This window comes from Oncorhynchus masou, chromosome 28 (genome assembly GCF_036934945.1).
Source record: "Oncorhynchus masou masou isolate Uvic2021 chromosome 28, UVic_Omas_1.1, whole genome shotgun sequence".
Classification (NCBI taxonomy): Eukaryota; Metazoa; Chordata; class Actinopteri; order Salmoniformes; family Salmonidae; genus Oncorhynchus; species Oncorhynchus masou.
Genome location: NC_088239.1, coordinates 66,716,562 through 66,828,025, shown reverse-complemented (window position 1 = coordinate 66,828,025; position 111,464 = coordinate 66,716,562). Strand labels below are relative to the sequence as shown.

Sequence of the window (111,464 nt, the reverse complement as noted above, 5' to 3'; positions counted from 1 at the left end):
TGTGTGTGTGTGTGTGTGTGTGTGTGTGTGCGTGCGGCTAACTGGTTGGGCAGTGATGTAACTGGGCCTGGTCTGAGTAAACAGTTGATTAAAAATCAGAGGAAGGTGATGCAGAGAGAGAAACACACAAAAACACTTGTATGTTCTGTCTGCGTCCATTGACTGATGCTGTGTGAAATGTGTCTGCATGTCCAGGAAACCTTGGCATGGGATACATGGGGCTGGCGAGACTACAGTAGGAATGGCTGTTTTATAAGAAGCAGTAATGCTATTGGCTGTGATGGATGAACTGGGAATGGTGTTACAAGCTGTACTTCCTGGTATAGTCAATAATGGCCAAAGGTCAACTACTTTCCCAGCATGCATTAGGGATCCCAAATTGGAAAATAACCCAATAACATTTATTTATTGGGTACCTCATATATCTGACTGTCTATCAGTCTGTTCGATGGTGTGCAAACAGGATAGCTAAATGCTACATTACAGCCTCAAAAGGAATATGGGCTGTATAAAAATGCTTCATATAAGGCACAAAAAATGTCAACAAGTAAGTGCAGTCAGTGCAGTCAAAAACGTGATTTGCCTCTGTTTTTAAAAATATATTTAGTACTGTGAAATTGTGAAAATGAGGATAGTGCCCTCTTAGTGTAAGAGCTATTTGAAAAGACCGCCAGAAATGTCAGACTGTTATGGTGGAAGTTTTGGCCTGCCTGGGGACATCACCAGGCAGTAAATTACCTTCAGATGCAATATGTAACATTTTGGGCAACCCAACCAAATTCATATAGAAATGTGAGTTATAGAGCTGTTGTTCTCATTAGAAAGCAAGTGTTAGAAGTGGTAGATCTGTTCTATGTGCACTATTTCTATGCTTCCCATTCTTAAGTTTAATTTTGGCTTCTTTTTCATTTCAGTTTTGTACACCAGCATAAACAGCTGAAAATACAATATTTTTGGTTATTGAAAATATATTTCACAGTGGTTTAGATAGTACAATGATTCTCTACACTACACATTGCTTGTTTTATCACATAAACTGAAATTCTGCAAACTATTAGACTTTTAGCAACCAGGAAGTTGCAAAGTGATTTCTGCATATTGTACCTTTAATAGAAAAATAAGAAAGAGAGTTCCAAACCTCTCTGCCAATAACACAAACCATTTTAATTGAAAACTATCCCAGTTACCAAGAAATGATTTGATATTGACATTAAAACACACACACACACACACACACACACACACACACACACACACACACACACACACACACACACACACACACACACACACATGGCCTGGTCCGCCTTATGGGAGTCTTAAACTGACTTTTCTAAAAAAAAAAACACGCCATAAACCCAGAGCTTCTCTTCTCCTCTGGTGGCTGTGTGCACACAAGCAAGTGTCCGTACGGGTGTGTGCGTTTCTGTGTAGGGCGGGGTAGAGGATAGGCAGGGTAGGCCGGAAGCATATCGTCCAGACCACATCACATGTGCAGAGGGTGTGTGTGTGTGGGGTTGTGTGTGTGTGTGGGGGGGGCACATCTGGAGCTGGTTGCTGCTGACGCCACATTGGCGAGTATAGCAGAGGAGGGGGGAGATGAGGAGAGGGAAGATGAGGAGAGGAGAGATGAGGAGAGGAGGGGGACAGGAGGTTCTAAACCAGTGGTTTATTTTTAAGAATGGAATAAAGCAAACAATTGTTTCTAGTTCCGACCCAGCCAGCCCTGTCTCCAGCCCCAGACAATCAGCTTTACACACCATTAAAGGGGCAAACAGCAGTTGCTACATACTTTTAAAACTTTTAACTCATGATATGTACCAGAGGAAGCTGGTGGGAGAAGCTATTGAAGAACGGCTCATTGTAATGAGCCCATCCTCCTATAAATCCTACCACCAGCATCCACTGATATGTACCTATTGATTCTTGAAGAATATAACTTCAAATGCCTCATGTTCTTAGCTCAACTGTCGTAACCCATCAGAAACAAAAATATAAGCTCATTTTACTACGTTTGTAACAAAGTAAATGTAAACAAATGCAAACATGGTTAAAATTATTATTTGATATCATTGATGGTCAGTCCGAAACAGGGGTGGGAGTAAGCTTTGTTATTGTTTCAACAGCTGATTGACGTTTTAAGGAAACTCTAACACTGTGTGTGTTTACCCTCTAGAGAATGCAGTTCTGAATGCCTCAGAATTGCAGAGCCCCAAACACACATCTACTATTATTATAAGGTGCCCATAGATCTGCCCCAGACACAAGCATACTGATACAAATGCATGCACGCACACCAAATGTTACCAGCTGTTGCAGGCTCAGTCCACTCCAGTCTAGCTGAACACAGGAGAGGAAATAAGAAGATATGTGTGTGTTTAGAACATAGTGGACAGTTAGAGAGGATACCCGCTGTAGCCACAGAACAGGGGAAAAGAGAGGACAACTAAATACAGAAACACACAGATCCCTTCTGAGCTGAAGGCCAAAACCACACAAACAGCCTCAGCCATAGCCCTCTCCCCAGCCCCAGCCTCAGCCCGGGCCTCTCCCCAGCTCTAGCCTCAGCCTATCACCCAGCCATAGCCCTCTCCCCAGCCCCAGCCCTATCACCCAGCCATAGCCCTCTCCCCCAGCCCCCAGCCCTCTCCCCCAGCCATAGCCCTCTCCCTAGACTCAGCCCAGGCCTCTCCCAGCACCAGCCATAGCCCTCTCCCTAGCCTCAGCCCAGGCCTCTCCCCAGCCCAGCCCTATCCCTCTCCCTAGCCTCAGCCCAGGCCTCCCCATCCTCAGCCTATCACCTAGCCCTCTCCCCAACCCTATCACTCAGCCATAGCCCTCTCCCCAGCCCCAGGCCCTCTAGCCCTCTCCCCAGCCTATCACCCAGCCATAGCCCTCTCCCCTCAGCCCCCTCTCCCCAGCCCAGCCATAGCACCCAGCCCAGGCCTCTCCCCATCCTCAACCCTATCACTCAGCCATAGCCCTCTCCCCAGCTCTAGCCTCAGCCTATCACTCAGCCATATCACCCCAGCCCCCCCTCTCCCCAGCCCCAGCCCTATCACCCAGCCATAGCCCTCTCCCTAGCTCAGCCCAGGCCTCTCCCCAGCACCAGCCATAGCCCTCTCCCTAGCCTCAGCCCAGGCCTCTCCCCATCCTCAACCCTATCACTCAGCCATAGCCCTCTCCCCAGCTCTAGCCTCAGCCTATCACCCAGCCATAGCCCTCTCCCCAGCCCCAGCCCTATCACCCAGCCATAGCCCTCTCCCTAGCCTCAGCCCAGGCCTCTCCCCAGCACCAGCCATAGCCCTCTCCCTAGCCTCAGCCCAGGCCTCTCCCCATCCTCAACCCTATCACTCAGCCATAGCCCTCTCCCCAGCTCTAGCCTCAGCCTATCACCCAGCCATAGCCCTCTCCCCAGCCCCAGCCCTATCACCCAGCCATAGCCCTCTCCCTAGACTCAGCCCAGGCCTCTCCCCAGCACCAGCCATAGCCCTCTCCCTAGCCTCAGCCCAGGCCTCTCCCCATCCTCAACCCTATCACTCAGCCCTAGCCTCAGCCCTAACACCCAGCCATAGCCCTCTCCCCAGCCCCAGCCTCAGCCCTATCACCCAGCCATAGCGCTCTCCTCAGCCTCAGCCCTATCACCCAGCCATAGCTGAAAGTAAAGGGGCTGAATAATTTTGCACACCCAATTTTTCAGTTTTTGATTTGTTAAAAAAGTTTGAAATATCCAATAAATATTGTTCCATTTCATGATTGTGTCCCACTTGTTGTTGATTCTTCACAAAAAAATACAGTTTTATATCTTTATGTTTGAAGCCTGAAATGTGGCAAAAGGTCGCAAAGTTCAAGGGGGCCGAATACTTTCGCAAGGCACTGTATTTCGCACAAGCATATGCACAAACAAGCATACGACGACATCAAGTCATGACCACTACTGCTAATTAAACACTTTAACCAGGCCAGCCGAGCTGTGTGTGTGTGAGTTCAGTCTTCTTGTTCAGCCCTGTATGGTCAGGCTGACCTTGGTAGAGCAGCGAAATGTGAGTGTGTGTGTGTCTGTGTGTTGAATGTGGCTTTATATGAAGCTGTTTTATAAGGCGTTTACCCAAGACGATGTCGGACCACAGAGGGTGACATGAGGAACCAAAATGGCTGCCAAGAGAGGCTGAGAGAGAAGAAGATGGAGAGAAAAGAGCAGGGGTAGAGTCAAAGAGAGGAGAGTGGAGATGGAATGGAAGAAGGATGGGTGAGACTACCAAACCCTTTAAACCACAGTTCTAATATAAGGAAAATAACATCCTAAAACATAATTTAAATGATTCAATTTCTGGAAACCTGTAGGAACATCCTGGAACAAGCCTTGTTAAAACAGTAGAAACATGTGATCACACCTGTGTGTAGATGGGAGAGAAAGACTGGGTCCATATAACCACCTCTCCAGTTATGCTGGATTCACTCCCCAGGCAGGGATGAGCATGAGTGATGACCATGCCTGCCTCTCTGCTTCGCCACTTCTTCACTCTCACTAGCATACACACAGTATCAGCTAGCATGAACTAAAACATGCACCCAGCTCAACTAAACACAGGACCTTCCAGAGAGGAGAGTATTTATAAAGGAAGTGGGTTCTGGCCTGACTGAAGGGACATTCTCTGTCCTCCAAATAAAACTGCTTGGCTGTGTAAACTCCACATTCCCGAGCTTGTGGTCTCTCTCAGAGGGAAGGACTGAGGCAAGACTACATCTATACCTTTTGAACGTGTTAAATCAGTATGCTTTAGAAATAATATAAATCACAAAAAAATTGTTTCCAAAGATCAATCAAGACCTTGCACATGCTTGCCTGCCTGCACCATAAGTGTGTGTGTTTTCCTCCCATGAGCTCATGCTGCAGGAGAGTGTTCAAGCAGACAAGGTATTGAGGAAGGATGGGAGGAGGCCTGAGGGGTTTAGGAATGGAACGTGTCCCGCCCTTTAACCCCAAATCTAAGGATTCCAGTCCACACCACAAAAGGCACACCCTCTCTCTCTCTCACACACACACACACACACACACACACACACACACACACACACACACACACACACACACACACACACACACACACACACACACACACACCAACCAGGGGTTATCTAGCTATCCCTCTGTGAATGGCGTCGCTGACCTTCAGTACTGCTTGGTTGGGAGGGAAGGGGCACATACATGCACGCACGCACGCACGCACGCACGCACGCACACACACACACACACACACACACACACACACACACACACACACACACACACACACACACACACACACACACACACACACACACACACACACACACACACACACACACACACACACACACACACAGAGCAGGATCATCTGTGATGTCATCGGAATTAAAGCTTCTCCACCACACTCAAGGAAACACTGTAAATACAATGCATTACCATATATTTTACACACATAATCTAGCCCAGTATCAAGACTCTATTATTATTGTGGAGTTCACTGACTTGTGACAGTTTGAATCTCACCTAAATAACAGTTTCACAGCACACATTCATGATCTACAGAGAGAGAGAGCGAGAGAGAGAGAGAAAGAGAGATAGAGACTTTGTGTCTCTGCCCCTCCAAAAATAGATAGTTGTTTTGGTATGCCATTTTCAATTCTACTAAAAGATAGGAAGAATACAAATAGGAAGAATTAAAGCTGAGTTATATAATGAGAGTTCTTGCTGAGAAAAGCACTTGAACAGCCATTCTACCTATGATGTGTTTGTTTGTGTTCAGTAATTAGCATATCCGTGCCATCGCCCCCTTTGATTTGACCACAGGCCACAGGACCTCTCTGTGGTCCCGCCCCCACAGCCTCATGCCACCATACATGGTCTCCCACCCACAAATCCGACACACACAGACAGAAACACACACGCACTTCCCCATCCATCACGGGTCGTTAGTGAAAGCCACATCCATCCAATCAGCTCTGTGGTTTGTCTATAGAAACAAATCAAATCAATCAAATTGGATTTGCCACATGCGCCAAATACAACAGGAATAGACTTTACCATGAAATGCTTATTTATAAGCCCTTTCCCAACAATGCATAGTAAAAAGTACGAAAATGTAAAAAGCTAATATTTACACAATAAAAATAATGAGAGTGTAAGGAGTACCAGTACCGAGTCAATGTGCAGGGTTATGAGGTAGTTGAGGTAATATGTACATGTAGGTAAGGGTAAAAGTGACTACACAATCAGGATAGATAATAAACAGAGTAGCAGCTGCATATGTGAAGAACGTGAAATAGTGTGAAACTGTCTATGTGCATGTGTGCGTTTTGTGTGTTTGAGCAGATGTAGTGTGTGTGTGTGTGTGTGTGTATGTGTTGGAGTGCCAGTGTAGTATATGTGAGTGTGTGTGTTGGAGTGCCAGTGTAGTATATGTGAGTGTGTGTGTTGGAGTGCCAGTGTAGTATATGTGAGTGTGTGAGTAGAGTCCAGTGTAGTATATGTGTGTGTGTGGGTAGAGTCCAGTGTAGTATATGTGAGTGTGTGTGTTGGAGTGCCAGTGTAGTATATGTGTGTGTGTGTTGGAGTGCCAGTGTAGTATATGTGTGTGTGTGTTGGAGTGCCAGTGTAGTATATGTGAGTGTGTGTGTTGGAGTGCCAGTGTAGTATATGTGTGTGTGTGTTGGAGTGCCAGTGTAGTATATGTGTGTGTGTGTTGGAGTGCCAGTGTAGTATATGTGTGTGTGTGTGTGTTGGAGTGCCAGTGTAGTATATGTGTGTATGTGTGTGTGTTGGAGTGCCAGTGTAGTATATGTGTGTGTGTGTTGGAGTGCCAGTGTAGTATATGTGTGTGTGTGTGTGTGTGTGTTGGAGTGCCAGTGTAGTAAATGTGTGTGTGTGTTGGAGTGCCAGTGTAGTATATGTGTGTGTGTGTTGGAGTGCCAGTGTAGTATATGTGTGTGTTTGGGTAGAGTCCAGTGTAGTATATGTGAGTGTGTGTGTTGGAGTGCCAGTGTAGTAAATGTGTGTGTGTGTGTTGGAGTGCCAGTGTAGTATATGTGTGTGTGTGGGTAGAGTCCAGTGTAGTATATGTGAGTGTGTGTGTGTAGAGTCCAGTATAGTATATGTGTGTGTGTGGGTAGAGTCCAGTGTAGTATATGTGAGTGTGTGTGTGTAGAGTCCAGTGTAGTATATGTGAGTGTGTGGGTAGAGTCCAGTGTAGTACAGTGCCTTGCGAAAGTATTCGGCCCCCTTGAACTTTGCGACCTTTTGTCACATTTCAGGATTCAAACATAAAGATATAAAACTGTATTTTTTTGTGAAGAATCAACAACAAGTGGGACACAATCATGAAGTGGAACGACATTTATTGGATATTTCAAACTTTTTAACAAATCAAAAACTGAAAAATTGGCACTGCAAAATTATTCAGACCACACAATTAATCTTAATACTTTTCCCCCTTCTGATGACCAGGTGGCGAATCGCATCTCTGCATGTCTGGCAGACATATCAGTGTGGATGATGTCACCACCTCAGTTTTCCTCCCGGGAAGGACTGCCCGTTTTCTCGCCATCACGGTTGACAACTCCATTGTGTCCTCCTCCCAGTGAGCGCTGGAACCTGGCGTGATCCTGGACAACACCCTGTCAGTTCTCAACCAACATCATGGCAGGTGGCCTTTCCTTGGTTCATGCTCTACAACATCCTGGATATGTTTACACAGGAACCATTCCAATCCAGGCACTTGTCATCTCCCGTCTGGATTACTGTCTTGTTGGCTGGGCTCCCTGCCTGTGCCATTAAACCCCTACAACTCATCCAGAACGCCAGAATGCCCGTCTGGTGTTCAACCATCCATCTTCCCATCAATTTTCCGCTCTTCCACTGGCTTCCAGTTGAAGAAAAGCAGGCCCAAGGGGACCATGATGCTGCCACCACCATGGCTGTTTGACAGTGGGAATAGGTGTTCAGGGTGATGAGCCTTTTATGCCAAACATAACGTTTTGCATTGTTGCCAAAAAGTTCAATTCCCGCTTTAGCCCAGTCAAAACTGTTCCTTCTCTGGCCACCCATGGTGGAACAAACTCCCAGGTGGACAGCGGAGTCAATCACCACCTTCCGGAAACCTGAAACCCCACCTCTTCAAGGAATACCTTTATAGATAATGTAATCCTTCTCACCACCCCCATAATGATTTAGATGCACTATTGTAAAGTGGCTGTTCCACTGGATGTCAGAAGGTGAATTCACCAATTTGTAAGTCAGCTGTAAGATCTTCTGCAAATGACTTAAATCCAAATGTAAATGTAAAATCAAAAACTGAAAAATTGGCTGCAAAATTATTCAGCCCCTTCTCCTTTCAGTGCAGCAAACTCTCCAGAAGTTCAGTGAGGATCTTGAATGATCCAATGTTGATAAATGACTAATGATGATAAATACAATCCACCTGTGTGTAATCAAGTTGTGGCAAGTGCAAAGTTCCCAAATTGGGATGTTTAAAGCACACAATTGGTCAAATCAGTTTTGTATCCAAATACGGCTTTAACACCACCACTGCACTTCTTCCACAAAGTATCTACACCATCCACCTGTGTTCCATGTTCTTCAGTGGGAACTACACATGCGGAGATCACCTACTCTGAGACTATCACAGTGCAGGTGCAAAAATTTAATTTGGACTCATTACACCAAAAGGAGATTTATCATCATTAGTCCATTGCTAGGTCAACATTGGCCCATTTAAGTCTCTTCTTAACTTGGTGTTTGAAGCCTTGTGGCACTCGCAAAGTTCAAGGGGCTGAATCATTTTGCAAGGCACTGTTTATTTGAGTTGTGGGTAAAAAAGTTTGAAATATCCATGTAAATGTGCGTAGAGTCCAGTGTCAGATATGTGAGTTGTGGGTGAGTCTTCAGTGTAATACAGTTTTGATATCCAGTTAGTATGTTTGAAGTCCAGTGAGTATATGTGTGCAAAAGAGTCCAGTGTAGTATATGTGAGTGTGTGGGTAGAGTCCAGTGCACTGTATATTTGAGTGTGTGGGTAGAGTCCAGTGTAGTATATGTGAGTGTGCGAGTAGAGTCCAGTGTAGTATATGTGAGTGTGTGGGTAGAGTGCAGTGTAGTATATGCGAGTGTGTGAGTAGAGTCCAGTGTAGTATATGTGAGTGTGTGGTAGAGTCCAGTGTAGTATATGTGAGTGTGAGTAGTATATGTGAGTGTGTGAGTAGAGTCCAGTGTAGTATATGTGAGTGTGTGGGTAGAGTCCAGTGTAGTATATGTGAGTGTGTGGGTAGAGTCCAGTGTAGTATATGTGAGTGTGTGGGTAGAGTCCAGTGTAGTATATGTGAGTGTGTGGGTAGAGTCCAGTGTAGTATATGTGAGTGTGTGTGTAGAGTCCAGTGTAGTATATGTGAGTGTGTGTGTAGAGTCCAGTGTAGTATATGTGAGTGTGTGGGTAGAGTCCAGTGTAGTATATGTGAGTGTGTGGGTAGAGTCCAGTGTAGTATATGTGAGTGTGTGGGTAGAGTCCAGTGTAGTATATGTGAGTGTGTGTGTAGAGTCCAGTGTAGTATATGTGAGTGTGTGGGTAGAGTCCAGTGTAGTATATGTGAGTGTGTGGGTAGAGTCCAGTGTAGTATATGTGAGTGTGTGTGTAGAGTCCAGTGTAGTATATGTGAGTGTGTGTGTAGAGTCCAGTGTAGTATATGTGAGTGTGTGGGTAGAGTCCAGTGTAGTATATGTGAGTGTGTGGGTAGAGTCCAGTGTAGTATATGTGAGTGTGTGGGTAGAGTCCAGTGTAGTATATGTGAGTGTGTGGGTAGAGTCCAGTGTAGTATATGTGAGTGTGTGTGTAGAGTCCAGTGTAGTATATGTGAGTGTGTGGGTAGAGTCCAGTGTAGTATATGTGAGTGTGTGGGTAGAGTCCAGTGTAGTATATGTGAGTGTGTGTGTAGAGTCCAGTGTAGTATATGTGAGTGTGTGTGTAGAGTCCAGTGTAGTATATGTGAGTGTGTGTGTAGAGTCCAGTGTAGTATATGTGAGTGTGTGTGTAGAGTCCAGTGTAGTATATGTGAGTGTGTGTGTAGAGTCCAGTGTAGTATATGTGTGGGTAGAGTCCAGTGAGTGTGTGGGTAGAGTCCAGTGTAGTATATGTGAGTGTGTGTGTAGAGTCCAGTGTAGTATATGTGAGTGTGTGTGTAGAGTCCAGTGTAGTATATGTGAGTGTGTGGGTAGAGTCCAGTGTAGTATATGTGAGTGTGTGAGTAGAGTCCAGTGTAGTATATGTGAGTGTGTGGGTAGAGTCCAGTGTAGTATATGTGAGTGTGTGGGAAGAGTCCAGTGTAGTATATGTGAGTGTGTGGGTAGAGTCCAGTGTAGTATATGTGAGTGTGTGTGTAGAGTCCAGTGTAGTATATGTGAGTGTGTGTGTAGAGTCCAGTGTAGTATATGTGAGTGTGTGGGTAGAGTCCAGTGAGCCGGTGCAAGAGAGTCAGTGCAAATAAAAAGGGGGTCAATGCAAATAGTAATTTAGCCATTTGATTCACTGTTCAGCAGTCTTATGGCTTGGGGATAGAAGCTGTTCAGGAGCCTTTTGGTCCCAGACTTGGCTCTCCGATGCCGCTTGACATATGATAGCAGAGAGAACATTCTATGACTTGCGTGACTGGGGGCTTTTACAATTTCTAGGGACTTCCTCTGACACCGCCTTACATATCTTACTAAAAAGTTAGGAAAAATTCTAAAGGAAAACCTACAGGAAAAAATCTCACAAAGGCAACAATTCCTCAAGAAATCGTGTAAGCACTTTCTGTAAGGTCAGGTGTTTGACATCTGCTTTGAGAGAGACCAATCCTGGCCACAGATACTGAGAATACTGTCCTCTTCTGCATACAGAAGGAATTACAGCAAGCAACACAGTAAGATGAAGCTTGTGGTTTTCCAGTTTTAATGTAAAATGCTCAGTGACATGCCTTTCTTGCCAGCTCTAACCCCAACAATGCAATAATTAGTAACAATGTAATACTAAAAATAACAAGGTAGAACACGATAAAGTATGTAAGCATAATATATACAGGGTAAATTCCAGTACCATATTTACAATGTGCATGGATACTGGATCTGCAGTTGAAGTCAGAAGTTTACATACACTTATGTTGGGGTCATTAAAACTCGTTTTTCAACCAGTCCACACATTTCTTGTTAACAAACTATAGTTTTGGCAAGTCGGTTAGGACATCAACTTTGTGCATGACACAAGTAATTTTTCCAACAATTGTTTACAGACAGATTGTTTCACTTATAATTAACTGTATCACAATTTCAGTGGGTCAGAAGTTTACATACACTAAGTTGACTGTGCCTCTAAACAGCTTGGACAATTTCAGGAAATAATGTCATGGCTTTAGAAGCTTCTGATAGGCTCATTGACATAATTTGAGTCAATTGCAGGTGTACCTGTGGATGTATTTCAAGGCCTACCTTCAAGCTCAGTGCCTCTTTGCTTGACATCATGGGAAAATCAAAAGAAATCAAGACCTCAGAAAAAAATTGTAGACCTCCACAGGTCTGGTTCATCCTTGGGAGCAATTTCCAAACGCCTGAAGGTACCACGTTCATCTGTACAAACAATAGTACGCAAGTTAAACACCATGGGACCACGCAGCCGTCATACCGCTGAGGAAGGAGATGCGTTCTGTCTCCTAGAGATGAGCGTCCTTTGGTCCTTTGGCGTCCTTTGGTGCCAAAAGCGCAAATCAATCCCAGAACAACTTCCAAATGGACAATGACCCCAAGCATACTTCCAAAGTTGTGGCAAAATGGCTTAAGGACATCAAAGTCAAGGTATTGGAGTGGCCATCACTTAGCCCTGACCTCAATCCTATAGAATATTTGTGGGCAGAACTAAAAAAGCTTGTGAGAGCAAGGAGGCTTACAAACCTGACTCAGTTACACCAGCTGTCAGGAGGAATGGGCCAAAATTCACCCAACTTATTGTGAGAAGCTTGTGGAAGGCTACCCGAAACATTTGACCCAAGTTAAACAATTTAAAGGCAATGCTACCAAATACTAATTGAGTGTATGTAAACTTCTGACCCACTGGGAATATGAAAGAAATAAAAGCTGAAATAAATCATTCTCTCTACTATTATTCTGACATTTCACATTGTTAAAATAAAGTGGTGATCCTAACTGACCTAAGACAGGGAATTTTTAACTAGGATTAAATGTCAGGAATTGTGAAAAACTGAGTTTAAATGTATTTGGCTATGTATCTTCCTACTTCAACTGTATAGAGGTAGATATGTATTGGGCTATGGTGACTCGTCATCACAATATATGATAAACAGAGTAGCAGCAGCATATACTGTATGTCTGTATGTGAGTAGAGTCAGTATAAATGTATATGCATATTATGTGTGTGTGTGAGGAAATGGAGTGACTGTGTAGGGCCCTGTGAGTGTGATTTTTTTTTTTACATATATAGGTCAACTCAAGATAGTCCGTGTAGCCATTTTGTTAGCTATATAGCAGTCTTATGGCATGGGGTTATAAGCAGTTCAGGGGCTTGTTGGTGTCAGACTTGATGCACTGCTACCACTTGCTGTGCAGAAGCAGAGAGAACAGTCTATGACTTGGGTGGTTGGAGTCTAACATTTTTTTGGGCCTTCCTTTCACATTGCCTGATATAGAGGTCCTGGATGGCAGGAAGCTCAGCCCATGATGTTCTGGGCTGTCGCACCACCCTCTATAGCACCATGCGATCGAGGGCGGTGCTATTGCCCTACCAAGCAGGGACGCAGCCAGTCAAGATGCTGTCAACGGTACAGCTGGAAAACTTTTGTTTAGGTTTGTCCCGAAAAGGCAGGTTTCAAACACAAACCTTCACAATAAGGTACATTCCAGTTACCCTACACACCCTTGTATGTGTGCATCACTTTATGCGTGCCTCGTCTGCCGGGGCCATCCTTCCAAATATTGTCTCTTTAACTCAAGTTTCCGAGGGTAAAGCATGCCAAATATACGTGCGGATCACTTAGAGGAACCTTTGACATAAAAACACAACTAGATACTAAAAACAGGCTAGAGCCTTTATTGCAAAAGACATACGACAGTAATTATACAGTGATAGTGATACAAAAATAGAACAATTTTCACAATGATAAAGTGTAGCACCATGTGATGGAAATCTAACCCCTGGCATGGAGAAGATGGTCCATGTAGGATAATGTACATATGGACCCATTAAAGTGAGACTCAGCCATATAACGTTTGCCATGAACCTCAGATATTGCAGATAAGCGCATGTGCATGGGTGCATTTCACACTGCTGCAACGTGATAGCTGCGAGACCAAAACAGCAAGAAGTTTAACCTCACACTGTTTGTTGTTGCAGAAGTTGGCCCGAATCTGCTGTATCTACCTTCAAAATACATATATTATTTTACAAACATGTAGAACCTTTTACGCCATATATACAAACATGTGTACCAGAACTAAAACATTCCTGGGTCTCGTTTCATATTCACTCATGTCAGAGGAACAACTACTGCCCTCAGGTAGCTAAGTGACTACTAAGGGTTGATATAGTATTGGGCAACTAGTCTCTTCTGAGAAGAGAAAATCAGTGGTGAGCTACAGAGGGGGTTGGGAGGAATGACTTAAGGACCAGGAGTGTGTTTGTGTGGGGTTCAGTGGAGGAGTAGCACATTCTGAGACGTGTACGATAACCCTACTGCACACGCTGAGACATGTGCAGTGGGGTTATCGCACACGCTGGGACATGTGCAGTGGGGTTATCGCACACGCTGAGACATGTGCAGTGGGGTTATCGCACACGCTGAGACATGTGCAGTGGGGTTATCGCACACGCTGGGACATGTGCAGTGGGGTTATCGCACACGCTGGGACATGTGCAGTGGGGTTATCGCACACGCTGGGACATGTGCAGTGGGGTTATCGCACACGCTGGGACATGTGCAGTGGGGTTATCGCACACGCTGGGACATGTGCAGTGGGGTTATCGCACACGCTGGGACATGTGCAGTGGGGTTATCGCACACTCTGAGACATGTGCAGTGGAGTCAGCATCTCTTCAAAGATGGCTCCCTTCACGTTGGAGCCCCGAAGGTTAGCTTCCTGTAGATCACATCCAGACAGGTCACAGTTCTGAGAGAGGGGGAGAAAGAGAGGGAGGGAGCTATGTTTGAGAGGTGTTTTGTGTGTGTGTGTGTGTGTGTGTTTACCTCCAGGTCTGTGCCAGCCAGTGTAGCTCCTCTCAGGTTGCAGTTTTTCAGCTTGGCGTTCTTCAGTGTGGCAACTCGCAGGTTGATACCCGTCATCTGACTACCCTCCATGTCCACCCCCTTTAGGTTGGCACCTAACACACACACACACACACACACACACACACACAATCAATACAAATCCAAGTATGATCGAAAAGGTATTGAACCTTGTAATCCAAGTGTGTGTGTGTGTGTGTTGAGTCAAGTCAAATGTGTTTATATGTGCGTGTTACCCTCCATGTTGGCTTTGACTCCAGCAGGGTCCTCAAAGTTACAGCCTCTCAGAGATGCACCCTCCGCATTAGAACACAGCATCTTAACACCCTGTAGGTTAGCTCCCTGTAACACACACACGCATTAGAACACAGCATCTTAACACCCTGTAGGTTAGCTCCCTGTAACACACACACGCATTAAAACACAGCATCTTAACACCCTGTAGGTTAGCTCCCTGTAACACACACACACAGGGTGTTAAGATGCTGTGTTCTAATGCGTGTTACAGGGAGCTAACCTACAGGGTGTTAAGATGCTGTGTTCTTGTGTGTGTTACAGGGTGTTAAGATGCTGTGTTCTAGTAACACACACAAGAACACAGCATCTTAACACCCTGTAGGTTAGCTCCCTGTAACACACACACACACAGTAACACACGTCAAGGCAGGCTGAGGACAGGTCTGCCCGCTCCAGGTTGGCACCACTGAGGTTGGCGTGAGTGAGGTTGGCAGCTCTCAGGTTGGCCATCTTAAAGTTGATGTAGCGCAGGTCCAGGCGAGACAGGTCTGCACCGCTGAAGTTCAGACCCTGTGTGTGTGTGTGTGTGTGTGTGTGTGAGAGAGAGAGGGAGATCAAAGAGGACAGTGTCAGACAAGATGGAGCATAGCCACTGAAAACAGATACATTTTGGTGAGTGTGTGCTACCTGACAACGCAGCTCTGACTTGGTGGGTGTGGCCAACAGGAAACGTACAAACTCCTTCCTGGTTAGAGGGGAGTGGTCATCAGCAGGCTGGGAACTCTGGGAATGAGAAAATATGGTGTAGTTAGGATAGACAAGCCTCATGCACACTTACGGTATTCACACACACACCTTGATCAGGTTCTCCAGTTGCTCAGCCAGTTGCTCAATGCCGAAGAACCGAGCTTCCTCCAGGACCCCTGAGACAGAGAAACAGATGAAGTAGCTATTAGTGTGTGTGTGTGTGTGTAAGTCCAGTGTGTACATTGTGAGTGTGTGGCATACCCAGTGGGTTGATGCCGTCATTGATGATGAGTTGTCCGTGTCTCAGGTAGTTGAGGATTGGTTCAAAGTAGCCTGGACTTCTGTCTATCAGGTAGGCACCCTGGGAGTCCTGTTTATTACCCCACACATCTACACACACACACACACACACACACACACACACACACACACACACGGAATTCAGGACATGAAAATTGAGTGGAGGAGACAGGCAGTGAGTGGTGCATTGTGGGAGCGACATCATCACCTTTGTTTCGGAACATGTGGGCCAGCATGCTCGCTGGTTCTTTACTGACCAGAGTGCTCCTGAGGAGAAAACACACCACACAGGTTATGTGTATCAATAGAATGGAGTGGACAGACTGCAAGGTTGTCATGGTTACCGTGTGGTGGTGAAGCAGTAACCCCCAACGTTGAGCGTCAGCCAATCAGTGTGAGTTTGGAACCAGTCTGGACAACCAGGGTCATCCTGGGGGTCTGCACACTTTGTCTTACTCGCATCTGAGGGAAGTCATACAGATAGCAAGTACATCCCACCCAGATAGAAGCACAGCATATCCCACACTGTACCTCCTGATAGAGCTGTTGAGAGGTTGTAGTCAACTTACCATCAAAGGAGTCGCCCTCAGACACATACAGCACGTCATCATCCCTGCAGAACACACACACACGCACGGTGTTAGCAGTGAACAGAACTTTATCCTGCCTCGCTAGCTGATTAGTTCGGCTATGTCGCCAATTTTGAACTCACCTTATAAGCGTTATGTCGTCTATAAGACCGCCTGTCCCGTTATAAACGCTGGAGGCTCGGATTCCCAGTTTACTGCTAGCGACGGACAGCAGGTCTGTCAGCGATCCATACAGCGCCACAACCTGCGGCAAAATACACATGAAGCCCACAGATACAACCCTGCGACAATATATATCTGGCGATGTACACAGACAAAAGACGTACTGCTAGCAACCTAGCGTACCTACTGTGGTCAGATGAGATGTAGCTAGCTACAGCAGTAGCTATGCAGTGATGTTATCTGTGCTGCCGTTGATATAGAAAGGGAACCGATAGGGTTCTCGGAAACTAGCTTACCTTGCCATTGGAAGACGTTCCGTTGACAAACAGAGTGACTCTCTTCATGATAGTCCTGGTTATTTAGCTGCTCGGCTTGAGTCAACTAGCTAAATACACCCGTTTCTGATGTTTTCGATTGGAACCAAAACATCCGCAATAAAATAAAAAGCTTGAAACGTTACAACGATGTCGTCCAATCAACGATTAAAGAGTGAATGTTGTCCAATGGCGATGAATAAGGTGGTAACTTACATGCAGTTACCGAGATGTCATTGGTCATAATTATTTTTTCTAAACAATTAATGTTTCCTTTCCTCGCTTCCTGTCCTTAAGCAGATGAATTGGCAACAAAAATGGTTTACAGACTACCAAGATACATCAGCAACCACTACGTTAACAGCATATCTGGACTGACATCAATCAACAATAGGCAGTCAATCATTGGCCAGAAGTTCATCAACAGAGCCACTCACAACCCATCATTGAAGGAAGCCTTGGGACAGGCCAAATGGACCACAGATACACCCATGTCCATAATGCTGAAGCTGACCTGGTAGAGAGGAAGAAAAAATACATGTGTGTGTATGAAAATGTGTAGATATGTGAAAATGTGTAGATATATGTGAATGCACTCCTTAGCACCCCGACCCCTCTCCCCCATGCACAACTGTGAGCTATAATTTTAATGATGTTCTTTTATCCCTCATTTTTTCTTTTTCTTTTCTTTTTTACTTCTATTTTTAAAACAAAACACCACGAACTCATGTTGGGAAAAGCAAAAAGGCAAAACTAATCTACAACCGTTCTGATAAAAACCTTAGGGCATTCAGCCTCGGGGGATGCCTTGCTGACCACACCCTCCTTCCTTGCTCCTGGCCTGCCCTGCCTCTTCCACCAATCCAATTGTTTCTTATGGACAGAAAAGAGCAGAGGCTCTGAGCTGTCCGATCAGGGCCATTGTCTACTTGTGCGGAAAAATCATTGTTATCGAGCAATAATGACAAACCTGGCATTGACAACTTAGATGGAAAGCTACTGAGGATGGTAACTGACTCTGTAGCCACTCTTATCTGTCAAATGTTTAATCTATATCAGCTTGCTGCCAACTCTAGGCAAACTGTTGGAAAAAATTGTTTTACCAAATTTTTCTCTGTGAACAAATTAATACGACTTTCAGCAGGTATATAGAGAATGTCACCCAACATGTACAGCACTGACACATATGACAGATGATTGGTTGAAATAAATTGATAAGAAGATTGTGGGAGCTGTACTGTTAGATTTCAGTGCAGCCTTTGATATTATTGACCATAACCTGCTGTTGAGAACGTCGGTGTTATGGCTATTCAACCTCTACCATATCGTGGAATCAGGGCTATCTATCTAATATAATTCAAAGGGTTTTCTTTAATGGAAGTTTCTCTAATGTCAAACATGTAAAGTGTAGTTTACTGCAGGGCAACTCTCTAGGCCCTCTACTCTTTTCACCAATGACCTGCCACTGGCATTAAACAAAGCATGTGTGTCCATTTATAACGATCAACTATATTCACATCAGCAACCACAGCTAATGAAGTCACTGAAACCCTTAACAAAGAGTTGCAATCTGTTTTGGAATGGGTGGCCAGTAATAAACTGGTTGTGAACATCTCTAAAAGTAAGAGATCTGTATTTGGCACAAATCGTTCCCTAAGTTCTAGAACTCAGCTGAATCAAATCAAATTGTATTTGTAACATGCACCAAATAAAACAGATGTACAGTGAAATGCTTACCTACAAGTCCTTGGGCAACAATGCAGTTTTAAGAAAAAAAAAAGTAAGATAAGGGCTGTTGTTGTCTTACCAGTTGTTGCCTTAGCTAGCTCTCCCAATCAACACCAGTGATTGCTTTATGCCTCACTTTACCTCTCTCTCAAATGCCAATATGCCTTGTACACTGTTGTTTAGGACAGTTATTATTGTTTTAGTTTACTGCGGAGCTCCTAGTCCCACTCAACATGCCTCAGATACCTCCTTTGTCCCACCTCCCACACATGCGGTGACCTCACCCAGCATAACTAGCCTGTCCAGAGATGCAACCTCTCTTATCATCACTCGGAGCCTGGGTTTACCTCCACTGTACCCGCACCCCACCATACCCCTGTCTGTACATTATGCCCTGAATCTATTCTACCACGCCCAGAAATCTGCTCCCTTTATTCTCTGTCTCCAACACACTAGACGACCATTTATTTAGCCGTACCCTCATCATACTCCTCCTCTGTTCCTCAGGTGATGTGGAGGTTAATCCAGGCCCTGCGTATCCCCAGGCACTCTCATTTATCCCCAGACACTCTCATTTGTTCAGAAGCCTCCTCACTAAGTTTGTTTTACTCACTGCTTTAGCACACTCTGCCAACCGTTACGTCCTTGCCGTGTCTGAATCCTGGCTTAGGAAGGCCACCAAAAATGCTGAGATTTCCAAACCCAACTACAACATTTTCCGTCAAGATAAAACTACCAAAGGGGGAGGAGTTGCAATCTACTCCAGAGATAGCCTGCAAAGTTCTGTCATACTTTCCAGGTCTATGCCCAAACAGTTCAAGCATCTAATTTTAAATATTAATCTCTCCAGAAATAAGTCTCTCACTGTTGCCACCTGTTATAGACCCCCTTCAGCTCCCAGCTGTGCCCTGGACACCATATGTGAATTGATTTCCCCCCATCTATCTTCAGAGATCGTTCTGTTAGGTGACCTAAACTGGGATATGCTTAACACCCCGGCAGTCCTACAATCTAAGCTAGATGCCCTCAATCTATATAGCCCTTGGTTCACTCCAGACCTGACTGCCCTTGATCAGCACAAAAACATCCTGTGGCGGACTGCACTAGCATCGAATAGTCCCCGTGATATGCAACTTTTCAGGGAAGTCAGGAACCAATACACGCACTCAGTCAGGAAAACAAAGGCTAGCTTTTTCAAACATAAATTTGCATCCTGTAGCTCTAACTCAAAAAGGTTTTGGGACACTGTAAAGTCCATGGAGAATAAGTGAACCTCCTCCCAGCTGCCCACTGCACTGAGGCTAGGTAACACTGTCACCATCGATAAATCCACGATAATCGAGAATTTCAATAAGCATTTCTATACGGCTGGCCAGGCTTTCCTCCTGGCTACCCCAACCCCGGCCAACAGCTTCGCACCCCCCGCAGCTACTTGCCCAAGCCTCTCCAGCTTCTCCTTCGCCCAAATCCAGATAGCAGATGTTCTGAAAGAGCTGCAAAACCTGGACCCGTACAAATCAGCTGGGCTAGACAATCTGGACCCTCTCTTTCTAAAATTATCCGCCGCCATTGTTGCAACCCCTATTACCAGTCTGGTCAACCTCTCTTTCGTATCGTCTGAGAACCCTAAAGATTGGAAAGCTGCCACAGCCATCAAAGGGGCCCTCTTCAAAGGGGGTGACACTCTAGACCCAAACTGTGTTATTGACTGTATGATTGTTTATTCTATGTGTAACTCTGTGTTGTTGTTTCTGTCGCACTGCTTTGCTTTATCTTGGCCAGGTCGCAGTTGTAAATGAGAACTTGTTCTCAAATAGCTTACCTGGTTAAATAAAGATGAAAAAAATAAGAATAACAAATAATTAAAGGGCAGCAGTAAATAACAATAGCGGGGCTATATACAGGGGGTACCGGAACAGAGTCAATGTGCAAGTAGGTAGAGTTATTAAAGTGACTATGCATAGATAATAACAGAGAGTTGCAGCAGCATAGAAGGGGGGGGGGCGTAATACAAATAGTCTAGGTAGCCATTTGACTAGATGTTCAGGAGTCTTATGGCTTGGGGGTAGAAGCTGTATGGAAGCCTCTTGACCTTGGTCGGAGGCCGAGCAGTTGCCATACCAGTGATGCAGCCCGTCAGGATGCTCTTGATGGTGTAGCTCTAAAACCTTTTGAGGATCTGAGGACCCATGCCAAATCTTTTCAGTCTTCTGAGGGGGAATAGGTTTTGTCGTGCCCTCTTCACGACTGTCTTGGTGTGCTTGGACCATGTTAGTTTGTTAGTGATGTGGACACCAAGGAACTTGAAGCTCTCAACCTGCTCCACTACAGTCCAGTTGATGAAAATGGGAGCGTGCTCTGTCCTCCTTTTCCTGTAGTCCACAATCATCTCCTTTGTCTTGATCACGTTGAGGGAGAGGTTGTTTGTGGTGTCTTTGCACCACACGGCCAGGTCTCTGACCTCCTCCCTATAGGCTGTCGGTGATCAGGCCTACCACTGTTGTGTCATCGGCAAAATTAATGATGGTGTTGGAGTCGTACGCTGGCCGTGCAGTCATGAGTGAACAGGGAGTACAGAAGGGGACTGAGCACACACCCCTGAGGGGCCCCCATGTTGAGGATCAGCGTGGCAGATGTGTTCTTACCTGCCCTTACCACCTGGGGGCGGCCTGTCAGGAAGTCCAGGATCCAGTTGCAGAGGGTGGTGTTTAGTGCCAGGGTCCTTAATCTGGTAATGAATGGTGTTGCTGTTGAACAAGTTGAGGAGACTAAATTACATGGTGTTACCTAAGATTGTGAACTGTCATGGTCAGAATATATAGATTCAATGGTTGTAAAGATGATGAGAGGTCTATCCGTAATAATCATATGCTCTGCTTTTTTGACACCACACTCCACAAAGCAATTTCTGCAGGCTCTAGTTTTATCTTATTATTAGATGTTTTTTATAAGAAACTGTTTTCATAGTCAACTTACACACAGCACTGACACACACACACTTACCCCACTAGACATGTCCCCACAGGTCCAGAACAAATTCAAGGAAATGTAAAGTATTATACAGTCATGAGTTCTCCCTTCCATCTTATATAGTGCAGGTGAACAGCAAACCTGGTTTAAAAATAATTATAATAAAGCAACACCTCAGGGCACAACGCCTCTCCCACATGTGACCTCCTTGTTGTATGTACTGACATGTATGTGGAACTGTTAGAGGCACACATACACTACGTTGTTTTTAAATGTATGCAAATTGAAAAGTATTTTGTATTTCTTTTTTTGCTTTAGTAAGACTAGCTGTCGCCATAGGAGTTGACTAATGGGGATCCTAATCAATCACATCAAACAGAGAGAATGCAGAATGTAACATTCAAATCACTTTATTAGCCAATTCATTCATACAGGCAAATAAAATAGCATGGGCTCTACAGTGTACACACACGCTCACACATACAGTCATGGTTGGGTGGATATCTTACAATGCAAATAGAAGACCTGGGTCGCATTCAGGAGACAAATGGGAGAAAAAAAAACTAACAATTGCATTCCTATTGGACAAGTTCTCTTTTTGGAAATGTAATGCACCTCCTAAACACACCCCTTGTCTGAGTAAAATAAAACTACATTGCGATTGGGAACAGAGGATTCTGTTCCCAATCGGGGGTTAAGGTTGGGGAGGGGGAGTCTTGCATTCACTCATTTCCGCTGTCCTCTGTGTCGTCTTCTCCTCCCTCGCTCCGTCCCTCCGTCTCTCCATCCCTCCCTCTCTCGGGGTAGTTGAGGATGTGGCGGTTGGCCTGAATGAGGTACTGCTGCTGTTTGAAATACACCTTCAACACTCCCTTCATCACCACAAATGCTATACCACCCTATAACACAGAGAAGGAGAGCGAGAGACAAACATAAAACAAATGCTACCCCAGCCTTGAAACATACTGTACAAATACACTCTCCCCTCACCAGAACGGTGCGTTGCAGAGATGAGGGTACCCTGCCGAAGATCAGTCGTCCCACCAGGCTGGCTACAGAGGGGAAGATGAGAGCTCCACACAGAGTACGAGACACTGACAGGTGGTCCCCTCCATTACCCCCATCAGCTGGCACACGGGGCAATGGACGACCTATACCTGGAAGGGAGGGGAAGAGAGGAAGAGTTTAAAATTTTTTTTTGTTAAATTAATTTCATTTGCAGAATGTACAATATGCTGTAACGTTTACTAAACCTCTAGAGTTAACCCATACACGTGATCTATGACAGACAAAATGAGAAGAAAAAAATCCATAAAATCACATTGTAGGATTTTTAATGAATTTATTTACAAGTAATGGTGGAAAATAAGTATTTGGTCACCTACAAACAAGCAAGATTTCTGGCTCTCACAGACCTGTAACTTCTTCTTTAAGAGGCTCCTCGGTCCTCCACTCATTACCTATATTAATGGCACCTGTTTGAACTTGTTATCCGTATAAAAGACACATGTCCACAACCTCAAACAGTCACACTCCAAACTCCACTATGGCCAAGACCAAAGAGCGGTCAAAGGACACCAGAAATAAAATTGTACACCTGCACCAGGCTGGGAAGACTGAATCTGCAATAGGTAAGCAGCTTGGTTTGAAGAAATCAACTGTGGGAACAATTATTAGAAAATGGAAGACATACAAGAACACTGATAATCTCCCTCGATCTAGGGCTCTACGCAGGATCTCACCTCGTGGGGTCAAAATGATCACAAGAACGGTGAGCAAAAATCCCAGAACCACACGGGGGGACTTAGTGAATGACCTGCAGAGAGCTGGGACCAAAGTAACAAAGCCTACCATCAGTAACACACTACGCCGCCAGGGACTCAAATCCTGCAGTGCCAGACGTGTCCCCCTGCTTAAGCCAGTACATGTCCAGGCCCGTCTGAAGTTTCCTAGAGAGCATTTGGATGATCCAGAAGAATATCATATGGTCAGATGAAACCAAAATAGAAGTTTTTGGTAAAAACTCAACTCGTCGTGTTTGGAGGACAAAGAATGCTGAGTTGCATCCAAAGAACACCATACCTACTGTGAAGCATGGAGGTGGAAACATCATGCTTTGGGGCTGTTTTTCTGCAAAGGGACCAGGACGACTGATCCGTGTAAAGGAAAGAATGAATGGGGCCACGTATCGTGAGATTTTGAGTGAAAACCTCCTTCCATCAGCAAGGGCATTGAAGATGAAATGTGGCTGGGTCTTTCAGCATGACAATGATCCCAAACACACCACCCGGGCAACGAAGGAAAGGCTTCGTAAGAAGCATTTCAAGGTCCTGGAGTGGCCTAGCCAATCTCCAGATCTCAACCCCATAGAAAATCTTTGGAGGGAGTTGAAAGTCTGTGTTGCCCAGCAACAGCCCCAAAACATCACTGCTCTAGAGGAGATCTGCATGGAGGAATGGGCCAAAATACCAGCAACAGTGTGTGAAAACCTTGTGAAGACTTACAGAAAACGTTTGACCTCTGTCATTGCCAACAAATGGTATATAACAAAGTAGAGAAACTTTTGTTATTGACCAAATACTTATTTTCCACCATAATTTGCAAATAAATTCATTAAAAATCCTACAATGTGATTTTCTGGATTTTTTCTCTCTCATTTTGTCCGTCATAGTTGAAGTGTACCTATGATGAAAATTACAGGCCTCTCTCATCTTTTTCAGTGGGAGAACTTGCACAAATGGTGGCTGACTAAATACTTTTTTGCCCCACTGTATGTATGTATGCATGCATGTATACCTGGCAATAGCAGCTGTAGTTTAGAGGAGTGTCTCTGCCACAGCCTCAGTATGTAGTCCTCCCAGCGGATCATCTTGCCCAGGACAAGCATCACTGGGATGGTAGGTAGACCCATCAGGAGGAACAGAGGATCTGCTCTCTCCATCACATCCAAGCCCTTCTTATGGCCCACCACCTGGAGAAAGAGGGAGGGAAAGAGGTGAACTGGGACTCTTGTGTTTTGAGTTGCATTGTTGTTTGCGATGGATTCACTGGACTAGTTATGGGTCAAAGGTTAGAGGTCAAGGGTATAACGGGTATGACAGGGTTAAGGTTCAGTGGTCAGAAGTCAAGAGGCATGTACCTGCATGACAGTCACAGCTCCATAGGTGACAGCTGACCAATAGACTGTCCCCACCACCACACCGGCAGCAGTGAATGGACTGGCCCGTGACAGAGCACTGTCCATCTGCTGGAGGAAGTATACCAACGGCCCTGGAGGGTGGGGGGACAAACATATACAGACAGCCATGAACTAACTGACACACCTGGACATGAAGCTACAGAATAGAGCTTTCATTGTGGTGTGTAGTGTGTTTGTTCTATATCCCACCTTGGGTAAGATGATGCAGTGTGTGTGTGTTAGTTACCCATTTTGGGAAAGACAATGTGGTACTCTGTGCCACACTGAGGGCAGCTGACGGCTCCTCCACTGTTTCCTTTCTGCTTCTCATCGAGCCAACGCTGCAGACAGGCCTGGTGGATCCACTTGGTACAGCCCTTACATCTGCAGGGGCTCACCCACTCTGCCACGCGATCCTCTCTCTCTGTCGCAAAACACACCCAGCAGTGCCTGGGAGACACGGGTTAATGCGCACACACACACACACACACACACACACACACACACACACACACACACACACACACACACACACACACACACACACACACACACTTACTTCTCAGGGGGCTCCTCCACACAGGCCATCTTGTGTCTGTTCAGTTCCTCTAGGTCCCCTTCTCACCATGGGCCAGCCAGGCAAGACCTACACACACATTATTTCACTTTCTCTACATCTGGCTAAAATATAGACAGCATTTATTTACTAACTGCCTGTATTAGCTTGCTTCTTGCTTCTACGTTCACAAACTCACTTCCGGTCAAACTTGTAACTGGCTACAAAGGCCTTGGCTAAATTACATGCCCCAGTGACCACTGCAAACTAATCTCAGCTACAGTTAATGCTGTGATGCATATTTTCTATGTTTTAGTTGGATCAGAAAATGACATGTCCATACAATTTGCCATTCATAAGTTTTAATCGCTTTGTGATCCTTGCTAACGGGCAAGTGTTACGAGTAGCCATATTAGCTACCTCCGGTACGTAACTACCTAGCTAGCTAACTATAGATTAGAAGAATTCGTAACTTTAAGTTGTTGTTGAATAATGACAGTGGTTTCTTACCTCGACAATACCTCTATATAAAAATCCCGAAGTAGCTTTACAGTCAGTTTTTTAACTGGTTGGATGACAATAAAATAGTTTTGATTTATACAAAATATTCGAACTGCCTGTCCTACGGACGGACAAAAATATAAAACAGTTCTTCCGGTTACAGACACTTTTTCTTAAAGGCAAATACATGTTTTTTCTCCAACTTGAACATTTTTTGATGTTGTGGAATTTACAGACAAATAAAACACACATAATTTCTGTTCACTAATAATTGCCCATGATTTCCCAAACATGCACATAATGTAATACTGTAATGTAATAGACATTATGTTTCCACCCTCTCTGATGCTCATCTATTCATCTTGTAAAGGGGGAAAGTTTATTTAGCTGAAGGTACATTTATTCATAAAGATGGTGATGATGATAATAATGATTATGATGATGGAAAAGCAAACCGGCAAAAACAGTGCACAAGCTCACAACCCTAAATCTGGGGTTGACAGCGAGCACGTGGGCTCTAGCTGGCAGTATTGCCATTGGCTGTTGCCACTGTCAGTCTACTCGAGAGACAACCGCATACCTACTGGGTTGGGTTGTGATCAACGCAAGCAGCAGCGACCAGTGGTCTGAGACCAGAGTGACAGGGCGTTATTTACATGATTAAAATATCAAATAGGCAAGATTGTATCAAAGGATTAATAGAATAATATCTTAAACAATTAGTTCGTCATGGAGTCCTATGACATTATAGCTAACCAGCCGGTTGTGATCGATAATGTAAGTATGATGTCACTCATCCACACCCTTGCCTAGCTAACGACTAGCCAGGGAGGTTAGCTAGCTAGTGTTGTGTTGGAGGTTTTGATCAAAGATTTTGTATAACTAAACCAAGATGGGCCACGGCCTGTCGTTTCCAATGGAAACAAAGTCATAGTGGGCTGAACAAGGAAAGAGGTGGGCAGAGCCGAGTACGAGCTAGCGAGATCCTATCGGCCTGTTCTAAGCATACATCTGCATATTTCCGTCAGGGAATGCCTATTCTGAAGTGCGCGTGTGCAATAACTCAATTCGCTTTTGCACCCCTTCTAAACGCCACATTTTTTACTTTGGCAAAGGGTTAGTTTACAACATATTCTAGTTTTGGGAAAAGAAAACTGTATTGAGATCAAATGTTTCATCCATGAGGACATTTGCATAATGTTGGCCAAAATCCATCTTCTCCCACTGCCCGCCACTGGGCTTCCTCTCACTACCATATTCGGTAGTGAGTGGAAACGCCAAGCGGATGATTCACATTTATACATCCGGTGAAATATCTTCTTATTGTTCTAGCTGTGCTTTGATAGCTGACATTACTGAATACATTGTACTAGCTTATTATCCATAAATATATTCCACTTGCGCTTAGCCACCTCTTTCTACGTGCACCTCGTGTAGTAGAATGTCTCTTTGTCAAATATGTATGTTGCTGTGTGTGCTGCATGCAGAATCAGCTAACGTTGTTATTTTTCATCCAAACACTGGTTTGCCTGTATCGTCCTCATCATATATGTTCTGTTCTGGAAGAATAACTATCTAACTAGATTTATATGATACATTAACAGTTAACATCAGGCACTAGCTAGGTAACTAGCTGCAACACCAGCTAGATACACAGTTGTGTCGCCGGGAGACAAATCCCACCTTGCGAACGGCTAGCCATCTATGCGAAATGCGTTGGCCGAGAAAGAAGTTAGCTAGCAGCGTTAGCTATCGCCACCTGTCACTGATTATGCGCACCACACTAGAAATAAAAAACTTAATTCCAAAATAAGCTTATTTGCTAGATAATTGGACATGAATGAGTGTACCGGACCTTGCAGGTGATAACTGTTGTGTTGTTGTCAACATAATACTACCTGTGTCATCTTGCCCGGTCAAGAGCCCAGAGGCCTTTCATGGGCTAATGTTTTACTCAAACCCTTATAGGAAGGAAACACTAGGCATGTTAAAGCCCAGTGAGGCTGCCATAACCCAGAAGATAGGGGCTGTAATGTGTGTGATGTCTCAGACAGAGTGGGATAATGCCATCCGCTGCACGCACGCACACACACACACACACACACACACACACACACACACACACAGGAGTGTTAATTGTGGTGCGTTGGGACAGACAACTTAAGTAGTCATAGCTTGATATGAATAACTTTCTCTCCTGTCCTATCTCTCCTAATCTTCCCTCTACCTCTCCTACTCTTCCCTCTACCTCCATCTGTCTCTCCCCAGGGTTCAGGTGTTGTCAAAGCTGGCTTTGCTGGAGACCAGATCCCCAAATACTGCTTCCCCAACTAGTAAGACCTCCTTTATTTGTACCTATCCTACATCAATAAGACACAGCTGTGATTCAGATCGATAACATCTGTGGGGTTGTTTCTAACTGTGTTGTGTTCTGTTGTGTGTGATCCAGTGTGGGCCGTCCCAAGCACGTGCGCGTGATGGCAGGAGCCCTGGAGGGGGACCTCTTCATTGGACCCAAAGCAGAAGTAGGCTTCATACCATAGCCTTACACACACACACACACACACACACACACACACACACACACACACACACACACACACACACACACACACACACACACTATGAAGGGGCCAGTTTCAACAAGCCTCTATAACCCTTCTATTATCCCTCCCTCCCAGGAGCACAGAGGGTTGCTGTCAGTAAGGTATCCTATGGAGCATGGTATAGTGAAGGACTGGAACGATATGGAGAGGATCTGGCAGTACGTCTACTCTAAGGAACAGCTGCAGACCTTCTCAGAGGAGGTGGGCTCTCCTCTCATCTCCTTATTCTCCCCCTCCCCTTTTCCTGTCTCTAATCTCCTCAATGTGTGAACTGTTAACCATTGTTGTAAATGTTAGGCTTCTTGATTTATTGAATTGTATAAAAAATTATGGATGTTGTGAGTGTGTGAACTATTCATTCAGGAAGGGAGCTAGTATGACTAAGAAAGGGATTTTCAGCCTTCTGGCTCGCATGCTAACTAGATCTGTCTTCCCCTCAAGCACCCTGTCCTGCTGACTGAAGCCCCTCTGAACCCCAGTAAGAACAGGGAGAAGGCGGCTGAGGTGTTCTTTGAGACCTTCAACGTTCCCGCCCTCTTTATCTCCATGCAGGCAGTCCTCAGTCTGTGAGTACGCTACACTGTTTGTGTGTTTGTGTACATACCGTGTGTGTTAGTGTGTGCAGGCACGCTTCTGTGTGTTTGTTATACTCACGCCCCTTTCTCTGGTCCAGCTATGCGACAGGGCGTACCACGGGTGTGGTGTTGGATGCGGGCGACGGGGTGACCCATGCGGTGCCCATCTACGAGGGCTTTGCCATTCCCCACTCCATCATGAGGGTGGACATCGCTGGAAGGGACGTGTCCCGTTACCTCCGGCTGCTGCTACGCAAGGAGGGCTATGACTTCCATACCTCCGCAGAGTTTGAGGTGGTCCGCACCATTAAAGAGGTAATGGAGGGACAGTGTGTGTGTGTGACCTAACTAGAAGAAAATGAAGGGCTCAATAGGAATTGCTGTCAATTAGGGCTGGGCGATATGGCCTAAAAATCACATCTCAATTTTCTTTCAAACTTATGGGTGATTCACAATATATATCTCTATTATATAAATATATATATTTTTTTTTTAAAGTTCTCTCTAAATAAGCATTGTTGTACAATTTAAAGGTCAAATGCACTGCATTTCACACAGTCAGCAATAATCTAATGAATTCAGGGCTTGTGAAGTTATACCTAGGATAAATATAAGTCTTCCACAACCATAAGACCCACTAATAATTATTTTATCAAAATGATTCAACCTGCTTTTTATTTTATTTTATAATCGCTGATCCAGCTTTCAAGTCTGTCTATGAAATTGTCCTTTTTTGTTGCAAATGTACCCAGAACCATGCACATCCACTAATAATGACTAACTTCTTATAGCAGGCAGGCTATAGGACATTAACACAGGTCTTATCAACAATCTCTCCAGCCCACGTGCTAGTGATTAGCCAGCTAATTTTATATTTCAAGTTTAGCCAACTTGGATGTATCTGCTAGCTAACAAGGCAAAACAGTTGAATAGTTATAAACACACCCTGCTGTCCGTCTCCAACAGTTTGAACAGCATGCTAGTCTGTCCACTTTGTTCACATGTTGAAATCAAGTGTTCTACCTTATTTCTCAGAATGACAACGAGTTGCCAATTCCTTATATAATTGTGTTTTATGCTTATTACACATTTATAAAACACAGACTAGACCGTATAAGTCGTTGGCTAAAATGCTGCGAGTGGTATGTGGCACGACAAACTTAGCCTTCTTTTTCCAGAATCAATGTTCATTGATACTCCTGTTTTAGTAATGTCTGCTCTGTACGCAATGTGAGGAGTTCAGACATAAAAAGGGTATCGTCAGAAAGGTTAACTTGTCCTTTATTACAGTTAAATAATGTCTCAATGTGTTTGTGTCCATATGACTGATTCTGTTGACCTCATTCAAATAGCGTTTTGAAACCGCTTATTTTCTTTGGGCTTATTTTGGACCTAAGTGTGTCATCTGCCTTCCCGACAACGACTCCCATTGTTAGGGGTGAGATGTGCATCTCATCATTACATACAGATCTCTGGTGTAAATGGGGAGGTGCACACAGCACAGAAGGAGCAAAAGAGACGGGACCAAAAATACAACACGAGAACAAGCGGACATAAGCGCTCATAAAGACAAAATGCGATACAGGCATTTGGAATATCGCGGAAATACATATATTCAAATGAATCTAATTAATTCAATATATTGGACAGCCTTACTGTCAATAGGGATGTCTTGGTAATGTGTGTGTTTCTGTCCTCAGAGAGCCTGCTACCTGTCCCTGAACCCCCAGAAGGATGAGACTCTGGAGACCGAGAAGGCCCAGTACACCCTCCCCGACGGTAGCACGCTGGATGTGAGTCAAACATCACACACACACACCTTGGTTTTATTTTGAGGGACTACAAACATCAACTTCATCATCAGTTCGACACTCAGTTGACCCAAACTCTGACCTTTGACCTTTTGCCCCCTGTCCAGATTGGTCCAGCCAGGTTCCGCGCCCCAGAGCTGCTGTTCAGGCCAGACTTGATCGGAGACGAGAGCGAGGGGATCCACGAGGTGCTGGCCTTCGCTATCCAGAAATCTGACATGGACCTCCGACGCACACTCTTCTCCAACATCGTACTGTCTGGAGGATCCACACTGCTCAAAGGTTACACACACACACACACACACTGACCAACAACAACTAATACTAGTGTGTTGTGAAAGTGGGTGTTTTCTCATGTGGTTGAAGGCTTAGCTAACAGTCTTTTCTGTTGCAGGCTTCGGGGACAGGTTACTAAGCGAAGTGAAGAAGCTCGCTCCCAAAGACGTGAAGATCAAGGTATAGTAACTAATGGCCCAACTTTTCACCTCTTCTTGGCCAGAGCTCAGCATGTTGCTATATGAGTCTGTTTTTAGCATGTGTGGGCAGGATGTTTCCTCAGCAACTCCCTGCTGACTTTCTGTCTCTCTGTGCTTCCTGTCCAGATTTCCGCCCCTCAGGAGAGGCTCTACTCCACGTGGATCGGGTAAGAGATCACCACACACAGACTCACTCTCACATCTCTCTATTCCCTAATCCCTCTCTCCTCTCCTCCCTCTATTGTGTTCTGCGTAGTGGCTCCATCCTGGCGTCGTTGGACACCTTTAAGAAAATGTGGGTCAGCAAGAAGGAGTATGAGGAGGACAGAGCACGGGCCATCCACAGGAAGACCTTCTAACACCGCTGCCCTTAAACTGACCTCAACATGACCTATCTGCCCTGTGCTGCCCCAACCTGTCACGACACTACCCTCCAATGCTCCTGTATTTGCTCTGTTGCCCCACATTACTGATTTGCCCCAACATCTGGAACTATCCCACAGCCCCATGTCTGCCCCTCCCCTTAAGGCCTCCCCCATCCTCTGGCAAGGGGACTGTCCATATACACCCTCCCTCAATTCAGCATGCCTTCTGTTACCAGCCATGTGGAAGAGAGCAGGATGGCCCTTCAGGCAAGCCTGTGGGCCTCTCACCTCCTCCCTCCTCACACACCCAGGGCTGCGTGGGCATTTGTCAATACTGTGGACTGTTCTTTCTGTTCTTGAAGGGGCAATGCTATACTCAACCCTGAAGTATTTATATTACTCGCCCTGTACGATACCTTGCAATCATCCAATGACAAAGAAGGTGAATGTTTTTCAATTCTGTAAGAATTCTATTCCAAACCGAAGAGATTGATTTAATTGTTGTGCGTTCTTTAAAAAATATCTTGGTCCTCACAGTTACAAATCACCATGTTAATGTCAACGGTTGAATTCACCATTGTTTTCTTAATTGTTTTTGTTTCCATTTGTTGAATTAGATTGTGTTGAGGGTCAGGGTTAGGATAGTCTGCTATAGGAATAGGTCATGCTGTAGATGGGTAGAGAATACCACTGTGTTTTACATTGCCTCATCAAATATTCAAGGAATTAATTGGAAAACATTCAAAGAACTTCTCTTTCCACCAACCCTCCCACATGTGTTCTTCAACAACAACTAATGGACATGTTTAAACGACAGCGATGTTTAACCCTTCCTTATGATGTGTAAAGTATCTCCATTCAGTTAGCTGTGTTTTTTCTCTTTGTTTGAAAATGACATTAGTGGAAATGGTTTGATAACAAAGGACGGGTGAGATGTATCCTCCTCACTCGGTGCCAAATCCAACGGGGGATTTCAACTTTAAATAACCATTCGATGACCATTGCTATTTCTAAATGACCGTTTGAGATATGACAGTTAAACTTTGGGACCAGTTGAATGGGACCCTTGAATGCCTTGTAAAGATGAAACAGGACAAAGTGCTGTCCATAAAGCATGTTAGTGTTCTGTACTGCACAGAGACTGATCTGAGAGCTGTATGCCTGGACAGGATCATCTCCACTAACCATTGATACAATACAGGTAATAAAGGCTTATCTGATCCTAGATCTGTGGTTATGGGCAGCTACAACCGGGAGTGATCTCTGATCTCAGTGTTAGTCAAGGGTCAGGGACTAGCTGAATATTGGGTAAAAGGCCACAGAGATCAAACATTGTAATTTGATTTCTCTCCAAAGACTCCATATTTGGCTCCATTTAAAGGATGGTAGAAATCACCTGTTCAATGTTCCCTGTAAGTTCTTTTAAAACACCATAAGTGTATGGGTTAGAACAATTGAGAGAGAGCAATGTTTAGTTGCTATAGACTGTAGTAGGACCATTCACATAATAAGCATGTAGAAGCACAAGATGGTGGATTATTATCAGTTAGTTTTCTACCCTCTATTCCCCCTCATGTACAACTAAGTCTGGGCGTTATTATGGCTGATTTCCCTACGTCTCTGGCAGTAGAGGGCTTGTGTCAAACGGTGTCCGCCTTACTCCTGTGCCCTGGCACCGGAAAGTCCACTTCAGATTCTGGGTGTTTTTTAAAAGGTTCTATACTTAAAAAGCCTTGTGTACAGTGGACCGCTTTTCAAAACGTCAAAAAATAAAATAAATGTACAATACTGTTTATTCAAGTGTTGCTTTTACTTTTCATTTTGTAAATTCAGTATAATAAATAAGTTAATGACAGCTGTTGGAGGCGTCTGGTCTTTAATTAATTAATCTTCATGATAATCATAACCAACAGGATGCTATGAATTGTTTCATACATTGTGACCCACTTCCGTTACACTCTGGTGACTTAGGTCACATATTAAACTAACTTCTAAAGGCTTTACAAGGCATTCATTCAGAAGTACTACACTTTACAATGAAAGTCATACCACATCCAGGAGCATGAGGTAGATATTAGAACACTCAGTGAAAGAACCACTGAACTGGAGAGACAGGTGAACGAAGAGAGGGATGAAGAGAATAACATTTGGTATTTTATTAGGATCCCCATTAGCTGTTGCAAAAGCATTAGCTACTCTTCCTGGGGTCCACACAAAACATGAAACATTACATAATACAGAACATCAATAGACAAGAACAGCTCAAGGACAGAACTACATACATTCAAAAGAGAACTGGAGATGAAGCTGAAGAGAGAATCTGGCAGGAGGGAGGAGATGGAGAGGACGCTAAAGAGACTGAGAGCGAGAGAATGAGAGGAGGGAGAGGGAGGAGATGGAGAGAAAGCTAAAGAGAGAATCTGGCAGGAGGGAGGAGATGGAGAGAACACTGAAGAGAGAATCTGGCAGGAGGGAGGAGATGGAGAGAAAGCTAAAGAGACAGAGCGAGAGAATGAGAGGAGGGAGAGGGAGGAGAGACAGACAGGAGATTGAGGAGATGAGAGGAAGCTGAAGAGACTGAGAGCGAGAGAATGAGAGGAGGGAGAGGGAGGAGAGACAGACAGGAGATTGAGGAGATGGAGAGAACGCGAAAGAGACTGAGAGGAGGGAGAGGGAGGAGAGACAGACAGGAGATTGAGGAGATGAGAGGAAGCTGAAGAGAGAATCTGTCAGGAGGGAGGAGATGGAGAGAACGCTAAAGAGACTGAGAGGAGGGAGAGGGAGGAGAGACAGACAGGAGATTGAGGAGATGAGAGGAAGCTATGAAGGAGGCCAGAGTTGAAGCAGAGAGAAACCTGGTGAAGATAGTCCTGCCTGAGTTACAGAGGAACATCATGATCTCAGACTAAGATGGAGAGGGAGATAAGCAGACAGATGGAGGAGAAGGATAGAGAGATGGTGGAAAAGGATAGAGTACCTCCTGTATATAGCCTTGCTATTCTTATTTTACTGCTGCTCTTGAACTATTTTTATTTTTTATTTTTTTACTTATCTATTTTTTATTCGGTGCATGTGACAAATACAATCATTCACAAAAGTGGTCGTCTTACTATTTCAGCAGTGTCATTTTTTCTATTTGTATAAGTGGTTGTGTCACATGTTGAAACTTGAAATATAAGTATCTCTACAGTGAAGGATTTATTAGTAATTCATTTATTTTTGTTGTCATGCATAGTTAATTACTTCAAATAAACCCTTTAATAATGAGTGATTTGAATGACACATACATTGTGAATTTACTCCCACATTAACAATCAGACTCCCAATGACAACCACCACCTGAGATGGCTATTATTGCAACAAAGAAAAAAAACTTAGTAAGGAGTCAGTGGGAATTTCTTGTCAAGAAAGATTCAATCTCAGGAGACCAGAGGAAGTTATGGAGGAGCATCAGTCTGAATGGAGGTGTCCATATGACTGACAGGCGAGGAGTCAAACAGACATGCAGTAACCTTCTCTGGCCACTAGATGTCTCTGTGGCACCACCAGAGTAGCAGGAGGAACCATGAGGAGTATAGGAGCAGGAGTAAGCTACAGATAACTGCGAAAAATAAAGGAAACACCAGCATAAAACATCTCAACAGGGCGTTGGGCCACCACGATCCAGGACAGATTCAATGCATCTTGTCATATATTCTACAAGTGTATGGAACGTGGAGGAATGCGACACCATTCTTCCACAAGAAATTTCATCATTTGATGTTTTGTTGATGGAAAACGCTGTCTCAGTCGCCGCTCCAGAATCTCCCATAAGTGTTCAATTGGGTTGAGATCTGATGACTGAGATATACTTTGTATCCATCATTTCTCGTGTTTCCATTATTTTGGCAGTTACCTGTACACTTACTATGTCTGTCTCGATTCTTCTATGAGGAAGAGAGATAGGAAACCCGCTTTCTTTATCTTCTATATGGTATGTTTGCTCTCAGCTCATTGAGCCCAAAGGGACAGATATTAATTCACATATCAGCCAAGGGCCACCGTAGTGTAGGGACAGTTTGAGTGTTAGTGTGTATGTGTGTGTGTATCTGTATTGTGTTAACACAGTTGCTATGCAGTTATCTTTGCTGTGGCATTGTGTGCAGTTATCTTTGCTGTTGCATTGTGTGAATGTCTCATGACCAGATCCCCAGTCACCAACACACAGAGCACAGACAGAGAGAGAAAGTTATAAAAGAGATGTGATACTAGTGGTTGGCATATACACTTTCACCTGGCAGTGTGTGTGAGTTTGTGGGCATGCCTGTGTCTGCTTGTGTGTGGGGGTGTGTGTGTGTGTGGGGGGTGTGTGTGTGTGGGGGGGGGTATGTGTGTGGGGGGGGGGGGTATGTGTGTGTGGGGGGGGGGGGTATGTGTGTGGGGGGGTGTGTGGGGGGGGGGTATGTGTGTGGGGGTGTGTGTGTGGGGGGGTATGTGTGTGGGAGTGTGTGTGTGTGGGGGGGTATGTGTGTGGGAGTGTGTGGGGGGGTATGTGTGTGGGAGTGTGTGTGTGGGGGGGGGGGGGTATGTGTGTGGAGGGGGGGGGGTGTGCATCACAGGAGGCTGAAAGGATGATGGCTCATAATAATGGCTGGTATGGCGTGAATTGAATGGTATCAAACCATGTGTTTGATACCATTCCATTAATTTAGTTCCAGCCATTACTACGACCTCATCATCCCCAATTAAGGTTCTACCAGCCAACTGTGGTGTGTATGATAGTGAGAGTGTAGGTGTGTGTCTCCCCCATGGTGTTGCTATGGAATTTATGGAATATAAATAGAGAGTATAAATAAAGTACTAGTCTGGCGCATCTCTGATGTTTTCTGTCTTTATTTGGAAGGAAAATAAAATAATGAATAATGGATGAGTTATCAAGAGATAAATGAGGAGAGAGCAGAGTGTGGGGCCAGGGGAAAGAGAAAGGAAAGAGGATGGGAGGATAAGGGGAGGGGGAGAGGGAGGAAAGAGGAGGGGAAGAGGATGGGAGGATAAGGGGAGGGGCAGAGGGAGGAAAGAGGAGAGGAGGATAAGGGGAGGGGAAGAGGGAGGAAAGAGGAGGGGAAGAGGATGGGAGGATAAGGGGAGGGGGAGAGGGAGGAAAGAGGAGGGGAGAATAAGGGGAGGGGGAGAGGGAGGAAAGAGGAGGAGAGGATAGGGGGAGGGGAAAAGGGAGGAAAGAGGAGGGGAAGAGGATGGGAGGATAAGGGGAGGGGTAGAGGGAGGAAAGAGGAGGGGAGGATAAGGGGAGGGGAAAAGGGGGAAAGAGGAGGGGAAGAGGGAGGAAAGAGGATGGGAGGATAAGGGGAGGGGGAGGGGAGGAAAGAGGAGGGGGGGATAAGGGGAGGGGAAGAGGGAGCAAAGAGGATGGGAGGATAAGGGGACGGGGAGAGGGAGCAAAGAGGATGGGAGGATAAGGGGAGGATAAGGGGAGGGGGAGAGGGAGGAAAGAGGAGGGGAGGATAAGGGGAGGGGAAGAGGGAGGAAAGAGGATGGGAGGATAAGGGGAGGATAAGGGGAGGGGAAGAGGATGGGAGGATAAGGGGAGGGGGAGAGGAAGCAAAGAGGAGGGGAGGATAAGGGGAGGGGAAGAGGGCGCAAAGAGGAGGGGAGGGTAAGGGGAGGGGGAGGGAGCAAGAGGAGGGGAGGATAAGGGGAGGGGAAGAGGGCGCAAAGAGGAGGGGATGGTAAGGGGAGGGGGAGAAAAGAGGATGGGAGGGTAAGGGGAGGGGGAGAGGGAGCAAAGAGGAGGGGAGGGTAAGGGGAGTAGGAGAAAAGAGGAGGGGGGTAAGGGGAGGGGGAGGAAAGAGGAGGGGAGGGGGTGAGGGAGTAAAGAGGATGGGAGGGGGAGAGGGAGTAAAGATGATGGGAGGGGAGAGGGAGTAAGGAGGAGGGGAGGGTAAGTGGAGGTTTCTCTCTCTCTCTCTCCATATGTGAGGTGGAAAGGACCACTGAAATGTATAGAAATATCAGGGACAGAACACACAAAGAGGACAGAGTAACACCCTAACACACACACAAACACACACACGCACATGCGCACGCACGCACGCACGCACACACACACACACACACACACACACACACACACACACACACACACACACACACACACACACACACACACACACACACACACACACACACACACACACACACACACACACACACACACACACAGATTTACTCCACAGGCACTGTAATCTGCTCCCAGGAGTCTCTCAGATCTGCAGCAATTACATAAGAGAGGGAACAAAAACTAGCAGGTGGCAACAATCTCTCAGACATGATGATCTTGTTTCTCTAAGCCCTGACTCCTCTCTCCATCACTTCATCCCTCTCTCATCCTCCTCTGACCTTATGTGACATTACAGCAAAAAAAGCAAGAGACAGAGAGGAGATGGGAAGAGGAGAGAGGAGGGGAGAGGGGAGGATAGGAGATGAGAGAGTAGAGGGGAGAGGGGAGGATAGGAGATGAGGGAGTAGTGTGGAGGGGAGAGAGGGGAGGATAGGATAGGAGATGAGGAGAGAGGAGAGGAGAGCAGAGGCGAGGCGAGGAGAGAGGGGAGCAGTGGATAGGAGATGAGAGAGGAGAGGGGAGGATAGGAGATGAGAGAGGAGAGGATAGGAGATGAAAGAGGAGAGGGGAGGAGATGAGAGGGTACGAGATGAGAGAGGAGAGGGGAGGAGAGGATAGGTGAGGAGAGAGGAGAGCTCAAGTTTCTCTTGACTCATGTTGATCTATTTGTCCTAGAAAGAACAGACAACTACAGAGATACAGGTTGGACTCTTGTATTCAAACACATTTACAGAACATTACTGCCACAGAAATATCAGTATGGAAATTATAGTAGGAATCAATGAAGAGGTCACAGGCTACATCTGCTTGAGGCTTGCTACACAGATCAGAGAACAGAAGAAGAGACAGAAAAAAGAGAAAGATAAAAGGTTTAAAATAGAATAGAGCGTCTGGACTCGTTAGAGAAGTTCTAGAGGGCGATGCTTACAGGTTGTACTATCCACTGATTGGCCATCGGCTCAGAGACATGAATCACCTCGCAACATCGCTAACGAGCTCCGGTAACGGTTACCCTGGAATCCAGAGACCATTCTGAACAATCATATTCCGGAGCAGACAGAAATAGTTCTCAAATAAAATATTTTCAGAATGAGAGAAATTATCACTCAGTTCAACAATCAGTTGAATCACAAATCACGGGTACAGACACACTGAAAAGCACGCCCCCCCACCACCTCCACACACAGACCAGATCAATTTTCCAGATGCCTTGTAGTCATGTCCAGCACACTGTAGGGTCATTAGATGTCTGTGTTTGTTGTACCTGTAATCTATGTGAGGGTCCTTGTATATGTTGTGTGTGATCATTAGTGAGGTCAAACACACTTAGGGTGGTGATTATTATCACACACACACACACACACACACACACACACACACACACACACACACACACACACACACACACACACACACACACACACACACACACACACACACACACGCACACACGCACACATTCATAAATGCATGATGATAAGTGTTCAAACACACATTAGTTGATGATTTTGTATGTTAGCACTCATACAGTCCTAACCACCTGTTTTCTATGTTTTGTGTGTGTGTGTGTGTGTGTGTGTGTGTGTGTGTGTGTGTGTGTGTGTGTGCATTTGTGTGCGTGTGTCAAATTGGCCAGCAACATGCATCAGCCTACTAAACACTCCTCTCCAACAGCACATCTACAACAGCACAGAGTGAGGTATCATGGGGCACCAAGGCAACAGAAAGGAATGTCACAGACAGAAATACATGTAACATAACATCAGAGTCACACTGCTAGTTTGCACCTCTTCTTTTCACATGAATACAAGTAAATGGAAACAAAAACAGACATAAACCCTGATTCAGTCATCACCTCGCTGTAAAATGGCTGCATGTGTGTCAGTGTGACTAAGTGACTGTGTGTCAGATTGTGACTGTGTGACTGTGTGTCAGATTGTGACTGTGTGTCAGATTGTGACTGTGTGTGTGTGTTTAGCCCTTGGAGTTTAGGGTTTAAACAGTATCTTCCTGGCAAGGAAATCATCCAGAGATGTCAAATCAAATTTGTCATGTTGAGTTGCTGTGATGTTTTGGGGCACTAAACACCCTCCCATGGGAGTTGAACAGCTGGTGAGAGCAGTCCTATAGCCTGCATGTGTTTGTGTGTGTGTGTTTTCCCGTGTGTAATGTTTACTCTGTGAAGTTTGTTGGAAGTGCATACACTATAATGATATCTATTCTGAACAATGAATTTCAATTCCGGATTCCTTATTTAGACAAATCAAATCAAATCCAAAAATCAAATCAAATTTTATTTGTCACATACACATGGTTAGCAGATGTTAATGCGAGTGTAGCGAAATGCTTGTGCTTCTAGTTCCGACAATGCAGTAATAACCAACAAGTAATCTAACTAACAATTCCTAAACTACTGTCTTATACACAGTGTAAGGGGATAAAGAATATGTACATAAGGATATATGAATGAGTGATGGTACAGAGCAGAATAGGCAAGATACAGTAGATGGTATCGAGTACAGTATATACATATGAGATGAGTATGTAAACAAAGTGGCATAGTTAAAGTGGCTAGTGATACATGTATTACATAAGGATGCAGTCGATGATATAGAGTACAGTATATATGTATACATATGAGATGAATAATGTAGGGTAAGTAACATTATATAAGGTAGCATTGTTTAAAGTGGCTAGTGATATATTTACATCATTTCCCATCAATTCCCATTATTAAAGTGGCTGGAGTTGAGTCAGTGTCAGTGTGTTGGCAGCAGCCACTCAATGTTAGTGGTGGCTGTTTAACAGTCTGATGGCCTTGAGATAGAAGCTGTTTTTCAGTCTCTCGGTCCCAGCTTTGATGCACCTGTACTGACCTCGCCTTCTGGATGATAGCGGGGTGAACAGGCAGTGGCTCGGGTGGTTGATGTCCTTGATGATCTTTATGGCCTTCCTGTAACATCGGGTGGTGTAGGTGTCCTGGAGGGCAGGTAGTTTGCCCCCGGTGATGCGTTGTGCAGACCTCACTACCCTCTGGAGAGCCTTACGGTTGAGGGTGGAGCAGTTGCCGTACCAGGTGGTGATACAGCCCGCCAGGATGCTCTCGATTGTGCATCTGTAGAAGTTTGTGAGTGCTTTTGGTGACAAGCCAAATTTCTTCAGCCTCCTGAGGTTGAAGAGGCGCTGCTGCGCCTTCTTCACGATGCTGTCTGTGTGAGTGGACCAATTCAGTTTGTCTGTGATGTGTATGCCGAGGAACTTAAAACTTGCTACTCTCTCCACTACTGTTCCATCGATGTGGATAGGGGGGTGTTCCCTCTGCTGTTTCCTGAAGTCCACAATCATCTCCTTAGTTTTGTTGACGTTGAGTGTGAGGTTATTTTCCTGACACCACACTCCGAGGGCCCTCACCTCCTCCCTGTAGGTCGTCTCGTCGTTGTTGGTAATCAAGCCTACCACTGTTGTGTCGTCCGCAAACTTGATGATTGAGTTGGAGGCGTGCGTGGCCACGCAGTCGTGGGTGAACAGGGAGTACAGGAGAGGGTTCAGAACGCACCCTTGTGGGGCCCCAGTGTTGAGGATCAGCGGGAAGGAGATGTTGTTACCTACCCTCACCACCTGGGGGCGGCCCGTCAGGAAGTCCAGTACCCAGTTGCACAGGGCGGGGTCGAGACCCAGGGTCTCGAGCTTGATGACGAGCTTGGAGGGTACTATGGTGTTGAATGCCGAGCTGTAGTCGATGAACAGCATTCTCACATAGGTATTCCTCTTGTCCAGATGGGTTAGGGCAGTGTGCAGTGTGGTTGAGATTGCATCGTCTGTGGACCTATTTGGGCGGTAAGCAAATTGGAGTGGGTCTAGGGTGTCAGGTAGGGTGGCATATGAACATAAACAACAACTATGATGCCGGGGCATTCCCAGCCCTTCAGTTTTAAGCATGTGCTGTTTCTCAGTACCATATTTCTCACCACAGTATTTCTAGGTAGTATTTAGGTAATTATTTTTTTAACAGCTGGACAGTAATTTGTCAGAAGACAGTAAGCCTGAGTAAAGCCTGCAGGCACAGCGAACGGGAGGGTAATGTCATTTGAAATTTATGAAATGTCTATATTTTTCAGTTTTAGAATGAGTTGCTTATTAGGCTATATATGGATGTGTGCCCGATGTCGCCCCTCATTTCTGATTCTCCGCTGGGCGTGCAATATCAAGTGCGTCTAAAGGCGATTTAGTGCGGTCTCTATTAAATGATCCACAGCCTATAGGCTTTAGGCTACGAAGTGCATGATCGGAGAAGCACAGAGCACAGTTGTATTTATAAGATAGCTGCTGAGACGGTGTAAATACAACTAGGCTGCATTACACATGCAACTTTTTTGTGTGTGCAGCCTAACTAATGGCTGTGCTGTGAATGACTACGCTGTCAGTTCAGGAGTCAAAGGTTTCTTCCAGATAGCCTATAGCTTATGTTCTGTTCAGTTTGAGGAGAAGGCGCAGGTGATAAGGAGGACCGGTCAACTTTGATAGCTTGCTACTACTATAATAGATTTGATTAAAAACAATGTTTCTTGCCCATGATGTATTTATCACAGTTTTTGACCTCACAATAAGCCCGTTTTTAGAAACTTACATTGTGGTGCTGAAACTTGAAGCAGCAGTTGTGTCACAATGAATCGGAAATGGACAGCTCATGGTGCTGAAAGTAGGCACATTAGAGTAGGAATAATTCATTTCGAGAGGGCTTCGTGTTGGAGCCTATTTCTTCTAATTAAAGAAATAATAGGTAGGCCTATCGGTTTGACAGATGAAATTAGGCTATAGGCCGCTATATCCATTGATTTTGTCGGTTAATTCCTCCACCCACCATGTACTCTTTAAAAACAGCCAACCTTCATGTCAGTGAAGAGCTGTTACGTTAAAACCAAGACTGGAATTGGGGGGGTATGAGAAGGTATAACATAGTAATATATATATAGTTTATATAAACTGATCCGATTATATAAAGTAATCTATAACAATGCTTTTGTCCGCGATACTAGAAACAAGCTGTAAAATAGCAGAGAAAGATGTGGCAATATCATTGTTTCAATTCTTTGACATTCAGAGGCTGAGCTACAACATGCTGTGGTCAAGGAGACAAAAAATTGACTTTGCTTGGGAAGTAATCTAATTCTGTCACTATCAATTGATTAAGCTATTCACTTTCTGTACAATAGAAGATGTTAAAACCCAGGCAGCTTTTAGGTTAGCACTTGTGTTGTGACCTTCTCTCATTGTGGTTTCCACTCGAAATTCCAAATGAAGTCTCAGATTTAAATAATTGCATACAGGGCCAGTTTTGTTGCAAACAAGACTCACATGATTTCGCATTGGAGGAATATAAGATGAACACATAGGCCTATCTCTCTGTCCATGATTAGCCTGTCAGATGAACACATAGGCCTATCTCTCTGTCCATGATTAGCCTGTCAGATGAACACATAGGCCTATCTCTCTGTCCATGATTAGCCTGTCAGATGAACACATAGGCCTATCTCTCTGTCCATGATTAGCCTGTCAGATGAACACATAGGCCTATCTCTCTGTCCATGATTAGCCTGTCAGATGAACACATAGGCCTATCTCTCTGTCCATGATTAGCCTGTCAGATGAACACATAGGCCTATCTCTCTGTCCATGATTAGCCTGTCAGATGAACACATAGGCCTACCTCTGTCCATTATTAGCCTGTCAGATGAACACATAGGCCTATCTCTCTGTCCATGATTAGCCTGTCAGATGAACACATAGGCCTACCTCTGTCCATTATTAGCCTGTCAGATGAACACATAGGCCTATCTCTCTGTCCATGATTAGCCTGTCAGATATGAACACATAGGCCTATCTCTCTGTCCATGATTAGCCTGTCAGATGAACACATAGGCCTATCTCTCTGTCCATGATTAGCCTGTCAGATGAACACATAGGCCTACCTCTGTCCATTATTAGCCTGTGAGATGAACACATAGGCCTATCTCTCTGTCCATGATTAGCCTGTCAGATATGAACACATAGGCCTATCTCTCTGTCCATGATTAGCCTGTCAGATGAACACATAAGCCTATCTCTCTGTCCATGATTAGCCTGTCAGATGAACACATAGGCCTATCTCTCTGTCCATGATTAGCCTGTCAGATGAACACATAGGCCTATCTCTCTGTCCATGATTAGCCTGTCAGATGAACACATAGGCCTATCTCTCTGTCCATGATTAGCCTGTCAGATGAACACATAGGCCTATCTCTCTGTCCATGATTAGCCTGTCAGATGAACACATAAGCCTATCTCTCTGTCCATGATTAGCCTGTCAGATGAACACATAGGCCTACCTCTGTCCATGATTAGCCTGTCAGATATGAACACATAGGCCTATCTCTCTGTCCATGATTAGCCTGTCAGATGAACACATAGGCCTACCTCTGTCCATGATTAGCCTGTCAGATGAACACATAGGCCTATCTCTCTGTCCATGATTAGCCTGTCAGATGAACACATAGGCCTATCTCTCTGTCCATGATTAGCCTGTCAGATGAACACATAGGCCTATCTCTCTGTCCATGATTAGCCTGTCAGATGAACACATAGGCCTATCTCTCTGTCCATTATTAGCCTGTCAGATGAACACATAGGCCTATCTCTGTCCATGATTAGCCTGTCAGATGAACACATAGGCCTATCTCTCTGTCCATTATTAGCCTGTCAGATGAACACATAGGCCTCTCTCTCTGTCCATGATTAGCCTGTCAGATGAACACATAGGCCTACCTCTGTCCATGATTAGCCTGTCAGATGAAGACATAGGCCTACCTCTGTCCATTATTAGCCTGTCAGATGAACACATAGGCCTATCTCTCTGTCCATGATTAGCCTGTCATATGAACACATAGGCCTATCTCTCTGTCCATGATTAGCATGTCAGATGAACACATAAGCCTACCTCTGTCCATGATTAGCCTGTCAGATGAACACATAGGCCTATCTCTCTGTCCATTATTAGCCTGTCATATGAACACATAGGCCTATCTCTCTGTCCATGATTAGCCTGTCAGATGAATACATAGGCCTACCTCTGACCATGATTAGCCTGTCAGATGAACACATAAGCCTACCTCTGACCATGATTAGCCTGTCAGATGAACACATAAGCCTACCTCTGACCATGATTAGCCTGTCAGATGAACACATAGTCCTACCTCTGTCCATGATTAGCCTGTCAGATGAACACATAGGCCTACCTCTGTCCATGATTAGCCTGTCAGATGAACACATAGGCCTACCTCTGTCCATGATTAGCCTGTCAGATGAACACATAGGCCTACCTCTGTCCATGATTAGCCTGTCAGATGAACACATAGGCCTACCTCTGTCCATTGTTAGCCTATAATTTTGGTAATTTGTGTGGCATTAAAAAAAGACTGCTAATATGTGAAATTATGTAGAATTGCATGAACTGTTTATAAAATGTATTTCTTTCTTGGACCTGCAAATACAATGATAGATTCATGCAATGCTTTTACTATAAAGAAGATCTTTCCACCTCTACTCTTGTCCATGGATGTCTTCAAACCCACAACCTTCTGGCCCGCAGCCTTATACGCTATAAACACCTCTTCATGGCAATTTAATACTTACAAGACGAAAACTGAAAACCTAAAACTGCATATCTATGTCATGTCTTGTTATGTCTGTTCCTGTCCTTTCTCTTGATTCTCTCTCTCTGCTGGTCTTTTTAGGTTACCTTCTCTGTCTCTCATTCCTCAGCTGTTCTACATCTGCCCTAACTAGCTCTTTCACTCTTCACACCTGTTCTCTCTTCCCCCTCTGATTAGGTCTCTATTTCTTTCTCTGTTCCTGCTACTTTCAGTGTCTGATTCTTGTTTGTGTTTTTTGATGCCAGAAGCAAGCTGTCGTCTCGTTTGCTTCCACCTTGTCCTGTCCTGTCGGAGTCTGCCTGGCTGAAGCATCCTGCACTATACTAACGTTCTTTTTGTTCCCCTGACAACGTTGGAAGAGGATTTATGCCATTCCTGTATTTTCATTAAAGAACTCTGTTTTCTGTTAAAACCGCTTTTGGGTCTTCACTCAAGTTCATAACAGAAGAATCAGACCAAGAATGGACCCAGCGGCTCCGGACCGTTTTCACTCCGCCGTCGAGATCCAGGGAGCGATGCTAGGCAGACACGAGGAGGAATTGTCTGCTGCTCAACATGCCGTTGAGACCCTGGCCGTCCAAGTCTCCGACCTCACAAGACGGGTTCACCAACTCCACCTCGATCCACCGCCCACTTCCAGGGTTTCCGAGTCTCCGGAGCCTAGGATCAACAACCCGCCGTGTTACTCTGGGGAGCCCACTGAGTGCCGCTCATTCCTCACTCAGTGTGATGTGGTGTTCTCTCTCCAGCCCAACACCTACTCCAGGAGCGCAGCCCGCATCGCCTATTTCTCTCCTTCCACGGGCGCGTGAGTGGGGCACGGCAGTCTGGGAGGCGAGGGCTGTATTAACCAGTATCAGAACTTTAAGGAGGAGATGATACGGGTTTTTGACCGTTCTGTTTTTGGCGAGGAGGCTTCCAGGGCCCTGTCTTCCCTACGTCAGGGGAATAGATCCATAACGGATTATTCTATTGAGTTTCGCACTCTGCCTCTAGTGACTGGAACAGCCGGCTTTGCTCGCTCGTTTTCTGGAGGGTCTCCACGTCGAGGTTAAGGATGAGATCCTCTCCCGGGAGGTTCCTTCCAGTCTGGACTCCTTAATAGCTCTCGCTATTCGCATAGAGCGACGGTTTGATCTTCGTCGCCGAGCTCGTGGAAAGGAGCTCACGTTCTCCGACATCACTGCCACCTGCCGCTTCACTGCCACCCTCCTCCGCCGGCTCGGATGCTGAGCCTATGCAGCTGGGGGGTATTCGCATCTCGGCCAAGGAGAGGGAACGGAGAATCACCAATCGCCTCTGTCTCTACTGCGGCTCCGCTGGTCATTTTGTCACCTCAAGTCCAGTAAAAGCCAGAGCTCATCAGTAAGAGGAGGGCTACTGGTGAGCGCAACTACTCAGGCCTCTCCTTCTGGATCACGCACTACCTTTCCGGTCCATCTCCGCTGGCCCGGTTCATCTGCTTCCTGCAGTGCCTTGATAGACTCTGGGGCGGAGGGCTGTTTTATGGACGAGACCTGGGCTCGGGAACATGATATTCCTCTCAGACAGTTAGGGAGCCCAGGGCCTTGTTCGCTTTAGATGGTAGTTCTCTCCCCAAGATTCAGCGTGAGACGCTGCCTTTAACCCTCACTGTCTCTGGTAATCATAGCGAAACCATTTCTTTTTTAATTTTTCGTTCACCTTTTACACCTGTTGTTTTGGGTCATCCCTGGCTAGTGCGCCATAACCCTTCTATTAATTGGTCTAGTAATACTATCCTATCCTGGAATGTTTCTTGTCATGTAACCTGTTTAATGTCTGCTATCCCTCCTGTTTCCTCTGTCTCTTCTTCACAGGAGGAGCCTGGCGATTTGACAGGGGTGCCGGAGGAGTATCACGATCTGCGCACGGTGTTCAGTCGTTCCAAGGCCACTTCTCTCCCCTCCACACCGGTCGTATGACTGTAGTATTGATCTCCTTCCGGGAACTACTCCCCCGGGGTAGATTATATTCTCTGTCGGCTCCCGAACGTAAGGCTCTCGAGGATTATTTGTCGGTTTGATAGTCTCCTCCTCCTCCCCCGCCGGAGCGGGATTTTTTTTTGTTCAGAAGAAGGACGGGTCCCTGCGCCCATGCGTGATTATCGAGGGCTGAATGACATAACAGTTAAGAATCGTTATCCGCTTCCTCTTATGTCTTCAGCCTTCGTCCTGCAGGGAGCCAGGTTTTTCACCAAATTGGACCTTAACGCCTACCATCTCGTGCGCATCAGGGAGGGGGACGAGTGGAAGACATAGGTTAACACTCCGTTAGGGCACTTTGAATACCGGGTTCTTCCTTTCGGCCTCGTTAACGCTCCAGCTGTCTTTCAGGCACTAGTTAACGACGTCCTGAGAGACATGCTGAACATTTTTGTTTTCGTTTACATGGACGATATCCTGATTTTTTCACCGTCTCTCTTCATGTTCAGCACGTGCGATCCTCCAGCGCCTTTTGGAGAACTGTCTTTATGTGAAGGCTGAGAAGTGCACTTTTCATGCCACCTCTGTCCCTTTTCTCGGTTCCGTTATTTCCGCTGAGGGCATTAAGATGGATCCCGCTAAGGTCCAGGCTGTCATTGATTGGCCCGTTCCTAAGTCACGCGTGAGCTGCAGCGCTTTCTGGGCTTCGCTAATTTCTACCGATCCGTAATTTCGGTCAGGTGGCAGCTCCTCTCACAGCCCTTACTTCTGTTAAGACGTGCTTTAAGTGGTCCGTTTCCGCCCAGGGAGCTTTTGATCTTCTTAAGAATCGATTTACATCCGCACCTATTCTTGTTACACCTGACATCTCTAGACAGTTTGTTGTTGAGGTTGACGCGTCAGAGGTGGGCGTGGGAGCCATTCTTTCTCAGCGCTCTCTCTCTGACGGCAAGGTCCATCCTTGCGCGTTTTTCTCTCATCGCTTATCGCCGTCAGAACGTAACTATGATGTTGGTAATCGCGAACTGCTCGCCATCCGCTGCCCTAGGCGAATGGCGACAGTGGTTGGAGGGGGCGACCGTTCCTTTGTCGTTTGGACTGACCATAGGAACCTTGAGTACATCCGTTCAGCCAAACGACTAATGCGCGTCAGGCTCGTTGGGCTCTGTTTTTCGCTCCAGTTTGTTATTTCTTATCGTCCGGGCTCAAAAAACACCAAACCTGATGCTTTATCTCGTCTCTTCAGTTCTTCTGAGGTCTCCACCGACCCCGATGGGATTCTCCCTGAGGGGCGTGTTGTCGGGTTGACTGTCTGGGGAATTGAGAGGCAGGTAAAGTCACTCGCTCACACTCCGAGCTTGTCCTAGGAACCTTCTGTCGTTCCCGTTCCTACTGTCCGGCCGTTCTTCAGTGGGCCCACTCTGCCAAGTTAGCCGGCCACCCCGGCGTTCGGGGTACGCTCGCTTCCATTCGCCAGCGTTTCTGGTGGCCCACTGGGAACGTGACGCGCGTCGATTTGTCGCCGCGTGTTCGGTCTGCGCGCAGACTAAATCTGGGAACTCTCCTCCTGCCGGCCGTCTCAGACCGCTTCCCATTCCCTCTCGACCGTGGTCTCACATCGCTTTAGATTTTATTACCGGACTGCCTTCATCAGCGGGGAAGACAGTTATTCTTACGGTTGTCGATAGATTCTCTAAGGCGGCTCATTTCATTCCTCTCGATAAGCTCCCTTCTGCTAAGGAGACGGCTCAGATCATTATCGAGAATGTTTTCCGAATTCATGGCCTTCCGTCTGACGTCGTTTCCGACAGAGGTCCGCAGTTCACGTCTCAATTTTGGAGGGAGTTTTGCCGTTTGATTGGGGCTTCCGTCAGTCTCGTCCGGCTTTCATCCCCAGTCTAACGGTCAAGCCGAACGGGCCAATCAGACTGTTGGTCGCATTTTACGCAGTCTTTCTTTTCGTAACCCTGCGTCTTGGTCAGAACAGCTCCCCTGGGCAGAGTACGCCCACAACTCGCTTCCCTCGTCTGCTACCGGTCTATCCCCTTTTCAGTGTAGCCTCGGGTACCAGCCTCCGCTGTTCTCATCTCAGCTCGCCGAGTCCTGCGTCCCCTCCGCTCAGGCTTTTGTCCAGCGTTGCGAACCTGGAAGGGGGTCAGGTCGGCACTTTGCCGTAATAGGGCGCAGACTGTGAGGGCCGCTATGCGTAGGACCAAGAGTCCTAGATATTGTTGCGGTCAGAGAGTATGGCTCTCCACTCAGAACCTTCCCCTTAAGACAGCTTCTCGAATTGGTCCGTTCCGTTTTCCCAGGTCATTAATCCTGTCGCAGTGCGACTTCTTCTCCCGCGCTATCTTCGTCGCGTTCACCCGGTCTTCCATGTCTCCTGTGTTAAGCCCGTTCTTCGCGCCCCCGCTCGTCCCTCCCCCCCCATCCTTGTCGAGGGCGCACCCATCTACAGGGTTCGTAAGATTTTGGACATGCGCCCTCGGGGCCGTGGTCATCAGTACCTAGTGGATTGGGAGGGGTACGGTCCTGAGGAGAGGAGTTGGGTTCCCTCTCGGGACGTGCTGGACCGTTCGCTGATCGATGATTTCCTCCGTTGCCGCCAGGTTTCCTCAGTGCGCCAGGAGGATGAGTGGGGGTACTGTCATGTCTTGTTATGTCTGTTCCTGTCCTTTCTCTTGATTCTCTCTCTCTGCTGGTCTTTTTAGGTTACCTTCTCTGTCTCTCATTCCTCAGCTGTTCTACATCTGCCCTAACTAGCTCTTTCACTCTTCACACCTGTTCTCTCTTCCCCTCTGATTAGGTCTCTATTTCTTTCTCTGTTCCTGCTACTTTCAGTGTCTGATTCTTGTTTGTGTTTTTTGATGCCAGAAGCAAGCTGTCGTCTCGTTTGCTTCCACCTTGTCCTGTCCTGTCGGAGTCTGCCTGGCTGAAGCATCCTGCACTATACTAACGTTCTTTTTGTTCCCCTGACAACGTTGGAAGAGGATTTATGCCATTCCTGTATTTTCATTAAAGAACTCTGTTTTCTGTTAAAACCGCTTTTGGGTCTTCACTCAAGTTCATAACAATCTAAGGCTCTGGTCTGTCCATGAAGTGAGGGTAAAAGGTAGACATGTTCTCTGCTATCCACATTGTTTAATTCTTATTTTGGGTATAGGGGAGGGTCACTTTTTATTTCAAGCATTCAGGGAGAATTTATGTCAAATATATTTTGCTGAAGGGAGAGCCATCCATTTTCATTTCAGAAGTCAGATTATTCCCATGTAACCATTATTATAAATAGCGTTCCCTCCCTTACATTTAGAATGCTCAGGCTGGACAGAAATATGGTCCAATTCACACACCTACCAATATAACCCATTGTCATCCCTACTGCCTCGGATCTGTCGGACTCACTATACACCAATACTGCATTTATAAATGTCTGTTTTGGCCCATCTGTCTGTATAAAAAAAGGAAAGAAAAAAGAAAACTGTGATGTCTGGTTTGCTTCATAAAATTAATTTGATGTATAGCATCTACTTTAACTTTTTACTTAAGTATGACAAATGAATTATTTTTCTACCACTGTACTTAAGTACATTTAAAACCAGATACTTACATACTTTTACTCAAGTAGTGTTTTACTTGGTGACTTTCACTTTTACTTGAGTAATTTTATATTAAGGTACCTTTAGTTTTACTCAAGTATGACCATAGCATACTTTTTCCACTACTGATTTACGGTTGTAGAGTTTTTTCATCATTATAACTATCTGTGAACATTTTGACTCTCTACACACATTCAGATTTCTATATGTTATCCTGAAAGCCCAATCACCATGTGTCACGTTCTGACCTTTAGTTCCTTTGTTTTGTCTTTATTTAGTATGATCAGGGCGTGAGTTGGGTGGGCAGTCTGTTTGTTTTTCTATGTTTGGTTTCTGTTTCGGCCTAGTATGGTTCTCAATCAGAGGCAGGTGTCGTTAGTTGTCTCTGAGAATCATACTTAGGTAGCCTGGGTTTCACGGTTGGTTTGTGGGTGTTTGTTTCCTGTGTCAGTGTTTGTGCCACACGGGACTGTTTCGGTTTGTTTATATTCACTTTATTGTTTTTGTACTTCATAGTGTTCAGTCTTTTCTATTACAACATGGACACTTACCACGTTGCGTATTTATCCGATCCTTGCTACACCTCTTCAGACGAAGAGGAGGAAATCAGCCGTTACAGAAACACCCACCAACAGAGGACCAAGCGGCGTGGTAACGGGCGGCAGCAGCAGCAGCAGCGAACACAAGACTCGTGGACTAGGGAGGAAATTCTAGACGGGAGAGGACCCTGGGCACAGCCAGGGGAATATCGCCGCCCCAAAGCAGAGCTGGAGGCAGCGAAGGCAGAGAGGCGCTGGTATGAGGAGGCAGCACCGCGGCGCGGTTGGAAGCCCCCAAAATTTATTGGGGGGGGGGCACACAGGGAGTGTGGCGAAGCCAGGTAGGAGACCTGTGCCAACTTCCTGTGAGAGAGGGACCGGGCAGGCACCGTGTTATGTGGTGGAGTGCACAGTTTCCCCAGTGCGTGTGCATAGCCTGGTGCGGTACATTCCAGCTCTTCGTATCGGCCGGGCCAGAGTGGGCATCGAGCCAGGTGCCATGAAGCCGGCTTTACGCGTCTGGTCTCCAGTGTGTCTTCTCGGGCCGGCATACATGGCACCAGCCTTATGCATGGTGTCCCCGGGTTCGCCAGCACAGCCTAGTGCGGCCTATTCCACCTCGCCGCACTGGTCGGGCTACGGGGAGCATTCAACCAGGTAAGGTTGGGCAGGCTCGGTGCTCAAGAGCTCCAGTGCGCCTGCACGGTCCGGTCTATCCAGTGCCACCTCCACGCACCAGCCCTCCGGTGGCAGCCCCCCGCCGCCAGAGTCTCCCGTCTGTCCTGAGCCGCCAGATTCTCCCGCCAGCCAGGAGCCGCCAGAGCCGTCAGCCAGCCAGCCAGGAGCCGCCATCCAGCCAAGAGCCACCAGAGCCGTCAGCCAGCCAGGAGCCGCCAGTCATCCAGGCGATGCCAGAATCGCCCTTCACTCCGGAGCTGCCGGAGTCTCCCGCCTGTCCGGCGCTGTTTGAGTCTCCCGTCCGTCCGGCGCTGCCGAAATCTCCTATCCATTTGGGACCCATGGCTAGGGTCCCCGGTCGGAGGTCGGCGGCGAGGGTCGCTGCTCATAAGAGGCCATGGGGACGGTTGAGGAGGCGGACAAAAACTGTGGTGAAGTGGTGTCCACGTCCCGCGCCAGAGCCGCCACCGCAGACAGACCCCCACCCAGACCCTCCTCTATAGGTTCAGGTTTTGCGTCCGGAGTCCACACCTTTGGGGGGGTACTGTCACGTTCTGATCTTTATTTCCTTTGTTTTGTCTTTATTTAGTATGGTCATGGCGTGATCAGTCTGTTTGTTTTTCTATGTTTGGTTTCTGTTTCGGCCTAGTATGGTTCTCAATCAGAGGCAGGTGTCGTTAGTTGTCTCTGATTGAGAATCATACTTAGGTAGCCCGGGTTTCACTTTTGGTTTGTGGGTGTTTGTTTCCTGTGTCAGTGCCACACGGGACTGTTTCAGTTTGTTTAAAACATGGACACTTACCACGTTGCGTATTTATCCGATCCTTGCTACACCTCTTCAGACGGAGGAAATCTGCTGTTTACACCATGACATTAACTAGTATTGGAGCTATGTGAGTATGTGATCTAGGAGTATTGAGCATCAATAGCATGACCAGATAGACTGTAAAATAGTCAACATGATGTGAGCTTCTGTGTATCACTCTTACTTCAGTGGTGAGTTCATATATGCTCTAGTCTACTGTTGAAGTTCAGCACTCAGGGCCCAGAGTTGTCTCTGAACGTACCCTATCTAACACAATATGTAGCAGCATACATTTTGACACATGATTGGCTCTAGTTAAGCAGGAAACTGCCTGGGGCTAAGAGCCAATCACGCCTCACTGCCTAGGGGCAGGAGCCAATGAGAAGGGGCTGAGGTGATTATATTGTGGACACACAGCTAAGAGGGTCTGCACACACACACCAAAACACAGCTAATTAGCTAAAGATAATTTCACACTCGAGGGATTTGTAATTTTTATTAGGATCCCCATTAACTAACGCCATAACGCTAGCTTATCTTCCTGGGGTCCAACACCAATTAACAAGACATTATAAACAATTGGGTTGGGAACCAGCTAAATTTAACACAAAACACTCCATATCTGAAATTACAGATGCACAAAATCAAGTGGGATGTCAGTCTTTGCAGTTTCAACAAAAAACGGAACACAGAAGAAGAATCTGCCTCAGGAACCACAATGAAAATGTACTTTTTAAATATAAAATCAGATATAAGATGTATATATATTATTTGTTTTACATAATTTCCACAGTTTTGTACAATCATAAAGTTGATGTGGATTCATGATGAAGATTTACAGTAGGCCAGCCAGACAGTCAGCCACCCAGACAGATATACAGTAGATCAGCCAGCCAGATAGCAAACCAGGCAGCCAGCCAGCCAGTCAGCCACAGACAAATACAGTAAACATTAGACCAGACAGCCAGACAGCCAACATGCCAGCCAGCCACCCAGACAGATATACAGTAGACCAGTCAGCCCTCAGCCAGCAAGACAGCCAGTAGACCAGACAGCCAGTCCAGTCAGCCTGCTCTGTGTGCCTGTGATCTGTCTGCAATGCGTCAGCAGCACCAGGGACTCCCTCTCCAGCCAGACACAGCTGCCAGTCACCGTCTAGCCCCTGGCTCACTGCTGGACACCCAGCACCCACCTGCACTGCATGGTGTCCTTATTCCTCTCTCTCTCTGTCTGTCTCTCTCAGTTGGTCTCAATCTACCCCCCCCCTCCCCTCTCTCTTTCTGTGTCATTCTCTGTCTCTCGCTCTTTGTCTCTCAAGCTCTCTCTCTCCCCCTCTCTCTCGCTCGGCCTCAATCTATCCCCCCCTCTCTCTCTGATTCTCTCACTCGGTCTCAATCTATCCCCTTCTCTCTCTTTCTTCTCACTTCTCTCTCTCTCTGACAGAAGTATCAGCGTATTTCAACTGATCTCTGATTGGTTATAGCTTATAGATTTTTCTACTGTTGTCACAGAGAGACAGTGACTGAGAGGAAGGGCTGTCAGTGCCAACAGGGTTATTCTGACGTTAGAGAGACAGCTGTCATATAAGCTTCAAGTTGAATTGCATGCACATCCCTGACAACCTGAAATGGTCCCTTCACACAGACAGTGTGGTGAAACAGAGCCTCTTCAACCTCAGGAGGCTGAATGAATTTGTCTTGGCCTTTAAGACCGTCACAAACTTCTACAGATACTCAATTGAGAGCCACCAGGTTGTCTACCCTGCACTTTAAAGACTGCTGCCCTATGTATATAGTCACTGAACACCGGTCACTTTAACAATGTTTACACACTTCATATGTATACTGTATTCCTGTCAATGCTCATTCTATATAACTACTGCTGTACATACCTTTTCTATTCATATACAGTGCCTTGCGAAAGTATTCGGCCCCCTTGAACTTTGCGACCTTTTGCCACATTTCAGGCTTCAAACATAAAGATATAAAACTGTATTTTTTTTGTGAAGAATCAACAACAAGTGGGACACAATCATGAAGTGGAACGACATTTATTGGATATTTCAAACTTTTTTAACAAATCAAAAACTGAAAAATGGGGCGTGCAAAATTATTCAGCCCCCTTAAGTTAATACTTTGTAGCGCCACCTTTTGCTGTGATTACAGCTGTAAGTCACTTGGGGTATGTCTCTATTAGTTTTGCACATCGAGAGACTGAAATTTTTCCCATTCCTCCTTGCAAAACAGCTCGAGCTCAGTGAGGTTGGATGGAGAGCATTTGTGAACAGCAGTTTTCAGTTCTTTCCACAGATTCTCGATTGGATTCAGGTCTGGACTTTGACTTGGCCATTCTTACACCTGGATATGTTTATTTTTGAACCATTCCATTGTAGATTTTGCTTTATGTTTTGGATCATTGTCTTGTTGGAAGACAAATCTCTGTCCCAGTCTCAGGTCTTTTGCAGACTCCATCATGTTTTCTTCCAGAATGGTCCTGTATTTGGCTCCATCCATCTTCCCATCAATTTTAACCATCTTCCCTGTCCCTGCTGAGGAAAAGCAGGCCCAAACCATGATGCTGCCACCACCATGTTTGACAGTGGGTATGGTGTGTTCAGGGTGATGAGCTGTGTTGCTTTTACGCCAAACATAACGTTTTGCATTGTTGCCAAAAAGTTCAATTTTGGTTTCCTCTGACCAGAGCACCTTCTTCCACATGTTTGGTGTGTCTCCCAGGTGGCTTGTGGCAAACTTTAAACAACACTTTTTATGGATATCTTTAAGAAATGTCTTTCTTCTTGCCACTCTTCCATAAAGGCCAGATTTGTGCAATATACGACTGATTGTTGTCCTATGGACAGAGTCTCCCACCTCAGCTGTAGATCTCTGCAGTTCATCCAGAGTGATCATGGGCCTCTTGGCTGCATCTCTGATCAGTCTTCTCCTTGTATGAGCTGAAAGTTTAGAGGGACGGCCAGGTCTTGGTAGATTTGCAGTGGTCTGATACTCCTTCCATTTCAATATTATCCCTTGCACAGTGCTCCTTGGGATGTTTAGAGCTTGGGAAATCTTTTTGTATCCAAATCCGGCTTTAAACTTCTTCACAACAGTATCTCGGACCTGCCTGGTGTGTTCCTTGTTCTTCATGATGCTCTCTGCGCTTTTAACGGACCTCTGAGACTATCACAGTGCAGGTGCATTTATACGGAGTCTTGATTACACACAGGTGGATTGTATTTATCATCATTAGTCATTTAGGTCAACATTGGATCATTCAGAGATCCTCACTGAACTTCTGGAGAGAGTTTGCTGCACTGAAAGTAAGGGGCTGAATAATTTTGCACGCCCAATTTTTCAGTTTTTGAATTATTAAAAAAGTTTGAAATATCCAATAAATGTCATTCCACTTCATGATTGTGTCCCACTTGTTGTTGATTCTTCACAAAAAAATACAGTTTTATATCTTTATGTTTGAAGCCTGAAATGTGGCAAAAGTTCGCAAAGTTCAAGGGGGCCGAATACTTTCGCAAGGCACTGTACTGTTCATATACTGTCCATACTGCCTATAGACACCATTTTATATATATATATATATTATTACACACACTATATACAGTACCAGTCAAAATGTTTGGACACGCCTACCCATTCAAGGCTTTTTACTATTTTTACATTGCAGAATAATAGTGAAGACATCAAAACTTTGAAATAACACATGGAATCATGTAGTAACCCCAAAAAGTGTTAAACAAATCCAAATATTTTTTATATTTGAGATTCTTCCAAGTAGCCACCATTTGCCTTGATAACAGCTTTGCACACTCTTGGTATTCTCTCAATCAGCTCCATGAGGTAGTCACCTGGAATGCATTTCAATTAACAGGTCTGCCTTGTTAAAAGTTCATTTGTGAAATGTCTTTCCTTCTTAATGTGTTTGAGCCAATCAGTTGTGTTGTGACAAGGTAGGGTTGGTATACAGAAGATAGCCCTATTTGGTAAAATACCAAGTCCATATTATGGCAAGAACAGCTCAAATAAGCAAAGAGAAATGACAGTCCATCACTTTAAGACATGAAGGTCAGTCAATCCGGAAAATGTCAAGAACTTTGTAAGTTTCTTCAAGTGCAGTCGCAAAAACCAAGTCAGTCAAGAACAAATTCTTGTTTACAATGACGGCCTACCCAGGCCAAATCCTAACCCGGACAATGCTGGGCCAATTGTACACCTATCACAGCCGGTTGTGATATAGCCTGGACTCGAACCAGGGTCTGTAATGCCACCTTAAGCACTGAGATGCAGTGCCCTAGACCACTGTGCCTCTCAGGAGCTTGGAGCTTGGGACCATCAAGCGCTATGATGAAACTGGCTCTCTTGAGGACCGCCACAGGAAAGGAAGACCCAGAGTTACCTCTGCTGCAGAGGATACGTTTGTTAGAGTTACCAGTCCCAGAAATCGGCAAATAACTGCACCTCAGATTGTAGCTGGAATAAATGCTTCAAAGAGTTCAAGTAACAGACATCTCAACATCAAATTTTCAGAGGGGACTGTGTGAATCTGGCCTTTATGGTTAAATTGCTGCAAGGAAATGACTACTAAAGGACACCAATAAGAAGAAGAGACTTGCTTTGACCAAGAAACACAAGCAATGGACATTAGACCGGTGGAAATCTGTCCAAAATTGAGATTTTTGGTTCCAACCACCGTGTCTTTGTGAGACGCAGAGTAGGTGAACGGATGATCTCAGCATGTGTGGTTCTCACAGTGAAGCATGGAAGAGGTGTGATGGTGTTGGGGTCCTTTGCTGGTGACACTGTCAGTGATTTATTTTGAATTCAAGGCACACTTAACCAGCATGGCTACCACAGCATTCTGCAGCTATACGCCATCCCATCTGATTTGCGCTTAGTGGGACTATCATTTGTTTTCAACAGGACAATGACCCAAAACACACCTCCAGGCTGTGTAAAGGCTATTTGACCAAGAAGGAGAGTGATGGAGTGCTGCGTCAGATGACCTGGCCTCCACAATCACCTGACCTCAACCCAATTGAGATTGTTTGGGATGAGTTGGAGTGAAGGAAAGAGTGAAGGAAAAGCAGCCAACAAGTGCTCAGCATATGTGGGAACTCCTTCAAGACGGTTGGATGAAGCTGGTTGAGAGAATGCCCTGAGTGTGCAAAGCTGTCATCAAGGCAAAGGGTGGTTATTTGAAGAATCTCAAATATAAAATATATTTTGATTTGTTTAACACTTTTTTGGTTACTACATGATTCCATGTGTTATTTCATAGTTTTGACGTCTTTACTATTATTCTACAATGTAGAAAATAGTAAAAATAAAGAAAAAGTCTTAAATGAGTAGGTGTTCTAAAACCTTTGAACGGCAATGTATGTACATTCTGATCGTTGACCATGGCTCTGATATTTCTACATTTCTCTCTTTATTCATTTTAAGGGATTTGTGTCTTTTGTTTTGCATTGTTCGGTATTACTGCACTGATGGAGTACCAAATATAAGCATTTCGCTGCAACTGTGATAACATCTGCAAAATATGAGTATGTGGTCAATCAAATTTGATTTGATTTTGATTAGATCTCAAGGCATCCCTGAGTTCAGAATTGACTGTCTGACTGACAGTCTGTCCATCTTTCTGCCTGGCTTGACAACAGCTTAACACCCCAGGATGATGTCAATATCTGGTGAAGGCAGTTTTTCTGGGGACAAGCTGAATGAGCTCAGAAATACATCATCACCATTGAAACAGAGCCCACGAGTCCCTGGTTCTGTCAGTCTCTCTGCCGCAGTCTCTCCAGATGTTTGCTACCTAGCGTAGCTGCATGTGTGCAATCTGTCCATGAGCTGCTCTGTCGATTAGCTGTATGGATCTGTTTGTTTGCTTTTAGCGAAGTGCATTCTGTATACTCTGTAGGGCCTGCGATGCTTTGTAGGAATTCAGGTAGCGACCGATCTCTATGGAGACTGGGGCCAACCAGCTCTGTCTTTGACAGTCAATCCAGCTGCTTAGTTCCACTTTCTCTCTCTCTATTAGCATTAGCGGCTCTCTATTAGTTCTGTCCATTGGGGCGTTCGGTCTGTTGGCTGCTTGCTTGATATGAACTTTACCCTTGTTGTTTACATCGTGTCTGACAGCTGTACACAATGTCCATTAGCTCTTAGCCATTAGCCACTAGCTCTGTCGGCTAGCTGTTAGCTGCATATGTTAACACTGGGCTCAGCCCGTGGTGGTGGAGCGATGCTCATTGACCCTGCCCGGTTCAGCATCGACATCTTGGTGATCCCCTCGCTGCCAACGGTGGAGAGTGGGAAATTCTCGTAGGTCTCTGGCGCCCCCAATCCACAGTGGCAGCGCTGCAGCTGGGCCTTCAACTCCCTCTGGAAGTTACTGTTCAGGAAACCGTACACCTGTGTGTGTGTGTAGACAAAGTTTAAATGCAGAGCACCAGCACCTTAATGTTTGTAATGACATTTACATTTCCAACATTTTATTCAATACAGTTGAGTTGAGTTCAGTTAAGTTAATTTAAATTCAGTTCAGTTAAGTTAAATTAGATTTGATGTCATTCAATTCCACTCCACCCCTCTCTACCCCACTCAACCCTTTCAGGCTTTTCTTGAGGAATTCTCCCAGTGCCTCTCTGTAAATCTTCTGGGAGAGAGAGGAAGGCAGCTAGCACTTCCACATCACTCAGCTACCCCTCTCACTATCGCTACCCTAACCCTAACCTTCTGGGAAAGAGAGGAAGGTAACTAGCACTACCACTCTCACTACTGCTCTCAACATCCAGACTGTTGGGACAGAGGGAAGACATGCTTTTCAAGAGCAAGAACAAGGACACGGCATCTTGTGTCCTGCTTTTAACCGGGAAACTACAATCAAAACTGGACCAAATGTGTAAAAAAGAGAGCCAACCACAGGCCCAGGACCCTAGAATAGAGATACAAAGGAGCAAGTGCCCCTTGCACAAAAGAGTTGAGAAAATAGCAGAGAAAGAGAAGTGATACATGGATTCTAAAGCATTCATGGATTCTAAAGCAACTGCAAACAAATTGGTTACTCAGTAGAGAAGCTTCTTAAGAAAAAATAAATAGTTTGTAAGTACAATTCCTCAACAATATCTCAAGATTAAATAATTTTCTTACAAACTTACAAAATTCAAATATCCAATTATGAATCTTCTTAAGATGTTTGTTGCTAGGCAAATGATTTAGCTAGATATCTAGCTAGCAATGGAAATCATGTTAGCATATTTCCTACTGAGATTACTATTCTAAAACATGTTCTTGGGTTTAAAATAATCAATACTGAAACTTTCAGATGAAGACTGTATGAATTAAACATGTTCAATTGCTTTCATGACTGTATTCTCTCACTACCCTGAGTTTAAGACAAAGGTTTAGCTATCTTGGAATTCAGAACAAATCTAAAAACGTTATTTTCAATAACCTTCAATGAACTTTTTGATTAAGGTGCAACATAAGAAATAGCGCAAGAACATTTCCAATAACCTTTTTGAGGAATATCAACTTTGCTTAACTTTCTTCGTAAGTCTATAGTTCAGATAAAAATGGTAGTTAAGAAGACATTTCTTCTTAAGAAGGTTTTGTGAATCTGGGCCCAGGAAATCTGCACCTGGCTTGTTGATTTTTAAACAGGCATTTCAAACCAAAACAATGCAAACAAAACAATAACAATGGAACTATCAGCAATAGTCCCAGTCGTTACTCAGGTAATAATGACTACCCCTCGACGACACCCACAAACCAACAGTCTTTCTTATTAACCCCCATTTTAAAAGGGGCAACTTCGTTGTCGATTTCTTTTGTTATACAGAAATAATAAAACATGCAGAAAAGTTGTTGTTCAATGTGCATGTTGTCACATTCTGACCATAGTTCTGTTATTGTATTCTTTGTTTTAGTATGGTCAGGGCGTGAGTTGGGGTGGGCAGTCTGTTTGTTTTTCTGTTCGGTATGGTTCTCAATCAGAGGCAGGTGTCGTTAGTTGTCTCTGATTGAGAATCATACTTAGGTAGCCTGGGTTTCACTTTTGGTTTGTGGGTGTTTGTTTCCGTGTGAGTGTTTGGGCCACACGGTACTGTTTCGGTTTTTGTAAATTCACGTTGTCATTTATTGTTCTGAGTTTTAATTAAACATCATCATGAACACTTACCACGCTGTGCTTTGGTCCGATCCTTACTCCTCCTCAGACGAAGAGGAGGAAATCTGTTACATGTAGCCAAGTCAAAAATCGCAACCTATGGTTCGCAATGCTCCCACATAGGGAAATATAGCCTGTGAGAAGAGCCCTCTGGATTCAGGCTATTCGGTGTGGCAAAGTGGGAAATTTTGGGGCGCTGTGTCCAACTAGGCTAAAACATTTCATCAAAGTAAGACATTTAACTTGTTTAGTACAGTCCATTTGTAACTCTACTCACTACTTGTAGCTGTATAGTCTAACTAACTCAATACTTGTAGAGTTACAAACAGACTATACAGCTACAAGTAGTGAGTAGTTACAAACAGACTATACAGCTACTCACTACTTGTAGCTGTAGTCTGTAACTCTACTCACTACTTGTAGCTTTATAGTCTAGTCTGTTTGTTTGTTTTGTTGGTCTTGGCTAGCTTAATGATCCGGTTGGTTGCTAGCTAGCAGTCAATCAAGTGACTGCTAGCACAGTCATGAAAAGTGGCATGAGGGAAGCACTACAATGATGTTTTTCTGAGTAGTGAGAACACTAGGGAGCAGGCATTGTTGAAATCTTTAGACATGTTGTGCTTTTCTTAAATGTAGTTTTGTAATCGACTTAAGCAAGCAGACAACAAGAAAATTGTATCTGAAAAAGGTCAAGTTTTTGCTGTGAGCCAATGAGGTACCTACAGGTTATTTTCCCCACATGCGTGCAGGTTTGCGAAGTTCTATCTAATACCGACTTGGATTATAGCAAGAGCAGTAGCAACGGAACCTTCAGCAGCAGTAGAAGTCTCACCACACCTGTTTGTCTATCCACCATCTGTGACATCAGGACATTCCAAAAGGTGCCAAAAACTGAAGCAATAAAGGGACAGCCCAGATACATTACTTGGTCACTATGTGCATTTTCAAAACACATGAACTAACCTCCTGTTTTACCAGTTGGCCAATGACATGACACTCTGCCCTATGTAGACACTAAAAATACATAACAAAAAGGGGCATTGGAAAAGTGAGGCAGATTCAGATTTTGGAGGACCAGGAGAAAAAAAGCGAGATCGGGTACCTCACAATAAACATATACCTTAATGGGACAGTATTGGTTCAAGGGAGCGAATGAAGTTGCGCTCCACACCTTTGTAGACAGATTGTTTTTTACACTCAAATCTGTGGTGGAAGCAGAGGGAACAAATGACCAGTACCTGATCAACATTACAACATCACAAGCAAGTTCCAATGAACCCAATTAACAAAGACAGTGAACAAAGACAGAGAGGACATGGTCAAAGAAATGGCCAAATCATCACCTAAACCCATTGTGGTGCAAATGAGAGGCAGCCTCTCCCAGCTAGACTCAAAACTCGTATAGAGTTAAAAGATCAAGTCCTGGACCAGCTCTCTACCAGCACTGACGTAGATATGGAGCAGCTGCGTGACCAACTCTGCCAGGTAAAGAATGAACACAGACAGTTGATAGAAAATCTGACATCAGAGAGAAAGGAAATGACAGAAGAACTCTGAAAAAAAAATCCAAGATGGCATAGCAGTCTTTGTCTTGTCCCATGTGTGTATATATATACTTTTGAAAAAACAGATCCATACCACAATGGGTGAGGCAGGTTGCAGGAGGGTATTTTGAAGTTGAGGTTTAGGAAAAATATTAAAAAGAATGCAAAGAAAAATATATATATATATATATATTTGTATATTTTTCTTCGCATTCTTTTTAATATTTTTCCTAAACCTCAACTTCAAAATACCCTCCTGCAACCTGCCTCACGCATTGTGGTATGGATCTGTTTTTTCAAAAGTATTTCTATTTACCCCTGAACTGGAATACCTCAACTGAAGCTAGCTAGCTAACTAGCTACCAGCTATCAGTCAGTTAGCTGATGACCGCTAGCAGTGGTTATCAGCTAACCTTTAGCTTGGAAAGCTCTCACTAGTTCGTACAAAGCATTTCAAACCAGAGCATACAGGACCTATTTCTCTCCATATCCCGGATTCCTACCTGAAATTCTGAACCATTTCATCCGGATCATCACAGCTAGCTAACCGCAACCCGGGTTGACTACTCCTGGCTAACGTTTCCATCCCGGAGCTAGCACCAACTAGCCTGGAGCTAGCCCATGCTAGACCCATCTCCCGGCTAGGGCTCCTGGGCTACTCCTGAAGCCCACTCCACGGCTACAATATCCGGACCCCTTCTACTGCCGGTACGGGGCACGGAACACCGCCGATCCTTCACGACTGGAATACCGACAATCTGCCCGAGGATCCCAACAGGCCCCTCAGGCGTGACGTCCCCTGAAGGCCCATTCTGCTAACCGCGGCCTGCTAGCTATCTAGAGCATATTGGACTGCTAGCTGATCCATCGGCCAGTTTCTTGCACCACTATACCCATTTTGCTAATTGGACTTGGACCCCTCTGCTACTTGGAACCCTACTAATTCCACAACTGGTCTATCGACGTCACCTCACGAGGCAAAAACAAACGTCCATCTAAGGCCAATATGCTAGCTTGCTAGCCCCGGCCTGCTAACTGTCTGAATCGCCATGTCCCCAGCCAGCCCAACCACCCCCTGGATCCATACGATCACTTGGCTATGCATGCCTCTCCCTAATATCAATAAACCTTGTCCATTACTGTCTTATTTAACTGTAGAGCCTCTAGCCCTGCTCAGTATGCCTTAACCAACCATGTTGTTCCACCTCCCACATATGCGATGACACCACCTGGTTTAAACATCTCTAGAGACTATATCTCTCTCATCATTACTCAATGCCTAGGTTTACCTCCAATGTACTCTCTTCCTACCATACCTTTGTCTGTACATTATGTCTTGAATCTATTATATCATGGCCAGAAACCTGCTCCCTTTACTCTCTGTTCCGAACGTGCTAGACTGCCAGTTCTTATAGCCTTTAGCCGTACCCTTATCCTACTTCTCCTCTGTTCCTCTGGTGATGTAGAAGTTAACCCAGGCCCTGCAGTGCCTAGCTCCACTCCTACTCCCCAGGTGCTCTCATTTGTTGACTTCTGTAACTGTAAAAGCCTTGGTTTCATGCATGTTAACATTAGAAGCCTATTCCCTAAGTTTGCTTTATTCACTGCTATAGCACATTCTGCCAACCCGGATGTCTTAGCCGTGTCTGAATCCCAGCTCAGGAAAACCACAAAAACCCTGAAATTTCCATCCCTAACTATAATATTTTCGCCAAGATAGAACTGCCAAAGGGGGCGGTGTTGCAATCTACTGCAGAGATAGCCTGCAGCGTTCCATCTTACTATCCAGGTCTGTACCAAAACAATTTGAGCTTCTACCGCCTGCTATAGACCACCCTCTGCCCCCAGCTGTGCCCTGGACACCATATGTGAATTGATTGCCCCCCATCTATCTCCTGAGCCCGTGCTGCTAGATAACCTAAACTGGGACATGCTTAACACCCCGGCCATCCTACAATCTAAACTTGATGCCCTCAATCTCACACAAATTATCTATGAACCTACCAGGTACAACCCCAAATCCGTAAACACGGGCACCCTCATAGATATCATCCTGACTAACTCACCCTCCAAATACACCTCTGCTGTATTCAACCAAGATCTCAGCGATCACTGCCTCATTGCCTGCATCCATAATGGATCTGCGGTCAAACGACCACCCCTCATCACTGTCAAACTCTTCCTAAAACACTTCAGCTAACAGGCCTTTCTAAATCGACCTGGCCGGGGTATCCTGGAATGACATTGACCTCATCCCGTCAGTAGAGGATGCCTGGTTATTCTTTACAAGTGCCTTCCTCACCATCTTAAATAAACATGCTCCGTTCAAAAAATGTAGAACCAGGAATAGACATAGCCCTTGTTTCACTCCAGACCTGTCTGCCCTTGACCAGCACAAAAACATCCTGTAGCGTTCTGCATTAGCATCGAATAGCCCCAGTGAAATAAAACTTTTCAGGGAAGTTAGGAACCAATATACACAGGCAGTTAGGAAAGCTAAGGCTAGCTTTTTCAAACAGAAATTTGCATCCTGTAGTACAAACTCAAAAATGTTCTGCAACACTGTAAAGTCCATGGAGAATAAGAGCACCTCCTCCCAGCTGCCCACTGCACTGAGGCTAGGAAATACTGTCACCACCGATAAATCCACAATAATTGATAATTTCAAGAAGATTTTTCTACGGCGGGCCATGCTTTCCACCTGGCTATCCCTACCCCGGTCAACAGCACTGCACTCCCCACAGCAACTTGCCCAAACCTCTCCCACTTCTCCTTCACCCAAATCCAGATAACTGATGTTCTGAAAAAGCTGCAAAATCTGGACCTCTACAAATCAGCCGGGCTAGACAATCTGGACCCTCTCTTTCTAAAATGATCTGCCAAAATTGATGCAACCCCAATACTAGCCTATTCAACCTCTCTTTCGTATCGTCTGAGATTCCCATAGATTGGAAAGCTGCCGCGGTCATCCCCCTCTTCAAAGGGTTCAATTCTTGGGCCGACTCTTCTCTGTATACATCAATGATGTCGCTCTCGCTGCTGGTGATTCTTTGATCCACCTCTTATGCAGACAACACCATTCTGTATACCTCTGGCCCTTCGTTGGACACTGTGTTAACTAACCTCCAGATGAGCTTCAATGCCATACAACACTCCGTCCGTGGCCTCCAACTGCTCTTAAATGCAAGTAAAACTAAATGCATGCTCTTCAACCGATCGCTGCCCGCACCTGACGGCCGGTCCAGCATCACTACTGACCATCCTACCGATCCTCGACTTCGGCGATGTCATTTACAAAATAGCTTCCAACACTCTACTCAACAAATTGGATGCAGTCTATCACAGTGCCATCCGTTTTGCCACCAAAGCCCCATATACTACACACCACTGCAACCTGTATGCTCTCTCGTTGGCTGGCCCTCGCTTCATACACGTCGCCAAACCCACTGGCTCCAGGTTATCTACAAGTCTCTGCTAGGTAAAGCCCTGCCTTATCTCAGCTCACTGTTCACCATAGCAGCACCCACCCGTAGCACGCGCTCCAGTAGGTATATCTCACTGGTCATCCCCAAAGCCAATTCTTCCTTTGGCCGCTTCTCCTTCAAGTTCTCTGCTGCCAATGACTGGAACGAACTGCAAAAATCTCTGAAGCTGGAGACTCCTACCTCCCTCACTAGCTTAAAGTACCAGCTGTCAGAGCAGCTCACAGATCACTGCACCTGTACATAGCTCATCTGTAAATAGCCCATCCAATCTACCTCATCCCCATACTGTATTTATTTATCTTGCTCCTTTGCACCCCAGTATCTCTACTTGCACATTCATCCTCTGCACATCATACCACTCCAGTGTTTAATTGCTATATTGTAATTACTTTTCCACCATGGCCTATTTATTGCCTTACCCCTCTTATCCTATGTCATTTGCACATGCTGTATATAGATTTTCCTACTGTATTATTGATTGTATGTTTGTTTATTCCATGTGTAACTCTGTTGTTGTATGTGTCAAACTGCTATGCTTTATCTTGGCCAGGTCACAGTTGCAAATGAGAACTTGTTCTCAACTAGCCTACCTGGTAAAATAAAGGTAAAATAAAAAATGAAGACAGTGACAATGAGAAAAGTGGAGGAGATGAGAAGTGCTTTTAGAAGTAAAAAAGGACCTGAAGAACAGAGGACACCATACAGGCTCTGGAGCAGCTAGCCAGGGTCACAAACCCCAGCCCACCTCCCACTGTGCTCCACACACTCATCCCATACCAGCTCTCCAGGAGATCCCTCTCCACCCAACACCAACCCTCCTCCCTCAGATCCCTCTCCAACAAATAACAACCTCCCTACCACCTCTGCTAGCTCAACCAACACTCCCACCAACGCTTCAAGAGCAACCTGGGATTGGAGTCATTCTCTGTGACTACAACAGAAACATCTATGGGAAGAGAACTACTACCTGATATGGAGGTGAGAAAAATATGGTGCCCCACACCCTAGAGTGCCCTCAAAATAATTTCAGAGGACAGTTTAATAGGAGCGAAGACAATAAAAATCCACACTGGAACGAACGACCTAAAGAACATGAGAGGACGTGTGGCCCCAGCTATGAAAGAAATAGCCAATATGGCCACAGAGAAATACTCTGCAATAATTATAATTTAATCTCTTCTCCCGTGCTGCAATGTGCCATTCAATATTATTTTAGAAAACAAACTCAGAGCTCTCAAGAAAATGTGCACTAAGATCTAACATCTTTTTGGCACACCACAAAGACATCCACCCTCACCTCATGCAAGACCATGTCCACCTAAACTGGTGATGTGCAAACATCTTAGCAAAGGTGCTAAAGTACATGGCCAAAATGCGAAGAAAGACTAAGAGCATCCGGCCTATGGGAAGCCAGCAAATAAGAACATCACACCCAGAGAGCCCTCCACCAAGAGAAGTCAGCACTCGCCCAGAGAGACCCTCACATAACCCAGAGACTCCCACACTCCACCCAGAGTCCAGCACTCCGCCCAGAGAGACCATCACCTCACCCAGAGAGACCATCACCTCACCCAGAGAGACCAGCACTCCATTGAGTGTGACCAATGAACAAGTTGAAGAAGTTGAACTTTTAGCAGTAACATTGGATAGTCAGTTATCATGGTCAAGTCATATTGACAAAGTTGTTGTGAAGCTGATGAGGTATGTCTGCATTCTGCGTTTTTGACACCAAGATCAACTGTACTATTGTTCAAGACTTTGATCTTGTCCCATCTTGATTACTGTCTGGTAATATAGTCCGGTGTAGCAAAGACAGACCCAGCAAAGCTGCAGCTGTCTCAAAACAAAGCAGCACGCCTTTCCCTTAATAACTGCACACAGAAAACTAACATCAACAAAATGCACAACAGTCTTTCACGGTTGAGTTGAGGAGACTGCTTCTCTTCTAGTCTTTTTAAGACACATTTGTGTTGAAAATGCCTAACCACTTGTATAATCTATTTGCATTCACTTCAAAACAGACAGAGTACCAGTCAACATTTTGGACACACGTACTCATTCAAGGGTTTTTCTTAATTGTTACTATTTTCTACATTGTAGAATAATAGTGAAGACATCAAAGCTATGAAATAACACATGGAATCATGTAGTAACTAAAGTGATAAACAAATCAAAATATATTTTAGATTTGAGATTCTTCAAATAACCACCCTTTGCCTTGATGACAGCTTTGCACACTCAGGGCATTCTCTCAACCAGCTTCATGAGAAATGCTTTTCCAACAGTATTGAAGGAGTTCACACATGCAGAGCACTTGTTGGCTGCTTATCCTTCACTCTGCGGTCCAACTCATCCCAAACCATCACAATTGGGTTGAGGTCAGGTGATTGTGGAGGCCAGGTCATATGATGCAGCACTCCATCACTCTCCTTCTTGGTTAAATAGCCCTTACAGAGCCTGGAGGTGTGTTTTGGGTCATTGTCCTGTTGAAAAACAAATGATAGTTCAACTAAGCACAACCCAGATGAGATGACCTATAGCTTCAGAATGCTGTGGTAGCCATACTGGTGAAGTGTGTCTTGAATTCAAAATAAATCACTGATGGTGTCACCAGCAAAGCCCCCCCCACACCATCACACCTCCTCCTCCACACTTCACGGTGACAACCACACATGCAGACAACCACACATCACCTACTTTGCGTCTCACAATGATAAAAAAAAAAAATCTCAAACTTGGAATCATGTGACCAAAGGAAAGATTTCCACTGGTCTAATGTCCATTGCTCATGTTTCTTGGCCGAAGCAAATTTCTTCTTCTTATTGGTGTCCTTTAGTAGTGGTTTCTTTGTAGCAATTCGACCATGAAGGCCTGATTCACGCAGTCTCCTCTGAACAGTTGATTTTGAGATGTGTCCGTTACATGAACTCTGAAGAATTTATTTGGGCTGCAATCTGAGGTGCAGTTAACTATAATGAACTTATCCTTTGCAGCAGAGCTAACTATTCCTTTCCTGTGGCGGTCCTCATGATAGCCAGTTTCATCATATCGCTTGATGGTTTTTGCGACTGCACTTTAACTTCTTGGTGACAGGGGGCAGTATTTTCACATCTGGATGAAATGCATGCACAAATTCAACTGCCTGCTACTCGTCCCCAGAAGATAAGATATGCATTTTATTAGTAGATTTGGATAGAAATCACTCTGAAGTTTCTAAAACTGTTTGAATCATGTCTGTGAGTATAACAACTTATTTAGCAGGCGAAACCGAGGAAAAACCATTCAGGTTGTTTTTTGAGGTCACTCTTTTCAATGGGCTTTCATTGGGAATCCAGATTTCTAAAGGGACCTTCTTGCAGTTCCTATCGCTTCCACTGGATGTCAACAGTCTTTAGAAATTGGTTGAGGATTATCCTTTGTGTAATGAAGTACGGCCATCTTGAAAGAGGGTAACTTGAAGTGTACTGTTAGATAGAGGCACGTGACCAGAAAGCTAGCTAGTTTGTTTTCCTCCTGTATTGAACACAGATCATCCAGTCTTCAATTTTATCGATTATGTACGTTAAAAAAATACCTAAAGTTGTATTACAAAAGTAGTTTGAAATGTTTTGGCAACGTTTACAGGTAACTTTTGAGATTTTGTAGTTACGTTGCGCAAGTTGGAACCGGTCTTTTTCTGGATCAAACGCACCAAATAAACGGACATTTTGGATATATATCGATGGGATTAATCAAAACAAAAGGACCATTTGTGATGTTTATGGGACATATTGGAGTGCCAACAAAAGAAGCTCGTCAAAGGTAAGGCATGAATTACATTTTTATTTCTGTTTTGTGTCGCGCCTGCAGGGTTGAAATATGCTTCTCTCTCTTTGTTTACTATGGTGCTATCCTCAGATAATAGCATCGTTTGCTTTCGCCGAAAAGCCTTCTTGAAATCTGACATGTTGGCTGGATTCACAACAAGTGTAGCTTTAATTTGCTATCTTGCATGTGTGATTTCATGAGTTTGATTTTATAGTAATTTATTTGAATTTGGCGCTCTGCATTTTCACTGGCTTTTGGCCAGGTGGGACGCTAGCATATCCCAGAGAGGTTAAGAAATTTTCAAAGTTCATGAAATGTTCCGCATTGACTGACCTTCATGTCTTAAAGTAATGATGGACTGTTGTTTCTTTTTGCTTATTTGAGCTCTTCTTGCCATAATATGGACTTGTTCTTTTACCAAATAGGGCTATCTTCTGTGTACCTTCCCTACCGTGTCACAACACAGCTGAAACACATTCAGAAGGAAAGAAATTCCACAAATTAACTTTTAACAAGGCACACCTGTTAACTTCACTAGGGTAGGGGGCAGCATTGGGAATTTTGGATGAAAATCGTGCACAAATTAAACTGCCTGCTACTCAGCCATAAAAGCTAGATTATGCATATAATTAGTAGATTTGGATAGAAAGCAATCTGAAGTTTCTAAAACTGTTTGAATGATGTCTGTGAGTATAACAGAACTTGTATGGCAGGCAAACACCTGCAAAAAAATCCAACCAAGAAGTGGGAAATCAGAGGTTGGTAGTTTTTCAACTCATTGCCTATCGAATACACAGTGTCTATGGGGTCATATTGCACGTCCTAAGGCTTCCACTAGATGTCAACAGTCTTTAGAACCTTGTTTGAGGCTTCTACTGTGAAGTGGGGGCGAATGAGAGGGGATTGAGTCAGAGGTCTGCCAGAGAGACATGAGCTGACCGCGCGTGATAGTTAGCTTGCGTTCCATTGCAATTCTACAGACAAAGGAATTCTCCGGTTGGAACATTATTGAAGATTTATGTTAACATCCTAAAGATTGATTTGATACATCGTTTGACATGTTTCTACGGACTGTAATGGAACTTGTTGACTTTGTCTGCACCTAGTGATCGCGCCTCATGAATTTTGATTTCTGGGCTAAATGCGCGAACAAAAAGGAGGTATTTGGACATAAGATGGACATTATCGTACAAAACAAACATGTATTGTGGAACTATGATTCCTGGGAGTGCATTCTGATGAAGATGTAAGGTAAGTGAATATTTATAATTCTATTTCTGACTTCTGTTGACTACACAACATGGCGAATATCTGTTTGGGTTGTTTTGGTCTCTGAGCGCTATACTCAGATTATTGCATGGTGTGCTTTTTCCGTAAAGTTTTTTTAAAATCTGACACAGCGGTTGCATTAAGGAGTAGTGGATCTAAAATTCCATGCATAACAGTTGTATCTTTTAGCAATGATTATTTTTAGTATTTCTGTAAATTGATGTGGCTCTCTGCAAAATCACTGGATGTTTTGGAACTACTGAACATAAAGCGCCAATGTAAACTCAGATTTTTGGATATAAATATGAACTTTACCGAACAAAACATACATGTATTGTGTAACATGAAGTCCTGTGAGTGTCATCTCTTTCTGCTTTTTGTGACTCCTCTCTTTGGCTGGAAAAATGGCTGTGTTTTTCTGTGACTTGGCTCTGACCTAACAATTGTTTGATGTGCAATTTACAACAAGAGTATCTTTAAAATGTAGTAAAATACTTGTATGTTTGAGGAATATTAATTATGGGATTTCTGTTTTGAATTTGGCGCCCTGCAGTTTCACTGGCTGTTGACGCTAGAGTCCCACATACCCCAGTGAGGTTAATTGAAATGCATTCCAGGTGACTACTCAATGAAGCTAGTTGAGAGAATGCCAAGAGTGTGCAACGCTGTCATCAAGGGAAACGGTGGCTACTTTGAAGAATCTCAAAAAATATATATTTTGATTTGTTTAACCATTTTTTTGGTTACTACATGATTCCATATGTGTTATTTCAAAGTGTTGATGTCTTCACTACTATTCCACAATGTAGAAAATAGTAAAAATAAAGATAAACCCTTGAATGAGTAGGTGTGTCCAAATTTTTGACTGGTACTGTACATAACCCACCAGACACACTACTATGGGTTTCTCCACTGTACCCAAACCCAAAACAGATTTAATACATCGCTCAGTTATGTATAGAGCCATGTCATCGTGGAATGCTCTGCCACCAAACGTTACTCAGGCAAAAAGCACATTTAGCTTTAAAAAAAACGGATAAAGACAACAGTTTCACAGAGCCTCTCCTCTTTCTAAATATCTCATTTAACTGTATACAATAATATGAATATGTATATATGAATAGTGTGTAAATAATATTTTTGTTCTCTTAGTGTCTATCCAATTTATAACTCTTATTTATTTTTGTTTATGTTTATTTGTTATTATTATTAATTATATTTAATGTCCTTGTCTATAACTGTTCTGCACTTTGTCATATATTTGTACGTTTTATGTGGACCCCAGATAGAGTAGCTGCTGCATGTGCAGTAGCTAATGTGGATACTAATAACCTAAACTAAACTCCACTCACTACAGGGTTGACACATGTGGAGGCCATGGCGGTGAGGTGGCAGGCGGAGAACACAGCATCATGCTGGCAGGCGGGCAGCGCCTGGTGGTCCCAGTCGAATATCGTGTTGAACACGTTGAGCGGCAGCCAGCAGAGGGCGAAGGCGGCAACGATGGCCGCCAACATAGCATTGATCCTCTGGGCTCCTCGGGCCTTCCGGCTCCGCTCCACCACATCCCTGGATGGGAAAAACACAGGAAAGGATGGGATTTACAGTATTCCACACTTTTCCAGTTACTTTTGTTTCTGTTTTCTTAGTCTGTTTATTTGTTCTATGTGTATCTGTTGTTGTAATTTTGTTTGATCAATGGGTGGCCACCGGAATGGACTAAATGGATGGGATTTAACCATACTTTACCAGGTACTTACTAATTTCATTAACATTTCTATTTATTCATTAACTGTTCATTGTCTATCCTCTTTGATGATCCTTAGACTATTACTCCATTCATTCATTTCTTTTATTCACCTATTCATCATTGGTCACTCATTGACTACCATTCATTGACTCCTGTCCTGATGTATTACCTGCGTCTGAGTAGGCATACTATTATTGACTATTCACTAACTCATTAATCTGACAATTCTTTGACTGTCGTGTGTGTGTGTGTGTGTCTGTGCTTGTGAGAATGCATGAGTGTGTGTGTGTGTGTGCTGGCGTGAGTGTGTGTGCTGGCGTGAGTGTGTGTGTGTCACCTGCGTCGACGTAGGCGTAGGAATATGCGGAGGTAGCAGAGCAGCACTAGTAGCAGAGGGAGGCAGTACTGGAACAGCAGCAGGGAGGTGGTGTAGGCCAGACGGTGTCTTTCAGTCGGCCATTTCTCCAAACAGATAACATGGTCTCTGAGGAGAGAGAGGGAAGGAGAGCAAGAGAGAGAGGGGGAAAGAATGAGTGAAAGAGAGCAAGAGAGGGAGGGAGAGAGTGAGACCAAATGTAATTTATGGATCAGTGGATCACCTCGACAACTTCCAGTGAAATTGCAGAGCTCCAAATTCAAATTAAATTACTATAAATATTTTACTTTCATGAAATCACAAGTGCAATACATGAAAATAAAGCTTAACTTGTTGTTAATCCAGCCGCCATGTCAGATTTCAAAAAGGCTTTACGGCGAAAGCAAACCATGCGATTATCTGAGGACGGCGCTCAGCACACAAAACATTACAAACAGTTAGCAGCCAAGTAGATTAGTCACGAAAGTCAGAAATAACAATAAAATTAATCACTTACCTTTGATGATCTTCATATGGTTGCACTCACAAGACTCCCAGTTACACAATAAATGTTCCTTTTGTTCGATAAAGTCCCTCTTTATATCCAATAACCTCCATTTTGTTGGTGCATTTTGTTCAGTAATCCAATGGCTCAAATGCGGTCACAATAGGCAGACAAATTCCAAATAGTATCCGTAAAGTTCGTAGAAACATGTAGAACGATGTTTATAATCAACCCTCAGGTTGTTTTAGCCTAAATAATCTATAATATTTCAACCGGACAATAGCGTTGTCAATATAAAAGAAAAACAACGAAAGGGTCTCGGGATTGTGCACCAAACAGGTTGGGGACTTTCCACTGGCCTCTCATTGAAACTGCTAATTTTCCCTCATTTTTCAGAATAAAAGCCTGAACCAATGTCTAAAGACTGTTCATGGCTAGTGGAAGCCATATGGAACGCAATCTGGGTCCCAACCATTTATATGGAGGATAGGCTTTCAATGGAAAAACACCCATTTCAAAATAAATCCTGGATGGATTTTTCCTCAGGTTTTCGCCTACCAGTTCTGTTATACTCACAGACATTATTTGAACAGTTTTGGAAACTTTAGTATGTTTTCTATCCAAATATATCCAATTATTTGCATATCCTAGCTTCTGGGCTTGAGTAGCAGGCAGTTTACTTTGGGCACGCTTTTCATCCAAAATTCCGAATGCTGCCCCCTATCCTAAAAAAGTTAAGGAAAGCTTTGATTTACTCAGTGAGAATAGCCTTGCTATTGAGAAATGCCGTCGTAGGCAGACCTGGCTCTCAAGAAAAGACAGGCTATGTGCACACTGCCCACAAAATTAGGTGGAAACTGAGCTGCACTTCCAAATTCCTGCCAAATGTATGACCATATTAGAGATAGATACATACATACATACATACATACATACATACATACATACATACATACATACATACATACATACATACATACATACATACATACATACATACATACATACATACATACATACATACATACATACATACATACATACATACATACATACATACATACATACATACATACATACATACATACATACATACATACATACATACATACATACATACATACATACATTTCCCTACACAGATCCGCAAAGAATTTGAAATTAAACCCAATTTTGATAAACTCCCATATCTACTGGGTGAAATATCACAGTGTGCCATCACAGCAGCAAAATGTGCAACCTGTTGCCACAAAACAACTATTGAATAACAAACACCATTGTAAATACAACCCATATTTATGTTTATTTATTTTCCCTTTTGTACTTTAATTATTTGCACATAAAATTACATTTGAAATGTCTTTATTTTTCTGGGACTTTTGTGAGTGTAATGTTTACTGTACAATTTTTTTTATAGTTTTTCAATTTTGTTATCTATTTCACTTGGTTTGGCAATGTAAACATGCATTTCCCATGCCAATAAAGCCCTTAAATTGAATTGAATTGAGAGAGAAGGAGAGAGAGAGGAAGGGAGAGAATGATAGACAGAGCGTTCGTAAATTTATCAGTTCTGCGCTCTGGCACACTCAGACGAGAGTGCTCTGAAATCAGAGTATCAGAGTGAATTTATGAACACACCCACACTGACTCACCTGAAGGGGTTGGCAGGCAGGGTGAGGTTCTGGAAGGGGTTGTCGGTCAGAATGTTGTAGGACAGGAACGGGAGTGATATGAAGCAGGCGACCAACCAGGTGAGACCTACGGCCAGGTAGGAGTGGCCTGCTGCTGGGGACCAGCCAGTAGGGTGCAGGATCAACTGATGGCGCTCCAACGCAATCAACACCAGGGAGAAAATAGACACCGTCACTGACACACACTGTACAAATGGAGTGACCTGATGGGGAAGAGAGGAGATAAATAAGGGACAAGGGTGGGAGGAGAAAAGGGCACATTATGGACACAAACAAACACGGCAAGGTTATCAAACAAAGATACAGGAACTCTGAAAAATGATTTTTTGAAGAAGAAGAAAAGTCTGTGTTCTCACCTTGCAGAGTGCCTCCCCCAGTACCCAGCGGTCCATCAGAGTGTAGATGACGGTGACAGGTAAACACACCACACACATTAAGATGTCGGAGCAGGACAGGTTGGCGATTAGAATGTTGGTGACATTATGCAGTTCCTTCTGCCGCCCGATGATGAAAACCAGGCCCACATTGCCTAGCAACCCTACTGCGATCACCGTGCTGTAGGCCACGATAAGGAAGGTGGCTCCACTCACCGAGGGTGGACACTGGGCTGACTCTGACCAATCAGAGTTCTCCCAGACGTCAGAGGAGCTGCTGTTATTGGTCATGGTGGAATAAGCGTTTTGGGGGCTGTTAGAGGGAGCTTACTGGTAGAGCCTGGGAGGCTAGAGGGAGCTAGAGGGAGCTAAAGAGGGTGTAGAGGGGACAGGGTGACTGGGTAATCAGTCAGTTATAGTCCTTCTATACCCTCCTCAGTTGGCTGATTGGTCGTCAAGATGTTAGAGTCGCTGTGATCGTCTCGCCGAGTCTGCTAATCACTCTTAGTGGTTGAGCCCTCAGTCTGATGGAGACAATACGATTGGTTTGGCTCAGGAGGAGGAAAGTCTATCTGTAAAACAGGGAAGAGAATAGAAAATAATCTCGGTGTATCTACTGTATAATATAAGAGAATCTGTAAGAAAAGATCGTGAATAGAGGGAGTGGAGGAAAAGTGAATACAACTTCAAAGATATACCTACAGAAGATGAGAAAATGTGAAAAGACAGAACAGAAGATGAGAGAAAATGAGATTAGAAGAGAGAAGAGGACAAGAGGATGATAAAAAATAAATTAGAAAAAAAGTGGGAACATAGTTTAGATGACAGAGAAGGTATGAGAAGGGAGAAGATTAGAAAAATGAAGAGGGGAGACGTTGAGAACAGAAAAAGAGAGAAGAGAGGGAGAACAAATAAGTAGAGAGAATATATTTATCAAGGCGAGACTCAAATGCAGACACATGAGGCAGCTAGTTGGAGTCTTACAATGTTTAATAATCCAAAGGAGTAGGCAAGAGAATGGTCTTGGACAGGCAAAACCAGATCAGAGTCCAGGAGGTACAGAGTGGCAGAAAAGGCTCATGGTCAAGGCAGGCAGAATGATCAGGCATGCGGGTACAAAGTCCAGAAACAGGTAAGGGTCAAAACCGGGAGGACTAGAAAAAGGAGAATGCAAAAAGCAGAAGACCGGGAAACCACTGGTTGACTTGGAAACATACAAGACGAACTGGCACAGAGAGACAGGAAACACAGGGCTAAATACACTGGGGAAAATAAGTGACACCTGGAGGGGGTGGAGACAATCACAGGGACAGGTGAAACAGATCAGGGCGTGACAATATTAAACAGAGAAGATATTAAAGAGAGAAGATATTAAAGAGAGAAGAGGGGGAGAACTAATAAGTAGAGAGAAGATAATAAAGCGAGAAAAGGGGGAAACTAATAAGTAGAAAGAGAAGATATTAAAGAGAGAGGAACTAATAAGTAGAGAGAAAAGATGATAAGAAGAGGGTGGAAAGGCTTTCATTGTCCACTAAATATTAAAATGTCCACTAAATATTCAGAAAATCTCTAGTCAGTGTTGAAGAGCTCAAGGAAAGATATTAGAGGAGAGGTGGATGTAATTATATCTGTCCCTCTTCCTTCAGGAACGCAGCTCTCTGTGACAATTACTACAGCTTCTCTCTCTCAATCAATTCAATTCAATTCAATTCAAGGGGCTTTATTGGCATGGGAAACATGTGTTAACATTGCCAAAGCAAGTGAGGTAGATAATATACAAAAGTTAAATAAACAATACAAATTAACAGTAAACATTTAACATAGAAGTTTCAAAAGAATAAAGACATTACAAATGTCTTTCTCTTACTCTCCGTCTCTCATTCTCTCTGTCTCTCTTCCTCACACCAGTATAACCATCTCATCATTTCTTCCTCAGAACTTTGCTTCATGTCTTTTAAATGTTTTTTTTTCCCAGCAGGTTGCACACACACACACACACAACAAAAAACCCACACCCACACAAGCACACATATATATACACACACACACATAAAAACACAAACTAAAACAAAACCTGTTACAGTAACAGAAAAAAATGTGAGTAGATTTCTGTCTCATTTGCATGAGAGGGAGTGCAGCTCAGATGAGGTGTGTAGTCAAGCAATTAGCAATACACTGCCAATTAGGATGGGAAACAAACACACACGAGAGAAGGAGTGGTGAGGGAGACTAGAGAGAGACTGGGAACAAACACATACATTGAAACATAGACTCACACACACTGCCCTCAAGTTAATAGTGTGATTATACAGCCCGTCTCACGGAATATTACTGGCTCCTCTGACGAGATTAAACATTAGAGACAAATTGCTTAATGTGACCCTCAAAGAATTGTGTGAATGTGTGTGTGTGTGATTCATTATATTAGTCTAGACAGTTGTAGTAGAATATACAACAGTATAACTATAGCTAGACAACAGAGAGTATATATAGTAGAACAGAGATAGACTGTAATATTCTCTGATCTGGCAGCAGACAGGGATGTCTGAAAGCCCTGGCCTCTCTAAAAATACCAACGCGCTCCCAGACACAGACTGACTGTGAATAACACACACATTCATGCTTGGATGCACACAAACACACAAGCATGTGCAAAGACACACATGCAGACACACACAGACACACGCATGCTTGGGCGCATACAAACACACACATAAGAATGTGTACTCACACACCTGCACGCACGCACACACAAAAGAGTGAACGTTCCTCCCTCCTAATTTATCTGGTTCATACTCTGCTCTCTTCCTCAGGCCAGTGGTGTCCTGGTTTGACTAAGCTGTTTAGTAAAACCACTCTGAAAGACAATACATCATGCTTATGACACCAGCTCATTGCCACAGACAGATATCAATATCACTAATCCGGAAAAACAACTAATATCTCTCTTCTGTTTTGCTCGTCTCCACTGGGCCATTTTACTGTGTTATGAATGTTGCACACAAATGACCACTTGCTTTCTTAATGAGTTAACCGCCTCTGCCCTAACTCATTATGAAAGCGACTGGTTATTTGTAATTAACATTTAATATCAGCATCAAAGTAGACATCATACTAACCTACAAATCCCTGCAAGGTCTTGCACTTCATCTCTAAATGATACCTTTGCTAACAGGTACTGGATCAATTTAAAACTTGCACAAGACAGTTGACAGTATTGTCAAATTTAAAGAAATGTAGCCAATTTATTTGTTACTAAATTTAGCTAACATTACATAACTAATACAGAGAGTCTTACATTTGCTTCGATACGTCAGTCTTGCCCAGATCGTCATGGCATTTGTAGGTATTTATGATACTAATTTGCTATGGCATTATTCATTTTTAAATACAGGCAAATATATTGATAAAAGTCACATTGTCCTAGAGAGAATTACATGATGATCAAAACTTCACACCAGGGTAAGCCTACACGAAACACAGTGCTTATTTTAAATGTTTCTAAAATCCCCTATGGGAAAAATGAATGGTGGAAAAACTAATTGGAACCATTTCCCTGTTTGACCACTAGGTTTTATGGGTATTATGACTCATACTGTGTGTTAGAGGAATTCTAAATTCCTATATGTTTTGTAGCCAAAACCAAATTCACACTCTATTTCATAATAAGTTGTAAGTTTATCATTTTTGCATGAAATAGACCAGTCTTAAAAGTGGGGCGGCAGGGTAGCCTAGTGTTTAGCGCGTTGGACTAGCAACCGGAAGGTTGCAAGTTCAAACCCCCAAGCTGACAAGGTACAAATCTGTCGTTCTGCCCCTGAACAGGCAGTTAACCCACTGTTCCTAGGCCGACATTGAAAATAAGAATTTGTTCTTAACTGACTTGCCTGGTTAAATAAAGGTGAAAAAAGTCAGGTAACAGTGTTTAATTCAAGAGAGTACTGGTATATACACATTTTTCCACAGGTTATAAACTGAAAATGACATCAGCGTTTTCTAAATGATCTATCTCTTCATGACACCGGTAGAGAGGCCCTATAGTTCTCGAGCCTTCCCTCCTCGCCTGTAGCCAAGGTCAATTCATCAGTGTAGATAGCATTCTAGAGATAGCTCATTCATTTGTACCAAGGCACTGTTCTAAACTCCTGACTATATTATATACAATTGGGAATGGGAGCAAGAGAGAATTCATATATGTACAGTACATAATAGCATTTGGACTAGTCAGTCCTGATTTAAATGTATACATAATTAGTCATCATTGATAAAAATTCCCTTAACACTGTGGTACTCTATTAGAGCAGCAGGTAGGACTTGATGAGCAGCATGAAAACGAAATCTGTATGAGTGTGTTTGGGGAGGGATGTTGAGTCACTCAGTGGAAAAAAATGTATTCAACAGAAGACAATAATGAAGCAAATATCTTCCATCCATCACCTCAAACTCCCTGCTGGGATAAACAACTAACTCACATACACGCTAACATTTGCATCTCCACAGGCCTTCTAGTGTATAGGACACAGAGTGTTTTCTCTCAAAGGGTAGAATACCAAATCTCCTCTGCTAGCGTATGTGTGTGTGTGCGGGGGGTGAGGGTTGAGTGGATATCATTTACTCAACGGAATACAATAATCAAGCAAATATCCATCATCTCTCACAACTCCCTTCTGGGATAAACATCATTTTTCTTCCTCTCCTCTCCTCCCTCCCCTCTTCTCCTTCCTCTCTCCTCCCCTCCCCCTTTTCTCCTCTCCTTCCCTCTCTGTCCTTCTCGGATGAGTTGGACCAAAGAGTGAAGGAAAAGCAGCCAACAAGTGCTCAGCATGTGTGAACTCCTTCAAGACGATTTGAAAGCATTCCAGGTAAATATCTCATGAAGCCGGTTAAGAGTGTGCAAAGCTATCAAGGCAAAGGGTGGCAACTTTTTTGGTTACTACATGATTCCATATGTGTTATTTTATAGTTGATGACTTCACTATTATTTTACAATGTAGAAAACTGTAAAAATAAAGAAAAACCCTTGAATGAGTAGGTGTGTCCAAACTTTTGACTGGTACTGTACGTCACAATACATGTTAACAATACGTGTTAACATACACTACATGTACAAGAGTATGTGGACACCTGCTTGTCAAACATCATGGACAATAATATGGAGTTGGTTCCCCCTTTGCTGCTATAATAGCCTCCAATCTTCTGGGAAGGCTTTCCACTAGATTCTGGAACATTGCTGTGGGGATTTGCTTCCATTTAGCCACAAGACCATTTGTGAGGTTGGGCACTGATGTTGGGAGATTAGGCCTGGCTCATAGTCAGCATTCCAATTTATCCCAAAGGTGTTTGATGGGGTTGACAAACCATTTCTGCATGGACCTAACTTTGTGCACGGGGCATTTTAATGCAGAAACAAACTGTTACCACAAAGTTGGAAGCACAGAATTGTCTAGAATGTCATTGTAAACTGCAGCGTTAAGATTTCCCTTCACTGGAACTAAAGGGCCTAGCCAGAACCATGAAAAACAGCCAAAGGCCAATATTCCTCCTCCAACAAGCTTTACAGTTGGCACTATGTATTGGGGTAGGTAGTATTCTCCTGGCATCTGCCAAACCCAGATTTGTCTGTCGGACTGCCAGATGGTGAAGCATGACATCATACCAGATAAATAAAAAAATTCACTGCTCCAGAGTCCAATGGCGGCGAGCTTTACACCACTCCAGCCAATGCTTGGCATTGAGGATGGTGGTCTTAGGCTTGTGTGTGGCTGCTCGGCCATGGAAACCCATTTCATGAAGCTCTCGACGAACAGTTATTATGCTACCGTTGCTTCCAGATGCAGTTTTGGAACTCGTTAATGAGTGTTGCAACCAAGGACAGATGATTTTTACACGCTACGGCTTCCGCACCCAGCGGTCTCGTTCTGTGAGCTTGTGTGGCCTACCACGTTGCGGCTGAGCTGTTGTTGCTCCTAAACATTTCCACTTCACAATAACAGCACTTACATTTAACTGGGGCAGCTCTAGCAGGGCATACATTTGACGGACTGACTTGTTGGAAAGGTGGCATCCTTTGACAGTGTCACGTTAAAAGTCACTGAGCTCTTCTACTGCCATTGTACTGCCAATGTTTCTATGGAGATTGCATGGCTGGGTGCTCAATTTTATACACCTGTCAGCAAAGGCTGTGGCTGAAATAGCCAAATCCACTCCTTTGAAGGGGTGTCCAAATACTTTTTATATATAGTGTATATGTAATAGAAGCATTATTTCAGTGATACTTGTAATCATGGTAATAAAACATTAGAACAAACACAAAACACTAAACTTAATCCTATTCATTTTATTTGTTTCTCTCATTGCTTCTTAATTCAGGCATTTTACAGTTGTAAGCCGTTCCCACTTGTCCTTTTGTTACACCCGGGAAGCGCTTAATGACAGCATTTGTAGGGGGAAAGCAACAACTAGAAGATAAAGAGCACATAGAACAGTTAGGGGTTGGGGTCGTAAATAAAAAATATATATAATAAATGAAAAAACCTTTATGTGAAAAGCTAATCAGATTCTGTTGAATAAGACATCATTGACCATTAATGCCCTATTTGCAATATTCAATTAAGAGAACCCCATAACAGGGTTGAGGTCAATTTGTATTCAACAAATTGAAGATGTTAAAGGGATAGTTAACTTTTTTACACCTTATAGTCAGTCAGATGGTTCCCTACCCTGAAAGTAGTCCATGGGCCAGGAGTTGTTTAAATAGCCACTAATTGCCCCCTTAACCCATATAGTTTTTTTCGTAGCCATCTGACTATAAATGGTGTAAAAAATTCATTTTTAAAGGCATACTGCGAGATTTCAAGATCAAGGTCAGACAAACTAATGAATACCAGTGTTATGTCTCCATGTGCAGTTTGGAAATTGTTGAAGTTAGCATATCGTTAGTTTAGCACAAATGCTGGAAGTCTCCTGGTACAGCGGCCAGCAGATAGCAATGTTGCTTCTGTCGCAATGGCGCTGCTAGTACGCGTACCGACGCCATGAGACAGATATGATGCTGCAATCTATATACGCCAACAGGACAGATATTGAGGAAGTGGATAGAATCTTGTCTCTTGTGATTATCAGTAAAATTAACACATTTCTAAAATATTGCTTACTACAGTGCCTTGCGAAAGTATTCGGCCCCCTTGAACTTTGCGACCTTTTGCCACATTTCAGGCTTCAAACAAAAATGTGGCAAAAGGTCGCAAAGTTCAAGGGGGCCGAATACTTTCGCAAGGCACTGTATGTAAATTTAAGTTAGTTCTAAAAATACTGCCTCTGGTTTAGCTGTACAACACTACAAATAATACATACACACATAGTGGCTTACAAAAGTATTCACCCCCTTAATAATTTTCCTATTTTGTTGCCATACAGCGTGGAATTTAAATTTAGTTTTTGTGGAGTTTGAATCATTTGATTTACACAACATGCCTACCACTTTGAAGATGCAAAATATTTGTTTTTATTGTGAAACAAACAAGAAATAAGACAAAACAACTGAAAACTTGAGCGTGCATAACTATTCATCCACCCAATCTCAATACTTTATAGAGGACATTTCCCCAAAAAGTGTGATCTTTGTCCCCATGTGCAGTTGCAAACCGTAGTCTCTTTTTTTATGACGGTTTTGGAGCAGTGACTTCTTCCTTGCTGAGCAGCCTTTTAGATTATGTCGATATAGGACTAGTTTTACTGTGGATATAGATACTTTTGTACCTGCTTCCTCCAGCATCTTCACATGGTCCTTTGCTATTGTTCTGGGACTGATTTGCACTTTCCGCACCAAAGTGCATTCATCTCCAGGAGAAAGAACGGGTCCCCTTCCTGAGCGGTATGACGGCTGCGTGGTTCCATGGTGTTTATACTTGCGTACTATTGTTTGTACAGATGAATGTGGTACCTTCAGGCGTTTGGAAATACTCACAAGGATGAACCAAACTTGTGGAGGTCTACAATGTTTTTTTCTGAGGTCATGGCTGATTTCATTTGATTTTCCAATGGATGTCAAGCAAAGAGGCACTCAGTTTGAAGGTTGGCCTTGAAATGCATCCACAGGTACACCTCCAATTGACTCAAATTATGTCAATTAGCCTATCAGAAGATTCTAAAGCCATGACATATTTTGTTGGAATTTTCCAAGCTGTTTAAAGGCACAGTCAGCATAGTGTATGCAAATTTCGGACCCACTGAAATTGTGATACAGTGAATCATAAGTGAAATAATTTGTCTGTAAACAATTGTTGGAAAAATTACTTGTGTCATGCACAAAGTAAAGGTCCTAACCGACTTGCCAAATCTATAGTTTGTTAACAAGAAACTTTGGGAGGTGTTGAAAAAAACGGAGTCATTAAAACTCATCTTAAGTGTATGTAAACTTCCGACTTCAACTGTATACTCTGAGATTATGTGACAGATCATGTGACACTTAAATGAAATTCACCTGTGTGCAATCTAACAAATTATGTGACTTCTGAAGGTAATTAGTTGCACCAGCTCTTATTTAGGGGCTTCATAGCAAAAGGGGTGAATACATATGCATGCACCCCTTTTCTATAGTTATATTTTTTTATTTAGCTTTACCAATTTGGACTATTTTGTGTATGTCCATTACATGAAATCCAAACAAAGTCCATTTAAAATTACATGTTGCAATGTAACAATATATACAGTGCCATCGGAAAGTATTCAGACGCCTTGATTTTTTCCACATTTTGTTACGTTACAGCCTTATTCTAAACTGGATTAAATAAATACAAAACCTCAGCAATCTACACAAAATACCCCATAATGACAAAGGGAAAACATTTTTGTAGCAATTATTGCAAAAAAATAAAAATACTGAAATACCTAATTTACTTAAGTATTCAGACCCTTTGCTATGAGACTTGAAATTAAGCTCAGGTGCATCCTGTTTCCATTGATCAACCTTGAGATGAACTTTATTGGAGTCCACCTGTGGTACATTCAATTGATTGAAAATGATTTGGAAAGGCACACACCTGTCTATTTAAGGTCCCAGAGTTGACAGTGCATGTCAGAACAAAAACCAAGCCATGAGGGTCAAAGGATCTGTCCATGACAGGATTGTGTCGAGACCCAGATCTAGAGAAGGGTAACAAATATTTTCTGCAGCATTGAAGGTCTCCAAAAACACAGTGGCCTCCATCATTCTTAAATGGAAGAAGTTTGGAATCGCCAAGACTCTTCCTAGAGCTGGCTGCCCGGCTAAACTGAGTAATCGGGGGAAAAGCGCCTTGATCAGGGAAGTTACCAAGAACCCGATGGTCACTCTGACAGAGCTCTAGAGTTCCTCTGTGGAGATGGGAGAAACTTCCAGAAGGACAACCATCTCTGCAGTACTCCACCAATCAGGCCTTTATGGTAGAGTGGTCAGACGGAAGCCACTACTCAGTAAAAGGCACATGACAGCCCGCTTGGAGTTTGCCTAAAGGCACATAAAACTCTCAGAACATGAGAAACAATTGGCCTGAATGCCAAGTGTCACATCTGGAGGAAACCTGGCACTATCCCTACCCCTGAAGCATGGTGGTGGCAGCATCATGCTGTGGGGAGAATAGTCAGGATCGAGGGAAAGATTAACGGAGCAAAGTACAGAAAGATCTTTGATGAAAACCAGCTCCAGAGCGTTCAAGTCCTCAGACTGGGTCGAAGATTCACCGTCCAACAGGACAACGACCCTAAGAACACAGCCAAGACATAGCAGGAGTGGCTTCGGGAAAAGTCTCTGAATGTCTTTAAATGGCCCAGCCAGAGCCCGATCAAAAATCTCTGGAGAGACCTGAAAAATAGCTGTGCAGCAACACTCCCCATCCAACCTGACAGAGATTGAGAGGATCTGCAGAGAAGAACTCCCCAAATACAAGTGTGCCAAGCTTGTAGCGTCATACCCAAGAAGACTTGATGCTGTAATCACTGCCAAACGTGCTTCACCAAAGTACTGAGTAAAGGATCTGAATACTTATGTAAATTTGATATTTCTGTTATTAATATTAATTAAGAAAATATTCTAAAAACTTGTTTTTGCTTTGTCATTATGGGATATTGTGTGTAGATTGATGAGGACCTTATTAAAAAACAAAAAACAATTTAGGATAAAGTTGTAATGTAACAAAATGGGAAAGAATTCAAGGGGTCCGAACACCTTCCGAAGGCACTGTTTTACTGTACCACAGCTATGGATGTCAATTAAGGCAGCCCCACATACCGCTCTGGTTCAGAGGGTTAAATGTTGAAGACCCATTTCAGCTGAATGCATTCAGTTTTACAACTGACTAGGTATCCCCCTTTCCCTTTTCCCATAGTAAAATGGACATTCTCATCATAAACAGTGTTGGTTTGGGTGAGCAGCAGCTAGCTACTTGTTATCCTTAAATGAGCATTCTGAGATGGAGTCCCTCAAGAAATGACCCAATGTCTTTTGATATTCTTCAAACTGGGAAAGCTCCTCCCTCACTCCCAAGGCCGAGCCCCTCCAAGCCATGATCTAAGGCTTATGCCCCTTATAGTATTTCTAATTATATGGTCTATACCAGGACTGGGCAAAGGACTGCCTGGAGGCCGCATGCAGCCCGCGATCTGATTCAATACGGCCTGCAGAATCATTTTCAGATCAAAGAATTTGTGTTAGTAAAGTTTTGAAAAGCGCATTAGTTATTCAAATTTAAAGCCCAATGAATACTTGCCTTTGTGTAATGATTTAACTACCACCGCTTGTGGAACATTTATTTTGAAGGCACATATAAGTAACAAGGATAAACAGTGACTGACAGGTTGACAAATTACGCAGAAATTTGTTTTTGAAAGATTTTAAAGAAAAGGATAGTAGACAATGAATGTAGGGTATTCCAGCAAGGGTGGACATCGAAATATGTATTTATTGAGGTATCAGGGAAAGCTATGTGCAAAGAGAGCATCGCTGTCTTGAAAGACTACAACTTGTAACGAAACTTCCAGAAGAAGTAGGCAGAGAAGTATAGGAATGACTTCTGAGCAGAGGGCAAGTGCATCGAAATAGTTGCTCTCACAGCTGCAAAAGCAGTGGGAGAATTCATTAAATAATGTTTAATTGACTATGCAGCAAAACTTTGCCCCGACAAGAAAGAGCTGTTGGAAAATGTTTGTCTGTCATGACGAACAGTGACACGGTGTGTTGTGGACATCGCAGAGAACATGGAACAACAGTTGAAAGACAAGGTAAAGGATTTCACCTATTTCTCCTTGGTCCTGGATGAGAACAGTGATGCAGGTTACACGGCGCAGTTGTTGATATTCTTACAAGGCATAACCCCAGACTTTGAAATGACGGAGGAGCTTGCTTCAGCGCAGTCACAGGAGCACAACCACAGGGAAAGATTTATTGGAGGTTAATAAGTGTGGCAAGGCTGTGACTGAGTTTGAAAAGTTATCCAGTGGGACCACTGATGGTGCCCAAACTAGACAGGAAAAAACATTGACCTTTTAAAAAGGATACAAGATCAAGTAGCTGAGCTGAATCCCAGATCAGAAAATGATTTTCCTGTATTGCATTATTCATCAGGAGGTGCTCTGTAAATGTGTTCTGAAAATGAGCCATGTTGTGGATACAGTCACTAACGTGGTAAACTTCATAAGAGCAAAATCTTTGTACCACAGGCAGTTTGTCTCGTTGTTGGAAGAGACAGTTGGCTCATGCAGATCTCCCTACCACAAAAACGTGAGATGGCGGAGTTTGGGGAAGGTTCTTAAAAGGATGTGGGACCTGAAGTCAGAGATTGTCCTTTCATTTGCAAAAACTCAGCAATATGTGGATTTCCCTCAACTACAAGATACATTTTTGATTTTGCCTTCACCGTGGACATCATGGCCCTCATGAATGAACTGAATTCCAAACAAGGGAAGGGCCTTTTTGAAAATCAGATGTGCCTTAACCAACCATGTTGTCCCACCTCCTACATATGCGATGACATCACCTGGTTTAAATGTCTCTAGAGACTATCTCTCTCATCATTACTCAATGCCTAGCTTTACCTCCAATGTACTCTCTTCCTACCATACCTTTGTCTGTACATTATTTCTTGAATCTATTCTATTGTGCCCAGAAACCTGCTCCCTTTACTCTCTGTTCTGAATGTGCTAGACAGCCAGTTCTTATAGCCTTTAGCCGTACCCTTATCCTACTTCTCCTCTGTTCCTCTGGTGATGTGGAGGTTAATCGAGGTCCTGCAGTGCCTAGCTCCACTCCCCAGGTGCTCTCATTTGTTGACTTCTGTAACCATAAAAGCCTTGGTTTCATGCATGTTAACATTAGAAGCCTATTCCCTAAGTTTGTTTTACTCACTGCTTTAGCACACTCTGCCAACCCGGCTGTCTTAGCCGTATCTGAATCCTGGCTCAGGAAAACCACCAAAAACCCTGAAATCTCAATCGCTAACTATAACATTTTCCGCCAAGATAGAACTGCCAAATGGGGCGGTGTTGCAATCTACTGCAAAGATAGCCTGCAGAGTTCTGTATTACTATTGTGAGGGTTGAAAATATGCTTGGCCGATCATGAAGGTGTCTGTGTGTGTTGGAAGTAACATTTTGCAACATATGGTGTGACTAGCGGAAAGGCTATGGCTAACCTTGGGTTTAGGCAGTTATCATTAGTTATGGGGGACACATACAGAGCATAGTGTTGCGAAAACAAACTGTCTTTTGTTAGACATTAACAAGAACCGGATGTGTGATAACTGTATCTAGGGTATGAGTGCATAGATATTCTGCCCAGCAACAGCTACACCTGCCAATGGCAGCGCCTTGGGGGCTGGGACCAGCCTGTGCGCCAAAGATAGGCTGAGTGAGTTTAAACCACGCTCAGCCTCTACTTTCACAGGCCAGCTCAGAAGCAGGAACTACTTCTGTCAGAGTATTTAAGAAGAAACTATTAGGGTGTTGGCTAGTTCTCTGTACTGCCCTGCGTGGTGTTACAGCGAACCCGTATATACGAAAATTGCATTTACCATTTATTGCTAAGCTAATAAAAGTACAAAGTATACAATCGGTGACTCAGTGTCATAACTTGTTCTGATACCAGATTCGAATTGACGCAGCCCTAACACTATCCAAGTCTGTACCCAAACAATTCGAGCTTCTACTTGTAAAAATTCACCTTTCCAGAAACAAGTCTCTCACTGTTGCTGCTTGCTATAGACCTCCCTCTGCCCCCAGCTGTGCCCTCAATACCATATGTGAAATGATTGCCCCCCCATCTATCTTCTGAGCTCGTGCTACTAGGTGACCTAAACTGGGACATGCTTAACACCCCGGCCATCCTACTATCCAAGCTTGATGCCCTCAATCTCACACAAATTATCAATGAACCTACCAGGTACAACTCCAAATCTGTAAAGACGGGCACCCTCATAGATGTCATCCTAACTAACTCGCCCTCCAAATACACCTCCGCTGTTTTCAATCAAGATCACTGCCTCATTGCCTGCGTAATGCGTCTGCGACCACCCCTCATCACTGTCATACGCTCTCTAAAACACTTCTGCGAGCAGGCCTTTCTAATCTACCTGGCCGGGATATCCTGGAATGACATTGACCTCATCCCGTCAGTAGATGATGCCTGGCTATTCTTTAAAAGTGCCTTCCTCACCATCGTAAAAAAAACATGCCTAATTTAAAAAAAAATTGAACTAGGAATAGATATACAGTGGGGAGAACAAGTATTTGATACCTGCAAAATCGGCAGTGTTTTCCTACTTACAAAGCATGTAGAGGTCTGTAATTTTTATCATAGGTACACTTCAACTGTGAGAGACGGAATCTAAAACAAAAATCCAGAAAATCCCCCAAGATGACAAGGTGAAAATCTGTCGTTCTGCCCCTGAACAAGGCAGTTAATTAACCCACCGTTCCTAGGCCGCCATTGAAAATAAGAATGTGTTCTTAACTGACGTGCCTAGTTAAATAAAAAGGTATAAAAAAATATAGAGAAAAATACAAATTTTTAAAAATAAATCGGCACCCAAAAATACCAATTTCCGATTGTTATGAAAACTTGAAATCGGCAATTCCGATTAATCGGTCGACCTCTACTCTGGACGGCTCTGACTTAGAATACGTGGACAACTACAAATACCTAGGTGTCTGGTTAGACTGTAAACTCTCCTTCCAGACTCACATTAAGCATCTCCAATCCAAAATGAAATCTAGAATTGGCTTCACTCAATCTAGAAAGCATCCTTCACTCATGCTGCCAAACATACCCTCATAAAACTGACCATCCTACCGATCCTCGACTTCGGTGATGTCATCTATAAAATAGCCTCCAACACTCTACTCAACAAACTGGATGCAGTCTATCACAGTACCTTCCGACATTACTAGTCTGTTCCCTATTAGATGACCAGCGGGAGAAGTATACATCGGTGCTGCGTACTTTGAACAGTGAGTTCTCGTTGAGTTGAGGATTTCAAAGTGTTGGAAAATGACATGCTGTTGGTTTCCTCTCCTTTCACCTTCAATGTGGATAACGCTCCCACTGACCTGCAACTTGAGCTTATCGATCTTCAGTCTGATGCAGTGATTGGAGAACTATTCAAAACAATGACACTGACGAGGTTCTATGCATCTCTCAATGAACAAAACTTTCCAAAGATTATAAGATGTTTGTACTGTTTGTGTCAACCTATGTATGTGAACAGAAATTTTCAGTGATGAAATATAACATGTCAAGCCACAGTGTCACGCCGTGACCTTAGAGATCCTTTTTATGTCTATTTTGGTTTGGTCAGGGCGTGAGTTGGGGTGGCCATTCTATGATTTTGTGTTCTGTTTTCTATTTCTGTGTTTGGCCGGGTGTGGTTCTCAGAGGCAGCTGTCTATCGTTGTCTCTGATTGAGAACCATAGTTAGGTAGCCTTTTCCCACCTGTGTCTTGTGGGTAGTTGTTTTCTGTTTTGTGTCTGTACCAGACAGAGCTGTTTCGGTTTCGTTTGTTCTCTTTGTTGTTTTGTTAATAAAAGTATGAACACGTACCATGCTGCGCTTTGGTCCTCTCCTTCCAACACAGATCATCTCTTACTGACTCTCACCTATCCTGCGCATGGTGACATCAGAAACTATACCTGACTTCACTGCTTTAGTCAATGCCCATCAGACACTTCACTCCTCACACTGATTGAGTAGTTTAAATGTAATGTTGAGCTCTTTTTCTTGTGTTTTTGTGCATACTCGTTAACAAGAGTTCAGTCCGTGGTGTTGAATGCACAGTGTACTTTTCTCTCCGTGTAGTTCATTGATGTTTAATAATGAAAATACCTACCAAAATAGAACATGGATGTGGTTCATTTCTTTGCATGTTAAAAAAGTAAAATAAAGTAGCTTATCTGGACATGATTTACAGTAGATATATCTGTCAACATAGTCATACACATGGAAGTTATTATTATGATTCTGTCCCGTGATGAAAAAAAATATATTCTAATGTGGCCCTCCATGGAAAATAATTGTCCAGGCCTGGTCTATACAATCTCTGTACATACCTCGCAGGTTGCTTTTCAGCAACATGTCAACATCAAAAGCACCCAACAGCGCTCTTGCCATCAGTGGAACTGTTGGCATGGTTGCATGGCCGCCCTCCAGATGTTCTTTGGAACCATAACGTTTGAGCCTGGAAAACATTAATAATTCCGCCAGATGCTGTGAAAGACTAGAAAGTACTTTAAGTACAGTAGCATACATCCTCTGTATTTAAAATAGACATGCTAGCTAATACTGTGAATTGATTGATTTGTACTACAAAATAAACCTTCTCAATATTTATCTTTAAACTCCGATTATATAAAAGTTAATAATGTACTGTTGAAAGTAAATGCACATATAAGGAGGCCTGTTTTAACCTTTAGCTAAATAAACCAATGCAGTCATCTCAAAACTGAGCAAGCTAACGGTAGCCACTAAGCTAATAGCAAGCAACCCTATAGACTTGACAGGCTAGCGTTAGCGCATTTATCTTAGTATTAGCATATAGTTTTTCTACAAAATAAAACTAATATATAACACTTGGATGGGGAAATACAGTGCCTATAAAATATAAACGAAGTAGAAAATATACCACAGTATTACCTCAGATGAGCTATAAATCAATAAGTTCAAACCAAAATATTAGCATGTGCCATTTCTTATGTTATCCTATGGGCTAGCCAAGCTTAGACGCAAAATCCAGTCATCTCAATGTCAAGATTGCTAACGGTTTTCACTCGATCAATTTACACATTTAAACTTTATACTTTCAACATCGGTAAGTATCACTCAGAACCATTTAGACTAACATTTTCTATAGATCATGTGCTTGTGTACACCACATACATTACCTGTTTAACAGAAGAAAAAAAAAGGAGACAGGAGGAAAAACAGTTCGAGTTGTCACCATAAACGGTTTGAGTTGTCACCATAAACGGTTTGAGTTGTCACCATAAACGGTTTGAGTTGTCACATCCATCTTTCTTCGAGTGTTGTTGAGGGGAGGGGAGATGTTCATACCACACCTCCTGATGGTGGCAATATATGCATAAATGATTCCCAATGTAAATCTTTGGAGGATTCAGTCCAGAATAATAGTGGATTACAACCATACTGCAATCATTGATTACAACAATAATATATAAATCATGTTTTAAATACAATGTGATGCAATAACCTTATAGGCAGCCACGACTAGAGTGTATGAAAGTAAACAGGTTTCTGTGCGTTTTCAAAACTTGTACATAAACAAATTATAAACCTACAATAGTTGCCTACGCCATCTCAATCTAATCTCAAAATGAGAAGGCAAGTATCATCTAACCAAAAGGTTGCTGGTTCAAAACCCCAAGACAACTTAGTAAAATATATGTCAATGTTTACTCGAGCAAGGCACTTAACCCTAATTGCTCCTGTAAGTTGACTAAATGTACTTGACTATTGCACATGTTATTTCCTCAAGTTTCTAACTGTAGTTATATTATCAAACACCACATAATAATAACTTCCATTTTTTAAATGAAATTCATTACATATTAAATTACATATTTACACTTTTGTTAATCCCTTTGAGGCCTTGTTCTCATTCAGCATTGACATAACTATCTTCAGATCCTCCCTATTTTTTTTGCAGCCACATTTCTTCACAACGTAACCTTTTAGAAAATAAAGACAAGCACAACCAAAGACAGGCACAAGAGACAACCAATTACAAGCCGTTATTAATCATCGGCTAACAGAGGTCACATAAGACAACACAAAAAAAACATTTGATAAACAATGAGGATGACTACATTCGGGATTGTCAAAAACAGTAGATAATAATGAACTACTTGCTGTTTTGCCTTCTTCTGCGGTCACGAAATGCCAGTGTAGTCTGGTTGTAGTGTTGTGACTACTAATTTACTACTAACATCAAGTAGTAAAAACTGTACCTGATTACTATTAAGAAAGACTGTTTAAGAAAAATAATATTAACTATAAATAATTAGGTGGGTGCTTATATTTGTCCTACAAGTGTCATGTACAAGTGTGTATTATGTGTATTATGCCGCGCCTGTGTAGTAAAGCTGTAATGTTTTGACTACTTATTTACTTCCATCTACAAACATCAAACAGCAAAACCCTCTACTGGAAAGACTACACAACTCTAGTTGAGTAGTGCATAAACTACACATTCACAACACAATCCCTACAAGTCTCTACATAGTCACTACTGCACGAATAGGTTTTGTGTAGTAATTCAGTAGTACCTTAGGTAGACTGAAATAGGTAGACCGAAATACAGTCTCAAATGACACCCTATTCCCATGCAAAATACTACTTTCTGCTTGAGCCTTACTCCCCATACAGTACACCACTTTTCACTTGAGGCATATTCCCCATATAATGCGCTACCTTTTACTATATGGGGCAAGAGGCCATGTGTACTTCTTGGTGCTTCTTGCTACTTCCTGTACTTTCACTATGATGTAACCCTTCTAATACTTCTTTATGTTAATTCAGCATTGTCTCTAGTGGCCCTCTTACTGGAAAACACAATTGTACAGATGATGTAGTACATACAGGGTTGAGGCAGAGCAAGATCAGGGGAGTCAACTGTGTGTGCGCGTGTGTAGCTATGGTTAGGTTTAGGGTTAAGGTTAGGGTTAAGCTAAGTGTTAGGGGTTAGGAAAAAATAGGATTTTGAATGGGACTGAATGATGTATAACTGACCCTGTGGGTACACAAGACTGTGTGTGTGTGTGTGTGTGTGTGTGTGTGTGTGTGTGTGTGTGTGTGTGTGTGTGTGTGTGTGTGTGTGTGTGTGTCACATTCATAGCATATTTGTCCTGATTGAGTTTGACTGTCTTTCACATCTGATCACTCATCACGCTGACTCTGCATAAGAGACCATTCTTTATCTTAAAACATACACACACACACACACACACACACACACACACACACACACACACACACACACACCACACACACACATATATACTTACATAATTCAGCAGACTGAGGACAGGCTGCTCAAGATCAAACCAAATATTTGTCAACAACCTAACCCCCTCTCTGACACAGACACACAACCTCCGCAGCACTTTTAATCTAGCCCCTCTAATCAGAGATGATTCAGACCTGTGCCAAGTGAGGTTTAGTCGGTAAGGTAAAATGTTAAGAAATGTTATTTAAGCTAACATGATTCCCTATTATACATGACAGACAATCATATCCGTTTAATAGAATAGTACCCACTAGAACAGGCTCCAAGTGAGTTTACGCTCTAGTCAATCAGTCAGGCGTTTTCTGTATTGACCTTAGTGATCACTATTTTACAGCCTGTGTTCATAATGGCTGCTCAGTGAAAGGACCTGTCCTGATTTGTCATAGACGTTTGCTAAAAAACTTTTATGAGGAAGCCTTCCTCCATGACCTGACCTCTGTAAATTGGTATTGAATCATCTTGATCCGCTCTGTTGAAGACGCTTGGATCTTTTTTTATATTTTCAGTGGTATTGTTAACAATCACGCCTCCATAAACAAAATGAGAATTGAAAACATGTTTAGCCCCTAGTTTGACCGTGATCTGGCAGAGTTACTCCACCTCAAGAATTTCATTTGGCGAAAGGCTCGCCACACGCATACTCAGGCTGACTACAAAGTTTCTCCCGGCAGGCGGTCACTAAGTCCGAGGTCTTAATAACCCCTTTTGGGATAGGGGGCAGCATTTTCACTTTTGGATAAATAGCATGCCCGATTTCAACTTCCTGCTACTTATGCCAAGAACATAAGATATGCATATTATTAGTAGATTTGGATAGAAAACACTCTGAAGTTTCTAAAACTGTTTGAATCATGTCTGTGAGTATAACAGAACTAATGTAGCAGGCAAACCCTAAGGGCTAACCATTCAGAATTATTTATTTTTGGAGGTTGCTGTCTGTTCAATGAATTCTCATGGGGAAACAATATTTCTTAGGCACTTGTTTGCAGTTCCTACCGCTTCCACTGGATGTCACCAGTCTTTGGAATTTGGTTGAGGTTATTCCTTTGTGCAATGATGAAGTACAGCCATCCTGGAAAAGGGTAACGCTGTTTAGAGTTGGCCAAGACTCCTCTCGTCCTCTTCAATTTGATCGATTATTAATGTTTAAAAATACCTAAAGTTGTATTACAAAAGTAATTTGAAATGTTTTGGCAAAGTTTACAGGCAACTTTTGAGATATTTTGTAGTCACCTTGCGCAAATTAGAAGCTGTTTTTTTCTGAATCAAACGTGTCAAATAAATGGACATTTTGGATATATATGGACAAATTAATCAAACAAAAGGACCATTTGTGATGTTTATGGGACATATTGGAGTGCCAACAAAATAAGCTCGTCAAAGGTAAGGCATGTTTCATATTTTATTTCTGCATTTTGTGTAGCGCCTGCAGGGTTGAAATATGCTGCTCTTTGTTTACTGCTGTGCTATCATCAGATAATAATAGCTTCTTATGCTTTCGCCGAAAAGCCTTTTTGAAATCTGACATATTGGCTGGATTCACAACGAGTGTAGCTTTAATTTGCTATCTTGCATGTGTGATTTAATGAAAGTTTGAGTTTTACAGTATTTTATTTGAATCTGGCACTCTGCATTTTCCCTGGAAATTGGCCAAGTGGGACATTTGCATCCCCTTATCCCAGAGAGGAGCTCCTTAAACTTGACCCCAATAAAACATCTGGGTCAGATGGTTTAGACTGTTTCTTCTTTAAGGTTGCTGCCCCTATCATCACCAAGTCAATCGCTGACCTTTTTAATCTACCTCTCCTTTCTGGGGAGGTTCCCATTGCTTGGAAGGCAGCCACGGTCCTTTATTTAAAAGGGGGAGATGAAGCTGATCCGAACTGTTGTAGGCCAATTTCTATTTTGTCCTGTTTATCAAGGGTGTTTTAAAAACTTGTCAATAATCAACTGATTGGCTTTGATGTCTATATAGTATTCTCTCTGGCACGCAATCTGGTTTCAACTCAGGTTACGGATGTGTCACTGCAACATTAAAAGGTCCTCAATGATGTCACCATTGCCCTTGATTCTAAGCAATGCTGTGCTGCTATTAAAGATCCCATTACAATATCATAATTTGTCAATTCCTATTATGACAACCTTTACAGCTCTCAATTTCAGGAAGATGGTTGTGAAAGCTACATTTGCCACATTCAGAATTATGTCCCTGTAATTGAGGATGATTTCCAATCAGTTTGCGATTCACCTGTGTCAATTGAAGAAATTAGAGAGTCTCTGAATTCAATGAAAAAAGGGAAATCACCTGGCCCTGATGGCCTGTCAGTTGAATTCCATAAACAGTTTTGGGAGTTACTAGAAGATCCGATTTTCAATATGTTTCAAGATTGCATTAAAAATGGGGAAATGGTCTCCACTATGAAACAGAGCCTTATTTCATTGATTCCAAAGCCCTTCTCTCATTGACAATTGGAGACCAATTACTTTATTAAATGTTGATTGCAAATTGATTGCTCTGGTTTATGCCAAAAGATTAGAGAAAGGAATAGATACCATTATAATTGAGACTCAAACAGGATTTATGAAGGGCCGTCACATAAACTCTAACATCCGTTTAGTCTTGGACCTTATAGATTATTCAGTTGCAATTGACTCAGATGCGGTTGTCCTATTTTTGGAATTCTGTAAAGCCTTTGACACAATTGATAATGAATTTCTCTTTAGGCCCCTTAAATTTTTTGGATTTGGTGAAAATGTTATTAAAGTAATTTGCATGTTTTACAAAGATATAAATAGTTCTGTGCTACTAAACCTTAATATTTCCAAAAGATTCAGTATCAACAGTGTATGACAGGGATGCCCAATTTCAGCATTTTTATTTATTTTGGTTGTGGAACTTCTATCTCTAGATATTCTGAATAATGCACATTTGTATGGCTTAACCATTTTTAACAAAGGATTCAAAATTTCCCAACTGGCTGATGATACTACTCTTTTCTTAAGAGACAAAGACCAAGTCGCCCATGCCCTTAAAGCTATAACTGCATTTTCTATTGCATCAGGATTAATGCTGAATGTTTCTAAATGTGAAATATGTTTATTTGACTCTGATGATAAAGCAATTAAATATTTAGGAATACATCTGTCAAAAAAAACACTTAAACAACATTTGAATTTCTCTTAAAATTAAGAGAACTAAAAATATATTTAATAATTGGCTACAAAGAGACCTTTCTATACTTGGGAGAGTACTTCTGTCCAAGGCAGAGGGACTGTCTCATTTTGTGTACCCCTCATTATCCTTATGTGTAAATCTTGTAAAGAGATCAATAAGAACTTTGACTTCATCTGGAAAAAAACAAGTCTCAAACTAAAACAAAAAATCTGTCTTTTCTAACAAAAGAGCTGAAGGCGGTATAGAAGTATTGGATTCATTCCAGGTGACCACCTCGTGAAGATGGTTAAGATAATGCCAAGAGTGTGCAAAAGCTGTCATCAAGGCAAAGGGTTGCAAAAAATATATTTTGATTTGTTTAACACTTTTTGGTTACTACATGAGTCCATGTGTTATTTCATAGTTTTGATGTCTTCACTATTATTCTACAATGTAGAAAATAGTACGAATAAAGATAAACCATTGAATGAGTAGGTGTGTCCACACTTTTGACTGGTATTGTATGCAGCCCTAAAAGTTGTGCAAGGCTGATGATGATTCACAGCTGTAATTGTTGTCAAAGGTTGTCAAAGGTGCTTTCACCAAGTATTACCTATTACCTCCAAGTATTACCTCTGGGCTGTGAAGACATACCTCAATATATTTATCTTTTGAAGATTTATCATTTTTCTTTCACTTTGAAAATGTAGAGTAGGTTGTGTTCATCGGTAGGAAAACAATCTTTTTAAAATACACTTTTTAGGCAGCAAAATGTGGAGACTGCTCAAGGGGAGTGTGTAGACTTTCACTAGCGACTGTTAATTGTTTTTGATCTTATGCTAAAAAATGATATGTAATGTGTATTTTCTAAAATAACCTAACCTGAAAATGGGCAGATTTATTGCAACCGTTTACTGAGAAGGCTGTTCCAGTTAACATGATGTAGGTAGTCTCGAACAACAGTACTCTCCTCACTTCTCTAACAGGCATTCTGAACATGCGTTGTGGGTAAACCTACCTATTTGTCACACTCTGACCATTATTTGAGTTTGTTTCTATGTTTTGTTTGGTCAGGGTGTGATATGAGTGGGCATTCTATGTTGCATGTCTAGTTAGTCTGTTTAAGTGTTTTGGCCTGATATGGTTCTCAATCAGTGTCGTTGTCTCTAATTGGGAACCATATTTAGGTAGCCTGTTTTGTATTGTGGTTCGTGGGTTATTGTCTATGTGATGTTGCATGTTTGAACTCAGTTTTGATAGCGGTCACGGTCGTTTGATATTTTGTTTTTTTTAGTGTACTTTGTTTGTTTTCATCTATCATTAAAAGGATGTATTCACATCACACTGCGCTTTGGTCTCCTAACTATGACTTTTGTGACAGAATAACGCACCAACAATGGACCAAGCAGCGTGGGGACGGCCAGCAGTGGCAAAGAACGCAGGACTCATGGACGGCGAAGGACCCTGGGCACAGCCAGGGGAATATCGCCGCCTCAAAGCAGAACTGGAGGCAGTGAAAGCAGAGAGGCGCCGGTATGAGGAGGCATCACGGCAGCGTGACTGGAAGCCCGAGAGGGAGCCCCAAAAATGAATTGGGGGGGGCACACGGGGAGTGTGGTGAAGCCAGGTAGGAGACCTGTGCCAACTTCCTGTGCTTACCGGAGAGAGAGAGAGGGACCGGGCAGGCACCGTGTTATGCGGTGGAGCGCACAGTCTCCCCAGTGCCCCCAGTGCATGTGCATAGCCTGGTGCGGTATATTCCAGCTCCTCGTATCGTCCGGGCTAGAGTGGGTATCGAGGCAGGTGCCATGAAGCCGGCTTTACGCATCTGGTCTCCAGTGCGTCTCCTCGGGCCGGCGTACATGGCATGGCACCAGCCTTACGCATGGTGTCCCCGGTTCACCAGCACAGCCCAGTGCGGGCTATTCCACCTCGCCGCACTGGCATGGCTACCGGGAGCATTCAACCAGGTAAGGTTGGGCAGGCTCGGTGTTCAAGAGCTCCAGTGCGCCTGCACGGTCCGGTCTATCCAGTGCCACCTCCACGCACCAGCCCTTCGGTGGCAGCCCCTCGCACCAGGCTGTCTCTCTCTCTCTCATCCCTACAGGTGCTCCCGTCAGCCAGGAGCAGCCAGAGCCGTCAGCCAGCCAGGAGCCACCTGTCACGCCGGCGATGCTGGAATCTCCGCTATGCGGATGACACACATGGTGAAGCTCCAAAATTGCCCTTGCTAGAAGCATGTGTTTCAGACATAAGGAAGTGGATGGCTGCAAACTTTCTACTTTTAAACTCGGACAAAACAGAGATGCTTGTTCTAGGTCCCAAGAAACAAAGAGATCTTCTGTTGAATCTGACAATTAATCTTAATGGTTGTACAGTCGTCTCAAATAAAACTGTGAAGGACCTCGGCGTTACTCTGGACCCTGATCTCTCTTTTGAAGAACATATCAAGACCATTTCAAGGACAGCTTTTTTCCATCTACGTAACATTGCAAAAATCAGAAACTTTCTGTCTAAAAATGATGCAGAAAAATTCAACCATGCTTTTGTTACTTCTAGATTAGACTACTGCAATGCTCTACTTTCCGGCTACCCGGATAAAGCACTAAATAAACTTCAGTTAGTGCTAAATACGGCTGCTAGAATCCTGACATATTACTCGTGCTAGCCTCCCTACACTGGCTTCCTGTCAAAGCAAGGGCTGATTTCAAGGTTTTACTGCTAACCTACAAAGCATTACATGGGCTTGCTCCTACCTCTCTCTCTGATTTGGTCCTGCCGTACATACCTACACGTACGCTACGGTCACAAGACGCAGGCCTCCCAATTGTCCCTAGAATTTCTAAGCAAACAGCTGGAGGCAGGGCTTACTCCTATAGAGCTCCATTTTTATGGAACGGTCTGCCTACCCATGTCAGAGACACAAACTCCGTCTCAACCTTTAAGTCTTTACTGAAGACTCATCTCTTCAGTGGGTCATATGATTGAGTGTAGTCTGGCCCAGGAGTGGGAGGGTGAACGGAAAGGCTCTGGAGCAACGAACCACCCTTGCTGTCTCTGCCTGGCCGGTTCCCCTCTTTCCACTGGGATTCTCTGCCTCTAACCCTATTACAGGGGCTGAGTCACTGGCTTACTGGGGCTCTCTCATGCCGTCCCTGGAAGGGGTGCGTCACCTGAGTGGGTTGATTCACTGATGTGGTCATCCTGTCTGGGTTGGCGCCCCCCCTTGGGTTGTGCCATGGCGGAGATCTTTGCGGGCTATACTCAGCTTTGTCTCAGGATGGTAAGTTGGTGGTTGAAGATATCCCTCTAGTGGTGTGGGGGCTGTGCCTTGGCAAAGTGGGTGGGGTTATATCCTTCCTGTTTGGCCCTGTCCGGGGGTGTCCTCGGATGGGGTCACAGTGTCTCCTGACCCCTCCTGTCTCAGCCTCCAGTATTTATGCTGCAGTAGTTTATGTGTCGGGGGGCTGGGGTCAGTTTGTTATATCTGGAGTACTTCTGTCCAATTCGGTGTCCTGTGTGAATCTAAGTGTGCGTTCTCTAATTCTCTCCTTCTCTCTCTCGGAGGACCTGAGCCCTAGGACCATGCCCCAGGACTACCTGACATGATGACTCCTTGCTGTCCCCAGTCCACCTGGCCGTGCTGCTGCTCCAGTTTCAACTGTTCTGCCTTATTATTATTCGACCATGCTGGTCATTTATGAACATTTGAACATCTTGGCCATGTTCTGTTATAATCTCTACCCGGCACAGCCAGAAGAGGACTGGCCACCCCACATAGCCTGGTTCCTCTCTAGCTCTCTTCCTAGGTTTTGGCCTTTCTAGGGAGTTTTTCCTAACCACCGTGCTTCTACACCTGCATTGCTTGCTGTTTGGGATTTTAGGCTGGGTTTCTGTACAGCACTTTGAGATATCAGCTGATGTACGAAGGGCTATATAAATAAATTTGATTTGATCTCCCTCCTGTCCGGAGCTGCCAGAGCCGCTCCTCAGTCCAGAGGCGCCTTTCCATCCAGTGGTGCTCTCTACGATGATCTTCAGTCCGGTGCCCGCTGCGAGGGTCCCCGCTCCAGAGGCGCCACCTAAGTGGGCCAAGACTGAGGTAGAGCGGGGTCCACGTCCCGCACCGCGAAAAAGGCCCACCCGGACCCTCCCCCTTTGATTAGGTTTTTTCGGCCGGAGTCCGAACCTTTGTGGGGGGGTACTGTTACGCCTTGACCTGATTATTCTTTGTTTTCTTTATATATTTGTTAGGTCAGGGTGTGACATGGGTGATGGATGTGTTTTTGTACTGTCTAGGTTTTTTTTGTAGGTTTATGGTGTTGTTTACCATCTAAGTATTTGTATGTCTATGGTTGCCTTGATTGGTTCTCAATTAGAGGCAGCTGTTTATCGTTGTCTCTGATTGGAAACCATATTTAGGCAGCCATCTTTGGGTTTTTTGTGGGTTATTGTCAATGTGATGTTGCATGGTCACGTTCGTCTGGTTATATTGTTTGTTTTGTGTACTTCGTGTTCGTCTTTCATTGAAAATATGTATTCGCATCACGCTGCGCTTTGGTCTCCTCACTACGACGATTGGGACACTATTGTTACATTTACATTTAAGTCATTTGGCAGACGCTTTGTTCACCTAATACCTTTTTTGCACTATTGGTTAGAGCCTTAAGTAAGCATTTCACTGTAAGGTTGTATTCGACGCACGTGACAAACTTTGATTTGACTATTTGATGCTAGTGCAGTCCGCCACAGGATGTTTTTGTGCTAATCGAGGGTAGTCAAGTCTGGAGTGAACCAAGGGCAATATCTGTTCTTAGTTCTAAATTTTTTTGAAAGGGGCATGCTTATTTAAGATGGTGAGGAAATTACTTTTAAAGAATGACCAGGCATCCTCGACTGACGGGATGAGGTCAATATCCTTCCAGGATACCCGGGCCAGGTCGATTAGAAAGGCCTGCTCGCAGAAGTGTTTTAGGGAGCATTTTACAGTGATGAGGGGTGGTCGTTTGACCGTGGATACAGGCAATGAGGCAGTGATCGCTGAGATCCTGATTGAAAACAGCTGAGGTGTATTTGGAGGGCAAGTTGGTCAGGATGATATCTATGAGGGTGCCTATGTTAATGGATTTAGGTTTGTACCTGGTGGGTTCCTTGATAATTTGTGTGAGATTGAGGGCATCTAGTTTATTGTAGGACTGCCGGGGTGTTAAGCATATCCCAGTTTAGGTCACCTAACAGAACGAACTCTGAAGATAGACAGGGGGCAATCAATTCACATATGCTGTCCAGGGCACAGCTGGGAGCTGAGGGGGGGTCAAAAACAACTGCTTCTATTCCCAAGCCATAAGACTGCTAAATAGCTACACGGACTATCTGAGTTGACCTAAATGTCTAAATCATTTATTTTTTGCACACTCACAGGGCCCTACACACTGTCACTCCAACACACACACAAACACAACATTTGCTCACATGCATATACATTTATACTGACTCTACACACCCACTCACATACAGACATATGCTGCTGCTACTCTGTTTATCATATATCCTGATGACAAGTCACCTTTGCCCAATGCATATCTACCTATATGCAGTTGAAGTCAGAAGTTTACATACACCTTAGTCAAATACATTTAAACTGAGTTGTTCACAATTCCTGACATTTAATCCTAGTAAACATTCCCTGTCTTTGGTCAGTTAGGATCACCACTTCATTTGAAGAATGTGAAATGTCAGAATAATAGAGTGATTTATTTCAGTTTCTTTCTTCTCATTCCCAGTGGGTCAGAAGTTGACATACACTCAATTAGAATTTGGTAGCACTGCCTTTAAATTGTTTATCTTGGGTCAAACGTGTCAGTTAGCCTTCCACAAGCTTCCCACAATAAGTTGGGTGAATTTTGACCCATTCCTCCTGACAGAGCTGGTGTAACTGAGTCAGGTTTGTAGGCCTCCTTGCTCGCACACGCTTTTTCAGTTCTGCCCACAAATGTCATATAGGATCGAGGTCAGGGCTTTGATGGCCACTCCAATACCTTGACTTTGTTGTCCTTAAGCCATTTTGCAACAACTTTGGAAGTACGTTTCGGGTCATTGTCCATTGTGAAGACCCATTTGCGACCAAGCTTTAACTTTGTGACTGTCTTGAGATGCTGCTTCAATATATCCAGACCATTTTCTGTCCTCATGATGCCATCTATTTTGTGAAGTGCACCAGTCCCTACTGCAGCAATGTACCCCCACAACATGATACACCGTACTTCACAGTTGAGATGGTGTTCTTCAGCTTGCAAGCATCCCCCTTTTTCCTCCAAACATAATGATGGTCAATAAGGCCAAACAGTTCTATTTTTGTTTCAGCAGACCAGAGGACATTTCTCCAAAAAGTGTCCCCATGTGCAGTAGCAAACCATAGTCTAGTTTTTTTTAATGGTGGTTTTGGAGCAGTGGCTTCTTCCTTGCTGAGCGGTCTTTCAGGTTATGTCGATATAGGACTAGTTTTACTGTGGATATAGATACTTTTGTACCTGCTTCCTCCAGCATCTTCACAAGGTCCTTTGCTATTGTTCTGGGACTGATTTGCACTTTCCGCACTAAAGTACGTTCATCTCTAGGAGAAAGAACGCGTCCCCTTCCTGAGCGGTATGAAGGCTGCGTGGTTCCATGGTGTTTATACTTGCATACTATTGTTCGTGCAGATGAATGTGGTACCTTCAGGCATTTGGAAATTATTCCCAAGAATGAACCAGACTTGTGGAGGTCTACAATGTTTTTTCTGAGGTCTTGGCTGATTTAATTTGATTTTCCCATGATGTCAAGCAAAGAGGCACTGAGTTTGAAGGTTGGCCTTGAAATGCATCCACAGGTACACCTCCAATTGACTCAAATGATGTCAATTAGCCAAGACATAATTTTCTGAAATTTTCCAAGCTGTTTAATTAAAGGCAGTCAGCTTAGTGTATGCAAATTTCTGACCCACTGGAATTGTGATACAGTGAATTATAAGTTAAATATTCTGTGTGTAAACAATTGTTGGAAAAATGACTTGTGTCATGCACAAAGTAGATGTCCTAACCGACTTGCCAAAACTATATAGTTTGTTAACAAGACATTTGGGGAGTGGTTGAAAAACGAGTTAATGACTCCATCCTAAGTGTATGTAAACTTCCGACTTCAACTGTAAATGAGACTTTACACCCTTACACCCCAAATGGGACCATATAAACCCCAAAATTGTGTTGAGTTTGACTCCATAGGAGTTGAATGAACTATTGAGATTGTATTGTGAGAGTAAACATTACTCCAAATAATTAACTGTAGAATACTGAAAACTGCATTGAGTTAAAAAAGTAACAAATATTGTTAATTAACACTGACAGAGTGAAACGCAATGACGCAGAGTTAAATATCAACACTAAATTGAGCATGTTACACTGTGAAAAAATAACGCTGTTGCCAAAGTACGTTTTACCCTTCTTAGACTGGCACCAAATGTTGTCTGTGGCAAAATATTCTACAATTAGAGTCAAATGTACTGTCATTTTGACTCTGTAAAGCCTGTAGCTCTATCTATATATACCAGGACATCTATACCAGGCAGTGTCAGAGGAAGGCCCTAAAAATGGTCAAAGACTCTAGGCACCAAAGTCATCGACTGTTCTCTCTGCTACTGCACGGCAAGCTGTACCAATGCACCAATTCTGGAACCAACAGGACCCTGAACAGCTTCTACCCCTAAGCCATAAAACTGCTAAATAGTTAGTCCGGGTAGCTATTTGGTTAACTATTAAACTATCTGCATTGATCCTTTTTGGACTAACTTTTTTGACTCATCACAAACGCTGCTGCTACCATTTGTTATCTGTCACTTTATTCATAGTTATATGTACATATCTACCTCAATTGCCTCGTACCTCTGCACATGGACTCCGTACTGGAACACTGTGTATATAGCCAAGTTATCATTACTCATTTTGTATTTATTATTATCACGTGTTTTACTTTTAATTCTTTCTCTACTTTCTTTCTCTCTGCATTGTTGGGAAGGACCCATAAGTAAGCATTTCATTGTTAGTCTACACCTGGTGTTTACGAAGCATGTGACAAATAACATGTGATTTTATTTGATTTAAAGCTTGTGGCTCTCCAGGACCAGGTCTAGAACTAAAGTAGCTCTAACTAAAGCCTTTTGCACTCCAGGACCAGGGGTTTAAACAGTAACAGGGAGAGTAGCACAACTGCAGCCCCATCTAACCTTGTGTGTGTGTGTGTGTGCGCGTGTGCAGGGCAGTTCTCTAATCCCCTCTAAGATGCTGTTAATGTCTCTTGGTCTCCACTCCACAGTTAATTTACAGAGTATTAAGGCTGGGCCACAGGTAAAATGGAAGTGTCTGCGTGTGTGCATGTGTGTGTGTGTGTATATGGTGTGTGTGACACACATTATGTCAGATTCTAAAGAGCATTAAGTCTAAACTGCAGGTTAAATGATAGAGCACGCTATTGTGGTCTGTCTGACTCGATGACTAATGGCATAAACACACACACAAAGACACACATACATACACACAGACATAGAGAGAAACACAGACACACATAACCTGTGATTTCCACAGCAGTTATTCCCTCCATATTCAGCATCCTATTCTGTGGTGTTAGCTGCTGTGTTATTGCGTAACACTTCATTATGTGTGTTGTTGGCCTGCTCTGGGAAATGTGTTGCTTTTACATTGTACATGTTACAATAAACTGTCATTTGTTTCACTGAAAATGTGCCGTCTTCAACGCTGTACATGTTATAACACACGCACACACACACACATGCACGCACGGCGGCACACACACACACACAGAGTTACAGGATGTATGGTATTGATCCTTTCTCAGGAGTAACCTGGGTACACAGCACGCCTGGAACACTCGGGCGTCTACCAATCAGAGCCAGGCATTATCTACACTGATAACAGCAGAACCCATTTAAAAATCACAGCAGAGTGAGATACACCGCACACACACACACAAGTACACACAAACACTTGTTATTTTTCCTCATAAAAAGACCAACTATACATATACATTTATTGGTTGTTTGGTTGGTTGATTTCCGGTCCTACCAAGGCCCATGAACTGAGGTGAGACAGCCACTCCTGGAGGACAAAATGCTGGATAATAATTGAAAAGAATTCTGTCTCTGCCTTACAGCCTTTACCAAAGTTCTGCTGACAGACAAACCTGTCCTGAATCTTTATTTGATATCAAATTTAGCTACAATCATATAGGCCAGGGGTTCCCAATCTTTCCCAAAACTTTTTCACATGAGACCCCCCTCCCTTCCAGCATTGGGGAACATCCCCCTTCCCCCTGCATGTGAGGGCCACATCTATTTCTATGGGTACAAACATGACTGTTCATGACACAAACTGTTCACATCCCTCTTGTTGATGGAGAGAATTTTTCAGGTTTAAAGCTTCTTTCCTGCAATTCTACAGATTTTGTCATGGGGTGCAAAGACAATTTTACTGTTTTAAAGCACATTTTCTTGAAATTCTATACATTTTACCATGTCTAATGTGTATTCATGCTATATTTGAGTGACAAAAAAATTACAACAATATCTATGGTCTTAAAAAAACATTAGCTGACATGGGCTAGTTGATCTGGACAGTTCTGACAAGTTATAAATAGCGCTAAGGTATGAAATTACTAACATGACAAGAGGAACTGATGATGCATTACCCAATTTTGAAACGGCACCTTATGCATTCTACTATTACAACTTTCAAGAGTAAGTTTAAAGCCAGACTGAGTTCCTTTTTTGACCCCCTGCCAACCCCTCGCCCTAGGGGGCATGCCCCAGAGTTTTGGAACCACTGATATAGGCTACAATAGCTTAGGCCTTCTGTAGCCTACCTAAATTCTTGTAGGCTAACTACACCACATAAGGTTAAATTATAAACTTTTTACATTTCTTAAACTGACAACAATCGAGAACTAAACAGATTACACTGAACAAGCATTTGGCTAGACTCGCATTACCATCTGCTAACAATGTGTATGTGACCAAATACAATTTTATTTGCAGACAATTACCAATGATTTTCAAACTGTCAAAATGGCTTCACAACAGAAAGGAGGGAAAGGAGAAGGAGCCGAGCCCCTCCTCCCGCTATGTCTCTCTCTCTCACACACACACACACACACACACACACACACACACACACACACACACACACAGGTAATTCATTAGCGTTTGGTCATCTGGTAAACCAGAATATCCACGTTTTACTGGAGTCAATAAGATTCCCTCGCGCTGAAACATATCTTTAACCCACACTGACTGATTGACAGCGTCTAAAAAAAACACAATATTTCAAGACGACAACAACTAGAATATTGAATAAACGGTACCTCTATTCCCTCACTTTTTTAATACGCGTCAAAGCAGAGGGACAATATCGGAGCACCAGAGCTAGACAACAAACATCTTGAAGAATGAAGTCAAATGTCCGAGTGAGAGTGAGCGGAAATTTACCTTATGGTTATCTGTAAATGCTCAGCCAGTCACCTGCTGTATGTAGCCACGCGGACAGAACAGATGCGCGCTCTCTCTCATGTGAGATGTGTTGGTGCGTCTCTCTGCCGCCTCTGGGCTGTTCTGTGTGGAGGGACTCACAGCGCGGAAACGCAGCTTTATAACGAGAGGGGCATGGGGAGAAACAAGGAGAGGAGAAGCAAGGAGGGGAGAGACAGTCGACGGCGCGTCTTATCTTGAGAGAGAGAGAGAGGCGGGGGGACGTCATTTGCGTAATAACCCACTGGTTGAATTGACATTGTTTCCACCAAAAAATCTATGTGAAAACGTTGAATCAACGGGGATTTTGGGGGGTAATAAACTCATCAATGTAAGGGAATTTCGTATTTTTTTTTCACAACTTTTAACATAAATCCAATGATATGGTGACATTTTTTGTTGATTTCACGTTGACTTCAGTTAGATTACAACTAGAACATTTAACGAACATTTAACATTCAATGATGGCTTCCTGCCGTGTATGTATCTAATAATCTCAGACATACAGACTGTAAAAAGACATGATGGCATGAGTCATCATAATTGTGCCCATTCTTCTCTTATCCAGAATAGACATCAAAAGAGGTTAACACAGTAAGACAAGCCTTAAAGACATTTTCCAGATCTCTGGCAACTACACTGGGTGAAAAGGCTCATATTAGGGGATATCTTTATCTATATACAGTATTTCCGGATGTCTGACATTTTATTAGATATAAGGACTAGATATGCTCCAGATACACATGTCCTTCATTTCATATTAGGAGCTAGGATATTCTTCTTAATGGGATAGTTTCTTCATGGATTCAAACTGGACCTCCAAAAACTCCCTGCTAACATATGAGTTTGGGGTGATATCTGGGGTGAGATACATTGAAGACACGCACCTGATACGCGTGCACCTGCTTAACGTTACATATTTGTAGAATATTTTAACTCCAGAAAAGGTATGTGTCAACATGCTGACATATCTAAACCTTTATCTGTAGTCATTACCTGATCATATATGTTTCCGCATATAAAAATATGCATAATTTCAAAAGATATCCTATGACTTCCTTGAATCATAGATATTTCAATATCTCATCCTCGTATTTCTGATCGAAAATGGGCTAAATGTCCAGCGCACAAATGATTTTACCTATTCAGGCGTCGAAAATCATTATGCTTCTTCACATGAAGGTGACATTCAGTAGTGGGCACGGAAATGCAAACATTGTCATATTTCATTAAAGTTGCTATTTCCAAAGCACATCTCCGCTATTTCTGTTTTTTATTTTAAATGCAGCATTAATTGATTTAACAGAAAATAAAAGTTGCACACCATCAATCCTCCTGGCTGCCCTGCTTGTTATTATGGACGATGCGATGGGTGCAGATTGGGTCATCAACGGCGGTCCCTCGCAGTCCAGACCCAATGTGGTGGTAGAGTGTTGGTCTGTGATCCACTCCAAAGCTGTCAACGCATAAATATTGGCATTTCGCATAGGCATTCCACAAGGGAGCTACTCTAGATGCTTCTTTCATGATGAGAAAACAAACTGGAAAAGCTAACGTTAGCTAACCAAGTTTCTAGTTAGTTAGCTAGATAACTAGTTAGCTTAAAGACGCCATAATATTGTATGCCAAACAATTTAGATATGTCCTCTACCATTAGCAATTGTAATTTAATGTCTAGTGTAAATGGTTGGAAATAAATAGTCTGAGAACAGAACTACTGAAATGTTACTTTTGTACCTGCCCGGCGGGGCGGGATTAACACAGCCTAGGGACAGCTGGCGAGAAGTGCACAATATCTGTCTTACCTCCATGTTTGTAGTTTGTAATGCTCATTACTTTCAACAAATGTACTATCAGCCATAATTTCATGTTTGTGTCTGTTTGAATAATTAATGCTATAGGTTCGTAATTTATGAAAATGAACCATGCGCCAACATTTTACAGTATTATTCAGGCTAAAATGGATGACATAATATCTATATTAACCATAGTTTTCTCATCTCACTTTAATGGGAACGTTTTTTCACTATTTTTTAATACTATTCATGCTTAGCCCTACCAATCAGGTGCGCTCCAGCTGTCATTGTCATGCTCGCTGCTCGTGAGTAGTTATTGTAGGGTAGTTTCTGTCAAACAATGTTTTACACCTTGTTGATTTATGATTGGGACGGTACTTTTGCTTAGGATTTGAATACCACACCTATGTATGACTTCACACCAGGATGTAAATACTGTTTCACACCTATTGTTCTGATTGTATTTTTTGTTCTACATTTTATTTCACCTTTATTTAACCAGGTAGGCCAGTTGAGAACAAGTTCTCATTTACAACTGCGACCTGGCCAAGATAAAGTAAAGCAGTGCGCCAAAAATAACACCACAGAGTTACACATGGGATAAACAAACATACAGTCAATAACACAATAGAAAAATCTGTATATAGTGTGTTCAAATTAGGTAAAGAGATAAGGCAATAAATAGGCCATAGTGGCAAAGTAAGTACAATTTAGCAATTAACACTGGAGTGATAGAGGTGTAGATGAGGATGTGCAAGTAGAAATACTGGTGTGCAAAAGAGCAGAAAAACAAAAAAAATATGGGATGAGGTAGTTAGTTGGCTGGGTGGGCTATTTACAGATGGGCCGTGTACAGCTGCAGCGAGATCGGTAAGCTGCTCTGACAGCTGATGCTTAAAGTTAGTGAGGGAGATATAAGACTCTAGCTTCAATGATTTTTGTAATTCATTCCAGTCATTGGCAGCAGAGAACTAGAAGGAAAGGTGGCCAAAGGAGCTGTTGGCTTTGGGGATGACTTATACTTGCCGGAGCGCGTGCTACGGGTGGGTGTTTCTATGGTGACCATTAAACTGAAATAAGGCGGAGATATACCTAGCAAAGACTTATAGATGACCTGGAGCCAGTGGGTTTGGTGACAAATATGTAGCGAAGACCAGCTAACGAGAGCATACAGGTCGCAGTGGTGGGTAGTATATGGGGCTTTGGTGACAAAATGGAAGGCTCTGTGATAGACTGCATCCAATTTGCTGAGTAGAGTGTTGGAGGATAATTTGTAAATGACATCGCCGAAGTCAAGGATTGGTAGGATAGTCAGTTCTACGAGGGTATGTTTGGCAGCATGAGTGTCAGAGGCTTTGTTGCGAAATAGGCAGCTGATTCTAGATTTAATTTTGGATTGGAGATGCATAATATGAGTCTGGAAGGAGAGTTTACAGTCTAGCCAGACACCTAGGTATTTGTAGTTGTCCACATATTCTAAGTCAGAACCGTCCAGAGTAGTGATGCTAGTCGGGCGGGCGGATGTGGGCAGCGATCGGTTAAAGGGCATGCATTTCGTTTTACTAGCATTTAAGACGAGTTGGAGGCCACAGAAGGAGTGCTGTATGGCATTGAAGCTCGTTTGGACGTTTGTGAACCCTTTCATGCTTGAGTTCCAAA

At 43.5% G+C, this 111,464-nt stretch overlaps 4 protein-coding genes across 7 annotated transcripts; 1 reads left to right on the top strand and 3 right to left on the bottom strand.

Annotated features, from left to right (window-relative positions):
• Nucleotides 1-13,080: 13,080 nt before the first annotated feature.
• Nucleotides 13,081-16,986, bottom strand: LOC135518114 (BTB/POZ domain-containing protein KCTD9-like). Of its 4 annotated transcripts, none has more exons than XM_064943020.1 (12): nt 16,628-16,986; nt 16,292-16,413; nt 16,149-16,192; nt 15,924-16,041; nt 15,788-15,846; nt 15,541-15,669; nt 15,388-15,455; nt 15,220-15,315; nt 14,953-15,102; nt 14,532-14,637; nt 14,257-14,390; nt 13,081-14,149 (listed from the first exon to the last, which is right to left on the bottom strand). In XM_064943020.1, the coding sequence occupies exons 1-12, from the start codon at nt 16,673-16,675 to the stop codon at nt 14,063-14,065; spliced, it is 1,161 nt and encodes a 386-aa protein (XP_064799092.1). In that variant the 5' UTR covers nt 16,676-16,986; the 3' UTR covers nt 13,081-14,062. The 4 variants fall into 4 exon arrangements, with proteins under 4 accessions (XP_064799092.1, XP_064799091.1, XP_064799090.1 ...); XM_064943019.1 differs by having other exon boundaries at nt 13,081-14,179; nt 16,628-16,982; XM_064943022.1 differs by having other exon boundaries at nt 14,086-14,210.
• A 4,751-nt stretch (nt 16,987-21,737) lies between these two features.
• On the bottom strand, nt 21,738-25,734 carry LOC135518113 (E3 ubiquitin-protein ligase MARCHF5-like). Its single transcript, XM_064943017.1, has 7 exons — nt 25,588-25,734; nt 25,081-25,167; nt 24,769-24,971; nt 24,483-24,613; nt 24,140-24,314; nt 22,334-22,500; nt 21,738-22,242 (listed from the first exon to the last, which is right to left on the bottom strand). The coding sequence occupies exons 2-7, from the start codon at nt 25,107-25,109 to the stop codon at nt 22,066-22,068; spliced, it is 882 nt and encodes a 293-aa protein (XP_064799089.1). The 5' UTR covers nt 25,110-25,167; nt 25,588-25,734; the 3' UTR covers nt 21,738-22,065.
• Nucleotides 25,735-26,147: 413 nt separating this feature from the next.
• LOC135518112 (beta-centractin-like) lies at nt 26,148-33,266 on the top strand. The gene is made up of 11 exons (XM_064943016.1): nt 26,148-26,355; nt 27,847-27,911; nt 28,028-28,103; nt 28,260-28,385; nt 28,626-28,750; nt 28,858-29,074; nt 30,460-30,552; nt 30,678-30,852; nt 30,965-31,026; nt 31,173-31,213; nt 31,303-33,266. The coding sequence occupies exons 1-11, from the start codon at nt 26,308-26,310 to the stop codon at nt 31,403-31,405; spliced, it is 1,131 nt and encodes a 376-aa protein (XP_064799088.1). The 5' UTR covers nt 26,148-26,307; the 3' UTR covers nt 31,406-33,266.
• Nucleotides 33,267-58,987: 25,721 nt separating this feature from the next.
• LOC135516907 (neuropeptide Y receptor type 1-like) lies at nt 58,988-76,030 on the bottom strand. The gene is made up of 5 exons (XM_064940976.1): nt 75,722-76,030; nt 75,327-75,568; nt 73,152-73,298; nt 72,417-72,633; nt 58,988-59,203 (listed from the first exon to the last, which is right to left on the bottom strand). The coding sequence occupies exons 1-5, from the start codon at nt 76,028-76,030 to the stop codon at nt 58,988-58,990; spliced, it is 1,131 nt and encodes a 376-aa protein (XP_064797048.1).
• Nucleotides 76,031-111,464: the final 35,434 nt, after the last annotated feature.

Excerpts from the sequence above, each read along its gene's own strand:
- LOC135518114 (XM_064943018.1), bottom strand. The coding sequence starts at position 16,675 with ATGAAGAGAGTCACTCTGTTTGTCAACGGAACGTCTTCCAATGGCAAG. Across the intron at positions 15,847-15,923 it reads TACTGCTTCACCACCACACG|GAGCACTCTGGTCAGTAAAG; the intron begins GTAACCATGACA and ends TTTTCTCCTCAG. Across the intron at positions 15,103-15,219 it reads AGTCAGAGCTGCGTTGTCAG|GGTCTGAACTTCAGCGGTGC; the intron begins GTAGCACACACT and ends ACACACACACAG.
- LOC135518113 (XM_064943017.1), bottom strand. The coding sequence starts at position 25,109 with ATGGCCTGTGTGGAGGAGCCCCCTGAGAA. Across the intron at positions 24,315-24,482 it reads GAGCTGTGACTGTCATGCAG|GTGGTGGGCCATAAGAAGGG; the intron begins GTACATGCCTCT and ends CTCTTTCTCCAG. Across the intron at positions 22,243-22,333 it reads CTCTGCAACGCACCGTTCTG|GGTGGTATAGCATTTGTGGT; the intron begins GTGAGGGGAGAG and ends TCTGTGTTATAG.
- LOC135518112 (XM_064943016.1), top strand. The coding sequence starts at position 26,308 with ATGGAGTCCTATGACATTATAGCTAACCAGCCGGTTGTGATCGATAAT. Across the intron at positions 28,104-28,259 it reads TCATTGGACCCAAAGCAGAA|GAGCACAGAGGGTTGCTGTC; the intron begins GTAGGCTTCATA and ends CCTCCCTCCCAG. Across the intron at positions 30,553-30,677 it reads CCGACGGTAGCACGCTGGAT|ATTGGTCCAGCCAGGTTCCG; the intron begins GTGAGTCAAACA and ends CCCCCTGTCCAG.
- LOC135516907 (XM_064940976.1), bottom strand. The coding sequence starts at position 76,030 with ATGACCAATAACAGCAGCTCCTCTGACGTCTGGGAGAACTCTGATTGG. Across the intron at positions 72,634-73,151 it reads CTACGCCTACGTCGACGCAG|GGATGTGGTGGAGCGGAGCC; the intron begins GTGACACACACA and ends TTTCCCATCCAG. Across the intron at positions 59,204-72,416 it reads CCACATGTGTCAACCCTGTA|GTGTACGGTTTCCTGAACAG; the intron begins GTGAGTGGAGTT and ends ACACACACACAG.